At 49.3% G+C, this 142,280-nt stretch overlaps 3 protein-coding genes across 3 annotated transcripts; 1 reads left to right on the forward strand and 2 right to left on the reverse strand.

Moving 5' to 3' along the window:
* Positions 1–5,288: 5,288 nt before the first annotated feature.
* Positions 5,289–26,145, reverse strand: Ttc22 (tetratricopeptide repeat domain 22). The gene is made up of 7 exons (XM_052717868.1): positions 24,505–26,145; positions 11,260–11,315; positions 10,984–11,099; positions 9,847–9,965; positions 9,022–9,183; positions 6,906–7,058; positions 5,289–6,516 (listed from the first exon to the last, which is right to left on the reverse strand). Exons 1-7 carry the CDS (start codon positions 25,069–25,071, stop codon positions 5,941–5,943), a joined length of 1,749 nt encoding a protein of 582 aa, XP_052573828.1. The 5' UTR covers positions 25,072–26,145; the 3' UTR covers positions 5,289–5,940.
* A 4,562-nt stretch (positions 26,146–30,707) lies between these two features.
* On the forward strand, positions 30,708–64,388 carry Lexm (lymphocyte expansion molecule). The gene is made up of 10 exons (XM_052717869.1): positions 30,708–30,787; positions 31,950–32,037; positions 32,418–32,582; positions 32,740–32,862; positions 34,439–34,576; positions 34,693–34,836; positions 37,715–37,876; positions 38,831–38,956; positions 42,044–42,177; positions 63,780–64,388. Exons 1-10 carry the CDS (start codon positions 30,708–30,710, stop codon positions 63,850–63,852), a joined length of 1,233 nt encoding a protein of 410 aa, XP_052573829.1. The 3' UTR covers positions 63,853–64,388.
* A 7,673-nt stretch (positions 64,389–72,061) lies between these two features.
* Positions 72,062–98,759, reverse strand: Dhcr24 (24-dehydrocholesterol reductase). Its single transcript, XM_052716335.1, has 9 exons — positions 98,415–98,759; positions 95,281–95,436; positions 88,231–88,336; positions 87,559–87,677; positions 85,894–86,157; positions 81,652–81,795; positions 75,207–75,404; positions 74,669–74,847; positions 72,062–74,583 (listed from the first exon to the last, which is right to left on the reverse strand). Exons 1-9 carry the CDS (start codon positions 98,643–98,645, stop codon positions 74,430–74,432), a joined length of 1,551 nt encoding a protein of 516 aa, XP_052572295.1. The 5' UTR covers positions 98,646–98,759; the 3' UTR covers positions 72,062–74,429.
* Between the last annotated feature and the right edge of the window lie 43,521 nt (positions 98,760–142,280).

Here is a 142,280-nt window from a genome sequence, read left to right on the forward strand (position 1 = left end):
TGTACGATTATCTGGGTAATTAGATAGTGACTTGTAAGTGATTCAATGTGATTCTATATGGAAGCCATTGAAGGGCACCTGTACCCAGTGTTTAATGCAATCTAACTCATAACTAATACTCCAGTATGGCTCTGCACCTGTTGTTTTCCTAGCTAACAGCTTAGTTTCTCACCACAGGACTCACTCCTCCACTTCCTCAGGCCTTTGCCTAACTGTCGCATTTCAGCCAGGGACACCCTCATTCCCCCTGCCATCCACCCCTACCCACAGCATCCCCTGCACGCCTCACGCTCTTGCTTCCGTTTCCTCTCTAATACTTATCACTATTTAACATAGTAAAGGCCTTCCGGTTTGGGGGCTCATTTGTGTTTTCATCCTTTCCCTAACTCCCTCCCCTTAGAACACAGCAATACTCTAATGCCTATCCCAGGGGCAACAAACTTGCTTCTTCAAGAACTAAATGGTACACCAAGCACTCCAGGCTTTGCAGGCCATATGGCCTTTCTCATAACTATTCAATTAGGTCATTATCTAAGGAAAGTAGCCATAGGAGAATGTAAACAAATAAGTATGGCTGTGTTTCAATAAAACTTTATTTAAAAAAAAAAAACTGGTGGCAGGCCAAATCAGTCATAGCTTACCCACCCCCTGGACTAGAACATTGCCTGGCACATTAAAAGTGCTCAATTAAACTTTGCTGAATGAATTAATCGGTGAATAGAAAAATGAATGAGCATGACGCAAGCGCCACAGTGCCCTCACACACATCTGGTATGCAATAAGTACAATACCCCTTCCTTCTAGTCTGCACTTAGGAAATTTAACAAGATAGATTATATGAGTGAAAAGAAAGTTCTGCGGGAGGACTGAGATGGTGGGGACCTTCTCCTGAGAAGAGAGAGGATTTGCATAGGCATCTGCATGAGGGTTCTCCAGAGAAACAGAAATTATAGGCTCTGTGTGTGTGTGTGTGTGTGTGTGTGTGTGTGTGTGTGTGTGTGTGTGGTTACACACTGGAAAGTCACTCACACCCCAGGCATGGCATCCACATGGAGAGAATGTATTATAATAGATAGAGAAAGAGAGGGAAAGAGGGAGAGAGGAAGAGAGAGAGAGGGAGAGAAAGAGGGAAAGCAGAGGTGTGCACACCTTATGGCAAGAAAGGGAGGAAGGGAAGAGGAAGAGGAAGGGAAGAGGAAGAAGAAGGGAAGAGGAAGAGGAAGGGAAGAGGAAGAGGAAGGGAAGAGGAAGAGGAAGGGAAGAGGAAGAGGAAGGGAAGAGGAAGAGGAAGGGAAGAGGAAGAAGAAGGGAAGAGGAAGAAGAAGGGAAGAGGAAGAGGAAGGGAAGAGGAAGAGGAAGGGAAGAGGAAGAGGAAGAGGAAGGGAAGAGGAAGAGGAAGGGAAGAGGAAGAGGAAGGGAAGAGGAAGAGGAAGGGAAGAGGAAGAGGAAGAGGAAGAGGAAGAGGAAGAGGAAGGGAAGAGGAAGAGGAAGGGAAGAGGAAGAGGAAGGGAAGAGGAAGAAGAAGGGAAGAGGAAGAAGAAGGGAGGGGTTTTTCCTTAAAAGAGGATTTACATCAGGATGCAGGGCGGGCCCCCAAGGGGTGGGCCAGAATACCAACATCCTGTAAGCTCAAAATGCGAGGACTGGGCCAGCAAGAATATCTGGGGTTGCAGTTGTAGCCCAAAGGCCTTCTAACCGAAGGGAAGTCAGTCCTTGTTCTGCTGACTGAACAAGGCTCCACACATTAGGGAAGACAGTCCACTCTACTCAGAGCTCGCAGGTAGACATACTATTCTCATCCAAAAACAGTCTCACAGAAACATCCAGAATAGTGTTCGACCAAACATCTGGGCTCTCTGGCTGTCTGAGTCCATATGTGCTAATATCACAAGATACCTGCGACAGGGTAATTTCTAACTGTGCTTTTTAAGAGTTTTTCCTTTTCTTTCTCAAGACAGAGTTTCCCTGTGTAGCCTGTAGACCAGGCTGGCCTCAAACTGGGAGATCCCCCTGCCTCTGCCTCCCGAGTGCTGGGATTAAAGGCATGCGCCACTAATGCCTGGCTCTTCAGATTTATTTTTTGGTTATGTACATGTGTGTCTGTATGTCATTATGTGAAGGTGAGTGCAGGTGCCCATAGAGGGCAGAGGCATCAGATTCACCACGGAGGTGATGGAGGTGGAGTTAGAGACAGTCTTTTCTTCCTCTTCTTCTTCTTGTTCTCATTCTTCTTCCTTCTTCCTCTTCTTCTTCTTCTTCTTCTTCTTCTTCTTCTTCTTCTTCTTCTTCTTCTTCTTCTTCCTTCTTCCTTTTTCTTTTTCTTTTCTTCTTCTTCCTTCTTTTCTTCCTCCTCCTCCTCCTTCCTTCCTTCTCCTCCTCCTTCTTCTTTCTCTTTTTCTTCTTCTTCCTTCTTCTTTTTCTTCTTCTTTCTCTTCTTCTTCCTCCTCCTCCTCCTCCTCCTCTTCTTCTTCCTCTTTCTCCCCCTCCTCCTCCTCCTCTTCTTCTTTTTGGTTTTTTGAGACAGGGTTTCTCCTTGTACCTTTTTGGAGCCTGTCCTGGAACTTGCTCTGTAGACCAGGCTGGCCTCAAACTCACAGAGATTCACCTGCCTCTGCCTCCCGAGTGCTGGGATTAAAGGCATGCACCACCACTGCTGGCTAGAGGCAGTTCTAAGTTGCCCAACGTGGGTTCTGGGAACCAAACTCAAGCTCTCCAAAGATCAGCAAGTAGTCTTAACTGCTGAGTTAAGTAATTTCCCAGAGACTGGGGAATTTCTAAAAAACAGAGATGTGTGCCTTACATTCTAGCAGCTGGGACGTCCAATGTTAAAAGGCTGCAATTTGATTCTGGGGAAGTGTATTTGCTATTCTTCTCATTTCTGTGGCCAAATGCCTGACAGAGACAATTAACCAAGACCGTTAGTACATCCTACAAAGCCAGCTCAAGTGTCCCCTGGGGGCCCTGCAACATCCCCTCCTATCACCCAACCCGCCGACCACCATCTTATTATTTTGGTCCATAGAATTTTCAGAAAGTTTAGTTCTTTAGGGTAGGTGAAGGCAAAATGGGGTGACCCGCTCAGTCTGTGGGAGCACACAGTGTCAGCGTCTTCCTTTGGCAGACAGGCCAAAATGAGAATAACACTCAAAGACTCCACCATCCAGGCCCTGTCTCCCACCTAAAGGTTCCAGGCTGGGCACCCAGCATTAAAATAAAATAAGCCTGGAAACAGTTAGGGTCCTGGGTCAGGGCCCAGGAGTATCTAGCTTAATCTTTGCACTCCCGGTAGACTATGAATGCTCCTGAAACCACCAGACTTTCTGCAAGGAATGTGGCAACATATTCCTTGAGTGGCAAACACAGCCCGCACCTCCCCGACCCTTCTCCATCTAACAGAGGAGTGCATTCCAGCCAGACCTGGGAGGAGGCTGGCTCTAGCTGGGTGGAACTGTGAGGGCAGAGGCAGGGAGGTGTGATAGCTGGGGGTGGCGGTGGGGTGGGGGTACCTGTCGGGGTGGGGTGGGGTTGAGGGTACAGGTGTGAAACCTGATGTGAGCAGCTGGGTGTGGCAGAACTGAGAGAGGAGGAGGAGCCCTGTCTCTGTCCTCATCAGCAAGCCTGCCAGTGACTCTGGCCCCCAGAACTCGTGTGTGTGTGTTTGTGTGTGTGTGTGTGTGTGTGTGTGTGTGTGTGTGTGTGTGTGTGTGTGTGTGCTGCAGGGCGGGGGTTTCTGGCTGGAAGAGCTTCAGTCCGCAGTGCTGAATCTGCTTCCATCTGCTCATTTTACTGTTGAGCTGTAAAGTGCTAAAAGTCGTTATCCTTTCCTTCCCTAAACAAGAAAAAAGTCACAGTCTGAGGAGGAGATACTTCACTTCATTTGGCAGGCAGCCACCACCATGCGTGCAGGGTGCTCCCTTGGGGGCTGATTAGGGAGAGAGAGAAACCCTGCTCTGCACAGCTTGTGGCTGCTCGAACCTTCACTGTGAGCGCCCAGGCTGGGGCTTGGAGGCCGGAAGCCAGGTCAGAGGGCAGCCCGGCCAGCCGGCAACACTGCACAACAGAGCCATACCAGGAGAACGGTGACCAGAGGAAGGAGTCGTCTGTTCAGGGCCACTTCGCTTATTAGAGGCTATGCTCTATGGCCCCAGAAAGCGAACTTCAATTGGGGAAACAAGTTTTAGAAAAGATTTCAGCTCTATAAAAGGACAGACCTGTTGAAAATGAACCGATTTGTTTTCTGTGGATTTGCTTTATTTTTCTTTTATTATTATTTTTTTATTTCTTTCATTTCTTTAGCTTTCCAGACAGGCTCTCTCTCACTCTGTAGGCCTGGAACTCACTACGTAACCCAGGCTGGTCTTGATCCCAAGGCGGGATTACAGGTGTGAGCCACCATACCTGGCTATCAATGAATTCTCTTGTGATGTAGTAATGTGCCTGTCTGCCGTGTGCAACGCTTTGTAGACACTCCCTCTCAGTGTTCAGGAGTCATGCTTTAGATGGGAGGCTAGAGCAGGTGAGGACTAAGGTTCTTTGAAACTTGTAGATCTTTGAAACCCATGACTGAGGAGTCCTGACCATTTTATAATCTTTCCCATCTCTCGCTCATGTTCTTAAACAGATGTTCCCAGCTGCCTAGCAGCTGTGAGACCCAGGAGAAGAGAGGGCCGGCAGTGCAAGGACTGAGCCTCCTGTGACTTCATCTGTGGGGCATTTATCCTCCCAGCCACCCAGTGGGCAGGGGATTCTGCAGAGCTTACACATGACACCAAAAGAGCAGGGAACTGCTGGTCCTCTCGGAGCAATGGCTTGTTGCAGAGGAGCAGCCAAGAGCCCGGTTCTGGGATAGCACGTTCTTTACCACACTGCAGAAGGGCCACTTAGGCTAGCTGAGGACAGTGGGGCATAGAGGGTGCCTTTCAATAACTTTCGTAAGTCTCCTGTAACTTTGTAGATCTTAAGTCCTGAGGGTGGTCCATGAGGTGCTTTCCTAATTGCTTTGCATGGTCTAGACTGCTAGACCTCTCTGAAGGCAAGGCAAAGACAAGGTAGGATCTGGTCCCAAAATTGTTCTGGAGTTTGGCACTTTGACATTTGGCCTGTGCTTGCGAAGTAATTTCCCTGAGGGAAATGAGAATGGGTGTTTGCTGACCGCTTATACAATGTGTAAATGAGGTTGTCAGAAAAATCCTTGAGGTATCATAAACGATAAAATAAACAACAACCACAACAAGAAGAAAAACTCAACAGGACAGGAGCAGGGACACAGAGAGGACAGGGAAGGCGAGTAAGGGTGTTTTTGATGAGTTTTATTTCAAGGACTTTGGGAAGCCTTCCAAGAAGGGCTGACCAAAGCAGAGGCCTGCTGGAAGCTGATGGAGAAGAAGGAACTGACTCTGAGCACCCAGGCTGAAGTCAGAACCCAGTCTGCACCCACCCTCAGTGCCACCTTGGTCTGTTTTAGTGAGGCTTTTCTGGCTGAGGACTTGAGACCCACTCAGCGAAACTTTCAGTGTGGCCCTTGGGACTTCAATGGCAGCCACTCAGACATCGGGGATAGCAAGTCACGTCTGAGACAGCTACCTTTTCTGTCGGAAGACTTCAGCCATCCTATTTCGCTGTGTGTTGTGCAATTCTTTTCCTCAGGCAGCCGTTTTCCAGTGGCCTCTCATGCCCTGCTCCCAGACTCCTTGCCCTGCAGGATTTCCTGCAAGTGCCCATTTTCTGCCTTATGACTATTTCAAATTTATAAAACGTTCCAAAATACCCATTCACAGTTTCGGTGGGGGGAGAAAATCTGCTTTGATTCCCCCCCACCCCCCAGGTGTGGGAAACAAACCCAGGGCAAGCCTTCTACTGAACTGTAGCCCAGCGCAGAAAACATTCTGGCTCTGCTCGCCCTGACAGGTGGGCTCTCTTGAATGCCGTGACTAGATCCAATCATCTGGGTGGGGCCTCTTCGGGACCGGGCCTCATCAGGGCATCAGCATCTGACTCAGGAGGAGGATGCTCGACTTTTGCATGGCCCTCGTGTTCCATAGTCTCAAAGAGCAGGCGCACTAGTGCCGGCCGTCCCTGGGCTACCAACGCACGGGCCAGGCCCAGGACCTCATCCGTGTGGCCGCGCCACACACGCTGCAGCTCCTGGCGTAGGCGTGCCACTGGGTACTTGCTCTGGGCGTGACACAGCCAGATGTCCACCTCGCAACCCACCTCGCCATCGCTCAGCTGCGCCTGGCTCCACTGGGCCAGCAGCGCCTCGAGCAGGAAGCCGAAGCCCTCGGTGTGGCTGGAGCCGGTGTCGTCCAGCTCCACTGCACGCTTGAAGCAGGCTGCAGCGTTCGCATCCTCGCCCTGGACTCGCAAGCATTTGCCGCGCAGCAGCTGCAGCTCTGGCAACGTGTCTCCCAGCTCCAACTCGCCAGCCTTCGCCAGGAAGACCAGCGCTTGGTTGAGCGCAGTCTCATCCACGGCCAGCAGCTCCCGCATGGCGTCCACGCCCATGTAGTAGTAAACCTGGGTGGGGGTGGCCTCTGAGCCTTTCTGCTTTCGTACCCTACCCCCCTCATCAGTCCCCACCGTTTCCCCTATTAATTAGAGATATTGTTCCTGCCCCCTGGAAAACCCCGTACCAAGGCTCTAGTCCGAGCTCCTCCACACAGAGCCTTATGACCTTGAACAAGCCCTCCCACGTACAATTATGATGTGGTCACCTTTGATAGCCCTTCCCCTGAGCACATCACGGTTTATACTGACTGCTGAGAGGGATAGAGGGTGGGGTGAGGGAGGCTTCCAAACACCATACACACATTATTGCATCCAATCTACAGGACAGCTAGAGGAGGAGGGCAGGGGTGGACACTACTCTCCATCCTCAGGGGCCAGGCAGCCCTTGTCTCTCTTACCTGGCCAATGTCTAGGTAGGTCCTGAGGCCTGGGTACACCTTGACCACTTCCTCAAGGTCGGCTTTGGCACAGGCCAGGTGGTTCCTGTCAGGCATACCCCCGAGCCCCACCTTGGCCCGTTCCAGGTCGTGGACATAGGCTCTGATTCGGACCTGCGACAGAGGAGCAACTCAGAGCAGGTCCTCCCCACAAGACATCTGCCTCCTTTCTGATCTCACAAAAAGCCAGGTTGCTTCTTGGCAGCAATTAGGGGTATCCTGTGTGGTTGCAGAAAGCCTGGCACCCAAGTCTGGGACCCAGGAGTCCTGGATCTTAGTTCTGTGCCAGCTAGGGTAAGCACTTCCCATTTTGGGCCTGTCTCCCTGCTTATACAGCAAGGAGCAGGATGAAGTAAGATCATTCATTCATTCATTCACCCATTCTTTCAGCAAACATGTATTGAATGTCCTCACAATCAGCTATATAACCTGGAGGAAGTTTCATAACACCTGAACTCCATTTTTTAAGCTGAAAAGTTAGCAATTCACAAAACTTACTATGTGCCAGGCACCGAGGATACAGTGGAAAATAAAATGGCAAAGTGTTTGCTCTCATGGGCTTGTATGTTAGTAGGGAGAAATAATAAACAGGGTAAGTAGTAAACAGTGTGTCAGCTGTTAAGAGGAAAAAGCAGTTGGGTGGTGGTGGCACACGCCTTTGATCCCAGCACTTGAAAGGTAGAGGCAGGAGGGTCTCTGTGAGTTCAAGGCCAGCCTGGTCTATGGAGTTCCAGGAAAGCCAGAGCTGTTACACAGAGAAACCCTGTCTCAAAAAACAAACAAACAAATAAATAAATGAAAGAAGGAAAAGTAAAGCAGGGAAGGACAGAAAGCACTGGCAGGTAGTTCAACATTTTCAATAAGAGGTCACTGGAGGGCTGGAGAGATGGCTCAGAGGTTAAGAGCACTGCCTGTTCTTCCAGAGGTCCTGAGTTCAATGCCCAGCAACCACATGGTGGCACACAACCATTGTAATGAGATCTGATGCCCTCCTCTGGCCTGTAGGCAGGCATGCAGAAAGAATACTGTATACATAGCAAATAAATAAATATTTAAAAAAAAGAGGTCACTGGAAAGAAGTTGGAGTGTGTCAGGTCTGCAGGAAGGGAGAAAGCCAACTGATTATCTATGGGGGGAGCATTCTAGGTGGAGACCCAGTCCAGCACATCAGAACAAGTGTTGGGCAGAGCTACCATAGCCAGGTCTGGGCTCCTGAGTCACACAAGGGGCTGACGCTTCCACCTTGACCTGTGCGTTCCCTTCTATCATATTCCTTCTTGTTCTGGTCAGCTGAGTAGTTAAATGTGACCGTAGGAGCCACAGGGAACAGAGGGAGGAGCTAAGGCTGGCTGTCATTCTCACAAAGTGAAGGCAGGACCCTGAGGAAGCTGGCTGCTGCCTCCCTGTGCCATGCCCCACGCACAGACTGGCACATGTCTCACTTCTCGGGGGGATTCTTAGGAGGATTAAACCGGAGCATAGCAAGAAATATTTTTCGTAGCACCACCTTCTGGCTTTACGGTGAGCATCCTTATGACCAGTAACAACTACATCAACTCCAGGGAAGGCGTTTGCTGTTTGCTTCCTGCAGCCATGGAGACCAGACCGAAAGCTCGATGGCTACCAGGTCAGGTGACAGGAGCAGAGAAGACAAGGGGTGGCAGTGGGGGGGGGGCACTTATTAACTTGGAGAAAAATAAATGTGGCCTCAAGCAGCTGGGTTCTGTGCGGTGCCAGAGGTAGAGCTGGGTCCAGCAAGGAGGACTGAGGGAGGCAACTCTCACCTCAGCGAGCGATGGGCAGCACTGAGGATATGGTGCAGCCCAGTCTCTCAAGAGTCAGTGAGGCTGCTAAAGATGGACCTACTAATAGCAATCAGTCGGTCACAAATGAACTCCTCAGCTAGGCTTGCTTCCATGTTTACACACAGCACCAAACTTAACTCGCTTAGCTCAAAGGGCAGGCATTTCAGGTGTCTAGATGAAGATTCCAGGGCGCTGGCCCCAGGATCTTTGCCCTTAACCTTTGACCTCTTATTCCTGATGGCAGGATGAGGTGGGGCTGCCAGCTGACTCACCTTGGCCCTGGTGCAGTATGCCTGCCAATTGAGCTGTGGGTCTCTAAGCACATCCAGGGCCATGTTGCAGGTTCCTATAGCCATATCCTGCTTTCCTAGGAAGTGGAAGATTTTGGCCAGGCGATTCAGGATGGGAGGTTGGTCCTTGGCGATCTCAATGGCCTGAGAAGGGAGGAAGGGAGGAATAAAACATAAAGCTGTGCCACCATAGATCCCACCTACCCGTGGCCAGTACCCACGCAGCTCAGCCATATAGTAACCATATTGAATCCTACACTTTGGGGCAAACCAACTAGCCCCAAATTCCTTGGAGTCTAGCTCACTGGCACATTCTCAGGCTTCTCCTCCACTGTCATGGGGCCGATGAGAGGTAGGACCGGAGCCTTCCTTCACCTCCTCATACTTCTGGAGTTTCTAGCTGGGCCAAACTCTCCCTGCCAATGCTGGTATTGATTGCTACAGGTTCTAAATATCTTGTCTCAGGGCCACATGGCCTTAAAGCAAGCCAGTAAGGAGACCCCAGTAAACCTATCCTGTCCACTAAACCACAGGGGGTGGGGGTGAGAGAGAGGAAGCACAGCCTAGGGGAGGACTGTCCCAGGGCCCACTTCAAGGCTGGAGGGACCGGTGTGGGCCATTTAGGTGGGGGGATGGTGTTATCTTAGGCACAGTAGAGCAGGCATGAGGGAACACTTTTGCTCTGGGTGAGGAGAGGATGGAGATGGAGGGCTGGAGTCGAGTCCTTCCTGGGGTTGGCCCAGAGAAGCAGAGGGCTCTGGGGGAGTCCAAGTTTACAAAGTGGGTGTACCCAGGACACATACATACCTTGCCAAAGCAGTCCAGGGGCTCCATGCCCGAGTACCCGCATTCATGGACGCCCATGGGGGTGGTAGAGAAGGTCTCCTTCCTCTCCAGCAGCATGCCAACATAGCACCAGGCCAAAGCTGGGGGGAGGGCAAGAGAGGGTAGGGTCTCTAGGGAGCAGAGAGAGCACTGGCATGGACGGGGCCAGCTCCTCCTCTGTAGGCATTAGCCCCCCTGACGGTAGAGAAAGGACAACGGCATGAGGCAGACTGTGAAGACAAAAGGTAGAGGAACTCCTGAGGATACGACATGTTCTGGGGCTTACTCTGTGTCTGAGCATGTCACACAGGAGATGCCATTTCAGGGACACAGCTCTTCTGGCCTCCTGGGGGTGTAATATCTGTGATTGTTGTTTGTCCTTTGGAAAGAGTGACTCATCTGTCTCCAACACAGCCTTCTTCCCTAACCACAGACAGAGGTGGAAGGCGGTGGAGCCACATGCTACACATTCCAGGACGTGGGTCCCTGTCATTGCGTGCTTGGTGGGTTTTTGTTTTGTGGTAGTCTTCCCAGGTAGCACAGGCTAGCTTAGCACTCTAGGCTTCTGAGTACAGAGACAAAAGGCCCCAAATGAAAGCAAAATTCCTGTGATTTTACAGTCTGGCCACCACCTTTGGAGGCTGACCCCACGGCTCCTCACACAGATGGCCATTCTCCAGGAAAACAAGGTACTGTAAACGTTACTGCTAAGCAAAACAAGAGTCTCCACCCAGCTCGGGTCCCCACACAAACAAGGCCAAGTGACCCCCTCAACTTCCTCTCAGTGGTTAATCTCTCTTCCTTGAAGAAGTGTCTTTCCTGCTACTTCCTGGAAGAATTTCAGTAAATTCCCTTTGCCTGAGTTTCCATGTTGGTAAATTGTTTTACCACTGGCCCAAACCTTTACATGCTGTTTCATGGGCCACTCAGGGCTGGGACCACAGATCCTGACATCACACCTGGGTCTGCTATGCTAAGGAGCCTGGGCTTCCTTGGGTAAACATGATTGTGAAGTGAACCAGGGTGAGGCAAAAAGAGACAGGGCTAGAGGCAGACAGAACTACTGACAGGTGCAGGACAGCAGGACAGAGGCTCTTCAACCCCACCTGGAGTTCCCACCTTGGTGTCCGGAGTCCGAGGACTTGAGGACTTGCCGGAGCAAGGCCAGGGTGCGGTTGAAGGCTGGCAGCCTTTTCTGCTCCTCACTGCCCATCTCCAGCAAGATGCCGTCCAGCCTGTGGGCAGGAAAGGGTTGTAGCCCCTGCATATACCTCCCAGCCACCCCCAGAGTGCTGCCATGGTGCCCACCCACCTCTGCTCCATCTTCTGCCTAGCTTCCAGGCCACACCTCTTCCACCACCCCCAACCCATCTTCAGTCCCACCCAGCACCTGACCTGATGAACAGTGTTGCCATGGTGAAGTACCAGCTCCTTTTCTCCTCTACTGGGATCTAGGAAGCAGAGAATGACGCGCTGTATGGAGGCTACTGAGATACTCAGGCTGTTGCTCACAGGGCCCCGTGCTTGTGAGCCTGAAGTTGAAGAGGCAACAGGTACAGCCTTGATGACAGTGCTTGGCTGGGCAGCCTTAGGCAAATCACTTTACTTCTCTGATCAAAGGGCATTTGAGATTAGCCGTGTGAATCCCCAGTGAAGTGGCCCTCCCAGAGCGAGTGTGGAACGTGTTTTTCCCTTCCCCGACTAACCCAACCCAGTCTCTGGGTCCCCCAGCCTGGGGCCCAGCTCAGCTGTGTTCTCCTTTCCTCCTCCCACCCCTCCTTCCCCCCTCGGGCACCTTCCTCACTTCTCCATCTCTGGGGATGTTATGTGAGTCGACCAGGCTCAGCTCACCAGGCCTCCCTGAATATTTCCCCATTGTTATTCTCGCCAACCTGGCTGTGCATTTAGACTGACTTGAGCACCCGATAAAATATTTATGTTGCTATTTACGGGAGTAGCTCCTCCCGCCTTGGGATGGAATTTTAATGAAAACCAATAAAATCCCCAGTGCATATCGGCAGCTCTGCCTCTGGCTCTGGCCCCTCCCCCACATTCATCTCCCTACCCCCCCCCCTCCTGCCTTCTCAGCTCAGATCTCACTCCCCCTCACTCCCCACACCCCTCCCCCTCCAGGAACATTCAGATCAGCCAGCATTTCTGAGCATCTCTGAGGTGCTGTGGGGATGCGGCCTCGAGGGACAGTTGAACCCTGACATTACCAGGTTCACAAGCTGGCTAGGGAAACAGACCTGGGGTATGGAGAAGCCTGGTGTGTGTGCCAAGGTTCCCATGCCCATTGCCTGATCTCACAGCAAACCTAGGGTCCAGGTATTAGTTACTTTACAGGTCAATACACTGAGGTGCAGAGAGATGAGGTGACTAGCCCAGAATAGCTCAGCAGAGATGGCAGAGCTGGGCATCCGATGTCTATCTCCATAGTCCATGCCCCTGTCACCATGCTAGATGGTTAAACGCTGGAGGAGGGCAAAGTCTGATCAAGGCCCTGAGAGTGATGCGGACCATCTACAGCAAGGTGACAGACACCACTCCTAGCCAGAGGAGGTACTTTCTTACTTTTTTGGTTTTTTTGAGACAGATATCTCTATGTAGCCCTGGCTATCCTGGAACTCTGTAGACCGGGGTGCTTGAATTCAGAGATTCCCAAATGCTGTGATTAAAGGTATTAAATAAAGGATTAAATACTGCCCAGCTAGAGGACATATTTTCAAGCTGGGTCTGGAGTTGGTTGTGGCACTTCAGAGGGTGGGACAGGGATCAGGGTGTCTGGTGGGAGGGGGTTTGAGCAGGTGCATGGGGATGTGAGGGAATAAGTAACCTGGAGGACAAAGAACACTATGTGTGTGAGTGGGGTGGAGGGAGCCACAGCCAGTGAATGTAATCTTGAGTAAACTCTGTGTATGCCCATGCATTCGTGTGTGTGTGTGTGTGTGTGTGTGTGTGTGTGTGTGTGTGTGTGTGTGTAACCTGGAGGGCAAAGAACACTGTGTGTGTGTGAGTGAGGTGAAGGGAGCCACAGCCAGTGAGTGGAATCTTGAGTAAACTCTGTGTGTCTGTACAATTGTGTGTGTGTGTGTGTGTGTGTGAGAGAGAGAGAGAGAGAGAGAGAGAGAGAGAGAGAGAGAGAGAGAGAGAGAGAGAGAGAGAGAAAGTAACCTGGAGGGCAAAGAACATGGTTTATGGAGTGAGGTTGAAGGATCCAGAGTCACTGGTCCAAGGCTGGGCAGTGAAGACAGGAGAGGGAAGGTGGGTCCCATCTCGAAGGGCTTTGGCCTGGCAGGAAAGCCAGATGTAAATGCACAACTGGAATGGAAAGGATGGAGGGCTGTGAGAGCCCTGAGGGGATGTTCTCCCCAACCCAGAATTTCCCCCAAGGCTTTCTGGAGAAGTGGTTCTAGAACACAGTCCTCGAGGAGAGAGGGAGCTACCCAGAGGGATACAGTGAGAGAAACTATTCCAGGAGAACTGGCCATCATGGGCAGAAGTTCAGAGACAGCAGGAAGGTGGTATATGGGGTCTGCATGTGACCAGAGCTGGAACCCCTAACCCAAGGAGTGGGGGGAACCAGTGGGGAACATCACGAAGAGTCAAAGGATTGGCCTGAAGACCTTGCTTCTGTGGCTCGTGGGGTAAAGAGACAAGGCAGGTGACCTGTCAGAAGCAGTGGGACAAGATACACTGTCACCGGGCAGGTTTGTGCTAACTCAGGCATGCCCACGGCTGGTGCCTCGAGGGTTCAGAGACAGGAGCATCGGAAGCTTGGTGATTGTAAAGGACTTCAATTTTTGATGGGCTCCCAAAGTACAGATTTGAAGCCCATCTGTAAGGCAGTGGGGAGCCATCTCAGGGGTCAGAGCTGGGGAGTGCCAGGCTCCCATGTGTGCTTTTCTACTCATAACACCCCAGTGGGTCAAACCGCTTCTAGGTGGGACTCTGTATACCAGGGCCTTGACTGTGTCAGGCATCAGGTGTAAGGCAGAGGGGCAGGCCCCAAGGGTTCTGAGGCATGCCTGAGAAACGGGGAACATTTCCCAAAGCACAAAGCAGGGATAGGATGGTAGATCACTTCTCTGTTGTCCTACACAGGACCTTGGAAGGAAGGGAGGGTTCAGATATATGGAACACCTTTTATGGGCTACCCTGGTCAAACACTTGCCCATGAGTGGTCCGTGGTGCCTTGGGCTGCCTGGCTCCTTGTTAGTGTGACCTCAGACCTCTGGTCACAGGCCTGCTTTTTGATTGACTAATGTGAGTTATGGAGGGAAGAGGCCTCACGCTTCCTTCCATATTTCTGATAAGGGATGAGGTCAATACAAGAGCTAGTATATCGTGGACTAGGGGGTCCAGCCCTTCGATAGTCCCCTCCCAGGGTCTGGGAAGAATTTACAACCAGCTGATAATTAATCTTTGATGAAAAGAAATGAATCTAGGTACATGAAATTCCTTAGTCCATATACTTTATTATTCTGTGTCAGTTACAAGCATACACCCTGCTCTCATATTTAGCTCCTTTCTTGACTGATTTCTCTCTATGTTTATCTACTGTCCCCTCTAGGTTCTATCTTAATTCCTTCATCTAGTTCTGCCCCTTCTAGGTTCTCATCCATCTAGTTCTTTCCCCTATCAGCTCTTCTCCCATCTCCTTCTCTCTCATCTTGTTCTTCCTCATCTTGTTCTTCCCCATCTGGCTCTTCCTCATCTTCCATCTCATTCCTCTAGTCCTCTCTTCTAGCCCTTCAGTCTAGTTCTTCCCCATCTCAGTTTGTTCCTCTCAAGTTCTTATCCATCTAGTTCTTCCATTCTCTTTTCTCTTCTCTGTCCTCTGCCCTGGAAGTCCCGTATATGAAGGGAGGGTCCGAGCTAAATTGTGTAAAGCTATTACTTAACGTCCACCTCTCCTAGGTGGTGTCTCCTTGTGGAATTTAAGACTTGCCTGTGAGCTGCTATCATTGTTAGTCCTCGGAAGTTGGGCGCCCACCTGGGCGGTGTTTCCTGTAGTCCTTGAAAGTGGCTAAGGGAGATATCTGATTCCAGAGAAAGCCTTTCCTGAGGCTGTTCTCCAAATACCTTGAATGTGTATGTCCAGAGAGTGATCAGTCCACACTGTTAGCCCTTCTTAGGGAAAAATCAATTGGGAAAACTATGAAGGCACACATGATTTTCATAACAGAAGACAGCTGATATATAACAAGCTAAGTAACACCAAAAACTCCTTGGGATTTGGCTTCCTCTGGAGGAATTCCTTGATCCCTCCAGGTAGTGACTTTGCCATAACCAGCTGAGTTCTTATGATATCTTCCTGCAGCCTGCAGCACTGGTAGAGTAGGTTCTGGCTTGGAATGGGCAGAGTAGAGGCTAGGTGGCTCACAGACCCGTGTGGCCCAATAGGGATGAGTACCTAGGGCTGCATCCTTACCTGCAAAGGAGGATAGAGCCACGAGCCAATGGGGCCCACCCAGGGCAAACACTCATTCCAACTCTCCTGGTGTGGGCTGGGGCTGCTTTCTCTACTGTATACTGTAAACGGTTTCAGTGCCCAGAAAGTCACAGGGCTTCAAGGCCTGGAGTCTGAAGACACCCTCCTCACCATTCCCTCCATGGTCCTAACCTCTAGCCTGTCCCACAACACCGTTACCCATTTTCTTATGTATCCAGGGACACTGAGACCTGAGAGGTGGTGTGATTGACCCAAAGCTCCTCCAAGTGAATTAACATCAAGGTTCACAAGCAGGCACTTCCCCCACCACTCTGCTCACTGTCAACACCCTCGAATTCAGAGCCTGCTTATTATGCTTTCCACAATGGAAGCAATATCACCTCCTGGTGGCACTATCCCTGAATTGCAGGGGCAGCTCCTAGGCCTTTACTCTTCTCTCCCACCACCCCCCAAATTTGGAGACTAAACTGATTTTCAAAAATGTAGCTATTTGACTGACTGACACACAAGGGACAAATCTCAAATGTAACCCCTGAGCAGATCTCCCTTGTGAGTGACGGCGAAGGAGGGCTTCTGGCTTATGGACGGGGTCAGCGGCATGGAGTGAAACTGAGTGAACAGATGGAGGGAAAGCCTCCGAGTGCTGCTGGGTTCCTAGATGCTGTGCCCTCTGCAGTGCAATGCCAGCCTGAAAATAGCCTGTCCCTTTAAAAGTCCTGGCTGTTTCAGAAGCAGCAGCTGAAGCTGTTACCAGGGCAACCTGACAAGCCCCAGTGCATTAAGTTAAACAGGCCTGTGGCTGCCAGTGTACTCCCCCCGGCAGAAAGGAGGGGATGCCTGCCTCTCTCCTGCTGGGGAACCTCAGTGGGCAAGGCAAGGGGCACAGTTCCAGGGTTCCCAGCTCCCAGAGGCAGCCTGGGAGGAGCCAAGGCTGAGAGTGCTATGGAAGAAGTTTCTGGGACTGCCTGGTATGGGCTCTGCATGGGACACTCCATGCTCAATCATTATCAGTGCCCTGAAGGTCTGAGAGGGGCCAGACAGCCTCAGAGCCTAGGCTTCAGGCTGACCTCCATCCTGGGGCAGAGGGGGCCAGCCAGCGTCAGAGCCTAGGCTTCAAGCTGACCTCCATCCTGGGGCAGAGGGGGTCAGCCAGCGTCAGAGCCTAGGCTTCAGGCTGACCTCCATCCTGGGGCAGAGCCTCAAGAAGGAACAGCATGAGGCCCAGTCTGAGTCTGCAGGGAAAGCAGCCACCCTGGGACTAGCTACAGGTGAGGGTTGGGGATAGCACCTGGGGGGTTCCCCAAGGATCAGCCTGATGCTTCCCTGAGTGTCTTGTCATTTTGTACCTTTCCCCGAGTTGGGGAAAGCAGGCAGAAAGTCGCCTCTGACTTCAAGTTCACACTCTTTCCACACTATCTAATTGCAAAGAGCCAGGGTTTAAACAGCGGTTACCACTTGCAAAGCACATTCACACAACTTAATTAGGGCTTCAGAATGTCCTGCATGGAGGGGAAAGTGAGAATCATTACCATCTTAGTACAGATGGGAAAAGTGAGGCAAGATGGTGTCCTCAGAGCCACATGACTGACGTGAAAGCCTGGACCGTGAGACTTATGAACACTCCTGGTAATCCATCCCCCCACACACACCCCTGTTTAATGAGAGAGGGCCTCACTGCATGTCCTGGGCTAGCTTGACATCATCCTGCCTCCATCTCCTGCTAGGATTACAGGAATGCACCATCACATCCAGGCTTAGCTGTTTGTTAGATCACACAATTTGATAGTCCCAAATTTTGCTGTGCAGAGCACACCATGAGCTAGCTCATTTCACTCCCTCAAGAGTTACTTACTAGGGAGAACGTTTGTAGATGAGACAGTCGTAATAGAGTGGTGAGTTCTCTGTGAGTTCCACGCCAGCCTGGTTTGGTTTTTTTTGAGACAGGGTTTTATATTGTAGTGTAGGTTGGCTTCAAACTTGTGGCAATCCTCTTGCCTCAGTCTGGGTGTGCTAGGATTACTGTGTGAGCTACCAGGCCTGATTTAGAAATGCGAATTCTTGACTCACCCCTCTGTGGCTCTAGAGGTGTGGCCCAGGAAGCTGCTAACAGGCCTCTCTACGGTTCTAAGTCTGAAAGCCACTGGCTGGACTCCCTACAGAGGGTGGGGTGAAAAAGGGCTGTGAGGAGCATCCCTTTTCAATGGCTAAAGGATCAGACCTGTCCTCCCCGGGGACGGCCTGAAGACCTCGCTTCTGTGGCTCGTGGGGTAAAGGGACAAAGGCAGGTGACCTGTCAGAAGTAGTGGGACAAGATACACTGTCACCAGGCAGGTTTGTGCTAACTCAGGCATGTCCACAGCTGGTGTCCCAAGGGTTCAGAGACTGGAGCATCGGAAACTTGGTGATTGTAAAGGATTTCAATTTTTTTTTCATTAAACCCTCGGTTTACAGAGCTATAGACTTCTGATTAGACTGGATGGTCAACTAGGTTCTTGGAGAGTATTTACCTGGAAGGGTGAACTTTGCCCTGGCAGCTGCTCTTTACATTCCAGGGAGGTCCCCCCCCCCCCCAACACCCATGACTAATGCTGTCCTGGGAGGAGACTGATGGAAAGGAAGAAGCCTTCTCCCAGGTCACTGGGCTTGCGGGGCAGAGTGGAACCCGATTCTCAAAGCAGCCTCGGAAGGTATAGTGTCTTCCTGGTACGAATTAGAAAACAGCCCAAGAGCCACAGCTCAGCCCCACAGCTCGGGGAGAAGGGCTGGGATTCAGTTCTGATCTCCAAAAACCAGTTTTTCAATTAAATCCCGAATCCCTGGTCTCGTGAAGGCTGACCCTGCCGAAATAGTCACAAGGTGTCAGACCTGCCTAGGAATGTGTCCTTCTACCACAAGTGGACCGTCTTCAGCGGTGACACAGACAGCCTCCGAGCACACTGGACAGGACAGGGAGAGGTTCCTCCCCACCCTGCTGTGGGTACTAGTGTTCTTAATTACTTGCCTCATCGAACGAGTCTGGGGGTTAACAAAAGTTTGAGGTCCCCTGCTCCAACCAGGGATCCCGGTAGGTCACTGAGCCAGCCTCTGTGTCTGTGAACATCCTGCCCACCTAAGAAGCTTGTTGTGCCGGGTAGTAAATGGGCTGGTGGAGGAAGTTGGGGAATTGAGTGCCGTGCCTTGGCCGTGAGTGTCCGTCCTCATCTCGGGTTCCCCTGGAGCATTTCACCTGGACTTCACGCTCTGAGCAGACCATCTTCAACTCCCTGTTGGGACTCAGTCTGCCATATCTACAGGCCCTGTGGGGCATCTTCCCCTGGGGTCCCGACATTAACTGCACCTTGAGGGGCCACATCTCTCGTTCACTGTTGTGGATCTAAGTCAGACTCCAGGCTCTGTAGTGGCTGTGGGTCTGAGGGAGTCCTGTGCCCTCTCAAGTAAGAAGAGCAAGTGAGCCCCACTCTCTTCAGTTTCCCCGTGGTTCCACTGTGCAGAACCCTATGGACATTATTTCTTCTGTAGACACAATTGAGTCAGATGATGCTAAAAACAACTGACCTCTGGGGTCCCGTGTCTGTGAGAACATGGAGACCCAGCCCTCGAGGTTACCAGGTAAGTGGGGAAAGAAGCAGCAGCAGCCCCGGAAGCAACCAGCAGCAGCAGATGTGAGCAGCTCCAAGGACATCACAAGGATGAGGCAGGACTGCGACATTCTGAGCCAATACGCTTGACTTCAGTCCCTGCCTGTCACTCATGACTGTGCCCTTGGGCAGGGCTGCACCTCTCTGAGCCTCTGTTTCCTCATCTGTAGAATGGTGTTAATAACTCGGCATTGCTAGCATTTCTATGAGATCAAGTGAGATGATGTAGAAAAATCACAGGCATGCTCAGCGCCCGGCTCATTAGCCCGTGGTCTGACTTCATCCTCCAGTTGGCTTCATCTGGCTTCATCCCTCCTGAACCAAATCAGAGCACCCAGAACTGCGGAGGTGTGTGTACCCAGTGTGCACACAAGGACCCCTTTCAACCCTCCTAGGCATGAAAGATGGCATGCCCACTCTCTGTGAAGCTGGCCTGAGGCTTCACTTCCCTGCCCTCCAGCATCACCGATGACGAAATCCAAGTGAAGTGAGTGCACTGGGTCCCCCTGGAAGGTTGCTTCCCCTCTGGAGCCTGCTGAGCCCTGAATGTGAGGGCAAACACAATGCCTAACAGGAAGTGGGCCCCTGAGGTCGGAGTTAGATACAAACGCTAAGGAAAGTGAAGTTCTGAGCTCAGACCGCCCACAGGCTCCGGTCCTCAGGGAGTGGGACTTATTACCCAGGCCTGCTGTGAGGCGTGGGGAGGGGCTTGTGTGTGAGTGTAGGGGCATGCAGGTGTGAGTGCTCACTTGTGTGGGCATACATGTGTGCAAATGGGTGTTCATGTGTGTTCACGCATGGATCTGCACGTATATTGGCAGGCATGTGTTGTACAGGACCCCCCCCCCCCCCAAGCAAAACTGCCACCATTTCCTGGAGTTCTGGGGGCTGGCCTGCTCACAAAGCTCAGTACAGCTGGGCCTGTTGACCTTCCCTCTTAGAAAGAAGGGGCAGAGAGAGTCACGGGACCCGCAAGCTGAGATCCTCCTACTCCTTCCAACCACTTGTAGCAATTCTGCCCTAATTACACATGGCCTTGGAGTCCTGGGGTGGGAGGCTAGAGGATTTAGGTGGGGAAGGATTATGGAGGGGGCTCTCTCTACACAGACAAGAGTCATCATCCACACTGAGTTCAGACTTTCCAGTGAGGCTGTTTCCTATGTCCCTTCCTGTAACCCTTCACCTGCTGCTTGGTAAATAAGCCTAGTAAACTCATTGGCTCCCCAGGGTAAATTTTTGTGCACTTACTTGTACCTTGCTTTGTTATTGGAACCTGGGGCTGGGGCAGAATCTCCACCTGATCTATCTAAAGACAAATCTTGCGCTCTTCATGTCGACGGAACCTTGAGATCTGTGACCAGGGATTGCTGCAAATCAATCAATGTCTTTTTCTTTCTCTGCTTCTCCCCACCCCAACCCCCGCCTCTGGGTGCGTGCGTGCGTGCGTGCGTGCATGCATGCATGCGTGTGTGTAAAGGTAGTCTTCAGAGGAAGGGAAGAGTGGTAAAAGCAACACATCTCTTCATAATTTTGTCTAGAAAGAGGAGCAAGGCTTAGAGGTATAGCTCAGCAATAGAACACCTGTCTAGTGTAGCAAGGCTTGGATTCCACCCCCAGCGCCGCAACCCCAAACCTCTCAACAGGGAATGAAGAGTGGAGACTAGACTCACCCCCTCTCACACACCAGTTGTAAGTTGAAGGATGAGCTTCATGCGGCTTCCTTTGTAGCAGAGGTTAGATGAGCAGCTACTACGCTCCCACAGTCATTTGTCCTCTGGCCTCAAGGAGCTCCGATTCATCCTGCCTGTCTGTGGCAACCCCTCCCAACAGGTAGAAAACCTCCTGCATTTCACAAGCTGAGGTGGCTACTGACCATCTCTACCACTCCCAGAAATGCTCTTGAAGCTGGGGAGTCCCTCCTCCTGCTTCCCACCCGGAGTGCCTCTACCTCCTGCCTTCAATGATCTCCCCAAGAATCGACTGGCCTACCTGAGCTCTCTCAGCAGGCCCCATCCTAGATTTTTGAGAGTTCTTGTGAGGGGGTCTCCCTCTGACCACCTTCTCTTATTCCAGAGAAAAGCAAAGGCCTTGAGGCAAGCCAGGATGGGACTATCAACTCCACTTCCTAGCTTATTACCCTCAGGCAAACTGTTGGCAGAGTGTCAGCTCCCTCTCAACTGAACCATGGGGTTCTCCTGTAAGATGAAGTTGGAAGGTGCCCAGAGGGGGCAGCTATGTGAGGAGGCTCCCAGAAGCAGGTGACATGTGGGATAGGCTCTGACGGATGCATTTGCTGTCTAGGCAAGAGGGCAGTCCTACTCAGGGAGGGATAAAGCTACACAGGCCGTCTGGAGAATTGTATGTCAGGATTGCTGTGAGAGGGGCCACGGCAGTCAGGGAAAATGTGGCTAAAGAGGCAGGTGGGACCCAGTTTCAGAGCCCATGCCAGTAGCTCTTCAGTCATCATGCGATCTCTACAAAGCTTCTGGCTGCCTCCTCCTGGCCCTGTCTCCTGCCCTAGGCCAACTGTCCTGAAGTCCTCATGCTCTGTAAGCTCCTGCTGTAGGGCCTTTATAGACATCATGCTGGAAATGCCCTCATCTTATCCCTTCTAACGGATTTCTACCCCTTCCAGAAGCTTCTGTCAGTCACCTCTGCTGGAAAACATCACTTCTCTGGAACTTGCACATTGCTTTTCTATATTCCACAGGACCTGGATTTTCCAGGTCACTGCTGATGCCGACATTGGGTCCCCATGTGCCACTGAAGTCCATATCCATGGTCAGGCCCTGGGGGACTAGTTTTATTTCAGAGAGCATGCTCTCTGGTGCTCAATATTTAGAGAGTGTCATGTGCCATGGGCCTGTGGCCTCAGGCAGCTGTAGAGGCATCTCTAACTTGTCCTGTTGGCTTCTGGTCCCAGAGGAAGGGCTTGGGTAAGGTGATTAATGGAGGAACTAACGCTTGCTTTCTCTGTTGTTCAGGGGCTTCTTAATGTTGGGATTTCTTAAATACAAGCCTGGCACACAGTAGGTATGGATAAATGTAGAGAAATTCAGTAACCACCTGCTAGTCATACCCAGGTCTCTGTAACGTTTGACAGGATAATCATAGTACGTCTCAGGGAGAGATCCAGAGCTCAGTACTGGCATCTGTGAAGTCTGCATGGAGGCCAGAGTCAAACAGCTTGTTTGAGCCATGCAGCAAAGCAGTAACAGAGCTGAGTGCTTCAGCCCAAGTCCCTAACTCTGATGGCCAAAATCATCACTGTTTTTGTATTTATTGAGCACGTACGCAGCACCACATACTTCATGAGCATGGGCATGAACACTGGCAGACGGGCAGGAGGCAAACCCTACCTCTCCTGACCACAGCTGCTCTGCACAGAACTGAGAGGGAGATCCCCAAAGCAACAGCCCCTCAGCATTCCATCCTGTGGCTGTCCCCTGACTGGGCGGTACCTGCTGTGGTTTGTGCTGACTATACAGACAGGAGCTGGCCTCTGTGTGCCACCACTCCTAAGCCTTTGCCTCGCCGACCACCTCCTCTAGGAAGCCTTCGTCCCCTGAACACCTCCTGAGATCAGAAAAAGACCTCAGTAGCTATACATCTCCCTTCCTGTGTTATTCCACAGATGGGGAAATGGCAGTGTGGGAGGAAACCTCCACTGTGGGTCTCCCTGAGGCTGAGTCCCTGAGCCTCCAGCTCTCCACCCAGGGCTCTTTCAAGCACCACACTGTTGCTGTGACCTGTGACCACAATCACACTCAACACATACAGTGCTGGATGCACTAGCCATGCCCACTGGCCTGGCATTCAACGCCAAGTTCAGGATACAAAACTAGAGGTCCCTGTCGACTCCATGTCATGCTCACAGCTACACCTAGCTTGGGGGTGGAGGAGGCTTTGTAGGTAAAGAGATGGAGGATCACCTGTGGCTGTCTCTGTCCAGGCCCTTTCTAGGAACTTTACGAACATTAACTCTGATGATTATGTCATCAACCAAATGGTGCCACCATTATACTAATGAGAAAGCCTATGACATGCATGCCATGATTATCTCATTTCACCAAGAGGGGAGGGCACTTGGAGAGCCAGGTAGCGATTGACTGGAGCTAGAGAGCTCGGGGAGCGGGGACTTGAACCTGGACCCTTTCAGCCACATCCCCTCTTGACCTCTATCCTATACTGTTGTCTTTAGTTCAAGTCCACACCCTCCAACTTGGCCTCCCTGAAGTCACCATTCCAAGATTTCTCCTTAAAGAAGTTGTATCCTTTGGTGGCAAAGACACCCAGGATGTGTGTGGAGGCTTTGTGAATGGAGACGTGCCAGAGCATTGCTCTCGAGAAGATAACCCCCCCCCCACATCACTCTTCCATCAGCCTCAGTGACAGGCACCTCTGGGATGCCCCCAGTGAGCCCCACCTGCTGGTTTTTCTGACCTGTGTAACCCCCTCCCTTGCAGTGTAGACTGGACCCATTGGCTCGTTTCTAAGAAACAGAAAACCGCAAAACATCAACAACCAGCTAGCTACCCTATTGATTATGAACTAGTGTGGCTGTAGATGGTCCCCAGTCAGGCAAACCTTCAGAGGACACCACAGCCCCACACACGGAGTAGTACCACACCTCGATTCCAGACCCACGGGGATGCTCTATCGTAAGAGTTTATTGCATAGGCTGCTGAACCTAGGATCCTTGATCAGCAGGAGAAATGACTATACTAGGGTCTACTTAGTGCCAGGACCTATGAGCGCCACTGTGTACCAGACTGGTTTACGGTGATAAATCAGATGAACACTGTGTCCCTCTCAAAGCTGTGAGACTGAGCTGGGGGGACAGTTGGCGACAGTGCCGGAGAAGCTGAGAGGATGTGATGACCAGCCTGGAATCATGGAGGCTTCCTTGGGAGGGGAGATTTGAGGCAAATCGGAGAGCTACAGAGGGCTCTGCGGGCCACAGGAGCAAGAGGTACCCCAGGAAGAGGCAGATAAGACACAGGAAGGCAGCCCGCCCACAGGGGATGGAGTGGATGTGGGATGTAGTGAAAGCCTGCATGGAGGACCGAGGGCCTCAAAGGCCACTCCAGCCTAGGACTTGTTCTTCCAGCTGAAGACATGGCCGGTGAGATGCAGCGGATGTATCAACAGCTGAGAGAAGCATGGGGCAGGAGAATTCCAGAGGCTGGGCTGGCAGCGGAAGGCTGGGGAGGAGAGGGAAGCCCTTCTAAGCTGAGACAGAGGAGCTGACAAAAATTGAGGTCTAAATGGATAGGTGGATGAGGAGAGAGAGGAGGAAGAAAATCTGCCAGGTTGTTGGCGTCTGATTGTGCCTCTTATTAGGTGAGTGCATAGGCTCCACAACAGGTACTTGCTGGCCGAGGAAGGAGAAGGGATGAGTTAGCCTAGTTGGATTTGCCTTGGTGCTGAAACCGAGAGCTAGGTAGGCAGTACCCGAGAACACAAAGCTATTTATTGGGCAGCCTGGGCCGGGAATGGTGGGGGGCATCCCCGCAAAGGAAATGGCTGAGTCCTACCAGCACTCACCTGCTGCCCATAGCCCAGTGCCCTGTCGTAGAGCGCGATGCCTGCCTCCAGCACCTGTGCGCGCTCCTCTGGACTGGCACAGCCCACATCGAAGCCGTGTGCATATCCTTGCTCTGCCAGGCAGCGGGCGGCGCGGAGCCGTGGGTCTCCTGAATCCTCGGGATCCCCTGCCAGGCCCATGAGGACGGCCAGTCTCGCGGCGCACGCCTCCTCCTCTTCCTCCTGGCCCAGTTGCCCGTAGACGTGTGCCAGATTGGCCCAGGCGTTGAGGTTGCCAGGGTCTTCGCGGGCCACCTCCAGGAAACGCTCGCGGGCCTCGTCCAGCTCCTCCAGGTAGAAGGAAAAGGTTCCCAGGAGGTGACGCACGGCAAGCAGCTGCGGGGAGGCCACCAGCTCCAGCTCCTGCCGCAGACCCTCCCGTTGGAGCTTCAGGTCCCGAGTGCGCAGCTCAGCCGGTGAGCGCGGCTCGAAATTGAGCTGCATCTCCAGGTGGAAGTGGCCGGGCAGGTAGTCCAGTTCCTCGACGAGGGTGTCCAGGTCCTCGGTCCCAGCTTCGGGCTCCGCCATGGCTGCCCCTGGGCTGCCCTGGCTCCTCCTAGCTCCCAAGGTTGCGGAGGACAGTGGATGGGGCGTCCCGGAGGGAGCCCCGCAAGACGGTCCTGGGCACCTCTTGCAAGTGGGTGGCTCCCAGAGCCGGCTGAGGGTTCGCCCTGTAGGTGCTTCCGCTTTCGCTGCTAGACATCAGCATTGCACAAACAGGTGTGCCTGAAAAACAGGTGTGGTCCGTTGTCACAAACCCCGTGAGTGGCGAAGGCAGATTTTGACTACTCAGCAGACGAAGAAACAGGCTTAGAAGAGAAAGGTGCTGGCCAAGGTCACAGAACCAGGGCATGCCTAAGGAGACCTGGAACCTCAGGTTGCCCAAGCCGGCCAAGTCCTTTCTCCATTGGCACTGCTCCGCCCTCCATACAGAGCTGTCAGGACAGGCCCTTCCAGCCGCACAAGCCTTCCTCACTCCAGCGCTGTGGTGTGGCCCAGTGCCCTTCCGCAGAACACAGCAGGCCCATGCTCTCCGGTCTTTCTCCGGCCATTACGCATCTAGACTCTCACTTGAATATCTATCTCTGCCTCTCCTGTACTCAGCGGTGAGCCCAGACGGCAAGAATCAGGCGCCCAAGAGCTGCGTCTACTTTTTCTTCTCCATCCCTAATAAAGCACAATTCCTTATACTCCTCCCGGATGCAGTCACCTCCGAGGGGCAGGGAGATACAGAGGTAAACTGAGGAATGGCTGCTCTGGATATGCGTGGGCTGCACTTCTCTCCGGATTGGTGCCCAGCTGGTCCTGCTCCCTGCCCCGGACCCCAGTTTCCTTGCGCTATCTTATCTCCCTCTCAGGTTGGAGCGGTCACCTGACTTCCAGAGTGCAGGTTGGACTGTGATGCCTGGTGTGGCAAGGCTTCCAGGCAGGTCTGGACCTTGGTCTGACTCTTTCTCACAGATCCTGTGTTTGGGCTCTTATCCTCCTCGGAAGGATTTCACAAAAGAGGAGACAGTCTCCTTAGTGAATTTGAGGAAACACGACTTCAGCAGTATTTTCAAGTCAAAACATTTGGGTGCTGTTTTTACCTACTAGCTTTAGATTTGGAACATAATACACTTAATGGTTTTTTTTTTTTGTTTTTTTTTTTTTTGAGACATGGTTTCTCTGTGTAACTTTGTGCCTTTCCTGGAACTCGCTCTATAGTCCAGGCTGGCCTCGATCTCCCCAAGTGCTGGGATTAAAGGCATGAGCCACCACCGCCTGGCTACATTTAATATTCTTTAGTGCACAGTTTACCTTAAGTTGCCGTCCATCATGAGCTGAAACAATCTCCCATTGCTTTGGAGTATTGGGAGGAATTTCCAGAGAGCTTTGCTTTTTAATTTTTTTTTTTCAAATTGTGGCAGTATAGTTCATATAAAAAATTCCAAGTGACTTAAAAACATTTTATTGTGTGTGTTTGTGCGGTGGGGACACGTGTGTCATGGCACCCCTATATAGATCTGAGGACAACTTTCTAGAGTCCGTTTTTTCCCCCTTTATTTGGGTTCTGGGGCTATAACTCAGGTTATCAGGCTAGGTAGCAAGGGCCTTTACCCAGTGAGACATCTCCCTGGCCAAATTTTACCTGTTTCTGTTGGTTGCTTTTTTTGAGACAGGGTCTTTCCATATAACTCTGGCTGGCCTGGACTCACTATATAAACCAGGCTGGCCTCAAAACCACATAGATCAGTCTGCCTCTGCCCTTTGGTGCACTGCCACACCCAGCCATTTTAACCGGTTTTTAACTGTACAGTTTATTGGCATTAAGCATAGTCACATTATCACCACCTTCCATTTCTGAAACCTTTTCATCTCCCAAAATTGAAACTTCCACATCTATTTAAATAATCACTCCCACCAGATGTGGTGGCTCATGTTTTAGTATCAGTTACTCAGTAGGAGACTGAGGCAGGGGAATTGCTAGTTCAAGGCTCACCAGATTGGTCGGGCAACATGTGAGACCCTGTCTCAAAATAAAAATAAAATTTTTTACAAGGATTGGGGATGCAGCTCAGTGATGGAGAAAGGATTCCATCCCAGTCCTTTCCCGGTCCAAATCCTCAAGTGCCTGGTAATTGCCATTCATTCCACATTCCCTTTCCACAACTGAATATTCTAACACTTCATGCAAGTGAAATAATATTTGTTCTTTCTTTCTTTCTTTCTTTTTTTTTTTTTTTTTTTTTTTTTTTTTTTTTTTTTTTTTTTGCTTTTCAAGACATAGTTTCTCCGTGTAACAGTCCTGGCTGTCCTGGAACTCTCTTTGTAGACCAGGCTGGTCTCGAACTCACTGAGATCCTCCTAACTCTGCTTCCCAAGTCCTGGGATTAAAGATGTGCCACCACTGCCCAGCATATTTGTTCTTTTATATCAGGCTTATTTAGTATAATGACTTCAAGCTTAATCTGTGATGTAGCATGAGTAAAACGTTCCATTTTTATTTTTGCATTTTTTTTTTCCAGACAGGGCCTCCGTGCAGTCCAGGTTGACTTCATACTCACTATGTAGCCCTGGCTGGTCTGGAACTCTCCCACTGCTGTAGGATCCCAAATGCTGGGATTGCAGATGCACACCACCACTGTTGGACAACTTTTCCTCCCTTTTTTTCAAGACAGGGTTTCTCTGTGTAGTTTTGGTGCCTGTCCTAGATCTCGCTCTGTAGACCAGGCTGGCCTCGAACTCACAGAGATCCTCCTAGCTCTGCCTCCCCAGTGCTGGGATTAAAGGCGTGCGCCACCTCTGTCCAGCATTTTTCTCCCTTTTTAAGGGTGGGCAATGTGCCTTGGTCTCTATTGTCTATACCCATCACTCTTTGTTCATCCATCATTTGCTGGTAAAAACATGGGTTGTGGTAATTGTGAATGATGCTGCTACAAGCAGGGGTAGTGTGTGTGTGTGTGTGTGTGTGTGTGTGTGTGTGTGTGTGTGTGTGTGTTTCCTAATCTTGTGGCACACACTGAGAAGTGGAATTGCTGGGTCATATTGTAATTCCATGTTAATTCTTTGAGGAATGGCTGTGCTGTTTCACAGCAGCAGAACCATTGTATTTTCCCATCAACAAAGCACAAAGGTTCCAATCTCTCTACATCCTTGTCAACACATGTCCTTTCCTCTAATTCTGTTCACATTCACATCCTGATGGGTGGGCTAGGATTTTGATCTGACTCTAAGAAGATGAGTCGGAGTTGGGAGGGAAGGGAGTAAGTGTGTGAGTATGTGTGTTATAGACGCTGGAAAGGTTTGAAAAGGCCAGTGGTTTCTCAATGCAACTTAGGGTGTACCCCGAGGCCAGAGCTGCCCCTAACTGGAGCTCACAGAGTGTGGGGAAGAGGTGGCAGAAGATAAGATAAAGGTAGAGGTGAAAGCCCCTCACAGAGTCTCCATCCTAGCTGAGAAGCTCGGCTTGATTGCCCTGGTAATGGAGTCTGGGTAGCAACAGATCTCTCAAGTGTTGAGTCCTGGATGGACTATGACTACATACCTTATCAGATGTGACCAGGACAATTTATTCTGTCTGTGTCTTAGCTTCCTTTCCTGCATAATGAGAGTGGGGACGGAGAGGTTGTGGTAGCACCCATGAAAGAGAATGAATTAGTTGGCCAGACAAAGAAGTTTCCATCACGGGGAGGGGTTGGACTGTCCAGGGCAGAGGCCTCGGCACAGCACTGACTCACGCTGGCCTGCTCCCTGTCTTGCAGCTGGGACTCTGACCCATGGACCTTGGTTTGTATCTTCTCCTACTCCTTCAGCCATCCTGCAGCCAAGAGGATCACTGTAAAAGAGAAGACACAAGCAGCTGCAGGCATCCCACAAGGAGGCCTAAGGAGGCCTAAGGAGGCCCAGGCTGGTAGAAAGGCCTCCTGCTCGGTGCAAGGACAGCCACAACTCCATGACACATCAGTGTAGCTCTCCAAGGAAACCCCAGTCATCTATCCTGTCCCAGGTGGGGAAATGGAAGCCTCATGAGCATACCTTGTCCAGGGTCACCAGCTAGGAAACACCAAAACCAGGCTTCAGATGTATGAGTCACTGAGAGATTGGACTACATTCATTTACTCATTTCTTATCACTCAACAAATGTTTACTGCCCATTTCCCAGTGACAAGTACTGTGGTAAGAGTGAACGAAACAGTCCCTTTCTGTGGGCCTCTGAGAGGCCCTTCCCAAGGCCTAGGTATGACTCTGAACTCTTTTTTTTTTTTTTTTTTTTGGTTTTTCGAGACAGGGTTTCTCTGTGTAGCTTTGCGCCTTTCCTGGTACTCGCTTTGGAGACCAGGCTGGCCTCAAACTCACAGAGATCCGCCTGCCTCTGCCTCCCGAGTGCTGGGATTAAAGGCGTGCGCCACCACCGCCCGGCGACTCTGAACTCTTGCACTGAAAAGTAGATCATTTAATCTTCTCAGGAGTCAGGGAGATAGAATATTGCTTCATTTTCCAGGTAATCGTACTGAGACTTAAAGAAGGAGATGACTTTCCTGAGGTCCCCGTGCTGGTGAGGGATGGAGGCCATGGCTGATGCCTCTGACCACCAGCTCAGTGGTGTACTGTGGGCATGCTATCAGCTGTGACTTATGTGGCTACCAGGCCTGAAGTCAGAAGCCCAGCTCTCTATTTAAATACCAGCTTTGGTGGTGGTGGTAGTGGGGGCTGTAAGAGTCCCGCTGTGCCTCTGGGTTGCCATTGGTTGGATGCAGGACTGCCCATGTCCTCTGCCTAACTCCAGCTATCCTGTCACCCTGGGGACCGGGGTGTAGGTATGTTTGTTCCGTCTCTGCTGACGGCTCTTGGCAGGATCTGATAATGATAGAGACACCAGACATTTTCATAGCACAGCCAGAGGATGCTCTCTGTGGGGAAAGGTAGGAGGAGGAAGAGCTGGTCACGCCAGGTTGGGGGCACACCCTCCCTTCTTTCTTCACTGAGTGAGCGCTTCCTTGTTTGGGATTCTACTCTCTGAAAGCTTGAAGTATCTGCCTAAAGGCCGAGTCCCACCCCCACCTCCTCCCTGCAGCCTGGCCAAGCTGCGTAGGTCGTTCTTTTTCCCACTATACTCAGAGGACAGGGACCACATTTGGGTTGCAGACATTCTTGAGTGTCTGCTCAGAGTGGATGTCTGAGTATGGACCGGTCCTGATGCATCCCACTGATGCATCAGGACCCACTGATGTTCCTAGACCCTATCTCTCCACCTTACTTGCCCTCCCCGAGTTCCTCCCAGTAGAGAAGGAACAGAATTCCGAAGTCTGCTCTCCCGTCGGTTTCTGTCAACACAAGGTGGGCATGAAGGCGATTCCTGAGCCTGGGCTTTCCCAAGTCCGAGCAGAAATAAAAGGATTCTCACCAAGTGACAGGAACACTCTCATTAAACCCCAGGAAGGATCCTAAGGTCTGCGGGATCCCGAGAAGGGTCTCTGGCGAGGCCGCACTGGGAATATAAAAATGAATGAAAACGTCAGGGGGCAGCCAGCACGCTGGGGAGGTCCCACGTGGCGCGAAGCAGGTCTGTGCTTGCTGAATCACAACGCCCGGGTTGCGGGTTGCCTTGGCAGCACGCGATGTCAGGGCGGTGTTGAGTGCGGGGGTGGGGGCAGGCGGGAGGCCAGGTTCAGTGGGACTCCATGCCCCCCTCGCGCAACACCATGTCCACCACCACCCCGAAGTGGTTCAAAGGGGCGCCCTTCGGGGTGCAGAGTCACAGGTGCGGCCCAAGTGCTTCTTGGTCTGGCATCCAGAGTCCAAGGGAGTTCCTGTGGGCCCACCAGCTCCTCTGCCTCGGGAGAGGGAGGCTAATCCTGAGGCCTGGAGCCGGGGGAGGAAGGGAAGAGGGCTGGCTCGCCCCTCCCCCACCTCTCAAGGCTCTACCACACTGAGTCTTTCCTCCTCCTCCTCCTCCTCCTCCTCCTCCTCCTCCTCCTCCTCCTCCTTCTTCTCCTCCTCCTCTTTCTTTTTCTCCTCCTTCTTCTTCTTCCTCCTCCTCCTCCTCCTCCTCTCCCCAGCTCCTTCTTCTCACTATGTAGCCCTGGCTGGCATTGAACTCACAAAGGTCTGCCTGCCATTGCCCTCTGCGTGCTGGGATTGAAGGGCCTGCACAACCACTCCTGGCCTCTAAGTTCTTTTGCTTCCTGTTACACTTCTGTAATAAGTTCTTTAAACTATTTCTAGAACATCTTCTTTGTAACATATTCAGAGAGGCCATGTGCCCTGTCCATGAAACACTCAGCTAAAAAGTTCTGAGTGGGTTTGCAGCCCAGAGGTCATATTTCTTTCTTTTTTTTTTCTTTTCTTTTTTTTTTTTATTTTTGAGACAGAGTCTCTCTACATCACCCTGGCTGTCTTGGAACTCATTATGTAGACCAGGCTGGCCTCAAATTCACAGAAATCCACTTGTCTCTGTCTCCCAAGTGCTGGGATTAAATGTGTGCAACACTATGCCCAACTGTCATATTTCTCTTTATATTATATTTAATATAGTTGTGTATAAATGACCTGTGTGCCACACATGGTTCTAGGATCTGAGGTCATGAGGTGGTATGGATAATAATCATATATATATTATTAAAAGTATATTAGAGATGATATAAAGTGTACACTATGCAGTGTAGCTGTCTAGAGGTGGGGAGGAGGGTAATAAGGACTTGGGAACAAAGGATGAAGCTGTGAGGAGAAGCAGAGCTTAGGTGTGATGGTTAGTGGCAGAACATCTCTGGAACGCTCAAAACAATGAAACAGATCCAAAGTCACTTCCACGGGCCAGCTAAAGTCATCTCTCCTGGGAAACCAACTCCCTTGTCCCCCAGGGCTGCCCCAGCCGGGACCAGATGCCAGGCATTGAATTCTCACTTGGCTACGTAACTCCCTAGGTTTGATGTCTCTTCTGTTTATCCCAACAAGAAGAAGTTAAGCACCTTCACAGAGGCCCCGTACTCCAGGCATCATTCTGTGGAACAGGTGAGCCTGCCTCCTCTCACGTGGTCTGTGTCCCTCGCCCTACCCACCTGTGCATGCTCCCACCCAAGCCTGGCTCCCACTCAGTCTTCAGCTGTGTTTGACAAACTCCGGACTGGCGGAAAACCAGGAGTTTGGGGGCCGCAGGCTTCCTTCTAGACTTTAGCACCAGCCTGGTTCTACACTATACTTCCCTGAAGTGGAATGGGGCCAGTGACAGGGGCAGTCAGGACTGACTCCTGAGTGCAGAGCCCCTGAGTATCAGCTGGGGGGACTGTCTGGTTCCATTTCCAGCTCAAGGGAGACTTGGGGGAGGACTTGCTGGGGGGTGGGAGAGGCTAGGTAGTTATAACTGACTCAGCTCTGAGCCTGCTCTGATTTAGGCCCATATAGGACCTGGGACCTATAACTCCAAGGATACGTGCTTCAGTAAGAAGTTTCTGGAACAGAAGTTGGGCACGGGCTGGGCTCGGGCCCAAGAAGCCACTCGGCTGACCCAGCTACCCCACTTCCAGTACCAGTCCATCATGAAGGAAAGACAGCAGCAGGTGAGACTTGGAGCATGGTCCTCCCCACCTCCAGGAGCCAGGCTTTAGAGTCCTGGTGGACATAGCTTCCTCTTGGAGAGCACCATCATCCCTTGGGCTTCTTCCTGGCCGGACCTTCCCTGGTCTCTTCATCCTGCTGTCTCTTCTGTTGGGGCAGGTGCACAAGCTGGGGCCTGGCTCCTACAACTTCAAAGACTTCTTAACCCAGCTGCAGCAGAGACCACAGAGCAGGCGCGGGCTGCTCAGCTCCGGGGAGACCCGCTTCCGAGGACTCATCGGGGTAGGTGCTGTCACGTGTCTCTTCTAGTAACACAAACCACAGAACAAAGCAGGAAACACATATCTCGTCGGGGTGCGGAGGGGGAAATGACACAAGGAAGGAGAATGCTGTGAGGTGGTGTACAGAGAGCAGTCTGGGAAGGGCCCTCTGGAACAAAACGGCGGGTCGTCAGCAAAGGGGACGCCTGATACCTGACTCTTGTGCTAGAACGTTCCTGGAAATGGGAACAGTATAGACTAAGGACCAGAGGTGGGAATACGCTTGGCTAGTTGTTAGAACAACAGATAGGCTAGAGAGAGCTGGGGAGGTGGGAAATGAGAGGGTTCGGAGTGAAGGCTGTGAGGAGGGCCCTGCAGCCAAGGGAAGGCCTTCACGTGTCCTTCTGGGTGTTGTGAGAGGACACTGAGGTCTGGGGAGGCCAAGGACTTGACTGACAGGTTTCCTGCGTGTTGATTGCAGGGGCTGCTGACTTGGTTTCATCTGGTTGCTGTTAAGGCTTTGGATCAAGTCAGCACAGTTAGGGGCCCAGCTTCCTAACAATGGGGTTTTCTCTGGAACACACATGGCCCTCTGAGCCATGGGAGGAAGCAAGACCCATCTCATTCTTCTGGGGCCAGACAGATGGGCTCCTCAGGGTGGCCTGATTTTCCATGCACAGGTCCGGCCTCCTCTGGTAGGTCTGGCTCCCCTAGGGTCTGGTTGCTGGGCCCAGAGGTGAGGTGGGCTGCATCATCTGCGTAGCAGCAGTGCCACCATGTGGCTAAAAGGTGCATATCACCCAAGACAAGCCCCACCTCCCTGCACCACAGATGAACGCTGCCCACTGTACTTCAAAAACCAACTTCTGACCCTAGAAGCTAATCCAGGCCTCTGGTACTATCCTAACCACAGTTCCTCCGCCCCTAAAACTTCCAGTCACCACACCCTGATTTGTGTGATGGGACCTACTATGTGCCAGGCCCTGGGCAGAGGGCTTTGTAGACGTTCTGTTTTATCATCCTTCCCTGCAGGAAAGTATTACCATCTCTGCGTTAGTCCCATGGACCATGAGGCTCAGAGATCCAAACTCCCCCAGCTAGGAAGCAGCAGAGCCAAGGGTCCCAACCTAGGACTCTGGGTGCTCATCTATCCCAGCCTATTCACAGAACTGTAGGTGTGGGAGATGTACTCAGCCTGCAGACCAGCTAGCTGCCTGTGTGCTGGGGAGGAAAGTGTGGGTCCCAGGAGCGATGGTGTCTGGGGATCTTTGCAGGGTTGCTATGATTGCCCAACCAGAGGGTAGGAAGGGAATCCTGGGGTGTGTGTGTGTGTGTGAAAGCATGGTTAAGCAAACAAGAGCAAGGAGACCAGGCTGGATGCCAGGTGCTGAGGCGGCAATGTAGCTGGATTTGAGTTAAAGGTGTCATTGACGGAGGAGGCTCGCAGGTGATGCCGGGTGGTGGGGCGGGTAGCACACATGCACAGTCTGAAAACCTTGTTTCTCTTGAGATTTGAAACCCCAGGCATTTCTTCCTCAGGCGAACCAGCACAAAAAGTGGGCCTGACAGCCTTTGTGTTTCTGTCTCCTGCCCCGCAGAACTATTATCCAGGCCCTGGAAACTACGGGGAGAAGGGTAACCCATACACACGGCTGGAGGAGAACGCCTGGAACCGCTCACATTCCGAGGGCCTTATGTGTCGGATGTCCAACAAGCCGCCCCCCTTATCTCACCAGGTACCCCCCCACCAGGTTCATCCTGCGTGGTCCTGGAGGATGACCTCAGGGGCCGGGAGGCTCAAGTCCCACCTTGGCCACTCCCCTATGGGCACCGACACCACTTTTGTCTCTAGGGCAGTGGCCTGGGACCTGGGACCTACACCATCAAAAGTGGCATCGAGAGCTATGTGGCACGATCCACTGGTACTCGTGGCCCCTATGACATTTTCTCTGGTGAACGAAGCAAGCCTGTGCCGTATGGACATTATTCCACGCAGGTATGTGCCAGGGTGGGCGACTGTGAGGTCCACCGCTTCTGCCAGGGTGGGATATGGTTTAGGTGAGGGGCCAGAGTCAGGCTTTGCACATCTGATCCTGTGGCTGGCTCTCTCCTCAGCACCACCATGAACGGCACTGGCACTGATGGTCCAGCAGCCAGGCCTGCGGGGACCCCAAGGGCACAGGTGCCATGTCTGTCTGTAAACATTTCCCAGGCTTCCCGGACACAAACCTAGCTCAGTGAGTGCCAGGGCTCTGGGTGACAGAGCCCCAAAGTGGGAGAGAAGGTGACAGAGGTAGAGATTTAGCTTGCCAGACCCCTTTCCCATCCCATCCGAACCTTGCTACAGGATTTCACAGCTTTTTCTGTGTGTTGCTGTCTTCACGCTTATGGCTAAAGGGACCGCCGTACGTGTCCAGACCTGTCTGTCCTGCCCCCACCATGGGGTCCCTGCGTGAGCAGGATTAGAGCGGTTCACAGACTAGGTGCAGGGAAGCAGCCCCTGTGGAACTTCCGGTCGAGGGGAAGAGAAGCACCATCAGCCAGGAGTAGAAGAGAACCTGCAGCGTTAGTGGGAAGCCACTGTGGAGGCAGATGGCGGTAACAGCACTAGGAAGGAGATGGTTAAAGTGGAAATACCTGTGAGCCGCTTGGTAAAAAGTCACCATCCTGTCCCATGACAAGGCTGATCTCAGGGCCTCCCAGATCTACTTACCACTAAGGCCATGTGCCCAGCACGGCAGGGCCTTGGGAACCACCTGGGCCCCCTATACCCCACCCCTCCATCCTCCCTCCATCCCCCCACCCCTCCATCCTCCCTCCATCCCCCACCCCTCCATCCTCCCTCCATCCCCCACCCCTCCATCCTCCCTCCATCCCCCACCCCTCCATCCTCCCTCCATCCCCCACCCCTCCATCCTCCCTCCATCCCCCCACCCCTCCATCCTCCCTCCATCCCCCACCCCTCCATCCTCCCTCCATCCCCCACCCCTCCATCCCTCCACCCCTCCACCCTCCCTCCATCCCCCCACCCCTCCATCCTCCCTCCATCCCCCACCCCTCCATCCTCCCTCCATCCCCCACCCCTCCATCCTCCCTCCATCCCCCCACCCCTCCATCCTCCCTCCATCCCCCACCCCTCCATCCACCCTCCCTCCATCCCCCCACCCCTCCACCCTCCCTCCATCCCCCCACCCCTCCATCCTCCCTCCATCCCCCCACCCCTTCATCCTCCCCACCCCTCCATCCTCCCTCCATCCCTCCACCCCTCCATCCTCCCTCCATCCCCCCACCCCTTCATCCTCCCCACCCCTCCATCCTCCCTCCATCCCCCCACCCCTCCATCCTCCCTCCATCCCCCACCCCTCCATCCCCCCACCCCTCCATCCTCCCTCCATCCCCCCACCCCTCCATCCCCCACCCCTCCGTCCTCCCCACCCCTCCATCCTCCCTCCATCCCCCACCCCTCCATCCTCCCCACCCCTCCATCCTCCCTCCATCCCCCACCCCTCCATCCTCCCTCCATCCCCCTCCATCCCCCCACCCCTCCATCCCCCCACCCCTCCATCCTCCCTCCATCCCCCACCCCTCCATCCCTCCACCCCTCCATCCTCCCCATCCCTCCATGCCCTGTTGCTACTACAGCCAGGGCCGGACATCTTTGTTATGGATTTTATTTTTTAGGGCAATTTTAGATTCACAACAAAATTGAGAGGCAAACAGGGAGTTTCTGCGTACTCTTTGCCTCCTGTACCACATGCAGACCCCTCCCCCATGAATCTTTTAAAATGTACATTCATTATTTCTTTGGGCGTGCGGGGTTGTTTCATGGCATGCTTGTGGAGGACAGAGGACAACTTTCAGGAGTCAGCGCTCTCCTTCAACAGGTAGAAGGAGATCAAACTCCTTGGGTCCTGAGATCCAACCCAGGAGTTCAAGCTTCACTGCAGGCCCTTTACCCATCCTCGTCCCCCCTCCGCTGTCAAAGTCCCACACCAGAGTAGCGCATTTGTTAGTCAAGGATCCTCAGGTACACGCCATCCTTACCACAACCAGTAGTTTTACAAACTGATTCTCTTCATGGGAGCCATTCTGTGCGCTGGGTTTTCTTTTGTTTAGTTTTTCATTTTCATTTTCTTTCCTTCCTTCCTTTTTTTTTTTTTTTTTTAAAATCTGGGCATGATCTCATATACCTTTAATCCCAGCATTCTAGAGGCAGAGGCAGTTGGATCTCTGTGAGTTGGAGGCTAGCCTGGTCTATACAGCAAGTTCCAAGCTAGCCAAGGGTACATAGTGAGATTCTATCTCAAAAAACAAAACAAAATAAAAATCTAAAAGATTTGTTTATCTATCTACTATCTATCTATCTATCTATCTATCTATCTATCTATCTATCTATCTATCTATCTGTGTGTGTGTGTGTGTGTGTGTGTGTGTGTGTGTGTGTGTGTGTGTATACACACCCTGGCACGTGTGTGGACATCAGAGAGCAACTCTTGAAGCGAATCCTTTCCCCACAGAGCTTTCCTGCCAGCCCATTCTGTGAATTTGGACTCTTGTGTTTGGACACAGTAGTTTCACTAGCTGGGGGGCGGGGGGGGGGGGGGGGGATCTGTGCTCAGACTTGGTTTTAAATCTGTGAAATATCATCCCTGACTGGCACAGTGGGTGCTGAGTACGTGAGAGACAGAAAAGAAAGGCATGGACAAAGGCCCGCCGCGTGGCAGTGTGTGCACACGCCGGCCTGATGTCAGCACAGTCCGATCTGGCACAGAGAGGTGAGTGGTACCTCGTCAGTGCCACTTGCTTTTCTGTGAGGGCTCTTGAGCCTGTGACCTTCCTGCGACAACATTTCTTTTTCTCTTCCCATCCCTCAGAAAAAGAAACCCCGGGAACCAACGAGTTACAAGAGCTTCGTGGACGAACTTAGCTCAGCTCACAACAAGAAACGTGGGGTTTTTTCAAAATATCCCCGAGAACCGAAAAATCCCACAGAGAGAATTTTTTGGACTACCCTTAGTCAGTACCCCAGAAATATGGTCAGTGTACCCCACGGTCTGTTTTCTCTCTTGGAAGGCAGCTCTCCAGTAGGCTAGGGAGGTTGGGGGAGGAGGGGTGCAGCGGTCAGGTCGGGTGGGAAGCTGTGTCTTTGGTTGCCAGCCTGGCCTTGCACTGGTCAGTCACTTTCTGAGCCCCACTTTGCACACCCGACCTGTGAATGCAGCCAGAGTTTGAGCAGCTGTGATTAGGACGACTGGTGTAGACCCTGTAGCTGAACCAGGCCACCAGGAAATCCCGGCCAGTGATGTTTTCCTCCCTGCCCTCCCTCCCCTGGCCTTAAAGATCTGGAGAATGGGCAAAGAAGGCTGGGTAGGATGGAGTGTGATAGGGTCCATCCTCAGATTTGCCTACCTGCTCTACCCAGGGAGGGGCTGGGCTCCACCTCCTCAGGGCAGTCCTCTCTGGGGCACAGTGGCCAGTTCTCTGAGTGGGACCTGGCAGGGTCTGCCCCAAGGGAAGAAATGAAGTAGGGGAGGCAAAGGGCATGGACACTCTGACCCCCTGCTAAACCGCTGTCCATCCTTCTCCCAAGGGAGGTTGGGAGGAACACCACTTGCATTCCACAGAAGGAAACCGGGGCGCAGACCTTGGAAAGGGTTCACTGGGTTCCCCAGTAGGGCCTGGAGATCTGAAATAGGACCTAATTGTTCTGCTCCAGAGTCAGTGTGCCTCAGTCCCAGGCTGCTGTTCAGAGCACATCTCTGCTCATCTCAAGGGCCCCTGGGAACCTGTAAAGGGGTGTCTGGTTGGGGGTGGGTAGAGTGGGTGGTATGAGACATGCCCGACTTGAGGGTACTTCCCTTACCTCATCCTTTGACAAAGGCCCAGCGGTGCTGGACGGATGAGGTCAACTGCCATCAACCCTCAGTTATCCCACCTGGGCTGAGATTTCTATCCCGGCTTCCTCAGTCACCACCCTTCTTTACCCCTAGGATATAGCTGGCCCTGGTTCTTGGACTCCTCATGAGACGGAACAGAAACACGTCAATCGGCCACCATTCCTCCTGGCCTCCAAGCGCTCAGGCAATAAGGCCTACCAGATGATTATGGGAAGCTGGGTGAGTGCGTCTGGGTTAGGGGAGCATGGTGATGGACAGGGAACTTCTCCCACCTCTCCAGACAGTCCCAACCCTTTGTGCCCCTGACACGGAAGCTCCTTGGGCCCAACATTATCTCTGTCACCCACTCACCCTCTTATTTTTCTAGTCACTTTTTCTCTAGGGTCTCCAACTTGAGCAGGCATGGGGGCTTGTTAAGGGTCGGGTCAGTGGGCCTGTGCCCGGGCTTCTGATTCACTCTGCCTTGGAGTGGGGAGGGCAGGAAACGACTCTTCTAACAAGTTCCTGGGGTGTACTATTTTCCTTTCCTGTCGCTGTCATCGGGCAATCCCCTCAAAGCCACCTCTATGGGAGTGAAGGCTTACTAGGCTTCGAATTCCAGGCCACAGTCAGTCATGGCAGGGGAGTCACGGGGTAGCTAGTCACATTACAGCCGCAGTCAACAGCAGAGAGGAATGCATCGATGCATGCATGCCTCCTTGTGTCCAGCCCCCTCTCTGCGCTTACACAGTTCACAACCCAAACACGGAATGATGCCACCCACAGTGGGTGAGCCTCCATTACCACGTCATCAACAACCCCCGCCCCCCCCCACACTCACACACACACACACACACACACACACACACACACACACACACACACACTCACACGCCAACTCAATCTAGACAACTCCTCGTTGAGATCCTCTTCCTGTACGATTGTAGGCTGACGACAGTTAACACTGATAAGCACACACAGGCCACCCTCTGAGAACCAAAGAGCTGAGAGGCCCCACCCACCCTACAGCTCTCCCATTCCCTTCCCTTCCCTGGGCAATGCTTTTCCCTGCTCTCCATTAGTCTTGGGGCCTGGAGGGCAGCTGGTGGAGATGTTACCTCATTTCTTATGCCCGAGTGAACAAGTCCTCTTCTGTTCCCTTCCCTCCCCGGCTCTTTGCTGTCCCCGGGTGAGTGATGATGCCCTCAGTTTGGTAGTGTTTTCCAGAACAGGCTAGTCCTAGCATTTGTGAACACTTCTTAAGCCCCTCCCCCGCCAGCTTTTTAGTGCACATTTATCAATCATATCAATCCAATAATCATACACAAATCCTAAATGAACAGTTCCATGAGTCACAAAATCGTCTTAGCCCATCCATTCACTGGTCTTGCTTCCTGCCTCCAGCAGTATGGGGAGACTTTGTCCAGATTTGAACTTGCTGTTTTTTTTTTTTTTTTTTTTTTTAAGATTTATTTATTTATTATGTATACAGTGTTCGGTCTGCACATATCCTTGCAGGCCAGAAGAGGGCACCAGGATTCATTACAGATGGTTGTGAGCCACCATGCGGTTGCTGGGAATTGAACTCAGGACCTTTGGAAGAGCGAGCAGTACTCTTAACCTCTGAGCCATCTCTCCAGCCCCCGAACTTGCTGTTTTTAAGATCTTTCCTGATTTGTGACAGTCACTTTTTGCCATTGTGGAAAAAAAAAAAACCTCTGAGCCAAGTGAACTGAGGGAGGAACCATTTCTTTCAGTTCAGAGGTTTCAATCCACAGCAGCTGACTCCATTGCTGCTTTAGGGTTAGGGTAAGACAGAAACACCATGGTGGAGGGAAACTGCCCCCCTCATTGTAAATGGGAGCAGAGAGAGAGAGAGAGAGAAGTTGAGGGGGGCGATAGGGGACAGGGTCCTATTATACTCTTCAAAGGCATGCCCCCAGGGAGCAGCTTCCTTGTCTAGGCCTTACCTTCCAGTAGCCATCATAATCCATTCACCATTAAACTGCATGATTAACTGGGGACCAAGACTTTGGGGGACACTTCACATCCAAGCCATATTCAAACCAAACTTCATATCCATAACATGGTCTCTCTGAGACACATCTTGCTTTTAATTTACTTGCCTGAGCTTTATTATTCTGCTTTCTATCTCAGCACCCCACATGCCAACCCAATCTAGACAACTCCTCATTGAGATCCTCTTCCTGTATGATTGTAGGCCGTTGACAGTTAAAACGGGCTTTGTCATTAACCCACCTCCAAGCTTTCAGAATCTCAAGTCAAATGCTTAGCCTACCATCTAGGGGCGGGGTGGGAGGTGGGGGTGGTGGAGCTGTGTTGGGTGAAGATGAAGGGAGCTTGAAACCATCATGCCGTGGTCAAGAACAGAGAGAAGTGCCCACATGTGAGCTGCTCGGCTTATTCTCTCTGCTCTTGTGTGGTCCAGGACCCAAACCCAGAATGGTATTGGCAGGTTGGATCTTCCCACATTAATTAATGAAATCAAGACTATCCTCCACAGGCACGCCCAAGGCCAACCTGATCCAGGCAATCTCTTGTGGTGACTCTTCCTAGGTGACTCTAGATTGTGCCAAGTTGACAATTAAAGCTAACTTTCACAGCCAGCCATGCAAAGTGGAAGGAAGGACTATGTGAGGGCCAGTTCCAGAGGCAGGGCGGGAAGGCCCCCTCTGGACACTCCTGCTTGAGAATGGCCTAGACTGATCTTCTTACCTCCCATGCTTCTCTGTCATGACCTTACTATGTCATCTTGAAAGTTATGTCTTGTCTCTGAGCCTCTCTTATGGCAGACCCAAGGGCAGGATGGCCTAGGTGTCATTCAACAAACCGGGCAGCCTGGTGAATGGAGCTGTCCTCTCACAGCTCTGGATGCTGGAAGACCAGAGTCCATACTGCCTATGAAACTGATAGTTTCATGAGTATCCTTCCTTACCTCTTTGCAGCTTTTGGTGGCCAGAGACCCTTGGCTCTCCCAGCTTATGACTGGACCACTCTGATCTCTACTTCTGTGTATGATCATCTCCCCCATTGAGTGCCTTGTCTTACAAGGACCCCTGTCATATTAGACCAGGGTCCCACCTGCTCCAGCATGATCTCATCTCAGCCCATTATATCTGCAACACCCCAATTCTCCAATAAGGCCACTAAGATTATGGCTTAAGCACATTTCTGGGGGTGGGGAGGGACACAAATTTGATTCATAACAGTTGGGGGAGTGTCTGGGGCCTGAAGGGAGGAGAAAAGGCCTGAGGGCAAGTCTCCAAAATGTGCTCACTAACATCCTGTTGTATTCTCCCTGCACAGAACCCAGTTGGGGTAGGCCGCTACCTCAACACCACGCTAATGGAGACCAAAGACAGACGGCAGCGATACCGCTCTCTGTTCCTGAACGGATCCAAGCGCTACCTGCAAGACCTAAGCCGAGACCAACTCATGCAGTGAGTCTAGCTGGAGCTCCTGGAGGGGGCTGAGGGGAGGTAGTATGACCCTTGGTGGCCTGGAGGAGGGGCATGTTCGGTTCCCATGCCAGCCACACAGCAGAGACCCTGGAGACATTCAGTTTAGATCTTGGTTTCATGTGCCCTTCATGCTTAGGCACGTACTGGCTGTGGGAGGTGGTCTGAGCTTTGTGTCCTTCTGCTGTTAAGTGAGCGGATGGCTGAGAAGATGGGGTGATCAGTCTAGGGTGAGGAAAAGGCTCCTGGTTCAATCCTCTACCACCAGGTTTAGCCCTAGGTGCTCGCATCTCACAGAACCCCAGGTTCTTGGTGTTTGTCAAGGCTTGGTAAAAGTCATTTTAGGGCACCGTGAAGCCTAAGCATGAAGGGCACATGAAACCCTGTGGCAAATGATGAAGAAGTCACAGATATCAGCGACTGCCATGTTTTATTGATCTAAGAGTCCGTTGGCTAAAATAGAATTTCCATTCTAGATTTGCTTGAATTTGATGGAACGAGCACTTTAGAATTGAGTGTTTTCTTTCTGGGAAATTACGGAGTGGACATTCTGAGGACCCAGTGCTGGGCACCAGATGATTTGCTCAGAGATTTGTTTGTTTGTTTCTTTTCCCATTTTTCATGTGTGTGTGGGTGTGTGTGCATGTGGTGGGTGTGTGTGCGTGTGTGTGGGTGTGCGTGTATGCATGTTTTTGCATGTGTGTGCGTGCCTATGCATGTGGAGACCTGAGGTTGATATTGAGATTCATTCTGAAGTACTTTTCCACCTTTTTCATTGAGGCAGGGTCTCTCAATCAAACCCAGAGCTCACTGATACGGATATTCTTGCTGGTGAGCTTGCTCTGGGGATCCCTGCTCTCCATTTCCCTAGGTGAGCGTTAGAGGCAGGCTACTCTACCCACCCAGCATGGGATTCTGGGGATCCCAACTCTGGTCCTCATGCTTTTCTGGCAACCAAGCCCTTTAATTGCTGAGCCATCTCTAGTTTTTAAATGTAATTTTTTTTAAAGTTGTCTTTTTAAAGATTTATTTATTATGTATACAGTGTTCTGTCTGCACATATCCCTGCAAGCCAGAAGAGGGCACCAGATCTCATTACAGATGGTTGCGAGCCACTATGTGGTTGCTGGGAATTGAACTCAGGACCTCTGGAAGAGTCATCTCTTAACCAGCCAGTGCTCTTAACCATTGAGCCATCTCTCCAGGCCTTAAATGTAATTTTAAGACGGTATTATTTGTGTAAAAATAGTCTTCCTTGATTTAATCCTTTGTTTGGGGGTTCTTAAGGCAGGGCAGTGGGAAGTAAGAGTTTTAATAGATTTCACATGTGAAGATGCTGTTTACTTTCCTCTCATTCACGACTGATCCATAGTCTGGTTGGAAATAACCAAATTAGGATTCATTTTCCTTCAGGATTCGGAAGGTTTTGCTGCACCCTTTCTAATTCCCAGCTTGGTTCTATACCATTCTGGCTTGTGCATGTGACCTGCGTGTTTCTTTCTGGAAACTTCCAGGACCTTCTTTGTCCCTGGTGCTCTGAATCTTCATGGTGATGTGCTGTACTGTAGTCTATTTTCAAGCATTGTGCTGGGCAATTGGTGTGCTCCAGTCATGTGGAAGCTCAGGTCCTTCTCCTCTGGGGAAGTTTGATTTTGAGGTTTTGTCTGTGATGACTTCTAATGCCCCCCTTTTCTTCTCTCTTTTAGAAATTTGTCAAATGTCTTTATTTGGCATTCTTGGGTTTTTTTTTTTACATGTATACATGTGTGTAGTGTGTGTGTGTGTATGCATATGAGAATGTGTGTGGGTCCATGTATATGTGCAGGTATGCATACATGTGCACATGTGTGTCAAGACTGAAGTTGACGTCAGTGTCTTGATTTGATTTACTGAGGCAGGGTCTGTCAGTGGAATCTAGAACTCCTGGATCAACTAGTCAAGCTAGCAGGTTAGCTCAAGGACTCCCTCTCCTACCTCCCCTTTCTGCCTCCCAAGTACTGTGTGTAGCCGGAAGTTTTCTCCGGTCTCGCTTATTCCCAAGGTCCCAGAGCTGCTTATAAAATAATCATTCAGATGGGGCTGGAGAAATGGCTCAGAGGTTAAGAGCACCAACTGCTCTTCCAGAGGTCCTGAGTTCAATTCCTAGCACCCACATAGTGGCTCACAACCATCTGTAATGAGATCTGGCACCATCTTCCGTATACATAATAAATAAATAAATCTTTAAAAAATCATTCAGAGGCTTAATATTAATTACCAATTGCGTGGCTTATAATTTGAGCCATTTCTACTAATCTATAAGTTGCCACATAGCCATGGCTTACTGGTACTTTTACATCTTGCTTTTTCTGGTGGCGACTGGCATCTCCTTCCTCTCCTTTCTCCTTCTACTATCTCTTGGATCTTCCTGCCTGGCTCCATCCTGCCCTGCCATAGGCCAATGCAGCTTTATTTATCAACCAATCAGAGCAACACATATTCACAGCGTACAGAAAGACACCCCACAGCAGCTGTGATTACAGGAGACTATTACCACCACCTGGCTTCTACATGAACTCTGAGGATCCGAACTCCTGTCCTCACACTTGGAAGGATGAACTTGACATGCTGAGCCATCTCCCCGGCTCCTAGTTTCTTGTTTTCTTTTTTTCTTCTTCTATGTCTGCCTTCTCTGTTCTTTCTGGTAAGATTTCCTGGTCCTAGTTTTCTAGCCCCGATTTTATCATATTTTTAATCTCCAAGAGCCTTCTGTCTTATCACTTGCTCTTTTTTCTTTCATAGAGCAGTTCTGTGCTGTTGATGTAGGATGCTTTCTTATCCAAGGACACTCTCTTATCCAAGGAGATATTACAGTTTTTCCTAAGCGTGTTGTCTCCAGCTCTTCTGGGCTCTTCCTTTTCTTCCCTTGTTCACTCACATTCAAGAGAAACACACTGCAAATGCCCCTCTAAGTCTAACGGGAGAGGGGCTGACGGGATCCATCATTCACCTGTCACGCTTCCAGGGCTTTCTCTGGGACCACTGGGATTTCCTGGAGGAGAATCTTCCGTCCCGGTGAGGCTGGTGCAGTGTGAGTGCTCTGGGGAGGAAGGCTGGGCTCCTCCTGACAACTGTGCTCCTCCCCTTCCTTGGCCCTCTGCTGTTGCCCGGGCCCAGCCCCTGCCCGGAACCTTTCCACAAGCTGACCTGCTGTATGTATCAGGTGGGGAAGAAGAAGGCGAGGCGCCAGTGTGGGGCTGGTACAGCTTTCCATCTCCATCTTCAGTGTTGGTCTTGGGCCTGCTGTCTGCACTTCCTGGGCCTCCCTGGGGTCTATGGAGGGGCTGCATTTCCTCCTGGCCCAGATCTCTCTTTTCATCTTCACAGGCAGGCCGACTCTTCCTTCTCTGTGCATTTTCTCAGACACATTTACCCCCACAACCCTGAGTCCCCTCATTCCTCCCCTTTCTCTACAGTTGGCCTAGTCTTTAAGAATTCTTTTGGGGGCTGGAGAGATGGCTCAGAGGTTAAGAGCACTGACTGTTCTTCCAGAGGTCCTGAGTTCAATTCCCACACGGTGACTCACAACCATCTGTAATAAGATCTGGTGCCCTCTTCTGGCCTGTAGACATATATGCAGGCAGAACATTGTATACATAATAAACCTTTAAAAAAAAGAATTATTTTAAATACATTTTGGTGGATCTCAGGTGGGAGTGGAAATAAATGTACATATCACCTGCAATTTTAGAATAAAAAAGATTTATTTTATGTGTATGAATGTTTTACATGAATGTGTGCACAGCATGTGCGTGCCTGGTGCCTGTGGAAGTCAGAAGAGGGCATCGGATTGCTTGAAACTGGAGTTTCAGATGGCTGTGAGCTGCCATGTGGGTGCTGGGAACCATACCCAGGTCCTCTGCAAGAGCAGCAAGTTCTCTTAAGAGCTGAACCCTCTTTCTTGCCCTTCACCTGTCATTAAGGAACACTAATACTTTTAGTGTATAAAAACACTTGTCACCTTTCTGGCCAAGGTGCTTAGTCTTATTTTACACATATTAAACCAAGACCAGAGAGAGGAAGGAAGGGGGTAGGTTGCCCAAAGTCACACAGCTGGTGAGCAGCAGATTGAGGACTAGAAGCCAGTCTGTCCTCTTCTAGGTCGGCAACTATTCTCCCTTGTCAGGCCCTTGTGAGGATTTGGGAGCCTAGGAAGAGTCATGCCTGGATGATCAAAGGTGTGTGTGTGTGTGTGTGTGTGTGTGTGTGTGTGTGTGTGTGTGTGTATGCGTGTGGGGAAGGGTGTGCATGCACATGTGTGTGTGTATGTGTGAGTATGAGTCACATGTATGTGCACATATGTGAGAGTAGGGTGTGCACATGTGTGTGCATGCATGTAGGGTCTGGGTGTGAGTGTACAAGTGTGTATATGCATGTAGGGATGTGGGTGTGAGTGCACATGTGTGTGGTGTGTGTGGGTCGCACATACATGTGTGTACATATATGTGGAAATGTGGATGTGAGTTCCCATGTGTGTGCATGCACATGGGGATGGGTTTGCATGCATGTGTATGTGGATACATGTGGGAGTGTTGGGGTGCATGCACATGTGAGTGCATGTGTAGGGGTCAGTGTGAGTGCACATGTGTGTGCATGGATGTGGAGGCTGGAGGTTGGGTGCAGGGAAGCATTCTCATCCGTCCTTACTCCTCAAGGGAGCTGTCTTAGGGTTTCTATTGTGTGAAGGGACACCGAGACCATGGCAACTCTTATAAAGGAATTTAATTCAGGCTGGTTTACAGTTCAGAGGTTTAGTCCATTATCAGCATGGCAGGAAACATGGTGTATGAAGGCAGACATGGTGCTGGAGAGGAGCTGAGAGTTCTATATCTGGATTCATAGGCAGCAGGAAAGGCTGAGACACACTAGGCCTGACTTGAGCTTCTGAGACCTAAAGTCCTGCCCACACACACACATGTGGCTCACCTCCACCAAACATACTCCAACAAGGCCACACCTCCCAACAGTGCCAGTCCCTATGAGCCTATGGGGACATTTTCATCAAACTGCCACAGTAGGTCTCTCAATCAAACTCAGAGCTCATAGATATGAACCTTCTTGCTAGTCAGTTTGCTCTGGCATCCCATGTCTCTGCCTTTTAAGGCTGAAATTACAAACAGGCTACCACTCCCACCCAACACTTATTCATGTGGGTTCTGGGTTTCCAGACTCTAGTCTTTGTCCTTGTGAGGCAAGAGGTTTAACCACTGAGCAATCTCCTCAGCCCCATTACTCAGGATTTCTCTGAAGGTTCTAGGACATGTAGTTAGACAAGAAAACGAAATATGAAATATAAATATTGGTCAAGAAGAGAAAAATCATCATGATTTTAATGATCTATGTGTTGATGAAAAATTCTGAAGACAGTTAATTTTAAAACTGTAAAGTCAAGAAAGGCAAGTTCAAAAAAAAAAGGCAAGTTCAAAGTTAGGTGGGGTGGTGCACGCCTGTAATCTCAGCACTCAGAAGGCAGAGGCAGATGGATCTCTGAGTTTAAGGCTAGCCTGGTCAACACAGCCAGGACTATATAGAGTATAGAGAGAGACCCTGTCTCAAACAAACCCCAAAACAGTAAGGCAAGTTCATTAAAGTGTGTAATGAGTAATTCCCTCTCCTGGCAGTCATGGTAAATAGAAAACCTACTTGAGAAAAGAAAAGATCCCTCTCTCATCAACAGCACCAAGGATGAAGTGGGATGGAGTAAAGTTAATATGGCAGAGTTAACATAAAGGAAGCTATTGGAACCTCCACTGAAGGATAGTGGACTCGCATAACCAAGGAGAATACCATGTTCATGGATGAGAAACCCAGTGTTAGAGAAACAGTCATTGAGCCAGGCAGTGGTGGCTCACACCTTTAATCCCAGCACTCGGGAGGCAGAGCCAGGCAGATCTCTGTGAGTTCGAGGCCAGCCTGGGCTACAGAGCAAGATCCAGGACAGGCACCAAAACTACACAAAGAAACCCTATCTCGAAAAAACAAAAAACAAAAAATAAAAAACAAAAAATAAAACAAAACAAAAAAAGAAAAGAAAGAAAAAAAGAAAAAAAAAAGAAAGAAAAACAGTCATTGTTCTCATTGTACACATTTAATCCCATTAAAAATCACATCCTGCCGGGCGGTGGTGGCGCACGCCTTTAATCCCAGCACTCCGGAGGCAGAGCCAGGCGGATCTCTATGAGTTCGAGGCCAGCCTGGGCTACCAAGTGAGTTCCAGGAAAGGCGCAAAGCTACACAGAGAAACCCTGTCTCGAAAAACAAAACAAACAAACAAAAAAAAAATCACATCCTGGGGTTGGGGATTTAGCTCAGTGGTAGAGCACTAGGTTTGGTCCTCAGCTCCAGAAAAAAAAAAAAAAATCACATCCTGAGGGCTGGAGAGATGGCTCAGCAATTAAGAGCACTGGCTGCTCTTCCAGAAGACCTAGGTTCAATTCCCAGCAACCACATGGCAGCTCACAACTGTTTGTAACTCCAGTTCCAGGGGATCTGACACCCTTACACCAATGCACACAAAATTTTAAAAAAAGATTACATCATAAAGATCTGGACAGAGGAGGACACGATAAATTTATTATAAACTTTATCTGAAAGAGCAAATACATACGAATATTTTTGGTAAAAGAATGGTGACCCAATTTAAGATACATGGATATTGAATGAATTAAGCCAGTCTTATAAAAGACAAATATTGTATATTTTTCTCTCATTTGTAGTCCCTGAGGTTTTTTATAGTCACATAAAATCATGTATGTATGTATAAAATTGTAGTAAAAGAGAAATTGCCTTAAGGAACAAAGTGGGTGAATTAGAGTGTAGAGGGCTGAGGAAAGAGGGATGCAGGGGGCACGTTCAATATGTACTGTATACTTGTAGGACATCTGCTAACATTTTATTCTTTCTAAAAGCTTTGTGTATGTGTGTGTGACATGCATAGGTGGTGGTCACAGGATCATTTTGGGGGTCAGTTCTCCTCTTCTATCTTTATGTGTGTTATGGGTATGGGTTATGGGGTTGACCTGGTAGCCAGGCTCATATAGCCATTGATCCATCCGACCAGTGCAAAGATTGTTTAAAAATTAAATTAGCCAGGCATAGTGGCTCACACCTTTAATCCCACCACCCAGGAGGCAGAGGCAAGGGGAATCTCTGTGAGTTCAAGGCCTGCCTGGTCTACATAGTAAGTTCTAGGACAGCCAAACTACATACTGAGACCTTGTCTGAAAACAAAAACAAAAACAAATGAACAAAAAACCAAACCAAACCAAACAAAAAAAATTAAAAACTTTAATTAAAAGATGCATAGGCATATGCTAAGAAAGCTTAATACGAAAAACAAGCAGAAAACTTTTTATTTGCTTATCTGTGCATGTGTAAGGACATGTGTGTGCCATGGCACATACGTGGGAGTCATTCTTGACTTCGGTCATGTGAATCCCTGGGGATTGAACTCAGGTCTTCAGACTTAGCAGCAAGTTCCTTACCTGCTGAGCCATCTCACTGGTCAGAGCATCAAACTTCTGATCACAGTTATATCTAGAGAGAAAGGCTATTGAAAGTTTGTTTCTGAACTGTTCGATTTTTATCAAAAATTTTTTTTTGGGTATGCTTTTTATTATTATTTGTTGTTGTTGTTTTGAGATAAGATTTCATGTAGCTGAGTTAATGTCAAACTCAGTTTGTGGCTGAGGGTGCTCCTGAACACCTGGTCCTCCTGTATCTGTCTCCCAAGTGCTGGGATAGAGATTCTTTTTATAGTCAAAAACAAAAACAAAAAGCCTGCAAATATAGCAAGATAGGAATTCTTGAAATAAAGAGACACAACTTAAGAGTTCTTTTTGCCAGGCGGTGGTGGCGCACACCTTTAATCCCAGCACTCGAGAGGCAGAGGTGGGTGGATCTCTGTGAGTTTGAGGCCAGCCTGGTCTACAGAGCAAGTTTCAGGACAGCCAGGACTACACAGAAACCCTGTGAAACATTGTCTCAACCCCCACCCCAAAATATCAAATAAATAAATAAATAATAAAATATAAATAAATAAACAGATAGATAGATAGATAAAACAAATCTTCTTTCAGTGCCATCTGCAGGCAGGACTCACCCCCTTTTCTTTTAATCCTCAGTTTTCCAGTCTGAAAGAGGAGAATAATTTATACTCCTACAGGGACATGATGTGAAGCTTAATTAGGGCTTGTGAATGCTACTTAGAGGGTCTCTGGGGATGTCAGCTTGTCTAGCTGAGAAGATTCTCCCTGGGGCTTCTGGGGCATTGTTTAGGAAGCCCTGACTCCACCCGGACTCCTGGGACTGGAGGACTGTGCCCCTGCAGGAGGGGGTCAGGAGGCTTGAGAGAGTCCAAACTCTGTGATGCTCTTCCATCAACTGGTCACTGGCGAAGCCTGCTCTGTCCTGTCCTGGGTGCTTCTGTTTCCCGGTGAGTGGAAACAGTCCCTCACCCACTGCAAACATCGTCGTCGCCTTCCTAGTTCAACCTCCACATTTTTGCTTTCTTGATGTTTCTGTTAATGGCTACACGCCCTTATTTTATGGAAGCCCTGCTTTCTCACCCTTGAAAAATATGGAGATTCTTTTGTTTGATAGAGTCTCTCTTTCTGCCCAATCCTTTTCGTTCTCTGTTTTGACTTCCACCTTCTGTTGGAGATTTCCCGCAGAGTCTTCTTATCCCTGGCTTGGCATGCCTGTCCCACTAGAAACTCCTCAGGAGGTCCCTCTGTGCTTTCTGATAATGGATGCTGCCACAGAAGAGGAAGTGTCGGTGATCTTGTTGGAGGAGTCTTCTGGTGTCGCTGTTGCTAGGTTCTTGGTCTTGGCCTGAGAAAGCTTTCTTGGGCATCTAAGGCTGGCTGCCCAAGTTCTTCCATGTAAGTGAAGGGAGGAGGCTAGACTCAATAGTCAATCATTCAATTTCCATTTAATCCAAATTTTACAACATGGTGCTCATTGAGCTGCAGAGATGGCTCAGCGGTTAAGAGCACTTGCTGCTTTGCAGAGATCCTAGTTTTGGTTCCCAGCACCCACATAGTGGCTTATAACCATCTGTAGCTCCAGTTCAACGGGATCTAACACCCTCTTGGGGACTCCACGGGCACCAGGCACACACATGGTACATATACATATAGTCAAAACACTCATACATGTAAAATAAAAACAAATTTTTACAAAACAACAATAAAACTAACATGTTGCACATGGGCTGTGCATGGTGGTGCATACCTATAATCCCAGCATTGAGGAGGCTGAGGCAGGAGGATCAAAGTCATCTTGGGCTATATAATGAGCTAATTACAACCTAATTATACTTTACAACCCTGTCACTGAATGAATGGATAGATAGATAGACAGATAGATAGATGAAGTACTTGGCTGGTGTCATTGTGAATGGAGAACCTCAGTTTCTAAGAATAAATCTTCAGTCTTCAGCAAGCTGAGCACCAGCATTCTCTCTCTGCTTCCTGATTGGGGACACAATGTGACCAGGTGCCTCACCCGCCTGCTGCCACAGAAGAGCTGGTCCCACCATTATCTTCTCATACGATGGACTATGTCAGCAATTCCAAGTCATAGTAAACCTGTCCTTCCTCAAGTCACTTTTGCAGGGACTTTCTTATGGCAATGAGAAAAGTAACTATATAAACACATCGACATGTAAAACACCGTGTAAACACGCTCCCAGGCACCTCTCTGGTTGCTGAGAGTCGGGTAGGAAACTGACACTCTTCAGGCTTTCTAACTGTTCCTGTTTTCAGTTTCTATTTCAATCCCATTTCCTCCGGTGCCTGATGCTGCCAGCGCTCTAGTCTTTTTGAGTGGGAAATTTCTTAGCTTTACCCTCTACTGACTCGGAGCTTGGATCTGCTCTGTTACCACTTTTCCATCCACTTTTCTACTCACAAAATAGTTTTTTTTTTTGCATATTGATTCTTCCATCTGTTTGTTCTCGTGAGTCTATGCTTTAAGAGTTTTGTTTTATTTTTAGAGAAAAGTTTATTATAGATTCATAGGTGGGAGAGAAAATGCCATGCCATTTGAGTTAAGTTGGCATGCAGGTCAGCCGTGTGGCTAGAAGGTAAGGAAGTCCAATGTACAAGAAAAAGCATACTTCAGCTCTGGCCAGCATTAGCTTCCAGATCCTTAGTACTTTACTTTTATTGTAGTGCATTTTCAGGAGAGAAAGAGGCTAATGTATTGTCTTAGGTACTCTTCTACTGCCACGACAAAACACTGGCAACAAGGCAATTTCAAAAAGAAAGCATCTAATTTGGGGGCTCACAGTTCCTGAGGGTTAGAGTCCATGACCATCATGGTGCGGAGCACCATGGGGAGCACGGCAACAGGTAGGGAGGCATGGCTCTGGAGCACAAGTGGAGAGCCCCCATCTCATCCACAAACATGAGGCAGAGAGCTAACTGAGGATGGTGTTGGCTTTTGAAACCTCAAAACCTGCCCCCAGTGACATACTTCCAACTAGGTCACTCCTCTTAATCCTTCCCAAACAGTTCCACCAAGTGGTGACTGAGTATTTAAATATATGAGCCTATGAGGGCCATTCTCATTCAAACTACCACACGCACCCATTCAGCTCATAGGAAGTATGGTACAATTTCTGAATTTCAAAGATAAAATAAAAATCTTTCTAGTATCATATCTAAAAGGACAGTTTTTTTTTTTTTTTGAGAGACAGGGTTTTTCTGTGCAGCCCTGGCTGTCTTGGAACTCGCTCTGTAGACCAGGCTGGCCTCAAACTCACTTGCTTTGCCTCCCAAGTGCTGGGACTAAAAGTGTGTGTCACCATCTCCTGGCAAAAGACAGTATTTTTTAAAGACTTCTTTTGCATTTACCTTTATTGTTGCCTTTTTAAAAAAACTTTTCCTTCCTTTAGATTTTTAATTATATGTGTATATGACTATGCCAGTCTTTTTGTTTGTTTGTTTGGTTGGTTATGGTTTTCGAGACAAGGTTTCTCTCTGTAGCTTTGGAGCCTTTCCTGGAACTCACTCTGTAGCCCAGGCTGGCCTCGAACTCACAGAGATTCGCCTGCCTCTGCCTCCCGAGTGCTGGGATTAAAGGCATGCGCCACCACTGTCCTAGATTTTTAATTAATTTGTGTGTGAACATCCATGTGTGTGAGTGCCACAGCACATATATGGAAATCAAGGACAATTTCTCTCCTACCATGTGGGTCCTAGGGATTGAACTCAGATTCTCAGGCTTAATAGTAAGTGTCTTTACCCTCTGGGCCACTTCACTGGCCCAAGGCAGCTAAACTTAAATCTAATCGAAGCTGTCAGGCGTGTTTTAGGTTTCTCTTCTGAAACATACATGGTAGGATATACCACATGATTCTCAAGAAAAAGAATTGGGTTGTAGAATCTTCGTTGTAGTTGAAATATGATTTGTATTCATACAAGACAAATGAGCGGCGTGAGGATTGAAGGTGTATCTCAAGCATGTCTGAAAACACTACTGGAGCATCTTCTCTGGTCAAAGGAAGAGTGGTTAGTGCAAAGAGCTCAAGAACAGGAGAGAGCATAAACTATATAGTCTGGCTCTGCTAGACCAGATAATGTAACCAGCAGGAGAAGACAAAGCAGTACTCCAAACACCAAGCAAAGGGGACGGAAGACAGAACATTGGGCAGAACCAAGATAAATATTTTTGTTTCGTTTGTTTGACAAGTTCTTGCTATGTAACCTATGTAGCTCAGGCTAGCCCAGAACTCGAAGTCCTTCCACTTTAACCTCCCAGGGTCTGAGATTACTTGAGTGTGCTGCCACACTCCACTAGAAGATGAATATTCAATCATGATAAAATCCATGAAGAAGTTACGACAATCATGAGCTTTCACATACCTCAAATAAGTGACCCAGTCCCACATTATAACGGGAATTCTCAATAGGTCTGCCTGAAAATATGACAGATAAGAAGGTATAATAATTATTTGGAGGCTTCAGATAGACAAATTTTACCCTGTTATTTCATACACTTAAGAGACATTTATAGTAACTGACTGTCTAGGAAAATCTCAAAAAGGGTCTAAGCTAAAAACGTCATTCATAGGAAAGTTTATGTCCATTTTACTAAACGTAATATGATAAAGCAAGAAGTCAACACCAAAAGGACAGTTCCCCAAACCAGGAATGTGGAAGATGGAAAGCACACTTCTTTTTAAATCACATTTTCCGTTAATGAACAAACAATGGTCTTAGTTACAGGATTTCACACATATGCGTTACCCATGCCATCATCCTTCTCTGCCTTCTCCTATCCCTCGACTTTTTCTTGTCAAGAAAGTCCTCTTCTGGCTAGGTGTGGTGACAGATGTTTCTAACCCCAGAAGAGGCAGGTAGATCTCTATAAATTCAAGGCCAGCCTGGACTACATAGCAAGTTTCAGGTCAGCCAGAGGCTACATAGTCAGACCCTGTTTAAAAACAAACAGACAAGCAAGCACATCTCTAAACAGCTCTTAAGTCTGAGAGAATAATCAAGTTTGAAATTTTGAACTGTTTAGAAAATAATTCCAATGAAAACTGTAGGTACAAACCTGTGAAATACAGCCGAAGCATCTGGCCCAGGAAGACCCTCAGCTGTGACTGCTTTTTGTAAGCAGCAGGAGGGGGAGGGGCTGGAGGGATGGCTCTGCAGGTAAGAACTGGTGTAATAGCAGAGGATCCAAGCTTGGTTCCCAGCACCCACATCGGTGGCTTACAACTTTCTGTAACTCTAACTCCAGGGGATCTGAGGCCTTCTGGACTCCTTGGGAATCTGCACTCACAAGTACACATACTCCTACACAAACACACATTTACACTTGATTTAGAAAAGCATGTTGAAGAAATGGCTTAGTAGTTAGGAACACTTGCTGCTCTTTTGGAGGACCGGAGTTTAGTTCCAGCTCCTATGTACCAAGTGGCTCACAACCTTCTGTAACCCCAGCTCCAGGAGATCTGATACCCTCTTCTGGCCTCAACATGCAGTTATATCCATGTATATGTACACACACACACACACACACATATACACACACACACACACACACACACATTTTTTTTAATTAAAACACTATAAACAGCAGGAATAAGCAGTAAAAATGAATAGAAACTGGGTGGGGGAGGGATTCTCACTGGATCCTTACTACCCTTTTATTTTGACGTCCGCCATTTTTCAGGGTGGTGGCTGTGCTCCTGCGTACTTATGGTTGTGAAATGTGTAAGGCCACAGATAGCAGAGGTGCTATAGCAGTGGTTGGCCTGCCATTTCCCCATCTTATGACTCGAGTAAGCATGGTTTGAATCGGTGCGTGAAGGGATTTGCCAAGTCCTGTAGGAGAGCAGAGACAATGCAGGGAACGGAGTGTGTGCCTCTGCCTCTGGTCTTGTGCATTATTTTCACTTCCTGGGCCAAGTTAGAATGAGGCCGTGGAGCTGGGTGGTGGTTGCACACGCCTTTAATCCCAGCACTGGGAGGCAGAGACAGGTGGATCTCTGTGAGTTCAAGGTCAGCCTGGTCTAGAGAGCGAGATCCAGGACAGGCACCAAAAACTACACAGAGAAACCCTGTCTCGGAAAAAAAAATGAGGCCATGGGTGGTGAGACACGTCCTTTCCCAGCACGCTGTCTCTAATCCAGGTGAGGGAGAGCATGCATGAGAGAGGAGAGGTGCAGAATATGAGGCCATTGAATCTTCCTCAGTCTCAGTTCCAGATCTCAGCTGCTTGTTCTTGAGCTGGACCCACCGGGTCTCGGGCTTCCAATCAGCTAACCTCTGATTTAAGTCCTGTGTGGGAAAGGCTGCTTTTTTTTCTACTGTGTGTATAGTAGGTCCTTTCCACTGTGTGTATAGTAGGTCCTTCATAAGTGTGTTAGCTGGACAACAGACCTCCATCTGGCTACCTTTCTGGATCTTTTGGCTAGGACATTTTATTTTATTTTGTTACAGTCCCCCAGACCTTAGTATAACTGACTCCATGATGGAAGTACCATTTCGGCCTTGGAACCCAGCATGTAGGCAGCACCACCTGCAAGATGGAATCCATCAAAGTTCATAGCTCTGGGAAAGTCCCTCCCTAGACTGGCCTTGCTTTTTGGTTTCTATAGTTCTGCTTCTGGCTAACTATTCTTGCTAACTGAGGTGTGTCAAGCCAGGATGTGCTTTTTGTGCTTGAGAGTTCACCCTGAGAAAGGCTCGGGACTGCACTTGGGTCCTGAACACTCAGTGTAGTCAATGGCTGGCTAGTATAGACTTTCTATTGGTTTGAACCTGTGTCCAAGCAGTCTTGTCTGGTGGATACCCCACAACATTTCTGATTTTGAGACAGAATCTTTCTATGTAGCCCTGACTGGCTTGGAACTAAATATGTAGACCAGGCTAACATCAAACTCATAGATATCCACCCATCTCTGCCTCAAGTGCTGGGATTAAAGGCATGTAACACCACACCCAGCCCTTAACTGGGATTCTAAAACCCTGTTGGGGTATAGTGGTGTACACCTTTAATATCAGCAATGGGTAGGTGGATCGCTAAATTTGAGGCTAGCCTGGTCTACATACTAAGCTCTAAGCCATACAACGCTGCATGGTAAGACACTGTCTCAAAAACAAACAAACAAAACTCTAGCTGGCCCACTCTCTAGCCATGTGGACCAATGCCAGGCTGGCATCTCCCTTACTGGCCTAATCCTAAGGCCATTGACTGTACATGGCTGTTCTAGTGTTTATCTGGGAAACGCCTATGTATCAGCCACAGCTCAGTGTAAATACAAAAGCTTCCCTGATTTTCTGGACAATGTCTCTTTATTCTTAGCCTCTTGCACATCCCAGGGTGCCACATGCATCTCTGTGGTACTGTGGCTTCCTCACATGCCCACAGTGAAACTGAACAGAGTGTCCTGTTCCCTTGCTCCAGTGTCTTGCTGATACTCAGAGGTGGAGCTCATGAACACTTGTTAAATGATGAGCCAACACATTCATTAATGAAATGGGCCAGCATCTTGAGAACACCACAAAAGGAACACTTGAGATGCTTCTGGTTTTATTTGGCAGAAATTTACACTTTCTTTTGTTTTTATTTTATGAAAAAAAAATGAACATGTAGAAAAGTTAAAAGGATTTTATACTGCACACCTCTACACGCATACATCATTTAGATTTTATTATGGGCTGATGAGATGGCTCATGGGGGAAAAACACTTGCTGCCAATCCTGACGACCTGAGTTCAGTCCCTAGTGCTTACATGGTGGAATTAGACAAGAGACTTAAGAAAGTTGCCTTTGACATATGACACAGCATCCATGTACCTGTACTCTCCTTTACATACAAAATCATTATTATACAAAATGATCACAGAGCCGGGCGGTGGTGGCGCACGCCTTTAATCCCAGCACTCGGGAGGCAGAGTCAGGCGGATCTCTGTGAGTTCGAGGCCAGCCTGGGCTACCAAGTGAGTTCCAGGAAAGGCACAAAGCTACACAGAGAAACCCTGTCTCAGAAAAACAAAAAAAAAAAAAAAAGAAAGAAAAAAAATGATCACAGTACTAATGTTTTAATGCTTATTGGCGTATCTTCTGTCTCTCTGGCTATTAGACATCTTTAAAATATAAAAAATTTAAATTATATGTGTTTGTGCATTTGTATGTGGGTATATGCACATGGGTGCAGTGCCTGCAGAGGCCAGAAGAGGGCATTAGATCTACTGGAGCTGGAGCTACAAGTGGTTATGAGCCACTGGATGTGGGTATGGGGGGCTAACCTCAAATTCTCTGTAAGAGCAGCACATGTTTTTAACCACTGAGCCTTCTCTTCAGTCCCTCTTAATCATCTTTTATTTTTGATAAATTTCAAAGGAAATGGAAGCATTAATACACTTCTGCCAAAACACTGAAGATGCACTGTTCTTTCAGAATTCTAATTAAAAATGCATATTCTTTACCTAAAAATTCCCAAAGTGGAGCCATAAATGCTCCTTGTTCATAGTAATAATAAATTCTTACATTCTTGGGGCATGTTTATAGTATACATAGTGTTTTAAATGTTGATGTGTTTATATAGTTATTTTTCTCATTGCCATAAGAAAGTCCCTGCCAAAAGTGACTTGAGGAAGGATGGGTTTACTGTGACTTGGAGTTGGTGGACATAGTCCATCATATGAGAAGATAATGGTGGGACCAGCTCTTCTGTGGCAGCAGGCGGGTGAGGTACCTGGTCACATTGTCTCCCCATTAGGAAGCAGAGACAGATGAATACTGATGCTCCCCCCCCCCCCCCCCCCCCGACACACACGCATGCTCACTTTTCTGCACTTCCTGGACATTTGCATATACTGTTTGGTGAGAGATTTGGGTGTTGGAGTCAGAAAGAGGGACTCTAGGAAACCCCTCCCTGCCCTCCAACCCTAATCTGAACCCAGAGAGTGTCACTGGGAATGGTGTGTGCAGTGGGTAAGTGACAGTGAGACCAGGGCAAGGATGGTTCAGCGGTCGCTAAAGGCCTTGGACATGGAGCTAAAATACTTGGATTTGTTCTATAAGAAGCCATGGGTTTTCATACAAGTCAGATTTATTTACACACACACACACACACACACACACACACACACATTTTTTTTTTCAAGACAGGTTTTTTTTTTTGTGTAGTTTTGGTGCCTGTCCTGGAACTCACTCTGTAGACCAAGCTGGCCTCAAACTCACAGAGACCTGCCTGGCTCTGCCTCCCGAGTGCTGGGATTAAAGGCATGCGCCACCACCACCCGGTGACTTATTTATATTTTTATTTACTTATTATTATTGTTTTTTGGACAAGGTCTCACTATGTAGACCAGGATGGCCTGTAACTAATAGAAATCCCCTTGACTTTGTCTCCTGAATGTTAGGAATAAAGACCTGTGCCACCACACCCAGCCTTAAAAGTCAGATTTATAATAGCATTACTTGCATACATAAAAGTCCTTTCCCAGGCATGCAGTTTATGAGGTTTAAAATTATTAGTTATTTTTAATTTCTAGTTATGTATATATATGCATAGCTGAGAGTGGGTTTGTGCATGTGAGTGCAGTGCCCATAGAGGCCAGAAGGGGGCATCTGATTTCCTGGAGCTGGAGTTAAAGGCGTTTGAGAGCCACTCAGTGTAGGTGCTAGAAACTGAACTTTTGCCTTCTTCAGGAACAGTATGTGCTTTGGACCACTGTGGTGGCTTGAATAGGTATGGCCCCCATAGACTCATGTGTTTGAATGCTTGGCCCATAGGGAGTGGCACTATTAGGAGGTGTGGCCTTGTTGGAGGAAGTGTGTCACTGTGAGGGCAGGCTTTGAGGGTTTATATGCTCAAGTTTTGCCCAGTGTAGCACACAACCTCCTTCTGCTGCCTGTGGAGCAAAATGTAGAACTCTCAGCTCCTTCTCCAGCACCATGTCTGCCTGCATGCCTCCATGCTTCCCACCATTGATTGACAAGAATGGACTAAACCTCTGAAACTGTAAACCAGCCCCAATTAAATGTTTTCCTTTCTAAGAGTTGCTGTGGTCATGGTGTCTCTCCACAGCAACAGAAACCCTCACTAAGCCAACCACTAAGCCGTCCTCTAGCCCCTAATTTGAAAAATGTGTTTGTGCATGTGGAAGCTAGAGGGACAAACTTCGGTGTCATTTCTCAGGAATACTGTCCACCTTATCTGGGGGATGGGAGCTGTCGTCCGTCTGGAACTCACCGGCTAGGCTAGGCTGACTGGCCAGCAAGCCTGAGAGCTGCTTGTCTCCACCTCTGCAGTGCTGGGATAACTAACAAGTGCATGCTGGGATAACTAACAAGTGCATGCTGGGATAACAAGTGCATGCTGGGATTACAAGTGCATGCTGGGATAACAAGTGCATGCTGGGATTACAAGTGCATGCTGGGATTACAAGTGCATGCTGCATGCCTACCTTCCTATGTGGATGCTGGGGATCAAACCCAGCTCATCCTGCATGCATGGCAAGCACTTCACTCGTCGAGCCATCTCTTCGGCTCCCGGTTTCTGAGTCTGACAAGTGCACACAGTTGTGAAACCACACGCAGGGAAGTTCCTCCACGCTTCCTGTGTCGATGCACTGTGTCCACGCCGATGACTAATGTGTTTGCCATTCCCGAGCGGAATCGACCACGCACGGACACGTCTTTCCCTTTCATTCTACGCAGTGCTCTTGAAGTTGCCCGCGTTGTAGCGGCGGGTTGTTCCCCTGCTGCCGGTGTGTCCGAGCGTGTGGATAGGCTGCCTCTTGTTCCCATCTCAGCGTTTATGAAAGTTGCCTGAAGGAGCTCACACAGCTCTCTGAATAGCCGGGTTTTCATTTCTTTCTGGTAGCTGGCCCAGAATAGGATGCTTCAGGTCATTTGGCAGACGCACATACAGCAGTCTCTAAGTGTTGGGGGATGCTGTCCTGTCTGTATTTCACCAGCAATGTGTGAGTGCTTGTGTCACACCCTGGTTTTGTTTTCGTATTGTGTTTGGTGGTGCTGGGGATTGAACCCTGTGTCTTGTGTATGCTAGACAAGCACTCTACCACTGAGCCACAGCCCAGCCCCACCACATCGGTGGTAACGTCGCGTTTTGAATTTTTGTCGTTCTAATTGTTTCGCCGTGGTTCGAATTTGCATCTCTCCATGACAGGATGTTGAACATTTTTTTCACCTCTTTGCTGAAGTGTTTTCAACGCTTTTTATTTATTCGTTTTAAAGAGCAGGCTGTTTCTATGCTTATATTATGTTTGGAGAATTCTTTGTCTTTATTTTCAATTTTTACCTATGTGTCTGTGTTGTCTGTGTCTGTGGGTGTGCCCACAGGGGTGCAGGTGCCCACATGGGTACAAGTGCCCACAGGGGTGCAGGTGCCCACAGGGGTGCAAGTGCCCACAGGGGTGCAAGTACCCACATGAGTGCAGGTGCCCACAGGGGTGCAGGTGCCCACAGGGGGCAGGTGCCCACAGGGGTGCAGGTGCCCACAGGGGGGCAGATGCCCACATGGGTGCAGGTGCCCACAGGGGTGCAGGTGCCCACAGGGGGGCAGGTGCCCACAGGGGTGCAGATGCCCACAGGGGGCAGGTGCCCACAGGGGTGCAGGTGCCCACATGGGTGCAGGTGCCCACAGGGGGGCAGGTGCCCACAGGGGGGCAGGTGCCCACAGGGGGGCAGGTGTCCACAGGGGGGCAGGTGCCCACAGGGGTGCAGATGCCCACAGGGGGGCAGGTGCCCACAGGGGGGCAGGTGCCCACAGGGGTGCAGATGCCCACAGGGGTGCAGATGCCCACATGGGTGCAGGTGCCCACAGGGGGGCAGGTGCCCACAGGGGTGCAGGTGCCCACAGGGGTGCAGATGCCCACAGGGGTGCAGGTGCCCACAGGGATGCAGGTGCCCACATGGATGCAGGTGCCCACAGGGGCTGGAGGCTTCCAATCACGGGGAAGGAGGTGCTGGAGTTATTTGTGGTTGTGAGCCTTCTGATGTGAATGCTGGGAACTGAATGCGAACCCTCTGTATTCAGCTCTGAGCTGTTGTTAGAGTTTTTTTGCCTGGCCCACAGTCAGGACAAATCTCTCTCACCCGCCAGTCCCAAGCCGCTCAAACCCGATCAAGTAAACACAGAGACTTATATTGGTTACAAACTGTATGGCCGTGGCAGGCTTTTTGTTAACTGTTCTTACAGTTTAAATTAATCCATTTTTATTAATCTATATTTTGTTATGTGGCTTGTGGCTTACCGGTACTTTATATCTTTTTTATCCTGATGGAGGCTGGCAGTGTCTCCCCCCACCAGCTTTCTGTTTTCTCAATTTTCCTCTCTGTTAATCCCGCCTATACTTCCTGCCTGGCCACTGCCAATCAGTGATTTATTCATTGACCAATCAGCAACACATTTGACATACAGACCATCCCACAGCACTGAGCCATCTCTCTGGCCCCACATTTTGAAAATTCTTTAAATATTATTGGCCTAAGTCCTTTCTTAGACATTGTATTTACAAATACAAGTGAATATTGTCTCCCAGGTACTCTGAAGGATTTAGTGGGAAGCAACTCTTGTGTTTCAGGTGGGTGGATGGAGAGAGAGGGACAGAGACAAAGATTCTGTCTCCAAGTCTAGGCGAGCGATGAGGGTGTAGAGACCTGAGACACAGACCCACGGGTGGCAGGAGAGGCCCCTTTACTCTGATGAGCCCTCTCTCCCTCCTTCATCCTTTGACTAAGATCTGTAGCATAGCCACGCAGCCCCGGGTCATGATTGAGGGTTCGGAACAAAAGCATGTAACACCCACAGCCCTGTCTCCATGGAGACCCTGCCTGTTCAGTGGGGGAAAACAGGCAGTCACTGAGAGTGTGACGCATGTGACAATGGCCGCTAGCTGCTGTTGGTCATGGGTAGCTAGGGGTTCCTATAAGAAAACCATTTCCAAGTTGCCTGCAGGATGGAGATATAGTCCTGAGCAGGGGCAGGGTGGTCGACTCCTGGCTCACTATCTAAACGGTGGAAGGAGCATGGGACTGAGGTTGGAAGCTCAGGGGTGCCGGCCCTGACCCTGGCCTTAGATGACCTCATGCAAGCTTGCCCTCCTCTCTCTAGGCCTCAGTTTCCCTCTCAGGGCAGGGCTGTATTATCTTCCAGATGCTATGGTTTTGTTTATTTGATTTTTGAGAGGACTCACTCTGTAGCCCAAGCTGTCCTGAAACTCACTATGTAGCCCAGGCTGACCTCAAACTGATGGTGATCCCCTTACCTCAGCTTCCCAAGTACTGAGGTTCCAGGCATGAGCCACTGTACATCAGTGGCCGATTTTCTTTGGTCTTTTCTTTCATTTTTAGACAGGGTCTCACATAGCTCCGACTGGCCTCAAGTTCACTGTGTAATTGAGGTTGGCCAAACTTCCCACCTCTACATCCCAAGTACTGAGATGGCACGTGCCACCACGGCCAGCTTGCTCGGTTGTTTTTTTGTGTGTGTGTCTGTTTTGCATGTATATAAAATGTGTTTGTGTGTGTGTGTGTGTGTGTGTGTGTGTGTGTGTGTGTGTGTGTGCCCGCCCATGCACATGTGTTTATATGTGTGTGTGTGTGTGTGTATGTGTGTGTGTGTGTATGTGTATGTGTGTGTGTGTGTGTGTGTGTGTGTGTGTGTGTGCCCGTGCACATGTGTTTATATGTGTGTGGAGGCCTCAAGTTTATATCGGGTGTTTTCCTCGACCACTTTCTGCTTTATTTATATTGAGTCAGAGTCTCTTGCTGAGGCTGGACTTCACCAATTCTGGCTAGTCTAGTTAGACTTTATGTGTTTTTCCCTTGGAATTCTTATAAGACATTCTGACTGCGATGGAATGGGTACAAAGTAGAGACCCCTTCCTTAGAAAGGGGTCCTTTCCGGAGGTCATGAATCTTGGCCTCTCAACCAAGGTAGGATTCCCTGTGATGCACGGCTAACAGCCACCTACTCATCCACCCATGGATGGGGAACTCACTGTCTTGCGAGGGATTGTGTCCATATTTTTCTTTCTCTCTTTTTTACAGGGAACGGATTACACCTTTTACAAAGGGCAAATGCCCTCCAACTGTGGATTACAATTCAGATCCTGTCCCTTAAAGTCACTCGCCGAGGACAGCCTGATGCGACCAGAGGGCCCAGGGCCTGAAGAGAAATCTCGGGATGGGAGGATGGGAAAGGAAGCAGGGGTCTCGGAGAATGCCTGGGAGAGGGGAGAGACCAGGAGGGTCACCTTTGCGGCAGCCCTGTGGCCAAAAGTCACAAAGTCTGCTGGGACAGTGGGGGGCCAGGTATCTTGTTACAAGAGATCCATTGTCCTGAGCATTCCAGTCAGCTGGTGACATGAATTTGGGAGCCAGACAGTAGGTGGGGGGAAGAGGGGCATGTGGGTGACTCCCTGGAAACCTTCCATTATTAAGCCAGAGCGTGGGTACCCAGCTCATTGTTGTCCCAGAGGAGGTGGGAGCGGAACATTTGCCACGCAGCAGTCTAGGCCCCTGCAGGAACACCCCACCTCCATGCTAGGATGCTTCGGGAAGCTCAACAGGGCTTCCTGCAAGGAGGAGACTGCAGACCTCCAGGCAGTGTCCGGCAACTGAAAGAGCCTCTGCACCCCAGAGTCAGCACTGTGGGCACACAAGTATAGTCAGGTGGGTCTATGGGGGGGGGGGGGGGAGCGACAACATCCTGCCTTGCTTCCCACACTGTTTACATCAATGAGAGCTGAGGGGGGTTGGGGGGAGAGGGTTGTCCCCAGAGAAGAGGGTGCTGGGACCCAGTGGACTCAGCCACAGAACTCACATAATAAAACATAGTAGATACTTCCTTCAGAGCGGGTTTTGTCTCCCCAGTCGCTTCCTCACTTATGCTAAAGTGGCTCTTCTGGGGGGAGAGAAACCGTCTCTACTCACAGAGATAATAAAATCCTCTCTGTAAAAGCTGACCCCACTGACTCTTCAAACTGGCCTGACAGTTAATTTAGCAAGGTAACAGAAAATTAGACCAGTCTATCCGATGAACTTTCCATAGACTAGAAACACAGCGCTGCAAACTGAAATTTAAAATGTCATCTGTAGTAGCTAGGGAGCCCCTGACTCTGCCTCTTGGGGTTAGAGCACACATCATATCATCTAGCTTTTCTGTGGGTCTTGGGTCTCATATAAAATAAAAAATAAATCTTTTTTGAAAGTTAAAAAATAACCGCAATAAAACTTGGAAAAGACTACCTTATAGAATGAGTGCATTTTAGGAAATATTTTGGCCAGCTCTTGTATCACTGGCACTTGCCATCACCATAGAAAAGGTGAGCAGATTGGAAACCCTTGCCTTTGTAGGTGAGAACCCTGGGAAGTTTGTTTAAATACTTTGCCCGGAGGTAACCAATGAGCTTGCACGTGTTACAAAAGTCACACGTGTGCTATAGGATTCCCACCTCTTACAGGCTCGTCAGATGGCCAGGGCAGGCTTTACGAGAAGTCCCAGGGACACCACACCTGCAGGAGCTGGTATATCAAAACCCCCAGCTTCTCGGTGCTCGGGCAGAGCTGAAGTGTGCTCTCCACAGGCTTAGGTGACCCTAGTTGCCCACAGGGCAAGCTGACTGACAGTGCTCACTCCCACTGCCATTCCTCCCCACTTTCCTCCTGGTGTTTTCTTTACCTCCTAGTAAAGCACTTGTACGCAGGTCTTTAGCTCAGGGTTGGGGGGTGGCGTCTGGGAAAGGACATACCAAGATGAACACTGAACTGACATCTTTTCTGACAGCCCAGTGGGTCGTTAGTTCACACCCTGGTTTGGGCACCTCAGTTTGGAGACCACTCTTCTACTCCCCGGCAAAAGTTACACCTGTCTCCGATTGTAAAAGGCTCCTTTGAGTGTGAAGCAGATGTGAGGCTTCTTGTCTTTAGCCTTCCACCTGGACAGGGCTTGAGCAAACACTTGAAAGCTGAGGTTTGGAACCTGGACCCTTCTGAGGCCTCTAGCAGCCCATGGAGAAGGCCATCATGGAGGGGGTCATGAGGCTGGATCCTGGCTCTGCCCACTAAACTCCAGGCAGCTCCATATTGAGTATATGCTGGACTTTTCCTAAATGATTTGTTTTGGGGAACAAAGAACTTTATAGCCAGCAGCACATAAACATCTAGTAACCATCCATTCTAGTTCCATCTCTGAGGAGCCGGGCTGAATGAATGTCAGACACATAAATCTTACAAAAGTTGCATCAGGTTCTAACATTTCTCTAATTGCCCAGCAATTTCCGTCACTCAGGTGTGGAATCCTGCCAGGTTGTGAGATGTCCTGAGCAGGGAGAAGTTGCCCCTTTGAAGTCATGCTATCAGACCCCACAATGTGGACCACCCCTGATACAATGAGCTGGGCATCTCATGAAGACAGTCCTGGTCTAAATCATAGTGCCCAGCTAGTGCCCAGGAGCAGGTGGGTACTGGCGATGCTTTGGTAGAACTGAGCATGACTTGTATGGCTGTCGGAGAAAGTGAGGTTCAGACTGGCATACATTCGCGGAGGATGCCCAGCACCGGTCCTTTACTAAACACAGAACTGCGTTTTTCTTACCAACCGAGGGTAACGGGTCGATCACTATGAACGCTCTGCAGTGCGTTCTTGGGGAGTCCATAGCGTCACCGGGGCTGAAATCCAGGGCCGTGTGCATGCAAAGCCAACACTCTCCCTATGCTGGCTAGTTTTGGTTTCAACTTGACATGTGCTAGAGACATAAATGCCTCTGTAAGATCGGGCTGTAGTCAAGAATGTAAGCATTTTCTCAATGATGTGGGAGGGCCCAGCCCATTGTGGGTGGTGCCACCCTGGTAGTCATGAGTTTTATAAGAAAGCAGGTTGAAGCCTGGTGTGGTGACCCACGCCTTTAAACACAGTGCTTGGGTGGTAGAGACAGGTGGATCTCTGTGAGTTTGAGGCCAGCCTGGTCTACAGAGTGAGTTCCAGGACAGTTAGGGCTGAAGAGTGACCCTGTCTTGAAAAAGAAAGAAGAAAAGCCATGGTGAGTAAGCCAGCAAGCAGCACTCCTCCACAGCCTCTGCATCAGCTCCTGCCTCCTGGATCCTGCGCCCTGTGTGAGTTCCTGCCCTGGCTGCTTTTGATGATGAACTGTTATATGGAAGTGTGAATGAAATAAACCCTTTCCCCCGCAAGTTGCTTTTGGCCATGGCATTTTGTCACAGCAATAGTAACCCTAACTAAGACACTACCACTAAACTATAACCTCAATCCCAAGACATTTTTTTTTTTAAAAAAAAAAACAGTCTTGTTATGTTGCTCAAGGTGGCCTTAAACTCACCTGCTTGAGTGACTGTCCTCTTCAGTACCCCGAGTAGCCAGGATCATCGGCATGTACCACCATGCCTGGGGCCCCTTTCATCCAGACTTTGGATCTTTGGTCCGCATCATTGTGAGCAGCTTAGTAAGAACTGCCCAAGCCTGAGCAAGCCTGGCTCCCACTTCTGGCCCCACTGTATCCTTTACTCGGAAGGTGCTGTATCCAGCTTGGCTCTGGGAGTTCCTCCTCTTCCATTTACCTGTTGCTCAGGCCCTACTGGTCCACTCTCTTCCTAGACCCCTGCAGACTCATCCAGAGAAAGGGGAGTCAACTAAACTGAGGACAGATGGGGTGTAGAATGCTGGGGGGCTTTGAGAGGTGACTGTCCTGGACCTAGGGGTGTGGGGCTACTTCCTGCTGACCTTGCATTTAGGTGTGTGCTGAAGACATCTGATACATGGTGTGTAGACAAATTTCTAAGTAGTCTTATTAAATAAAAAACACAGAGCCAGAAACAGGGGTGAAAATCTGACAGAGATCAGAGGAATCGAACAGCCACCAGCTAACCTTATCTCACTACACCGCAGCTTCCAAAGTGCGAGCTTCCTGTCTACATGCACCTTTATTGCCTTGCTGTTCTGCCCTCTCATTGGCTCTTAGCCCAGCTACCTCACTTCCTTGTCACTGCCTGTCTGTACAGACCTCCAGGTCTCTATGGTTGGTACTGGGATTAAAGGTGTGTGTCACCACGCTTGGCTCTGTTCCCTAATATGGCCTTGAACACACAGAGACCCTGCCTGCCAGGTGATCAGATTAAGGGCGTGTGCTACCACTGCCTGACTTTTGTGTTTACTTAAAATGCCCCCTATTTCCTCTGATCTCCAGGCAAACTTTATTTATTAACAAACAAATAAAATATCACCACATGGTGTGTTAGGAAATGTTCAACAGCTGCCTCTCAGAACAAAACAGGATGATGTGCCCGTGATAGTTAATTTTATGTGTCAACTTGTCTGTCATGTGGTATCCAGGCATTTGAGTAATAAGCATTACTCTGTCATTTGCAATCTTGTCTTACTTCATGTGGGTAGTTGGGTCTTGGCCAGTCAGCAGAAGCCTTGAGTGCTGAAGACTTGAGTGAGGACAGTCCTCCTGCCCAGTGACTGGAGCAGGGCTATCCGCCATCTTTTCCCACCTTTGTATTAGAGCGGAAGCATCAGTTCTTTCTTTCAACTGAAACTGTTACTACTTTTCCTGGAGAGGTGCACAGAAACACCAATTTGCTCCAGGTAGGACATCAGCAGACCAAACAAGCTTTTCCATTCAAGCCCAACTCGTAAACGAATGAGCCTGTTAGGGTTCCTAACAGCAGCATAGGTGGAGGGTTACTTATGGGGGGGGGGGGGGGTGACTCAAAGGCAGCAACATCACAGCAAAGTCCCATGCCAACATGGGAACTCTGAAAAGCTATGTCACTGGAACCCCCCTGTCAGCCTTCCACCTTATAGACTCCAGTACCTCCCCAGATCACAGGAAGCTGGGAGGAGACAGCAGGGAGTGGTGCCTGGAATCATAGGTTAGGTTCTGATGATGCTGCCTCTTTCTTCAAGGGAATGCTAATAGGCCCGATCTTGTCAAGGGCCCTGCAGGTAACCACAGATGATCTGATATCAAGACAGATCAAGGTCAAGTCGTGGCCCGGGGGACAGAGATCAAAACAAGCCACACCACTAGCTCTCCTGGGTCTCTAGACCTTGGGCCAAGGCTGTCTCCACAGCCTTCTAAGCCAACACTGGAAATAAGCATCTCTCTCTCTCTCCTCTCCCTTCTTGCCATTTCAGCTGTTCCTCTGACTACACCACCAGCTTATGGCAAGCTTGATTGGCAGAGCTTGCCAGGTTCCACAGTGGAACGCGTGACTAGGCTACCCACACCACTGAGCTAGTGACATCTTCAGTGTGAGACGTGACAATGGCATTTGTATTGCCCCAGTCTGCCACTGTTCGTACTCTTTCCTCAGAAGAGAACAGATTTGATTTGTGGGGTTCCTAAGAGTTCCAAGGTCACACACATGAGGTCTCCCACTTTCGGCTTCTAGGTCAGCAGTGAGCAACCACTGGCCTGAATGTCTCCCTCTTACACACCCTGGCACTCCTGCACATGACCCAGTTGACAGTAAGATAAGGTCCCTTGCTTCTTCTCTGGCTGCCTCTCCCAGGTCCCAGTCCTTGGTTTCAGGCTTAGAACTAGGACTGGGACACCGGAAGAAGCAACTCTGGCCAGAATGACACATAGAGTCCTGGTCCAACTTACCAGGGAGCTCTGAGCCCAGCTATCACAGGTATCAGCCTAGACAGGAAGTGCCCCATTTGAAAAAAAAAAAAAAATCTTCCTTGGATCATAGTGATGGGCGGAGCAGAATTCAGCTGTGTGAGTTTTGTACCCCCCCCCCCCCCCCCTTCCAACATCTTCTGAGAGAACATGATTCTCTGACTGCCAGTGGTAGCTTCCACCCCTGGCAGTTCTACAGTGACTCTGCCCCTGACTAGGCCAACGCCTTTCTTAGCTCCTGGAGTGGTGCGGGCTCCCGAGGCACTCTGGTGTGACTAGACAGCCTTTGTCAGCCTACATGCAACCCACTTAACCTTTTTTGAGCCTCACTTTCTCCTCACATCTCATGGGGAAGATGACCCACCCCACTGTGCTGGCTAATTTTATGTCAACTTGACATAAGCTAAAGTTATTTGAAAGGAGGGAACCTCAACTCAGACAATGCCTCCATACGATCAAGCTGTAAGGCATTTTCTTAATGGTTGATGGGAGAGGGCCCAGCCCATTTTGGGTGGTGCCAGCCCTCGGTAGTGGCCCTCAGTTCTATAAGGAAGCAGGCTGAGCAAGCAACGATGGGCAAGTCAGTCAGCAGACCTCCTCCACGACCTCTGCATCAGCTCCTGCCTCCAGGATCCTGCCCTGCTTGAGGAATTTCTGCCTTCATTGCTTTTGATGAACTGTCATATCATCGGTTCTCAGCTTGTGGGTTGCAAGACCCTTGGCGGGGGGCATTGAACGTCCCTTTCGCAGGGGTTGCCTAAGACCACCGGAAAACACAGATATTTACAGTACGATCCATAACAATAGCAAAATTAGTTATGAAGTACCAACAAAAATAATCTTATGGTTGGGGGTCACCACAGCATGAGGAACTGTATTAAAGGGCTGTAGCGTTAGGAAGGCTGAGAACCACTGGAAGTGTGAGTAAAACAAACCCTTTCCTCCTCTACAGCAACAGGAACCCTAACTAAGACCCCACCCCCTTTCTGCTACAAGACCAAGAACTGAATAAGACACTCATCCAAATGTTAGGTGATGTCCAGGGCTGAAATGCTGTGGGATGGTCTGTATGTCAAATGTGTTGCTGATTGGTCAATGAATAAATCACTGATTGGTCAGTGGCCAGGCAGGAAGTATAGGCGGGACTAACAGAGAGGAGAATTGAGAGAACAGGAAGCTGGGTGACGGAGACACTGCCAGCCGCCATCAGGACAAGGAAGATGTAAAGTACCGGTAAGCCACAAGCCACGTGGCAAGGTATAGATTAATAGAAATGGATTAATTTAAGCTGTAAGAACAGTTAGCAAGAAGCCTGCCATGGCCATACAGTTTGTAACCAATATAAGTCTCTGTGTTTACTTGGTCGGGTCTGAGTGGCTGTGGGACTGGCAGGTGAGAGTTTGTCCTGACTGTGGGCCAGGCAGGAAAACTCTAGCTACACTGAAATGCAAAAGTTGTTTTAATGGTAGTTTGGGCTTGGAATGTCTCCACAGGCCAATGTGTCAAAGGCTTTGGTTCTATTGGGAAGGGCTCAGTAGGAGGCCTTTGGATCACTGGAGATAGGCCTGTAAAGGGGACTAAGGGACCCCCAACTCCCTTCTCTATTCTCTTTGCTCCCTGGTTGGTGACCATTTTCTCTGCCACACCCACCCATTACGATATGCTGTCTCACCACAGGCCCAACTGATCATGGAGTGGAAGCCGAAACAAGCCTTTCCTCTTTATTAGTTGACTACCTCGGGTATTCTGTTATAGTGACGGAAAGCTGAGAAGCAGAAGAACAATAAAGGTTTAAAATACAACCCGTAAAACCGAAGAAAGGATTTCCCAAAGGGTTCCTTGAAGAGAGCTTCACAATGAAGTTCACCCACCTCACATGTTCTGGTAAAATGTCCATTGTGTGTACATCTGTGCACAACTTTGAGTTAAACTTGATTCTCCTGACTCTGGGTTTTTAAGCCTCACAGCCCTGGAGGCAGCTGGGGTGAGCCAAACTGCTCAAACAATAGGTACAAATCCACAGTGGCTCAGTCATAACAAAAACTTATCACTTGCTTCAGGGACAGTCGGGAGCTGGGGAGCAGCTCTCCAGTGATGCGGAGACCCAGCCTCTTCCTGGCTGAGGCTTTCCTCCTGACTCCTGCCCTTCTGGTATTTGCATCCAGCTACTGTGGGGGAACAGCCAGAGCTGATGTACTTCACATTCACTGCAGAAAAAACCCACTTAATCCTGGGGGCACACCCTGAGGGCTGTAAGGAAGGCTGGCCGAGTGTCCAGGGGAGGGGAGCATTCTGTTCTGTTGGAGGGCGAGTGGGTCCTCCAGCTTTTAGATGAGGAAAAGTCTACACAGACGCAATTAGCTTGTCAAAATCAGTTGGTCACAACCAAGTGACAGAGCCAGGACAGCAGCCAGACCTCCTGACGGCGAGTCTGGTGCCTGAGGACAGTGCCCACCCAACCTGGGCTGCCACCCTCTCCTGGGACTCTCCACATCACTTCTTCATTGGAATGACGGGAATTCATCTTGTTACCCGCTTCCCCCACGTTCTTTTCAGCTCGTGTCTGTGGGTGTTTGTGTGCAGACAGGACATCAGAGCTGAGTGGCACCACCTGCTGTGGAGTCCTGCTCTGACTCCATCCTGTGGTCTCTAAGCAAAAAAAAAAAAAAAAAAGACAAAGACGAGCTTCCAGGCCATACTTTATTTTTACAGAAGTGGTGGCCCCACAGCCACAGGGACATGTGTTCTGGAGAGTAGGCACCGTGCCTGAGACTGCAAGAGCCTGCTAAGGGGGATTCATGCCTTCTCCTTGGTCCCCATGACCAAATTTAAAAAAAAAAAAAAATCACACAGCACACACACTGCCACACCCATCCCCATCCCCCTCTTCCCTTTCAGTAACAGCCAATTCAGCTTTCTAGCCAGACAGTGGCTACAACTCTGATTTTACAGAAAACCTTCATGCAGCCAAGAAACCAGAGCCATGGAGGGGAGAGGCTTGCTTTGACTTCCCACATGCACTGTCCTGCAGCAGCAAAGTGACTCCACCCAGCCACTGCATGGCTGGATGTCAGGACTGGCTATGAGGAAAACCTGGGACCCAGCTCACCATGCTTGGAAGACAGCCACTTTTCAGGCAAGATATTATTGGAGCCAAACACTAACCTGAGGCTAATGTGATTCAAAATCCCTTCCCTTCCCAGGTCCTGGGGAATGTCTGAGGAGGGCTGGATTTTGGTTATTTAGGGTGACACACGTTGCCGGCATCACTGCCACAGTCCCAGTGGCTTTGGGATAGAGGCTTGATTGGTGGGATGATGGTGCTTTAGATATCACAGTAACTAACCTAGCTCGCACTGACCATTCATCTGCAGCAAACAGAGTCATCAGTCGGCGAGGACAAGGATGCACACGGACCACCAGGAGAGCCCATGCCAAGAACTCACGCTGTACAGACAGCCAAGTGAAGACTACTTCCTTCACAGGCCAAACGGATGAGGTCGTTCCTCTGCCTCTTCCAGTGCCACAAGTGCGCCTGCCGTCACAGGACCACGCTGGCACCGTGCAGTATGCCAAGCTCTGAGCGGCATCAGTGAGTACCCTTCAATTAAAGTCGGACTCTAAGGGCTCTGGCACCTGCCAGACAGATGAAAATGACCCGGGAGCTGGCTTGGTGGTGGGAGGAAGGACTTAAGATGATGGACAGTCCCTAACTGTCACCTGGATTGTTTATGTCCCCCGACTTCTAACATTATTAGGCTTTCTAGTGTCCAACGAAGAAAGGCTTCAGGAGCTCTTACGTTTCAATGCGACATGAGAAAACGACGGCGTAGCGGGGACTGTGACCAGCTCAGCTCTTGAGTTCTGGCTGCTCTTCCAGGACTTGGTCCCCCACCCCCACCCCCACCCCACTCCCAGACTCTGGGTTTTCAGCCAGGCAGTTCTGAAGGTGGGGCTGTTCAAACAACCACGCTTCACTAACAAGGCAGAAGGGCCGTGGAGGCCCCTTCCTCTGGAACGGAAATGGAGCTAACTTTCTCTGAGCTTAGGATTTGTAAGGCACTGAAATTAACTAGAGCTGGGGGCGGGGGAACAAAATGGGGGGAAATGAGTGACCCTGGATGCTTTCCTTCCGACCCCAGGGAGGGTCCTCACAGTAGCACAGGGCGGATACCCCTTTCTCACGCAGTGTGGGAACCACCCCTACGGGACACAGTCATGAGCATGGGCCCCTGTCGTGACTCAGTGGATTCTAGAGGAGCTCTGGTTGGTGGGAGTCAAGAAAGAAAAGCCCAGGAAAGCCAGGCTTCCCATCTTGAGATGTCTTTTCTAGGAACAGTTCTGAGTGGGCTCAGTGATGGCTGGGGTGACCCTTGGGCCTGAGCAGACAGGAGGAAGGGGCAGGATGGCCCAAAGACGGCAGAGAGAACTTTGGACCGGACCTGGCTTTGGCACAGCACATCCTGGGCCGGCCTGCCCATCACGTGGCCCCCTGAGGTCCAGGGGAAGAAGGAGAACCTCCTTTGCTCCCATGAAGGGCTCTTGTGGTGGCTGATGCAGGCAACGCGGGTACAACTTCAAGACACCCCCTTCATCGTGCCAGCCAAGCCTGCGCACAGGTGACCTGTGGGGAGCCCTCCTGGTCTGAGCACTGGATCCAAAGCATGAGTCAGGTGTGAGGTTGAACGGGAAGCAGTGGTAGCGGCTGCCACTTAGGAAGCTCCTCCCACACAACCGGCCCTTTATGTAGATGACATCCCACGGGTAGGTATTTTTACCTCCTTCCACAGATGAACGCGGGCACAGAGGGGCCAAGTGACTAGCCCGGAGTCGGAGTCGCACAGCTAATGAGTGGCTAATCTGGGACCGGGATTTAGGACTGTCTGACTCCAAATCCCACGTGCTCCCACTTGCCTGAGCTGCCCTGGAGGCCATCCGGCTGCCTCGGGGATTTCTGGAGGGGTTTCTTTCTGAAATCTGGGAAAGCAGAGAAGCTGGAGCGAGGGAGAGCAAGTCCATTCCCATGCATCTGGCTCCCCAGGTGCCCCGCTCAGTGCCTCGCCGCCTTGCAGATCTTGTCATACACCTCGGGGAAGGCATCCTGGCAGCCAAGTTGCTTGCGCAGCTTGTGGTACAAGGAGCCATCAAACATCTCCCAGAACTCCTCACGGTTCATATAGCAATCAGCGTATAACATCTGGAACCTGCATGGGACGGAAGGGGCGAGGGTGTGAGGATGGACAAGGTGGGTGAGAGGGTCCCTGTGTCCCCAGACCCTAGGCCACTCACCCGTGCACACTCCGCACAAACTTCTCCAGCTGCCTCATGCAGGACCTGGCCTCGAAGTGCTTCACTCGCGGCTCCCCATACGCCCCAATGTCCACGTAGAGCTCAGCCTCATCTCCCTTGGGGTGCACCAGTCCTGGCTGACTGGGCAGGATGAACGGGCACAGCCAGATGGGGTAGACCTGAGAGGCCAGGGAAGTGGGTTGGTCTGCCTTTTCCCAGCAGGTAGCAGACACAGAACTGGCCCACCCACATCCCACAAAGGGAGACTTTTGAGTTTGCAGCTCTCACTAGAGGCTCCCAGCTCTGGCCTCCCCTCCAGCCCTGCCAGATACACTCATCCTATCTCACGAGGCCACTCCAGAGCGGCCCATCAGGTACCACGGCCCCTCCTCCTTGCTGCCCTGGCTGAGTGGGCCTAGATCCTTATTTTATAGTTGGAGAAACTGAGGCCCAGGAGGCAGATACATAAAGGTGGGTGACATGGCTCTAGGGAGATCTGGGTTCCATGGGACCGTGCCCGCCTGGCCGCCCAGCTTACGTGGATGTCATTTTGGAAAGTGTGCAGGGCCTGAGACAGGCACTTCATGGGCACCAGCATGTCCTGCACCACATGATGTTGCTCGTACAGCTTGCGGAGAGTCTCGCCCTGGGTCAGCTTCAGGAGGGAGATCTTGGGGGGCACCATCCAGCCAAAGAGGTAGCGGAAGATGGGGTTGTTGCCAAAAGGGATGATATCCTAAAAGACAGAGATGGGGGATGGGAAGAAGGAGCCATGGCCAGGTCCTCGATCCACTAGGGACAAGTACTCCAGGGTACAAGTCCCTCACTAAAGGTGGAGGGGACCTTTACCAGATGGATCTGGGTTTGATCCTTATCTTCCACATTCACCAACTATGACGGCCTTGGGCTAGTTACATAACTTCTCTTAGCTCAGCTTCCTTATCTGTGAAAAGTGACATGTAAGGCAAATGGAGATAGTGTGACCCGTGCCAGGAACACAATGATAAGGTGGCTGCCATTCCTGTTCTCCAGATTAAGGTCAGAGTGGCCGGCATCCCGTAAACATTTGCTAAACAAGCGCTGTCCAGTGAGAACAGGGATACTCAGAGAGCTTGAGCACTTTTTCTAGGGTTATGCAGCAAGGACAGCTCTCACCAGGTGGGTGGAGTCTAGCTCCACAAGGAAGCCAATCATTTGCTTCCCTTGGTCTCCCGAGACTGATGGGCAGACGCCATCTTTCCTCTCATGCCTGCTTCTCCACCACGCCCTTTGCTTAGCCATGCAGAAGACTCCCTAGCTCACAATGTTCCTCCCGGCTCTAGGCCTTGCCACCTTCCCAAGTCACCAGTGTGCAGAGTACCACAGCCCCTGGAGCTTTGACGCCAAGGGTGGGTGTCAGACAAGACGTTCCAGACAGGGTTCCTGTCCTGAGATGCTCACTCTCTTGGGAGTGGAGGGTAAAGGGCAGATCTGGGGCAGAGAGTCAGAGGCAGTTCCTGAAGGTCCCCTGGACTAGGAGCCCAAAGCAGCAGTATGTGCCAACTGCTGGAAGTCTAGTATTTACACTCATACATCCCAAGTGAGAGCTCTCCTACGAGGGCATTTATCTACTGTTCAGTCTGCTAGATCCACACAGAATCAGCGCCCTGTAGCCACACCTACTCATCTATGTGTCGATGGCCCCTGTCTGACTCAGGGGACAGAGAGTACTTGAAGAGACTGAGTATCCCCCCCCCAACAGACCTCTCCAGTCCTTCCCAGACTATGTGGGGTGCCTCACTCTGTTGCCCGAATGTAGAGCCATTTATTTAAGTAGGTCTACATTGATGAGCATTTAGATCATTCAAAGATTATCAGTGAAGATCCTTTGCACATGTGATGTTCCTGGGAATGGACAATTCTAGATAGAGTGCTGTGGGGATCTTTAAGGGATCTGACTTCAGACACTTGCACCATCTTGTACTCTGAAACTAGAGGTGAACATTGCTCCTTGCATGCTACCAATGTGCTGTCACACTTCCAGATCTCTGCGGTTTTCCTGACAGGTGAACAGTAAGTAAGACGCCGTGAGATGCCTGTTTCTGGCTCTCAGGGAGACTATGTCACCTTTCTCAGATCCACTGGATTGTATCAGCCGAACATATCAGCCTCAGAAAGCTGGTGTTTAAACCCTGCTCTTCTTTCCTGCTTCTGCCACACCCTCACAATCCATCCTTTGACTCCTTGGTGACCTGGGGCTCCAAAGCCCTGTCCTGCCATATGCTGAAGTCACTCATTCCAGTAATCTCCCTCAAACCGCTTCCTCCTCAGGCTCCTGCCACCTCAACTGCTGCCTGGATACTGGCCACCTCTGCTAGGGCTGGCTGCAGGGCCCCAGGGATGACCAAGGATCCCAGGATCTCCTTCCTTACCCATGTTAGTCCCCAGCCCCCACCCACCCACTGGCTAACAAATGAAAATGGCAACCCCTAACAGAAGGAGGACCCAGGTGCCCTAGGTTCTCAGGCCCCTTACTTAACCGAAGGATGAAAGTCAAATAGAATTTTCATGTACCAAAAAGTAGACTAGCCTTGTATGTTTATCTATGTATGTAAATGCATGCCTGTGGAGGTCACTTATGGAGGTCAGAGGACAACTCTGGGTGCTGTCCTTGCCTTCCACCTTGTCTGAAATAAGGTCTCCTTGGTTGTCTGCTGCCCTGTGGGCCAGGCTAGCTGTCTGGGAAGCTTCCAGACTCTCCTGTTCCATCTCCCATTAGAAGCTCTGGGATTATAGATGTGGGCCATCATGCCTAGCTGTAAGTGGGTTCTGGGGATTCAAACCCAGGTCCTCAGTCTCGAACAGCAGCAAACGCTTTACCCACGGAACCATCTCTCTAGACCAAAGAATTGTCAAGACAGTGGGTTCCCCCCTTTGGTCCCTCCCACCCCATTGTGCTAGGGATTGAACTGAAGGTTTCATGTGTGTTAGACAAGTGCCCTATCCCTGAGCCCCAGCAAGCGCTCTTATATTTATATTTAAAAGATGAAGAGTAAAATCTATACTAATAACTTAAAATGTTTTACTTATTATGCTAATATTTATGACAGAACAAAGGAAGAGGTTTTATATTTTAGGACTTTCAGTGGCACTCTAGACCTGTTTTGTGCACCAGCTGGCCCTGAACTTGGTGCTGTTCAGTGACCCAAATGGGGGAGGGGAGGGAGGCAGGTGCTTGAGCCAGCCAGGGTAGGCCCAGGTGAGGGGTGGCTTGACTCATCACCCAGAATGCAAGTTCGGCGGGTTCTTTCAAAGACCTTTTCTTCTACAGGGAAGAAGGCGAACTGAAGGCAGCCAATGGAAGGAAAGACGTATTAGTGGGAAGCCTACATATTGAGACTGTGTGTGTTCTTTATCGGAGAGGTCCATAACTTCTGTAACTCCACCTAGCTGGGTGCTCCACCCACTCCCCAGGGACTCAGGGAACTGGGTTCCTCCTCAGGAAACCACCCTTGGCAGAAGGGAGTTGCCTCATGCAGGCCAGGAGGAAAGGAAAAAGCCTGGTCGAAGGGCAGAGGTGTGGGTAAAGTCTATTGATCTCAAGGGGAACAACATTCTGAAGGGCAGCTCTGCTTGGAGCTCCTGTGGGCCAGCTGAAGCCTTCCTTGTGACTGACAGCTCGGCGGTGGCTGCTGTTGCCCGGTCTTTTGCCTATTTCCCTGCATTTCTAAGTCCCAAGAGTAAATAAACTCCAGGTAAGCAAACACAGGCTTAAAACACCTGTTCTTCCAGTTCCTTCCTGTAAAGGAAGTCGATTTAGGGCAGTGTTTACTTAACAGCGCACCAACACGACAAGCTTCATTTCTGAGCATAGACTGTGAAGCAGTTAAAGATCTTATCTCCTTAGGAGATGGGGCTCAGCGCCCCTCAGCTGGAGTGGGTTCAATTAAATGACACACGCTGCTCACACTTGGGATGTGGCGGGAGTGACCGGAAACCATGACATGACAGGCACACTGCAGAATCTGCCTGAGACTCTCTTGGGTGATCTTTTGTGGGAGACGCCAACCGCTTTGCTGTTTGCTGTTAGGCAGTTCAAGGAGCCCATGGGGTCATGAGTAAGGGCTTCCGCCATCTATCACCCAGCCCCCACACTCACCGATCCCTCACTGGAGCCTGAACCACTGCGATCCTCTTACCCCACTTTCATGGCACCCCTCAATGAGGCCCAGACTGCTGCATCCTCTCATCCACACTCATGGGTACCCCTCACCCCACATTCACGGTGCCCCTCAATAAGGCCCGGACTGCTGCATCCTCTCCTCCACACTCATGGGTACCCCTCACTGGGCCTGGACTATTGCAATCCCTCACCCACATTCACGGCTCTCATCACTGAGGCCTGGGCCACTGTGTCTCTCCTCACTGTCACTGATTCCCTCCCGGGTTCTGGACCCCTGCATTCTCATCCACTCGTGTACACAGCAGCTCTACTTTACGGAGTCTGGGATCACTGTCACCTTCATTTGCACTCATATTTGGTGATTTTAATAGCCACACCTATGACCTACTCACACTTTGGTACCCCAGCTCCCCAGCCCGCTTGCCTTTATCTTCCAGCAATCTTATTTTTCGCTGAACTCAGCTACTGTCCTCAGGTCATATCTCAGAACAGCTGACAACATTGTCACCATGGCAATCTAATCTCAGAGCCAAACTAGTCCCGGTGCATCTTTTCCCAGAACCACCCATACGATGCTCACTCACTGCAGACCGGATCACTGCGGTGCTCTGTGGCAGCAGAACTCAGTTGCCAGAGTATAAAAGTATCATCTAGTTGGTCCTTTAAGAATGTTTCCTGAGGGGTTGGGGATTTAGCTCAGTGGTAGAGCGCCTGCCTAGCAAGCGCAAGGCCCTGGGTTCAATCCTCAGCTCTGGGGGGGCGGGGATGATGTTTCCTGAGCCCCGGACAATCAGTGTCTATATTCATCTACTCCACAGTCCTACTGTCCAGCCTCCCCTAGGGGTGGCCCACTCTACCCACCTGGCACCCAGTCACACTGTGAAAAGCCACAGCCACAAGCTGGCTTTGCCATGAGTTCATGGTCACTAGTCTCGGGAAGCTGAATCCCCTGGTCATCCCCAGTCAATGAACTTCCTATTCTGTAAGGGACAATTCACATGTCCCCTCTCAAGCTGTCACCATGCTCCGGCTGAAATTCCCACTTCTGATTTCATTAAGAAATTACAGACAACCAGAAGGGCAATCTCTCAGCTTCCCACCTCCCAACTGTCCCCAACTTCAAGTGACAGCTCCCTCCTACACATGCTACCACCATGAGGCCACTTTCTCAGCTGAGCCAAGGAGCCATCCCACTCTATAAACACCCCCGCCCTGTACTCTCATTCTCCCCATCAGCCCTAGGACACATAACCATGCTGTCACCTCTCCTTCTAAAAACACTCACAGAAACAAGAGTCTTTCTCTTAGTCCCATCCTCCTCCGGCTTCTGTCCCGTGTCTATTTGCCACGTTAAGTTAGCCTCTGAGATGGGTTTTCACATCCCATGCTTTCAAGCTCAGCCTTCCGGGATTCACCTGCTATTCAAAGCTGATTCTATCCCTTCATTTAACTTAGCACTGACACTTTCCTAAAGGTCCCCTGGGCTCTGGCTAAGGGACCTTCTCTTCTGCTGGTTCCTCTCCCCGGGGCTGTAGGGGACCCAGGGCTGGGCATCTTCATGTGCCTACTATCATGACTTTAAATATAATTTCTATATATACATAAAAAAAAAAGCAAGGTGTGGTGGAACAGGCCTGTGAGTTCTGCATTTGGGAGCTGGAGGCAGGGAGAGCGAGGCTAGTCTCAGTGACATACAGTTGAGCGTGGGCTGCATGGGACCTTATCTCCAAAACAAAACAACCAAACCCAAACCAAACCCCTACAAATTCAAAAACATTTCACCGATGCCCATATTTATACACACGGTCTTAACCTCTGCTGAGACCCTCTGGTCCTCACACACATAGCTGACTGGCGACCAACTGGAGGCCCCACCTGTGTGCTCCAAGAAGATCTGCTCTAGGCAGAATTTCCAGGGTCCTTTGCCATGCCCTCCTCGCTTCCAGTGGTGGTTAGGGGGCCTCCTTCACCTAGTTCTTGGGTCTCCAACCTTGAACTCATGCCAATCTGTCTGGAAATCCTGTAGGTCGGCTCAGCTGTCACAGTCCCTCACGCTGCTCTTCCCCTCTTCTGCCTCCCAGACAACAGTAACGTTTCATCTCTTTTTCCATGATCGCTTAGCCCCCAACCGGCCCCACTCTCCTTCCAGCTACCAAAAGCATTCTTTAAGATTAAAAATAAAAAGTAGGACACGCCACAGTCCTGCTCAAAGCATCCACCGGCTTCCTATCACACCTAGAATGAAGCATTAAGTTCTCACTTGACCTACAAGAAGCCATGTGACCCAGCCTCTGGCTGCTGTGTGACCTCATTCTGCACCCTGGCTCTAGCTCGGCAACCTTGCTGTGTTTCAGATAGACGCAGCCCGCACTAGTTAATTCTCTTAGCCCACCGCTGGCCGTTCCTCTGCCCAGGAGCTGTCCTGGAGGTTCTGTATGGCCTGTCTTCCTGTCCACTCATCTCTATACACAATCTCACCTCAAGGCTGAACTTGACTCTCTCCTCGCCCCTTTGCACAGCCTTTTCCCCACTTGCTCTGGCCCAACACTGAGCTAGAATCCCTGTGTTTAGTAAGGATATAATGCCTCCTGAAAGATAAAGCAGGTCTGCTTTCCCCAAAGCATGGCCCCACTCTCAACGTCAACAGTGAAAACAAACCTCTCACTGCAGGTGGCTGTGTCCAGCCCAAAACACAGTAACTGCTCTGCTGGATGGTGAGGACAAGACCCTTCACTTCACCAAAAGGACAGAGAATTGTGGCCACAATGTGAATGGCCCACTGTCCCAGAGGAGCCAGGGCCTCGAGAGAGCCACACCTCACCTGGAGCTCCCAGAAGATGCTTCGAGTGTGGCGGTGGTAATAGTGCCTCAGGGGAATGTACTCAAGGCCCTCACGGTTTGTCTTCAGGTAGTTCTCCACGTGCTTGAAGAACCACGGCTTGTAGTAACTGCCAATGCTATTCAGCTGAAATGACAAGAGGGTATTGTGATCAGAGAGTGCCAGACACCACAAGGGAGCCACCAGGGAGCCACAGTGATCCGGGCCGCTGTTCAATCCCCTTGGCCTTTTCAAAGCTCTGACATGTCACCTGTGGCCTTGGAGCCTCTTCAAAGCCAGGCGGGCTGGGCACGGCAGGCACTCTACAGCAGAGAGCGGTCACTCAATGACCTTAGTGCTGCACAGGGCCATGGAGCTGGCTCTGGCAGTCTAGGGAATTTAGTGGCCCATCTTAGCCAGTGTCCTGCTTCAAGGAGAAGCCAATGTTCACGGCGTCAATGATAACTCAGGGCTCTGTACAGGTTAGCTCCACTGCCCTCACCGAGCCAGTGTGGCCCACCCTCACCGCAACCCACAGCTCCAGCTCCGGCCAACCACGGCACTTCCTTGCCGTTCCCCGACTTGGCTCCAGTCCTCTGGGTTCGGCACTTCCGCTATAGTCTCCCTCTCCTGGGGGGAAGCTCGGGTTACAGGTCCTGGCCCCGGGCTCTGTGTCCTCCAATGCCTAAATGACACATTGGACTGTTGTCTTAGGGTTCTCAGAGGTTCGGGGGCCTTGATCTGCCTGGTTCCAAGATGACTTAGCTGCTCAGACCCCAGCTCCCTCTCCCCTGAAGTGGATTCTGGGCATGTTGGGAAGAGAGAACATTCTAGGGCTGGAAGGCTGGCCAAATGTTGCCCAGCCATACTCTAGCTGTGTGAACTGGTGCGAATTAACAATAAAAATTAGACATTATCTAAAAATAGTATATATATATTATAAATTTTAGGGCTTTATTTCTCTCTCAAAACAAAACAAAACAAAACAAAACAAAAAAACAAATAAAAAACCACAAACAAAAAAACAGGACCATACCATACTATACATTCTGTGTACCAATCTGCTCTTCCCATGTATAAGCCATGAGGCTGATCCTTTAGCCTGGTGGTCTCACTTTGTATATGGCGAGATACCGATACTTCTGACTGGAGTGGCTGTACAGATCAAAACACACAACACGGAACACACCTAGCAGGGGCCTGGCCCCCAGTGAGCCACAGCAGCAGTTCCTTGGCCTCCCCCTGGCTTTCAGCCTTTCCCTCTGCAGCCAGCACCCGTCACTGCCCTCTTGTGAAGCCTCCTCTGCAGCAGGCACTCTGTGGGGAGCAGCGTGGGAGCCACAGTGGGCTAGATGGTTTTGCCCAAGCTGGCTTCCCGGTGGATAGTGAGGCCTCTGCTTGGTAAGAGAAGGGGACCGAAACTCAGCAGCAGACGGAGCAATCTGATCTGAGGCAGCTGAGGCCTGGCCACCTGCCTGGCAGTGGCATCCACTGTGTAATTAAGTCGAAACTTGGGGTGCCTAGGTCCAAGGTCTTAGGGAACCATTGTACCAGAGAAGCCCTGACACGATAATACATAAGTCAACCTAAGCACCACTCAGGACACATGGCAGCTGGGAAGGCCAGGTGGCCGCAGAAGCTCATTCTGGCTTTAACGTAGCCACAGAGAGCTGCTCCTGCCCGCCCAGCTGTAAAGTGGGTTACATCTTCACAGAGAGCCTCACCCTGGATGGTACCACCAGACGACCCATCACAGTGCTTGGCTGGCTTCTAAACTGGGGCGCTTGACCCATCTAACAGCATCTACTACTCTCCTGGCCCAGCTCGGCTAACATCTGATGTCCCAGTCTTGCTTGCTAGGACAAAAGGCAAGAATCTCTGGCCTCTGGGTTTTTCTGGAGGAGCTTGGCCTGGAGGAGCCCCTGGAAGGGTCTTGGGGCCTTCGTTCCCTCCTCAGTAAATGCAGGGATTGGGTCAGGTGTCCAAACACTTCAAAAAGCCGAACAAGTCCTTTTAACAAATCCTTTTAACACTTTGATGGCATCTAATCCATCAGACAACGGTAAAGTTATTTTGGTATGGCGGGTGACTTCTCCCCTGGGTCCCTCCCCTCAGCTTTACACTGTGGACAGTCTCTAAGGAAATGCCTGGGAGGAGCTGGAACACCTCTGGAGCAGATTCCCCTGATAGGTGAATAGGGGTCGGGGGCTCACCATGACTAGGCTTGAGGCCAGGGAGAGCCAGAACACTTCAGCTCCATGGCTTCTGTTGCCACTAATGCTCCTGGATGCCCTCCTCCAGACATGTGTCCTCCTCCAGACAGACATGTGCCACCAGCAATCAATGCTGTGGATGCTGCTAAACTCTAGAAGCTGGGACTCAGGGACCCACATGAACCGGGAGCAGAGATCAGAATGTAAACCCGCTATGCTTGCTGGGTATCTCCAGGAGTCTCCCTTCACTGGGCCTCATGTCCTAATATGGAGAGGGGACGGTTCCACAAGACTAGTGAGTCCTTTTCAATTACTGTATTTCACAAGATCAGGGCCTCAGACACTAGGTAAGCACTCTACCCTGGGTCAAACCTTAGCCCTCTTCTCCCATTACACAAAACCACACCAAAATTAACTGACTGGTCGATTGATTGATTGATTGATTGAGTGTGTGTGTGTGTGTGTGTGTGTGTGTGTAAGGACAACTTGTGGAGTTTGGTCTTTCCCTCTGCCTTGGTGGGAAGTACCCATATCCACTGAGCCATCTTGAGGCCCCTAGTTTTAAAACATTCAAGTGTGTAGGTACAGATCAAGAGCCTTAAGAGATGCCTATACTTCGGTGCGCTAATTCTACTTTAAGATATTCTTCAGGTTCTCACTGCTCCACTAATTAAGTTAAAAACCAAAACAAACAAACCAGAAGCAACTTAAATTATTTCCAACTGTGGACAGTAGTTGTTGTTTTTTTTTAATAAGCAACAGACAGGTCATTTGCTTATCGCACTGTTCTGAAGACAGCAAATCAGCTAAGGCAGCAGAGCCCAGGACAACGCTCACCCACCGGGCAGGACAAATTTGAAGACGATCACAGATAAAGGCAGACAAACTAGAAAACCCTGCAAAGATAAGTTCACCCCGCAAGTAATGAGAGAGCTACAAAATAAAGAGGAACTATTTTTAACCTTATCAGATTGGCAAAAATCAAAGTGTGATACTCTCACTACCGTTGGCAAGAATGTAGGGGAAAAGGCCTTCAGCCACCTGTGGCTGGATGCGGGCAGAAACACAATTACTCCATTGAGGGCTGTGTGCTTTCCCTCACCCATATTTAGGGTGCTCCCATCCCGGCTCAGGATTCCATTTCATTCATAAAAATGTGGGTATGAAAGGACAAGAAGAGAGTCTTGAATTAGGCCAAGTACTTACATTCAACCAAGTGGTTCGGAATAGGATAAAATCAGCACATGCCTGACCACATACGCTGGGAAATGCACAGCCAACTGTGGATGTGGTTACCGTGTGTGTGTGTGTGTGTGTGTGTGTGTGTGTGTAGACATGCACCTTATCTTTCCTACATATTCAACATTGCCATAATAGTTTATCATTTAAAAACGTGAATTACTTGGTTTGCCAGGCATGATGATCTCTGAATTTGAGGCCAGTCTAGTCTACATAGTGAGATCCAGACCAACCAGGGCTACACAGTGAGACAAACAAAAACAGCAACAACAACGTAGTTGACTCACACCTATAATTCTGGAACTCACACTCAAGAGACTGAGGCAAGAGGATGGCTATTAGTTGGAGGTTAGCCTGGGCTACACAGTGAGTTCCAGGACAGCCTGAGCTAGTATGTAACTGTCTGAAAATAAAGATTGAAACATTACGCACTTGTTATGTATAATTAAAATGTTAATAAAACATTAAACATTGTAATGGTGAAAGCTGAGGGTGTGCCCACTTGGTTTGGAGGATGTATCAAGGTAATTGCTCAATCTTGCCCCTGTCATCCTGTGGAAATTTAAATTAACCCTTGGAGAATCCGATTCCTCATCTATGGCACAGATCGTCATTAGACATTAGGTTTTGTCTACCACAAGGGGGTCACATGACAGGCAGGTGGCAGAAGTGGAGGAGACAGGACTCTTGTGGCCCCAACACAGCTCTGAAGGAGCCTGTTCCCTGGTGGGCTGCCACAGGGAACAGTCTAGAAGAGGCCCAGCCCCAGCCCACCTTTCTTCCCCTGGCTTACCTTGCTGGGTTCTACGTCATCCGTCATGACCCCTGTCATGATGACAGCCTCATCGAGGGAGTACAGCAACCCTTCCACGAAGTGGTTCTCCAGCCGCTGGGACTCCCGGGTGAATTTTTCACAGATGGCCTCCAGGCCCCGAACCGGCTCAAACCGCAGCTTGACATACTTCTTGGCTGGGATGATACGGATCTCGGCCGCCACCAGGAAACCCAGGGTCCCACAGGACCAGGGCACAGCGTAGAAAAGGTCTGAGTTTTCAGACTGAGACAGAATTGACATATGCTGAGAGCTTGCTCTCTAGACACGGTCAGTAAAGGGACCTAGGGTCTGGGCCGCATTCCTGCCTGTTGCTATCTTGAGCAACGTACAATATAATCAGCACTCGATTTTCCCTCTGCAGTTTCCACTTCATATTTAACCTCCTACTGCTCCCTATACCAGGGATGCTCAGCTAAACAGCACCCACTACCTGCTGCTGAGGCCTAGCCCCCGAACCACATGCTACCCAGCAACGTCACGACCAAAGACCCCAGCGGGCCCCCAGAGCAGGCTACATGAGCTAGATCCCACTAGAGTCAGGGTGACCAAGAGGCACGAAAATGTGAAAACGCCCCCTCCTGAGCTGGCGCTAAAAGACAGACTGCCTTTCCTGGCCTGCTTCACCTTATATTCAGGGCCTGGCAGGGCATTGCCCGCTTTGGACAGGCAAGGAGCATGAGTCTACAAGGTGACCTGCCTCAGTCAGGCTCTCCCAACTCCGAAGTAGTGCTCTCCCTACAGCCCTCCTCAGGTTCTGAACATCTGACCCTACCTGTCCTAGAGACGGACACTGCCTTGTCCACCGGCCATTCTAAGTTAGATTTTTTTTTTACGTCTCCAAGAGCCCTTTTCCAAAAAAAATTCAGCCTCAGGCTGGCTTATCAATAGGCCCGCGATGTACCAGCTCTGACCTGCATTGCCTTGGGGGTAGGCGGGACAGGGAGCAGAGCGACAGCGGACTAGACAAGGAAATTTTGTGGCCGGCAGCAGGAGCCTCTGGTACAGCAGGACTCGGTCAACCATTATCATCCCCCCCCCCCAGGCTACTAGCTCATTTCACTGTCCAGGTCCACAGCAGCATGAACTCCCAAATCCACACCCCTGGCTCCATGCCGGGGAACCAACATCACACCTTCCCCCTCCAGATCACACACAGCTGTCAGAGGACCCGGCTTCTGAGGAGCCTTTGTCTCCTTCTCCCCGATAACCAGGTAACAGGGCTCAGGGAGCGTGTAGGAAGATGGCGCTGAACCAATGTGACACAGTTCTTGGCTGACTGCGGCCTATTTATTCCAGACCGGAATTCCTGAGCCAGTCACCTTTCCTTGGGCTCTCTTCTGTGAGGCCAAGGCTCTGGAGGCTCTGATGTATCCACCTCGAACCCGACGACCCAGGTTTAAGTTCTAACTGTGTAAGATTCACTGTGTGACCTTGGGTAGGTTATTAGCCTCCCTGTGCTTGAGTTTCCTATCTGACCTCACAGTTGGTTGGAGAAAGTAACATGCATGAAGCATTCTTAACAGTACCTAAGTGCATTTAAGGGGCTGTACAGCCCAATAGATGTACTTAAAATGAGGCATCCAAGGACAGCCACCTCCCTAACTCCCCCATCTCTGAACTTACCGGCGTGCAGCGCACGAAGCTGCCATCTGCCAGGATCAGCTCGTATGCAGTGCAGATGTGTTGGAAGAGGCCGTACTTGTGAGATGACGACTCGATGCCTGTGCCCATGATCAGGCCCCCTGCAGAGACATGGATGTCAGCAGGGAAGGCTGCGGTGTGCAGGGGGGGTGGGGCTGGCGGACCCGGAGCTGCTAAATTAGGATACGCTCCCGAGAGTCATCAATTTGGAGAGTAGGAGTGAGAAGGTCTCCGTGAGACCACCCTCACCTCTGGCCAGCCTCAGAGGTTAAAAAAAATCTGCGTGTGCATCCCCTTTAAGAGGAACTTTAATGAAAAGAGAGGTGACTGGGTGGCAGGGTGCTGTGACCTATGGGAAGATGCTGTCCCTGGAAAAGAGCTTTGGGGCGGGGGGGGGGGGGGCACGGACCCTACAGGGAGAGGAACCAAACTCATTCTGCGTGCGACACTGGTAGAACTTGAGCAATGGACAGTCACGAGGGAGCAGACAGGATCAAAACATCTGAACTGCTCAGAAATGGAGCATGGCCATTTCCGGCCCAAAGGGAAAAGCAGCCGTCACAAAGTAGACCTGCTGTACGGAAGGGGGCCGATGTTCCTCCACTCTGACACTCGGGATACCTAGGCCTCCTGCCATGAACATGGAGTACTCACCCACTGTGAGGTCATCGAGCTCAGGTAACACAGGCAAGGTCCAGCCAATGGAGTTCAGCAAAGCTGTCACCTGACCCATAGACACCAAGGGCTCCACTCGAACAATCTGTAGATGGGACGAGAGAGGCTGGGCTGAGGGAAATAGCAAACCCAGCAAGCATGCCTGCACAGAGAGTGACAGACACCTCAGCCTTCCCAAGCACTCAGGCTGGAGAGTCCTATACAGCCTTTACGGATCTTTCTAGAATACTATACTGGCTTTAATTACGGTGAATATGACTTCCGGTTCTGAGTCAGCTAGTGTGGAATGTCATCCTCTGGAAGATGTCGTATCTGTTGATGTGGTTGCATACACTTGGAATCCCAGTACTTGGGAAGCTGAGGCAAGTTTGAGGCCTTTGGGGCTATCTAGCAAGATCTTGTAAAAAAACGAATGAAGACAAATCCCGAACAAACAGAATCAAATACAACAAATGCTTAGTTATTTTTTTCTAGATTATAGGAGAAATATTAATTTGGAAGTAACAGCAAAAAACGAGGAAGAAAACAGCGATCATCTAGTCTAGCTATTCACTTAGCAATGACAATCATGAAGCAGATCTGTCTTGCTTTTCCATATGTCTATGCTGCTCTTTTGTATGTTTTAATACAGCACACATATACACAAGTACAAACCCACACATACACATCTGTTTGACTACTAAAAATTTAGTACTAGAGGGGGCTGGATAGACGGCTCAGCAGTCTATCCAGTTTGGGAGGACTGGGTGCTCTTCCAAAAGACCCGGGTTTGAGTGCCAGCACCTGCATGGGCGCTCACAACCATCTGTGACTCCAGTTCAAAAGGTGATGGCTGTCTTCTGGCCTCTGCAGGCATCAAGCAAGGAAGTAATGCAAAAACACATATGTAGGCAACCACCCACACATGTGAAAAAGAAGTTGGCCTTAAAGATTGGGGAGACCACTCAGTGGATGCTAAGACAGACATTCAGACTCCTGGCACCCATGTAACTGCCTGGTAGACGTGACAACCTGCCCAGTGCATGAGAACTGGAGACAGGGAGTCCTTAGAGCAAGTTGGCTAGCCAGACAGGACAAACTGACAAGCTCTGCACTCAAGTGAGAAACCCTGCCTCAATACATAGAGTGGAGAGCAATTACAGAAGACACCCAGCTTGCTGTGGGGTATTTGTATACTGTGTGAAAATGTACTGCTTTTGTTTCCATAGGAGAAGAAACGCTATGGATACCATCAAGACTGATAAAAATTAGATTCAAACAGGAGAGAGACGTCTTGAAAGGAGAGGCGATAGTTCATCAAACAGCTTGGTCATTCAATCCAAACTAACTTTTAAGACTAAAAAATGCCTTCTTTCATTTGGATCAGGTATGGAAAAAATAATTATTTATTATTAAAATATATATTTTTTTCTGTTGTGAAAAACCATTTTGTTCCTGACAAAAAAAGGAATTTGCCAAAGTTAGGGTTGGGGCAGGGTTTTGTTTTTGTCTTTCCAGGAGAATAAAAGCATCCCATTAAAGGATCTGAAGACCACTGAACAGATGAGACATCGGAAGAAGTACAAATCATCCAGAGAAAAATGTCCCAAGAAAAAGAGCAAAATTGGCCTAATGGTACAGCACATTTCTAACAGAATAAAACTTCATAAATCTTCCCAAGTATTTGTTTCTGCTGTTCTCTACAGGCATAAAAGGCAAATGGTCTGTTTGTGGTCCCAGTTCAGTTAAAAATCAAAGCTGCCTTTGGAGTTGGAGCATGGCTCTCTCCTTCTCTAAACCCAAGCATGACTGTTAAAGGAAAAATCCAAACTCTCTGTCTCATGTCAGAAGAGCCATGTGATATGGGACAGAAGAAACTAAAGGGACTAGTCTATTGTATAATATTATCTCTAAATTTATAAGATTACTGTATATATAATATATACTTTCTGTCATGATATTAATGGTCATATAGAGTACTAACTAATTCTAGAAATAGGCTTCATCTAGCTTCCTGTACATGATTTCAGGCTTGAGCCTGAATTAGGTAACTAGGAATTAAGCTTGTGTACCCTGGGTATACTTAATAGATTGTGGTCTTTTAACCTATCTGTGATCTGTTGCATATGATATTTAAAATGTTTAAGTTTTCTGCAGTGAACTGTGATCATTCCTAACAGTGATTTTTGAAGTCTTCAAAAAAGATGATGGGGCCGCGCAGTGGTAGCGCATGCCTTTAATCCCAGCACTCGGGAGGCAGAGCCAGGCGAATCTCTGTGAGTTTGAGGCCAGCTTGGGCTACCAAGTAAGTTCCAGGACAGGTGCAAAGCTACACAGAGAAACCCTGTCTCCAAAAACAAACAAACAAACAAACAAACAAACAAACAAAAGATAATGGGGCCCCCACAACAAAGATTCCACCTGGATTGTGGTGATGCGACTAAGCTGACAAACACCACCCAAAAATCATCTTTGAACTAGAAACTACTAGGGACAATTTCAAGGCAGTGAGTTGAGATGGTCTAACCTTGCAGACTATCCAGCTAAGACTTCAGATAAGCCCTACACTTTCCCATCACACAGAGACCAAACAAAAAATAACACAGCTAGCTCTCCCAGGACTTGACCATTACCTCAGTTTTCCCAGGGTCCCCTAAAGATTCTGTCGCCCCCAGTCAGCAGGAAGTAATTCTAAGAATATAACACCCACATTCCCAAGAGGTGGGGTGGGTGGTTTTTGGTCATTTGGTGGATTATGAATGTTTGTCATCATTTAGGGGGGTTGGTTGCAAATTGTTACTGGTCCTGGTAAGGGAGGAAACTAAGCAAGGGAGATTGTTCAAGGATCTCTTCCTGAAAAAAATACATTAAAATAAAAGCTCCTGACAGAGTTCTTGCTAGAAACAATACAAACAAAGGCAGTGGAGTAAATTCTTCAAAGTACTGAGAGAAAATGCCTGTTAACCTGGAAAAATGTATATATATATATATATATATATATATATATATATATATATATATATAGTGACGTATACAAGAAATGTTAGGAGTGCCTTTGGGCAAAAGGAAAACAAATGAACAGAAACACATCTCTAGAATAGAAATGAAAAGACAATAAGCTCCATGGACAAACAAGCTATTATTTAAGTTTCTTTATGTTGACAATGATACAGTGCGGAGCTAGGAAAAGTATGGTAAGAGTACAAAGGGCGGGAGGAAGGAGATGGAAGTATATTGTCATAAGATCTTTACGCCATGTGTGAAGTGAGACAGCATCACTTGACTGCAACGAGGAAAATGTATACTGGAAACCCTGAAGCAGAGCTGCAGCTTAGTAAGCCAGAAAGGAAGCTAACACAGAATCGCTAAGATTATTTGGTAATCCAAAAGAACCCAGGGAAGAAGAAAGAGAAAAGGAACAGAGAACAAATGAGTCACCTAAACGGACAACAGATGGCAGGTGACAGGCTCAAACCCCATCAATTAAGGACATTAAATGCAAGGGTCTTACCACCTCAATGAAAAGACAGAGGTTGCCAGGTTGAATTAAAAAAAAAAAAAAAAAAAAGCAAGACCCAACTGGGTGTTGCCTGTAAGAGAAACACACTTTATTAGGTCAACAGTAAAAGGATTAAAAAATATAGCCGGGCGGTGGTGGCGCACGCCTTTAATCCCAGCACTCGGGAGGCAGAGCCAGGCGGATCTCTGTGAGTTCGAGGCCAGCCTGGGCTACCAAGTGAGTTCCAGGAGAGGCGCAAAGCTACACAGAGAAACCCTGTCTCAAAAAACCAAAAAAAAAAAAAAAAAAAAAAAAAAAAAAAAAAAATATATATATATATATATATATATATATATCATGCGACCGCTAGTCAAATGAAAAGCTATCAATATCAGACTAAGTAGATTCCAGAGCAAAGAATATAACTAAGGATTTTTTAAAAAGGTAATCTCAACCAGATGTGGTGGTACACAGCTATAATCTCAGCATTTGGGAGGAGGCAGTGGGTAGAGGGTTCAAGGCCAACCAGAGCTACATCTTTTCATAATGAAAGAAAGGGATTAATCAAAAGGACATAAAAAAGGTCTTAAACATATCTGTTTATGCCTAGTAAAAGCTTTGAAATACATGATGTGACACTGGTACATGACAGGCAGAGAATAAACAAACCTACAATTGCAGACTGACTTCAGTCTCTCTCATTGATGAGCAGAGAAAGGTGGAAAGTCAGCTTTGAACAAGACTAAGAGCCACGAGACCTAAGTGACAAGTGTAGAACATGTTCCTCCAAACAGTGCACTCATATGAACTCGTGCATGTACACACACACACACACACACACACACACACACACACACACACACACACACACACTAACCTGGAATTTCTTTTTCTTTTCTTTTTTTTTTTTTTTTTAAGTTAGATCATTCAATTTTCTGACAACAGCTAAATTAGATCAGAAATCTGAGATAGAAATAGTTTGGTAAATATCAGGAAACTAAATATCCTGGTAATTAACCCAAGGCCAAAATACACAGCAAAAGGGAAACTAGAAAGTATTTTAGGGCTGGTGACATGGCTTAGTGGATAAAGAAAAACACTTGTCACCAAGCCTGAGTTTGATCCCCAAACCCATAAGATCGGAGAACCTGTTCCCACAGCTGTCCTCTGACCTCCACACTCATGCATGGGCAATAAAATTCTGGTTTTCAAAAGACAAGCCATGGACTAAGAAAATACGGAATGATTTTGGATTTTAAAAAATTAGCAAAGGATCTGAACAGGCCTCAGCAAGGACGACATGCCAAAGGCCAGTCTGAGCATGGAAAGGTGGCCAGGGTCTTCAGTCATTAGGGGAGAGCAAGCTAAAACCACCAGGAGATGCCACCATAACACACCATGAGAATGGCTAAAATCGAGGCCCACTACGACAGGTTCAGCGACATGCAGAGCAGGGACTGTAAAATGCAGCTACTCCTTAGGAAAACAACCAACCAACGGGAGCAAGTCCTCAAACATAAACAAACATCCACCTGCCAAGTGACTCAACCATTCTCCTCCTCCACATTTGTCCAAGGAGAGACTTTCAAAGATTTACTATTTCGGCCGGGCAGTGGTGGCGCGGATCTCTGTGAGTTTGAGGCCAGCCTGGCCTACAGAGTGAGGTCCAGGAAAGGCGCAAAGCTACACAGAGAAATCCTGTTTCGGAAAATCAAAAAAAAAAAAATGATTTACTATTTCTTTAAGATTTCTTTGTATTATTTAAAACTATGTGTATGTGTGTATCTGCGTGTGGGTTTATGTATGCAGGCGTCCTTGGAGGACAGAGGTTTTGGGTCCCCAGACCTGGAGTTACAGGTGGTTGTGACCCCTCTGATGTGGGTCCCAGGAACCAAACTTGGGTCCTCTACAAAAACAGTACACATGCTTAACCGATGAGCCACTTCTCCCGCTCCTATCTTAATTTAATTTTGATTTTTTTAAATTATGTGTGTATGTGTGTGTGTAGCTCAGAGGTATCCAGTGGCTCCCCTGGAGCTGGGGTTGTAGGTGGTTGTGAGCTGCCTGACATGGTGGGTGATGGGGACTGAACTCAAGAGCTGAGTCAGCTCTCCAGCCCCAAAGAAAGTCCTTGCATGTTTACAGAAGGCCTGCTCAGAAATGTTCCTGACCTCTTATTTTTGTAATAGGCTCAAAGTGAAAATAATCTGATGTCCATCCGCAGGTAAACAGCTAAACAAACCGATCTAGCTATGCCAAGGATACTATTTAGTAGCCAGAGAGTACGCACCAGGCACACACCCTTCAGTATGGATGCATCTTAAAATACTCATTAGAGAACCCAGGCCAAAGAAGCATGCACTAAATGGTTTCTTTCAATAGTCTCCGAAATCTAGCACTCATTTCTAACAACAGAAGCAGAACACTGTTAACCCAAGGCTGTGGGTGGAACAGGTAGGGAGGGGCTTAAGGGGAAGAATTACCAAGAGCTCTGAGTAACCTTTTAAGGCTGTCAGGCATGCTCTGTGTTTGAATAATGGTTTCACTGGTGCAATGCTGTCAAAACTCATGTCAAAATTTATGACCCCATTGCGCAGTTTAAATAGGTGCAGTTTACTGGATGCCAGGCATACATTAATTAAGCTGTCATAGAGAAGGCACAGTGATACATGTGCTTTGGCCAGGGTCTCCCAGTGATGAAATGCCATCAAGGGGACACACTGCATGCAATGACTCTCTTGTTGCCAAATATTGCACTGTCTATTAGAAACGAAAATGTAATCAAAATCTGTGTGTGGAAGATCTCTGATTACATATAAGCCCAATTCTCTTTTCCTCAAGCTATGTTTTGAGAAGCAGAATGACTGACTACACCTTATCGTAGCTAAAAGGCCCAGAAGCATTAAGAAGTAGAATTAGTAGGTGGGCCAAAGAGTGTACATATTTCTGGGCAATTTCCCCTCTCCTGGTTACCTCTCCCTGGCACACACCATTTTTTTTTTTTCACTAGCATACTTTTTTACCAGGAAGGGGGTAAGCAGGTTCCCTTTTGTCACTCATGTTTGCCGGTGATTTTTCCATCCCTAATTTTTTTAAATAGAACTAAAATGATCAAAAGATTCCCTGGAGTTCTCAGCTTGCATGATGGGCTATGGCCAGTCTTTCCTCCCAGTGGCTGGGAGGCTTGGGAGGACAACAATGGTAGGTAGAGCTAGTTAGTAAGCCCGAGCTACTGGCCGAGCATTTATAATTAATATAAGCCTCAGTGTATTTATTTGAGAGCAACTGTGGGACAGAAAAACGCTGCCTACACAGAGCCTTTACTGACGGCCTTGGTCCTGTCCACTCTGGGATGTCCTTGACTGAACTCAATTCCCTGTGAGTCACTCACACCAGGGGCAGTGTCCACCTGCTCCCAGAGCCAGGGCACAGCACATGCTAACTTGGTTTTGTTTCTTTTTTTATTTTTCCTTTGGGGAGAGGGGCAGTACTGGGGATTGAACCCAGGGCCTTGTGAACGCTAGGTAAACTTACAAGCCCAGCCATCTCACCTGTTTCTTGGTGTCCACCTCCAGAATGTCCATCAGATTGATCATGATGTTCTTATGAGTCTTCTTGTATTTCCCAACCCTCAGTGAGACGGTGAGCCAGCCAGGACGCCCCGTGCACATGAAGGTCTTGCTGCCTTGTTCCTTCCATTCTCGTACCTGCAACCACAGGAAGAGACTCAGCTGCCTCCATCTGGGATCCCCAGAGCGGCTCACAGGCCCTCTTTCAGGATAAGGGAGCTGGGAAAGATGCCTTTACCCAGGCACCATTGGGGAGGATGATGAACCCCTGAGGGCCTTACCCTGTGGAGTCTCCCTGGCTCACAAGGCCAACAGAAGGGCCAATGTGTTGCTACTGTACAAGGAAGAATGAAAAGAACTAGAAAACAAAGTATTCTGAAAACATTGAGTGGAAAGTCCAGGAAAGGCTTTAGAGTTGTAACCGAGCGATTATAGAAGCGGTTATCATCCCCAGTGTGCTCCCACTAGACTAAGCACCTACTGTACAGTCTTGTTAACTCTCTCAATCCCAGGAGGTTGAGATGAGCTCCCCCCACCCCACTTTTGCAGATGAGGAAACCCAGGCAAAATAACTTGTCTAAGATCATACAACCCATGACTGGCAAGGCCCAGATTCATAGCCAGGACTGACCAATCACAGAGCAGGGAAGACAGAGCCCAGAAGACAGATGGGCTTAGTCCACGGAAGAAGAGCTCCTTATGAAGCGTCTTCTGTGCCAAACCCTGCTGTCAGCATCCACACATGCTAACTCATGGACCACTTTGACAGGGAGAGAGGGAGCAGCCAGCCGGTGGGCCGTGGTACTTTGGTAAAATCTCCATGCCAGAGCAGAAAGGGTGCAGGGCCTGATCCGCTGATGAGGAATAAAAGAAGTATCTTGTCCCTGCAGACAGAGAAGGCAGGTACAATGCATGGCTGTAGTTAGGGTATCCAAGCACCGTCCATTTCCTCTTCATCTGCTTCTAGTAATTCCTCTTCCCTCCACCCAGGTGAGGCGGATTCCACCCTGCTGGCCACAGCGACAGTTTTAGGAATGAGACTGTGATCCCAGTAGTCAAGCCATCGAGTCTGGTTCTGGGAGGCGCACGAGGTGGGGGCAACACTGGCCAAATCTAAGCCAGAAACTGTTGGGGACTCCACAGGAAAACAGCACCCCATGAGAATGAAGTCAACTCAGGGGAAGGAAGAGCCAAGAAAGACATGGCAGGCGAGATGGAGATGAACGGGAGAGAGGGTCCTGGATTCAGTCACACCTCAGCCAGCTGCACTGCTGGACTTTGCAGGACACAAGCCAATGGCGGCTCCTTTTTACTCAAACCAGCTTCAACTAAGTTTTGCAAGAGCCCTGTCAAGGGTCAGACTTCTGAGGAAGCTGCCCCGGAGCTGTCAGGCAGAGGGCTCAGGATGGGGAGGGGCTTTCAGTCTGGCAGGAAGGCATTCGTAGGAGTGGGCAGTAAAAAAGGCAAAAGGTGAATTCCATGACCACCCCGCTCTGCCTGGCTCTGCAGTCAGAGACTTCATGGAAACCGAGTGTGAAGGAGTGGATGGAGTAGGGTGCTGCTGGATGGTGGGTCACACGGGTAGACGCTATCAAGGCTGGAACATTGATTGGGTTTGGGGCAAAGAAGCAAAGCCCGGAAAAACCATTCTTTGTCAAATTCTCAAGAGAGACAGGAAGGGTCCAGAAAGTGGGTAACAACTCAAGCAGCTATGGTAAGAAACTAGGCATGAGGCAATGAAACCAGAACCGTGGGATGGGATGGAGAGAACGGGTTCGAGGGAGACGAGAGTTCAGGCTCACAACGTAAACCTCATTTTAGTAACACAGGTACCAGACACCAGGTGGCTGTGGACTGCAAATCACAGTCACGAAAGGCACAAGGTACGGCCCGCTGGCCCCATTGTTTCCTGTTCACAGCGCATCCTTCCATTTAGTTTCTGTTAACAAGCACTCACTAATATATAATATACTCTGGCCCCAAGGGGAGCTGTCAGCTAACAGTCCCGAGTCTTCAGGAGCTCACAACCTAACCAGGGCGTCCACCAGGTAAATGCGCAATCTGAACCCACAGAAAGACCTAGGAAGGAGCGTGCAGGTGGGGTGGGAGCAGAGCCGTGGGGCTTCCACAGTGAGTGCCCAGACCCGGGGTGGCAGCGCAAAGTCCCGCTGATCCCAGCCAGCACCCTCTGCGCGCTCTTCTCACTGGGCAAGGTCTTCTGGTCTGGAGGTCGGTCCGCCTGCACCTCAGGCTCAGCCTGCAGCATACAGCATGAAGTAAATGGAACAAGAGGATGTCTGCCATGAGGGCGGCAGCAGGAAGCAGACGCTCTCTGCAGCCGATGCCAGTTAGTTAGAGAAGAATATAAGGAGGGGCAGAGGAAGCCCATGCCAGCCCTGGATGGGGGAAGGAGGCTGCACTGTGAAGGAGTCTCAGCCTAGGTGCCGGCTAGCCTATGTGAACCCATCATCTACTTACTGGGTGCAGAGTGACTTCACTGAGCAGAGTCTGAGACTACACATGGGGTTGGGGGCTGGATTCCACCTTCTCTCTTCAGTCCTTTATTCTAAAGGCCTCCAAAGCACGTCAAGCAGTCGCGCATTGGGTTACCTCTCGAGGGTGGGAGGCAAAACAAACTTTCACCTCCGTCCTACCATAATGCTCCTCTCCCAACCGACTTTCTAACCTTCTTCCTCTCACTGCCCTGCTCCTCAGCTTCCCTACCTTTGCTCAACCAATCTCTCCACTTGAATCATTTCCCAGCACCACCTCCCGGAGGCCATTCCTCTTCTGGAATGCGGGGGGCCTGATGAGTTACCTGACTGTTGCCCACCGCCCGAAGGTTTAGGGTCCCTCGTTTTCCAGGCACTGCGCATGCCCTGCACCTAGCGGACACTCCGTAAGCCTCCGAGCAAGGTTCTTCTGTTGGTTGCCCCAGTGCTTCGGCTGATTCCGTTTCATCCCCCGGGGCAGTCCCTTCCCCCATCACGCGCGGGGTCCTTCGCGATCCGCCGCCCCCCCCCCCCGCTCCCACGCCCGCTCCTCGGGCCCGGCACACCGCTCCGCCGCCCGGCGGACCGCAACCCCAGCGCACAGCCGCGCCCCGCGCCGCTCACCTGCTTCTGGATGTCCCGCACGCGCTGCTCGTGTAGGCGCGGCGCGCTGCTCAGCTTGAACACCACCCAGGCGCGCACGTAGTAGTAGATGTCGAAGATGAGCGAGAGCGGCAGCAGGAAGAGGCACACGAACACCCAGCGCTGGTGGATGAGCACGAACTCCAGTCCCTTCACTCGCACCCAGAGCAGAAAGAGCAGCGCGCACACGGCCAGCGACACGGCGGGCTCCATGGTGTCGGCGCGGCGCGCCGCGCGGGAGGGTGCGGGCTCGCGCCGCCGGTCACGGCAGCCCGCTCCGCTGCTCCGCTGCTCCGCCGGCTCAGAGCCTGCTGCTGCGACCGCCGCCGCCCGGGGAGCCTGTAAGTCGGGCCCGCCGCCTCGCGATTGGCTTGGGTCGCCAAGGTTCGGTGGGCCGAGACCCAGGCGGCGGCCAATGGTGAGCCGCGCCGGGGATCGGACCAGGGAGCCGCTGCATTCATTGGCTACGGGAGCCGGGATGCTCCACCCTCTTCTCCTAGCCGGCACGCGAGGAGGGGCTGACCCGGGCTGGGGGCGCTCGCGGTAGGGTCGGCCAGCGGCCGGGTTGGCGGGAGTCAGGGTTCCCGCCCTGAAGGCTGCAGGACCACCCTGATCTCCCCCTTAGGTGGCGTCTCCCGTGGACACGCAGTCAAGCAGTCGCGCACTGGGTTACCTCTCGAGGGTGGGAGGCGCCCCAGACAACCACCCAGCATCCCTGGCAGGAGAGTCCCCTGGCCTTGACCCGGGCAGGTCTTGTCACTCCATAGGCACAAGACCAGGGGTGGGGGAGGGTGTTTTTTCAGTTTTCAAGGCGTTGACCGTAAATGCATTCGAACTACCCCCCTTAGGAGTCCTGGGCCGTGGGTAGTTGGGGCCCCATCACAAACACGATGGTGTGTGAATTCCACCTGTCGAGCAGTTTAAAAGCACAGAGGTGACGGTGACATTCTTCTATGCTGAGGCCAAAGTGGACGGAGGCCTGGGGACAGAAAGAAAGGGCTTCAACGCCACAGCAGCCCGGGATTAAGAGAGAGAACTGAGCACATGGTCCTGGCCTTGCAGAGCAGTCAGGCCCAGGCTATGGAACAGCCTCTGACCTCACCAGACCCTTAAGCGCAGTGGCATTTACCCTTTTCCCTGAACAGAAGGAAGCTTTGGAGATTATACTAGACCCTCCTCGGCCTCGCATGTCTTTCCTGATTCCCTCCCTTTTCACCTTTGCCCAGACACACGCTCGGGCACTCCATCCATCCTGCCGCCCTGTATGGTGATGCCTTTGGTGCATCTGTCTCTAGAATGCCCTTTCCCGTCCTGTCACTGCGCTCAAACAGTACACAGCCTGGAGGTCCCGCGGTGCCACCTCTAAAGCCACACTCATGGACTTCCTTCAGAGGCGCACGGTTCTTTCCACTTTTGCATAATTGTCCCTTTGTGTGGCTCTCACTCCCTACAGATGGAGCTTTAGGGCCAGCAACACCTAGCTACTGGGGCACTTTTGTATTCCCAGTTTATAGCATAGTAACGAGGGCATTGTAGACATACCGGTGTATTGACCAATGGTTAAATGAAGAATGTGGGCGGGAGTTGGGATATCCAATAGCAATCAAAGTTCAAAGTGAGAGGTTGTTTGCTTCCAAAGGGAGCAGTCAGACCTGAACTGTCCTGTCGTTCCCAACTATGGCAACAACCGGGGAGCTTTCGGTAGCTTACCCAAATTGAAATGTCCTTTAAATGCATAACACATGTTCATAATGCTCATGTTAATTTTTGTCAGAATGATCACATTATTTTGGGTTAGTATTAAAATATTTTTTTACCTGTTTAGTTTCTCTCTCTCTCTCTCTCTCTCTCTCTCTCTCTCTCTCTCTCTCTCTCTCTCTCTCTGTGTGTGTGTGTGTGTGTGTATACCAGAGTTCAATGTTGAGTGTTGTTCTCAATAACTCTCCATCCTCCTTTTTGAGAGACAGTGACATTCACTGAACCAGGAGCTCGCTAGACTGGTGGACCAGCAGGTCCTTAGGGACCCTCCTGTTTTTTCCTTCCCAGTGCTGGGATTGCAGGTGTGCACTGACACACCAGGCTTGGGGGGAAAAGTGTTTTTTAAAGTTTTTGTGTGTATGTGTTTATATGCGTATGCTCGCATGAGTTCATGTCTGCCACACGAGTGCAGGATCTTGGGAGGGTCAGAAGAGGGCATTGAATCCCCTGGAACTGGAGCTGTAACTGAGAGCCACCATGTGGGGCGTGGGGACTGAACCTTTGGTTCTGGACTGCTGAGCCATCTCTCCTACCTGGCTTTTAAGGTGGATGCCGGGGGCCTGAACTCAGGTCCTCACGCTTGCATGGGAAGCATTGTACTGAGTGAGCTGTCTCCTAGTTCATGTTTTAAAGGTAGTTTCTAGAAAACGGAAGACAACAGGTTTGTGCCATGCTGTATCCAGAGAGGACGCTTCAATCCAGGGAGGCTGTCAGTGGAGAGCGGTGGGACAGTGTCTTTATTCTGGAAGTTAAGTGTTTCGAGGAAAGTTTAGGCATACCGTAATCTGGACAGCAAGTTTAACTTACAAATTAAATAGCATTGAGTATTGTGTAGGAGAGACTGAAAATCAGTAATTAGGATGGTTTTATCCTTGGGAAGAGAAGAAGGAAGCCCATAAAAGTAGATTTTAAAAATTCATCTTCAGAAAGCAGCTGTCAAATCAGAGGAATGAACATGTCCTTGGAGCAGCTGCTTAGGTCAGTCCCCCTTCCTGCTCGCCTCCTTGGACTTCTGGTTCTTTCTTTCTCCCTCTTTTCAAGTTCTAACCCTGTGGGTTGCTGCTGTTTTCTTACTTTCTTTCTTTTTCTTTTCTTTCTTTCTTTTTTCTTTTTTTTTTTTTTTTTTTTTTGGTTTTTTTTCGAGGCAGGGTTTCTCTGTGTAGTTTTGGTGCCTGTCCTAGATCTCGCTCTGTAGACCAGGCTGGCCTCGAACTCACAGAGATCCTCCTAGCTCTGCCTCCTGAGTGCTGGGATTAAAGGTGTGCGCCACCACCACCTGGCAGGTTGCTGTTTTCTAAACAAAGACAGTCACCCTGGGCTTGGTGTTGACCTGTAAGTGAATGCATAGTAAGACAGCTCACCTTAGCATGTCAGGCTTCCCGTCATTACCACACAAGGAAATTGGTACAGAATTGTCCTTTGGCTCCAAAACCTCCCTCCTGCTGCTCTGGAACTGTAGTCTCCTCCCCATGAGCCCCTGGCATTACTTCTCTGGTCTCAGTCACACAGACAGAGAGACCCTGAAGGTCATAGAAATGACATCATGGACGAAATAATCTTGAGCCAATTATTAATTTTTCTGAGAGTCAAAGTGACTGCTTTGGCCAAGAATCTTATAACCGCACATTAGTTACAGAGTTGATGAAGCATGAAAACAGGGTCAGTCAGAATGTGGGAACAGGTGCTTTGGGCATCAGATTTACAGGTGAACCAGAAATTAAGAACTCCTGGGATAGTTGGACCACATAACATTCTTCCTAAAAAGCAGTTCTCCATTTCTTTTACATAAATACAGCCTAATCAACACATTTTCCCCCAATTAAGTCGTTTTATGAACACCAGAGTGCTGACATTTCTTGTATGTTTGTGTACAGTACAATTTCTCAGATCATTTGGTCTTTACAACCAGTTTGTGGGGTTATTCTAAGTCAATGGAGACATTCAGACTTAGAGAGGTTAAGGAATTTGTTTCTGTCTTATTCTGGCAAATGGTGAAGCTGGGGTATGGTTTTCACAGTCTGGATCTTTCTAGCACGTGACTCTTCTCCCTTGGTTAGGTGAACTATCACTTCCAGTGGATCCATTCCACAGATATGAAATGCAAGCATTTGAATGGGCTTCTTTAAAGTGGGGCCTGAAGACGTAAGAATGCTTGCCAAATTGTACTCTAGACTGTCTCAACTCACTTGACTCTAAACCTCCAGCAGTGACCTCCTTTCATTCCCTCCCTCCCTCCCTTCCTCCTTCCTTCCTTTTTCTTTTTGGTTCTGGAGGTCAAACAGGACTTTTATATGCTAGGCATGTAGGCATGTACTCTACCATTGAACTACATCCCCAGCCCCTTAGTAGGAACAGTAATAACTAGTGTTATTACTGTTCCTAACTCCCTCCTTCTCCCCCTCGTCTTCTTTCTCCTTCTATATGCAAGGTCAGTATTGGTTTAACTGTAACATCAACCACTGGCGAGAATTTAATATTTCCCCTAATTTCCAAATACTGGTTTGCTAAAAACCCAGACCACCACCAACAGAACTAGTCACGGAAGCATGGGACCATCTTAGAACTGTGTGGAGAACTCCACCATGGCCATCTATGCCTGACAGAGAAAGAGGAAGAAGGCTGAGGAGACAGCGCGTCAAGGGAGACCAGAGAAGGACCAAGGGAAGTCCTGGCAGTAGGCTGGGCATGGCTGCTTGTGTTTGTAACCTCGGCTCGGGGGTGGCAATGGTGGATTCCAATAGCTTGCTAGACAGCCATTCTAGTTAGAAATGGAGAGTGTTTGGTTCAGTGAGACATCCTGTCTCAAGGCAATAAGGAGGTGAGCAAGAGAGGAAGACGCTTCATGTCCTGCTCTGGCCTCCACATGTGGATGAATGATGGGGGCACACTCATGGCATGCACCACATACACAGACAGGGTGGGGCTGGGGGGGATGCTCTGTGGTTAAGAACACTTACTGCTTTTGCAGAGGACCAGGGTTCAGTTCCCACACCGACATCAGGCAGGTCACAAATGCCTGTAACGAGAGAGAGAGAGAGAGAGAGAGAGAGAGAGAGAGAGAGAGAGAGAGAGAGAGAGAGAGATGCATGAATGCACGTGCACACAGTAGTGCTGGCAGACTTTTCTTTCCTGTGTGGCTAGAACTAGCATCACAGGACAGGGAGGGCTCTTCATATAAAGTATTTATAAGTATGCTTAAAATGGACAACTGACTGTGAGTGTGCTTGGGACCTTCAAGATGTCCTTCTTAGTATTTACTTTGCAGCTGCAGAGAGTGTCTTCACCCAGAAGAAACAAGATTGCCCCATCGTAGGAGGAGGAAAGACACTGGTATGGGGGACTTGGTGATTGCAGTGCAGGTGCCCGGATGGAGGCAGCCTCTCCAAACTGCCTATCGTTTGCATTGGTGAACCTCCTGATCCTCTCCTCTCCAGAAACAAGTCCCTTTGGCCTGGACTACAGAGTGAGTTCCAGGACAGGCAAGGTTACACAAGAAACTCTGTCTTGGGGGAAAAAAAGAAAGAAAGAAGAAGAAGGAGAGGAAGGGCTGGGCACAGTAGCACATGCCTTTAATCCCAGCAATGAACGCTCACACTCAGTTCAAGGTCTCCTTTTTATAGTTATTGTCCAGCATCCCAGCTCTGGGAATGGTTCCACCCGCAATGGGTGGGTCTTTCCATCCCAGTATAGAAAATCTCTTAGTAAAAGGAAAAAAAGACAATATCCTATTGAGAGCTGTTGGTAGCAAAAGTCCATGGGAGTATACAGCAGGTGACAACTAGTGTTCAGAAGGTCAACCTATCAGAACCAAGGGGTCTGTTAGAGGAAACCATCATGCACGGTGTTATGGAATTACTGCCTTTTGAATGAACTGGCTGTCTCTTGTTGTAAACTTCTTGTGCGATAACAGCTGTGATTCTCCCCATTTACCATGAATTTCCATGTTATATGTACATGTAATCTCATGATTGCCTCTCAGTCTTATGGGCACACATAATTGTTGGTAGTCTAGAAGATGGTTTCTTATTTAACTGTACAATTTTTTTTGAATAGAAACATACTAAAATATGCTTCATACTAGGTCCATTGTTCCATGTGGATTGTAGACACTTAGAGGTCTTGTTCTCCAACCTTAGCCACTGACAAGGCAAAACTGGCCAGACAAGGTGTCCTTGTAGAACTTTCACAGAGCGGAATTGCAGGTGCCTGGACCTGTTGGATCAAAACCCTTCAGAAGAATTATAGGGAACCAGAAGTGATAGTGCAGGTGTCTGGCCTTGGTATGTCTTAGTCCTTCAAGAGATCAATAGCACCTATGTCACCCTAAGCTTCCTCCGCTGGCACCTCCCCATTTTGATTCAAAAAACAATTAAGACTTTGTATTTGTTTCTACACCAGTTTTTTTGTTTTTGTTTTTGTTTTTTTTTAGACAAGAGTTTCTCTGTGTTGTTTTGGTGCCTGTCCTGGATCTTGCTCTGTAGACCAGGCTGGCCTCCAACTCACAGAGATCCACCTGGCTCTGCCTCCCTAAAGCTGGGATTGAAGGTGTGTGCCACCGCCACCCAGTTTCTACACCAGTTTTTTTTTTTTTTTTTTTTTTTTTTGGTTTTTCGAGACAGGGTTTCTCTGTGTAGCTTTGCGCCTTTCCTGGGACTCACTTGGTAGCCCAGGCTGGCCTCGAACTCACAGAGATCCGCCTGGCTCTGCCTCCCGAGTGCTGGGATTAAAGGCGTGCGCCACCACCGCCCGGCTCTACACCAGTTTTTAATGCAAGATTTTAGGCTCAGTAGACTAATTATGTATAGGTCCTGAGATTCAAGTGATTAACAGAAAAAGGCTGTTAACTGACTAACCATGTCTAGATATTATTAATCACATAAAATAGTACATGTATTCTTTGCCTTTTCCTTATATCTCTCGTTTAATTTCTTTCCTGGTAACCCTTGTAGCTATCCCTTTAAGAGATAGCTGGAACTTTTTACAACCTACAGCTATTGTCAGTCACCAATTAAGCCAACCAAGTCTTTGCCAAGTGTGACTCTTATCAGAATACTTGTCCCTGAGAGTTTACTTTGTAGTTTTTACTAACAAGTTGTTAATGAATGGATACACACACACACACATATGTTTGGGGGAACAAAGAGGAGAAGATGGAAAGAACTAGGTAGAACAATGAGGGAACAGCAGAAGGGACAGAGAGGAACTAAGTATGAGAACAGAGAAGAAGCTGTGTAGATAGAACTGATTTAGAAGAATAAAGTGAATGGACTAGAGAACTCAGTGTGCTTAGATTCATTGAATATCCCTCAGATCAATCTCCTAGCCTCTTGTAGTTTCTGTACTGGATCTTGGTAGAAATCTCCTCAGGGCAGGCAGTAATTCCATAACGCCTTGAGTGATGGTTTCCTCTAACAGAACCCTTGGCTCTGATAGGTTGACCTTCTGAACACTAGTTGCCACCTGCTGTATACTCCCATGGTCTTTTGCTACCAGCAGCTCCCAATACCCATGAGACCCCTAGCTGATTCTAGGTCTCATCATTTTGACAATTGAGATTATCCTTCACCTTGTATAGTCAGCTTCAACTTCCTACAAGCTGAGCTGGGCCCGAGGAGGCAGGACTCAGTCTGTCCAGAGGCCAGTCATGGATCAATGGAGGAGTCATGAGATCAAGTAACAAAGCCGGACCATAGACAGCACCACAAAGCTTAGGACAAATATAACTTTCACTAAAAATGCTGGAAATAGCACACACCTACTCATAATTACATAAGATAGTAATCCATTCCCCCCAAATTTAGAAGATGACTGCTTTGTGTCTGTCACTGACCAAGAGTGGAAGAATGGGCACAATGCTGTAATGCACATGCTAACAGTAATTGTCACGTGCTGTTAGAGCTCTCTGAGAAGCTGGCTCTGGAAGTGGGGTTCCTCCCATACCCCACATTTAGAATCAAGTATATTTGTCTCAAAGTGTCCTTTTAGGTCCCTAGTCTGGGTTGTCTCCCAACTCTGTGATGGGGGAAAAGAACAAAACAGCCCTCGAGTAAAAAACGTTATCCTTGAGAACAGCTGGAAGGTGAGAAGACACTTCCGGCAGAGGTACCAGTGTTTATCCCGTGATCTTAAAATGCTCACGGTGGGAAGGAGAAGCTGCAAATTCAGTCTTGGGAAGCTTGGCCGCGGAGAGGAAGCTCCAACAGGAACTCCGACTCAGCTTCCCCAGGCATTTTCTGCTGGATGTTGGGAGTCGACTTGGTGGTGTAGTAAGTTCAGGACGTTGCTGTCATTAGCATTTCCTATCGGAAGAGACAAATCTCCGCACTTACTAAACTTGTGCCCTCATTCCTTGATACAAATAAAATGGTACCCAGGTCACAGCCCATTGGTTTAAATGGATGTGTATAATGACAGCATTGATTTAATGTGCTTGGTGGCTTGGCGTTCTGCAGGCATGGGTGGAGAAACTACTTGCACAAGGAGAAGAGGCAGCTGATGGGTTGAGCATGAACTGCAGATACAGCAAAATAGTTACCCACAAGACAAGACAGCAGCCACCAGCTCTAATGAAGTACAGGCTGTCCTCCTTCTGTAAGTAGCCTCCTGGAGGGCACGGCCTGCAGGTTTGATGGCCGTTTATAGTAATGGATATACACAATGATACAGAAGCATTCATAAAAGGCCTGATAAGTTCCGTGTAAGCACTCATCCCACAAAAATGACAAGTAATACCTTTTAGAAAGACACCAGAGGGCTAGAGGTGCATCTCAGTGTTTGGGCACTGACCTAGCACACTCAACAGCCTGGGTCCAATTCCTAGTACTACAAAGAATAAAATAAAAGACACTTGAGGGTCTCCGAGAAACTGCTCACTGCAGATACCCACATACATACTGAAAAACAGTGTTTCCTGGATTTCTGTGAAGCTTTGTTTGTTTGTTGTAAATTCTGGACCAGCATGTCGCTGCCAGATGATTGTTTTACCATGTGACGACACTAAGTCCTGTGCCAGGCATGGTGGCTGAAGACTTCAGTCCTAGCACAGAAGAGGAAGAGATGGGTGGATCTTTGTGAGTTCGAAGCCATCCTTGTCTACATAGCAAGCTCTATGCCAGCCAGGGCTACATAGTAAGACTCGGACTCAAAAAATAAAATAATCAAAACCAAAGAAATGAACAAACAAACAAGAACCCCTCAAACTCTATCCCAAACCTTAAGAAACAAATGAGCAAAAGAACTACCATCTGCACTCAGGAGGCAGAGGCAGGTAGATCTCTGTGAGTTCGAGGCCAGCCTGGTCTACAGAGCAAGATCCAGGACAGGCACCAAAAACTACACAGAGAAACTCTGTCTCGAAAAATAAAAAAAAATTGCGCCGGGCGGTGGTGGCGCACGCCTTTAATCCCAGCACTCGGGAGGCAGAGCCAGGCGGATCTCTGTGAGTTCGAGGCCAGCCTGGGCTACCAAGTGAGTCCCAGGAAAGGCGCAAAGCTACACAGAGAAACCCTGTCTCGAAAAACCAAAAAAAAAATAAAAAATAAAAAAAAAATAAAAATAAAAATAAAAATAAAAATAAAAATAAAAAAAAAGAAAAGAAGAAACCTTGTCTCAGAAAACCAAAAGAACTAAACCAATCAAACAAACAAAACCTACCATCATCTTTTCATAAAAGAAAGAAAGTTGTAACATCAGGGACAGGAGGATACTTAAAGTATTAGAATAAATGTTATTCCTTCAGATTAAACATTCATCAAGGTGAAGGCCTTGGGGCAAGTCATAATTTTTCCAGTCCCCTACAACTTCTGGAAGGGTTGTCAAGCTTGCCTGAACAACCCTGCACGTAGGAGCGGTTGAACAAAGATGCTCAGGCTGTGGACTCTGGGCCAGTAGCCCTACCTGAGAACCAACCAGAGACACAGACACCCTGACTCTGCCCTCAGCAGAATGAAGCCAAGATCCCGGGCACAGAGCCAGGATTTTAAGCCCTATAGGTAATTCTGGCATGCCTAAGCTTGAGATTGATTGCTGCGGCCCCTTTCTTCTCATGGATCTCACAGGCCTCCCCTGGAAAACCTTCAGTGACAGCATTCCACCACCTCCTGAGGAACCTCCTTTACCGTGGGTTATCGCTGGTGACTGGGATCTTCTCTTGCCTCCTTCATATGAGTTCTGCTGTTCTGAGCCACACTGAATGGGTCTTCTCTGTCTCCCCTACCTGACAATGCTGTGTTCATTTGAAGATGACTAGTATGGCCCTTCACACCGGGCAAGCCCAGCCAGTACTAACTGCTCCTCATCTGGCTGATCTTTAGTCATCTCCTGGGCCCGCCCCGGCTACCCTCTTCTTAATTATATTTGTATTGTTGTTATTAACTGCTATGTATTGACTTTGTATGGAGATGTTCTATAGGCTCTTGAATTCTTTGTGCCGGGCCTGGAAGATGGATCCGTCAGATCTGAGTTACAGATACAAAATAAGCTCACACCCAACATCCCGTTGTTTGTGAGTGAGCCCTGATTCTGCATTCATCACTGTGACACTTCCATGAGAGCAGACTGCCCTGAAATCTCTACCAAAAGATCACTAATCTAGGCAAGTCTGAGCCAGGAAGCTAGCTGCAGGGTTGAGTAGATGGCATAATAGGGACAGCATGGACTCTGGAGTGACAGAAATCCAGGTTGAATCGTGTCAACGCTGTTACTAACAATATGAGATAGGACTTTGAGTGGGTTGCCAATCTCTCCAGGCCACAGTTTCCTCTTTTGTGAAGTGGGGATTTTAACAGCATCCCTCTAATAAGACTGATAGGAGCACAAAACAAATTAGTGCTTATAAAGTACTAGGCTAGCTCGTTTTACGTCACTTGACCCAAGAAAGGATCACCGGGGAAGAGGGAACTCCAAGTGAGAAATGCCGCCATCAGATTGACCTGTACACATGTCTGTGAGTCATTTTCCTGGTTGCTGATTGATGTGGGAGGTCTCAGCTCACTGTGGGTGGTGCCACCCCTGGACAGGTGGTCCTGGGTGCTGTAAGAAAGCACACTGAGAAAGCCCGTAAACAGTGCGTCTCCATGGCTTCTGCTTCAGTTCCTGCCTCTAGGTTCCTGCCTTGAGCTCTTGCCCTGCCTGTCTTCCCTCCTGGAGGGACTGTGACGTGGAACTGTAAGCTGAAACAAACCCTTTCTTCCCCGAGTTGCTTTTGGTCTCTGGCTCCGTTTCTCTCCTTTGCAAGCCAGCCTCCATGTGTGGTCGGGCTAATCTCCCCCAAACCCGCCACTTCAACACCGTCCTCAGAGGAAACCCCAACTTTCTTTTCTTGACTTGCTAAGGTCTGTATATACCACGCAGCCAATTCTTCCCCTCCTTTATTCCCACTGCTGTGGGACATGTACTCTGGTGTCAGCTGGGCTCAGTCTAGGCCTGTCTTCATGCATAGCCAACTGTGCTCTCTCTAACCCCCAAAGCCACTCCTCCTCCCCACCTCTTCCCATTCTTTAGCCCCAAGGGCTTTCTATACATTCCCCCCCCCCCCCCACCAGGAGTAAGAATAATATTGTCTTGTAAAAGAGAGAGAAGTTGGTGGTAGGACCTAGGTAAGGAGGGCTCTGCAGTAGTCTTGGGACAGAAGCAGGTGGGTGTGTCACAGAGTGGAGAACAGAGCAACCGGAGCTGCTATTGTGGGCACGGGCCCAGACCTGCCCAATCTACGTGACAGGTATAATTGCTGAGCATGTGGAGCCGGAAGTGGTAACAGATCTCAGTGGAGTACTTGCGCACTGGGCCCTTCACTAAGTGCTTTATAAACACTAATTCATTTTGTGTTCACAGCAGCCTGATGAGAGAGACACTGCTATTATCCCCATTGTCCGCAGGAGGAAATGGAGCCCCAGAGAAAGTGGCAGGCAGCACATGCCAGGCTATGTCATTAGTCATTGTTCAGAAGATTCAGTCCAGATTTGTCTGTCTGAGACTTGAGTTCATACCCATTACTTTTCCTGCCACTTCCAAGGAGATGTGGCCAACAGACCCTCTTCAATCTGCTCACTCTTTAGTTCTTGGCTTATCGTGAAGTTATGAAAAGAGCTTAGAAAGATGTAGGCTAAAATTCTGAGCCTCCCTCTTATCAGCATATCATGCCCATAAAACTGAATGTCCTCATCAGCAAGCTGGGATAATACATTTCCCTGGCATAGTACCTGTGGAGAGAAAACGAGGCCAAGGAATCCAAGGTCCTTGCGTGGAGCCTGGTTCCCAGCTGCTTTCCTGCTTTCTCTTCTCTTCTCCCGTGTGGCATGGGACCCAGAGTTTGCTGAGATCAGTGACTGAGCATAATCACCATTGTGCCTCACAGTGCTTAGAACAATATTTAGAGATGTGCAAAGGCACATAGGACAGGACTGTCACTTCCTGTCTAAGGGGGCTCTGCTTAGTCTTTTCCCATATACGTTTTCTTAAACTATGATATTAAAAATAAATATCTCGGGCTGGAGAGATGACTCAGAGGTTAAGCACACTGGCTGTTCTTCCAGAGGTCCTGAGTCCAATTCCCAGCAACCACATGGTAGCTCACAACCATCTGTAATGAGATCTGGCACCCTCCTCTGGCCTGCAGACATACATGCAGAAAGAACACTGTGTACATAGTAAATAAATAAATCTTTAAAAAAAAAAATAAACCTCTCTTCTGCCTGCACCCCTTCTTTCCATCATTTCAACAAGCGTTTGTTGTACTCACTGTATATCTGAGGAGCTACTAGGTACTGGTCCACAGTAATGAAACCCAGCCCAGCCCTGGTCTTGTAGCCAGAACTATGCTGCCCACATTGGGTGTAGGCAGCTTGGCAGAGCTGGAGATTATTGGATGTTAATAGCTCAGTTAGTCTTTTCCCACACTACTTCTCAACTCTCCCCTCTTCTTGGCAGTGTGGGCGTGAGGTGAAGAAAGGAGAGACTCTACAGTCACAGTTGGTGTGGTAGTTTGAATGCAATTGGCCCCCATAGTCTCATAGGGAGTGGCACTATTAGGAGGTGTGGCTTTGTTGGAGTGGATGTGGCCTTGTTGGAGTAAGTGTGTCACTGTGGGGGTGGGCTTTGAGGTTTCCTATGCTCAGGCTACCACTGAATGTCTCAGTCAACTTTCTGCTGCCTTCTGGTCAAGATGTAGTTGGCACCACATCTGCCTGCATGCTGCATGATGATAATGGACTGAACCTCTGAAACTCTAAGTGAGCCGCCACATTCAAATGTTTTCTTTATAAGAATTGTTGTGGAAGCTGGGTGGTGGTGCACGCCTTTAATCCCAGCACCCGGGAGGCAGAGCTAGGCGGATCTCTGTGAGTTCGAGGCCAGCCTGGTCTACAGAGTGAGATCCAGGACAGGCACCAAAACTACACAGAGAAACCCTGTCTTGAAAACCAAAAAAAAACCAAAACAAAACAAAACACAAAACCAAAACCAAAACAACAACAACAAAGAGTTGTCGTGGTCATGGTGTTTCTTCACAGCAATAAAAACCCTAACTAAGATAGTTGGGTACAAGCTTGTCTTGTTTTGCTTTGTTTGGGTATTTTTTGTTTTATTGGTCTTTTGGTTTATGTTTTTGTTGGGTTATTTTGTGTGTTTTCATTTCTTGGTTTTTGTTTGTTTTTCTCTTTAAAGAGAGTAAGCTCATGGAGTTGGGTGGGTAGGGAGGTGGAGAGTATCTTAGAGGAATTGGGGGAAGAAAAAAGCATGATCAAGCCGGGCGGTGGTGGCGCACGCCTGTAATCCCAGCACTCGGGAGGCAGAGGCAGGTGGATCTCTGTGAGTTCGAGGCCAGCCTGGTCTACAGAGCTAGTCCAGGACACGCTCCAAAGCTACAGAGAAACCCTGTCTCGAACCCCCCCACAAAAAATAAAAGCATGATCAAAATACACTGTATAAATAAACTTTTTTTTTTTAAAGATTTATTTATTTATTACATATACAGTGTTCTGTCTGCACACCAGAAGAGGGCACCAGATTTAATTATAGATGGTTGTGAGCCACCCTGTGGGTGCTGGGAATTGAACTCGGGACCTCTAGGAAGAGCAGCCAGTGCTCTTAACCTCTGAGCCATCTCTCCAGCCCCAAATAAACTTTTTTTTTAAATAAAAAAAGCAAAAAGGCTTTTGTTTGTTTTTGGATCATCACATTTTATTTGTGTGGGTGTTTGCCTGCATGTCTGTCTGTGGGTCACATGTGTGCAGTGTCTCCAGAGGACAGAAGAGGGAGACGCAGTCCCTGGAATCACAGTTGTAAGCCACCAAAAGGGTGGTGGGAACCAAACCTGGTCCTCTGCCAGAAGAACAAGTGTTATTTTTTTGTTTTTTGTTTTGGTTTTTTTGAGACAGGACTTCTCTGTAGCTTTGGAGCCTGTCCTGGAACTCACTCTGTAGGCCAGGCTGGCCTCGAATTCACAGAGATCCACCTGCCTCTGCCTCCCGAACGCTGGGATTACAGGCGTGCGCCACCACCGCCCGGCCTGAGACAGAATTTTTGTATCACAAAATTTCCCCAAAGTGTATAATTCAATAACTTTATTACAGGTGTGGAGTCCTGCAACTGCCACCCTTTCCATTCTAGGGTAAGTCAGCTCACAAGAAGCTGACTTGCTTATCTTCATCTGACAGGCTGAGTTAGTCAGTACCTTTCCCAAAGCTGAGCCCGGCCCTCCTCACCGGCTCAGGGATGCTGCTGAGCTTGTTGTCAAGAAGACAGACGTGAGGAATGCTGTGTGGACAGGCATCTTAATTAGAGCACTGATGTTCATTGATAAGTGGCTTGACACATGGAGGCAACCCTGGGGGAGATTCTTTAAAGGGAACCAGAGCTCTGTGCTGTCTGGGTGTGGATCCTGCTGCAGACGGGACTGGCTGACAATCCCTGTGTCTGTCTGCCTTCCCCTTCCTCATCAGGACCCTAGCTCCAGAAGAGCCCCTGTGCAGTAAAGCCTGCCTCCCACTCCACCCTGTCCCCGGCATTTTGTCTCTCTAGAGGGGCTCTGGGGGGACCTCGCTCATGCCTTTCACCCCCATTTCTCACTCCCCTACCCACTGCTGACTTCCTTTGGCTCCAGGGCTCCCTCTCAACTGCCAGGCCTACATTGCCTGTGACTTCAGAGTGACCATACCTAGTGGCTTCTGTCGTCTTCCTAGCTGGTGGCTGAGCCTCCCTCCTCTGACTCGCACCCTCTCTGTTCTGTGTCCTGCGGCCTCCTTCACCACGTCTGACTCTTCAGTCTCTCCCCTGGCTCTGTTCCCACTGCCGTGCCTAGCTGTAGTGCTGCAGGCCCCTCCCTGACCCACTGATCTCCGGGTGCCTGATACCCCACGCCCAGGGTAAGCCCACTGGTCACTGTGGCAGAGGCTCTAAGGCCTCCCAGGTGCAGTCTGGCAAGAAGAAACTGGTTTTCAGCCAAGCGGCCTTGGTGCTGACCGTTCAGGACTGTGGTATTGTGTGCGGCTCTGTTGTTGGCCTTGCATTCTGGGAGGAGCAAGTCTCAGAGTAGCTTCTGACCTTGAGGCTAGAGACCTTGAGGTACAGTCTCCTCTCCCAGACTCTGCCCTATGACCTTAAGCAAGCTAACACTACGATCTTTGCGATCCCAGAATGTTTCTCCTATATAAAAAGGTGGGATTTTCATTTTGTTTTGGAGTCTCTCGTGTGTGTGTGTGTGTGTGTGTGTGTGTGTGTGTGTGTGTGTGTGTGTGTACATGCACAGGCTCCAAGAAAGGCTGCCTTAGCTAGGGAAGCTTGCAACCAAGGGCAACCCCACCGCCATGGCCCTTCACAGAGGAGATAGAGAGATTTGACGATCTCTTGGGGAATCCGTGGGATACAAAGACCTTAACCCAGAGAGCTTCCATGACCCCTGTCCTGCTCCCCACCCCCACTCCCAGAAAGATTTGCAACTGGTGGCCCTGGAGGAGAGTCTTTGATCTTATCAATTGATCATGACCCTGATTAAGACACCAGAGAGTCTTGGCAGAAAACTAAGAGGGTGACAGTGTCTAGAGGCAGATTCCCATGTACTTCTGCCACATGGAAGGAGTGTCTACCTGGAAGGTGAGCCAGCTTGGACCGTCATTATGCTGGATGGCCACCACCAAAGTCTTCATGACGGCGGAGGGCTCTGACTGAGGAGCAGGGCTGCTAGCTCCCCTCGGCCTGTAAGCCTGTGCTGTACAAATATTCCAAGGGGTCAGGGAAGATCTCAGTCATTTACCAAGCAGCCACATCTCCAGCTGTGTGGTGATCTTAGGTGGCTCTCTAGACTTTGTGTTGAGGATAGTCAGATGAATGAGTATGGTAGTCACGCGTAGCTGGGAGCCACAGAGAGGGAGCTCTCATCCGTGGACAGGCAGGGTAGGACCATCACTACCATTGGTCATGGGAAATGCCATCCAGGCTTGCCTCTGTACTAGGACCTTTACCCAGACACTGGCAGATACGAATGAAAGCAAGGTCCTTCCCATGAGAAGGCGGCCATCTGCAAGTCAGGAAGCAGGCAGATCTGCTAGCACCCTTATCTTGACTTCCTAGGCTCCAGAACCGTGGGAAGGGGGTTGATAAGTCACCCACTGTATGGTGCAACTGAACAGAGCATCATAGGCCGGGACTGTGCAAGTCACAGGTTTTTGTTTGTTTGTTTGTTTTTTGCTTTGCCCACAGGCTCAACATTGAAATTTGTGCACATGCTCAAGAAAGACAGAAGGCATGGGGGGGGGGGGTGGGCAGGGAGAGACTATTCAGCTGTCAATTTGATGAAGGATGAGACACTCCTTCCGGGTCACTTCCTGAGGACTTCCACGTGGTCTTCTCCCCTGGGAGCATCACCCAGCACTCCAGTGAAGTAGTAACTTCACTGGAAGCAGTTGGGTCCAGGTTTCAGGTTCCCAAAGCTTGCAGAACTTCCTCCAGCCTCAGTGGCACCAGAGCCAAGTATATAGCTCCCTTCCCGAGAACTGGCTGTCGGCCCTGGGGCCCTCCTCCAGAGCTTGCTTCTTGTGACTTCTGCCTCTTCCCAGCAACTCAGACACCTTGGGAGTGTGTGTGTGTGTGTGTGGTCTTCTCCATTGTTTTCATTGTGACCTTTCAGCTACTGAGTTAACAATTTCAACTCAGCTTAAGTTTCTCTTTCTCACATTCTCTGTTAATGTAGTTGGACCTTAACTAATATACTTTATGATATGCCAATTTAACAATAAAAAGAATATCCATTCCAGCTCTGAATTCCTGGAGGGCAGCCACTAGGTCACTGGGATGAGTCTAACATCCATTAGTAAGAGCTTGGTGCATTGTAGTGTGTGTGTGTGTGTGTGTGTGTGTGCGTGTGTGTGTGTGTGTGTGTGTGTGTGTGTATGTGTGTGTGTGTGTGTGCATAATGCACAAAGCCATCATAAACATTACCCTTCATGCTAGGCTGCAGAAGGGCCTTATTATTAAATAGTTGCTGATTGAATGGAACACACGTTTTTAGCTTCTTAGAGGCGGCAAGAAATGAAAAGTCCTGGCTTTGGAGCCAACAGGACTTGGCTCTAGCCTCTGTCCTTCCACATCTAAGGCAAGCTACTCCACTTTGTCTGTTGAAGGTGGTGCCAGCGACAGGGAACAGGTGGGAGGGCTATTGGACGGCTGCCAGAGCACAATGTGTTAAAAGGACATTGAGTTGATGATCTAATCAGGTTCCAGGGGAGAAGAACAAGAGGTGTGTGGTAACTTAGGGAGATTAAATTATCCGTGGAGATGAGAAAAATGGGAGGTCAGTTTTGATGAAGTAGAGATAAGGAGGGGGCCGAGGATGAAGGCTTCTCTGAGGAGGTTCTTCACTTATGAGGACTCAGGGACTTTGGAGATAGTTGGTAACCACAGAGAGCCAATCGATGCAGGAATTCCTGGCCCGGTATGCCAGGCCCTGTGTTGGGGGACGGAGAAGAAGTAGTGAGGACTTTTTTTCTCAGGAACTCAGTGAGGACCTCCATCTTGAATCTGCTGAGGGATGATGGGGTGCTGTGCCCCGGGCTGGGTGACAAAGATGGATTACAGCTGGCTTCGGGAGGGGGGGGGGAGGTGGCTCAGTGGTGAAGAGCGCTTGCAGCTCTTCTAGGAAAGCCTGGATTGATTCTCAGCATCCACTCGACGACTACAGCTCCAGTTCCGCAGGATCTGATGCCCTTTTCTGGCCTCCAAGGACACAGTCATGTATGTGGTACATAGACATACATGCAGGCGAAACATCCGTACACATTTAAAAATAATAGTAATAATAATTAAAGAAAAACAAAGCAGACTTTGATGGCAGCAATTCAGAAGTTAATAAGGGGCAGCGACACCAATAACCAGGACCCAGAGCTGGGGAGATACCCAGCTGTTCAAGCAGTCTCCTGTCTTCCTCACACCCACCCACCAAAAGCTCACGGCCATCCTGTTCATGCCGTTAAATCTCAGCTCTGTCCCCAGAATTAACTGAGCTGTTGAGACTAGGCATATGGTTCTGGGTCCAAATCCTGTTCTTCCACTTGTTACCTGTTTGGCCTTGATCCAGCCTAAACCAGACTTCTATCCCAGACTGGATTATGTCTGTCCCCACGGGGTTGTGGTGAGAGTTGAGCGGGATGATTGCGGTTGTACCGTTTGTCTCTTGTGAAATCCAGCCAGTAACTTAATACTCAGAAAACTCGGGGAGGAGTCACGCTGCTTTGAAGCGTTGTGGTCTGTAGTGGTATTTGCTCCACCCATGACCTTGGGCTATGGGGGGGGGGGGTAAAGGAGGCGGTGCTTCCTGCCGCTGTATGTGACCTCTGATAAGGAGTTGGAGAAGGGTCACATGCCTTTGAGGTGGGTTCACTCCCAGTCAGATCAGGGGACAACTTCAGCTGTCTACTCCACTCTGTATTCGTGAGTGTATTTCCTCAATTTATATCTTAATAAATTCTTAATAAATAATAGACTCACGTGGGTTGATCATAATAGTGGTCTCCATCTTCTGTTTCTGAGGAGGGGAAACTCCTGTCTTGTTTCCCGGGGGAGTGGCCTATTAGATGGGGAGGGGTATGTTAGAGAAAGCAGTTGGGCCCCCTCTCATGTGGAAAGGCCTGTCTCTGGGTCTGACTTCAATACTCAGATCCTTCTGCCACCCAAAATGCTTCGTGCTGGTCTGTGCCGTCTCTCATGTCACACCGCTGCTTAGAAACTGTCAATGGCCCCCTCACCCACTTAAGAAAACACCGGCTTATCCTGGCCCTGGGGGTCTTTCTAATGTGGGGCCCTCCCTTTCATGTTTATTCTAATTCTCACCACAGCATGCCCTTGAGGTGGGCCAGGCCAGGGTGGTATGCTCCATGGGAGTTCCCTGGTGTGGGGCACACATGTAGCCCATCCCCACGAATTCCAGTCCTCCCAATGCTGACACAGCACCCTCCAGCACTCCTTCCCACATCTGGGAAGCTCCAAATCAGGAGCCCATGGCTCAAGGGTAGTGCCACAACCAAACGCCAACAAGGCCAGATTTTGTCTTCACAGCTTTCCTCAAAGCTACAGACTAGCATCCAGCGCCTTGACTAGACTCCAAGTGACCGGGGGGATAGTGAGGGGGAGGGACAGACGGGGGTGAGGGGACACCACACACACATGGACGGGACTGGACGGGACGACAGACCTGCTGTGGGATGGTAATGGCAGTGACTGTAGCGGTTCCATTAGGTTCCCTGAGACAGCACCAGGCCTAAATCACAGTGTTCACCACACTAACCTATCAATGGCAGCAGAGGTCTCGAGGGGGCCCCCAGTGGCCTTGTGGCTAGCCTAGCCTCCCAGCCAGGTTCTCTAGTCCTTCCTGCATGCAACAAGGTGCCCCCAAGCCCCCTAGCCTTTGTCTCCCTTGCTTCTGTGCCTGTCAAAGGGGTGTGCTGTGTGCAAACAAACCATTCTTCCTGTGTGTGGGTCTCTGCCAGGGAGCCGAGGATGTAGACACTACAATGCTATGTTCCTGCCTACTCTCAGTGATTCACAGTGCAGCAAGGTATCGAGGCCACAAGCTGGGTGGTGGTGGCGCACGACTGTAATCCCAGCACTCGGGAGGCAGAGGCAGGTGGATCTCTGTGAGTTCGAGGCCAGCCTGGTCTACAGAGCTAGTCCAGGACAGGCTCCAAAGCTACAGAGGAACCCTGTCTCGAAAAACCAAAAAAAAAAAAAAAAAAAAAAAAAAAAAAAAAAGTATAGAGGCCATGTGTGAATAACATCACCTTCCATGTATCCATTCACCTAAACTTTTGGGGACTCAGCTCTGGGCTAGGTGCCTTGCAAGCACAAGTCATGCTAGAGTTGGAATTAAAAGGCAGCAAAGAGTGAACCAATTTGCCCTTTCTCTCCATCCACACCAGCCAGGGGAAACCCTGCCTTTTCCTCACAGTGAGGCCCACCTCCATTTTCTCCATAAGCCCCAGTGACCAGAAGCCCTTGCCCCACTCCAGCTTTCCAGCAGGTTAGCCACTCCTTCCTTGGGCCCTGGTCCCTCTGTTATGCTGGTCAGGAACTGTCCCCACACTGTGGTCAGACCAGGGCACTAAGAGGCCTGATGGTCTAAGTACCTTGTGGGACTCTGGGCAGGCAAGGTAGCGGTACTGGCTCAGTGTTGTGGAATATTATTTTAACTATGTAAAGATGTGTTATATCTGTTTATGCTGGGGAATATGGCTTTAACTGTGTAAAGGTGTGTTACATGTGTTTATGCCGCATCTGTTTAACTATATAAAGAGGTGTTACATGTGTTTCTGCTGTGAAATATTACTTTAACTGTATAAAGGTGTGTTACATTTGTTTGTGCTGCATTTATTTAATTATGTAAAGATGTGTGGCTGTTTCACCTGGCCTGCCTAAGGCACCTGATTGGTCTAATAAAAAGCTGAATGACCAATAGCTAGGCAGGAGAGAGATAGGCGGGCCTGGCAGGCAGAGAGAATAAATAGGAGAGATCTAGTCTTGAAAGGAATGAGGGAGCAAGAGAGGGAGGTGTCTGGGCCAGAAGCCAGGCAGCCACGGGCCAGCCGGACGTGAGAAGCAGTGAAAGTAAGATACACAGAAAGAAAGGAAAACAGCCCCGAGGCAAAAGGTAGATAAAGAGAAACAGACGAAAATAAGAGCTCAGCTAAGGCCTAGCATTCCAAACAAACAAGTCTCTGAGTCATGATTTGGGAGCTAGCTGGCGGCCCAAAAGAAAAGCCTGCTACAGCTCAGTGCTCACCGTCTTCACTGTCCTGAAAGATAAGACTGCCAGCTAATTTCACAGATGAAGGGTTAGGGGCCAACTCAGAGTTTCGGAGCCAGGGAGAGGCAAAGGCAGGGTGGAACCTAGGTCCCTGTGACCTCAGAACTCATAATGGAAGACCTTTCAGGCAATGCGGGGACCTACCTTGCCTCACTGCTTGTTCTGAACCTGATGTTCCCAGCTGTTTGATGTGCCCCTCACAGACACGGATTCCAGGTTATTACCCCAGCAGTGCTTCCCGTGGGACAGCCAGAGTCACATGAGTAGCCACCAGAGGAGGATTTACAGTGAAGGAGTGGGAACTCACTCTGCAGAAAAAGCTGTTGAACAGTTAATAGGCCTCTGTCAGTATTCTAAAGCTCTCAGAATACGTATTGCGACACCAATGACAATGACGTCACTGGAACGGAAGTGGTGGTGATAATTGTGGTAGGGTGCATCCGTGGGGGTAATTGAGGTTGTGGTAGACAACTTGTGACACTAGCTGGGGAGAAGCTGGTAAGTGGTACTGGTGGTGGTGGTGATGGATGTGCTGATGGTTGGCAATGTTGACGAGGGACAGTGTCGAGTAACACTGGCTGTCGTTCTGATGGTGTTGGTGATGGCAGAGGTGGTGGTAGCTATGGTAGTGATTGTAAGCCTCTCCAGCCACATGAGTGTTCAGGCCCCTCCCCTGAGGACCCCTAACTGCCAGGTTCTACCCACAGAATATTCTAACTTCCCTAACTGCTGGACCCTGCTCCCTACCCTGTAGACTAAAAAGCCCAATCTCTGGATGCGAAATCCCACCCATCTCCACCCTGGAAAGCTCCACCCTGAGAAGTTCCACTCCCTCCCCTAGAAACTGGACATAAGCCCTGTATCCTGTTCAGTTGGAAGCTGCTCTTTTCCACCCTGGCAGAGGCAGCCACTCTCCTGGATTCCTCCCTCCCAGTAAATCTCATGTGAGGTTTGTTGTGCGGTGTGACTTTGTGGTATTCCCTGGCTCCAGGTTGCCAGGATACCTTTCCATCCCAGCTGTAATGCTGACAGCGATGGTGTTAGTGTCGCTGGTGATCACAGTGCTGTTGCTACTGCTGCTTCGGGAAATGGTAATGGTTGTGGTTGACTATGGTAGCGATGGCTATGGTAAGGGTGGCCCACAGTTAAGGTGGTGGTGGCGATGGCGGTGCTGGTTGTTAGTGGTTGGCCTTGTTGGTGATGACAGTGGTCACAATGTTGGAGTGACTGATAAGGGCGGTGATAATGTTGATGGTGATCACGATGAATGTGGTTATAGGGAAGGCATAAAAATACATGGGACTCTGGTTTCAAATTCCACCTCTACACCTGTCTTAGTTCATTTTCTGTGGCTGTAATAGAATGCCTAGTGTGGGTAATTTACAAGGAAAGAGCTTTATTTAACTCAAAGTTCTGGAGGCAGGGAATTCCAAGATCTGATGGTTGTCACTGGCGAGGGCCTCGACTGTATCGTAATCTAGCTGTGGTCTCACACGGAGGGGAGTACCCGTGAGAGTGGTGAGCAGGTGTGGGCTGAAAAGGGAAAAGACAAGGAACTGGCCCACATGTCTCCTGGAAACTTTCCCATTCTTCCAAGAACTGGCCAGTGTGGTAAGAACGACATTAATTCCCCTTGAAGGCTTCATGTCCCAATACTGGCCACCAAGTTTCAACACAAATAGAGTGGCAATAAGCCACAGGCATCCCGACCAACTGTGGACTTGCTGCACAGCCCAGAGCAGGTGAGTTGCTTCTCTTTGTCTCTTTGGGAAGCGAGAAGACCTCACTGCATCCTTTCTTTTGTTCAGACATCCAGCACCGCTGCACGTTATCAGCTGAGCAGGATGGTGCAGTGGCTAGAGATACAATCCTCTGTGAGACTTGCAGGGCTTTTCATGATGCCCATGTTATCAACACAGAAGCAGGCAAACAGCCAGAGGACTGGCGTACACCTTGGTTCTGGAGTTGCTGGTAAATGTATTCAAGAATGAGCTTGTAGTTGGTGAGATCCCAATAGGCCAGGGGTTCTCAACCTGTGGGTCACAACCCCTTTGGGGGTTGAACCACTCTTTCTCAGGGGTCTCCTAAGACCATCAGAAAACACAGATGTTTGCATTATGATTCATAACAGTAGCAAAGTTACAGTCATGAAGAAGCAATGAAAATAATTTTATGGTTGGGAGTCACCACAACATGAGAAACGGTATTAAAGGGTCCCAGCATTAGGAAGGTTGAGAACCACTGATCTAGGTGGAGGATCAGGAAATCCGTGACACTCTCCCTCCTCAACCGACCACCCCAGGTGGAGTGAACTGGACTGGGGGAGAGAGGGGACTTGGCATCCTGACTGACGTTGAATAACGGACTTCAGCACTTCCTTCACTCGGCTGTGATAGAGTTCCTCTCAGCCAGCTGAGCTCCTGATGTCCTGAGGACATAAACAGTTTGACCTGAAAATAGGGAGAATGCCACCCACTGCCAGATGACACGTGAATCATGACTCACGTTGTTGACCAGAGGCAAGGACATGCCCAAGGTCATCAGTGGTGTTTATCTTCATTGCAGAGAGTGGAGAGAGGGAGGGAAGAGAGGAGGGAAGGAGAAAGGGGGAGGTGGGGGGGACTGTTTAGAGTTGATTTGGGATTTAATCAAAAGCATTCAACAGCAAATTAAATTCTGCTTGGCTTGTCAGCTGCTGCCCCGACCCTCCACCTCAGGATAGGATTCTGACTAATCCAAGCAGACTGAGGGATCTCCTAGAATGGTATAGGGAACTTTCCAGACTTGTAGATGCCTTGGGGAGGCCAGACAGCCAAAGATAGCTGTGCATATGGCTGGGGCGGGGAGGCTACTCTGGCTTTACCACCTGGGCATTTGTTACAAGGCAAGACCTGGCCCCAGGCTGCAATAATTCCTGCTAAGAAGGCATTTGGGTGTCATTCTTTCGAAGGCACAGCCCTGGAGGCACAGCTAATGGGTTAGCCTCAGGATGCAACCATACTTGAAGTGCCAGCTTCCTTCTGAGCTTCCTGTCTACCCCATGGGGTTGGGTTTTCGCAGCACAGGAAAACCGCTTGGATGTTGCAACTGCTGGACTTTCACACTCACACACGGAGGTAATGATCTCATCCTCAGTGTACACAAGATGTGATAGAACAGTTCAAAGCACCGGCTGCCCTTTCAGAGGACCTGGGTTTGAGTCCCACTTTGTACACGGCAGCTCTGGTCCAGGGATCTGATGCCCTCTTCTGGCCTTCATGGGCACTGCATGCACAGACTAACTTACAGGCAAAACACCCATATACATAAAATAAAATGAAGAGAGAGAAAATTTTAAAAAAAAGCAAAGAACTACCACTGAATTCCCAGCTCTCCCCCCCGGGGCACAAGGAAAAAAAAGGCTGTGTCAGGTGAGGGATGGATGGGAAAAGAACAGTCCTTGCTTTTGAAGGTGAGGGAGGCAGCTTTGGTCTGGCCTCCTATGAGCATCTCCTGGAAAACCCCAGAGGCTGGAGGATCCCCCTCCCAATGTGAGGTCATCTCTTTGGGGCTGGGTAGACTGACAGACTACTTCTCCCTTGGAAGGAATGGGTGTGTCTGTAGGACTAGGCAATCTGGTTCTTAGCTGTAGTTAGAAATAATACCCAGGTTTTTCTTCACCAGGCTTCAGGGAAATGTATTTCAGAGGCCCCACCTGGGCTGGCACACAGAATTTTAGCTACACTCTGTAGCTACTCAAGAGACAAATGCCCCCCATATTACTAACCATCCATGGCACCTGGACTTGGGTCAGCATTAGGGAATGGCAAGGAGAACTCAGCTCACAACAGGCAGACATTGTTCTAGATCAGTGGTTCTCAACCTTCCTACTGCTGGGACCCTTTAATACAGTTAGTTCCTCATGTTGTAGTGACTTCCAACCATAACATTATTTCGTTGTTACTTCATAACTGTAATTTTGCTTCTGTTATGAATCGTAATGTAAATATCTGATATGCAGGATATCTGATATGTGACCCCTGTGAAAAGGTCATGACCCTCAGGTTGAGAACCACTGTTCTAGATCCATCCAGATATCACTTGCACCTGCTCAGCCCACTTGCCTTGCTTCCTGAGCAGAATGGCAATCCCACCTGACAGCATGGTGGCAGTTCTCACTGGCTGTGCCCCACGTGGTGGCTAGGATACCCTGTGCTCCTGTCTGATGCCTGGCCTAATCCGACCTTCTGAGGTTCATCTGCCCTGTATGGCTGAGAAACAAGCCCCGTGTGGGGAACTTAACGCCCGGGAGAGGTACCTTCTTATCAGGACACTAATCCCACCAGGGTCCCCCAACCCTGGCCTTATCTTCAAACATCTGTGCCAGCCTGCTTTCTGTTACCATTCGAAATGCTAGATATAAATCAGCTTGTAGAGAGAAAGCCTGGTTCATGGATTTGGAGTTTTCAGTCCATGATGGAGTAGCCCCATTGCTATGGGTCTTTGGTGACACTCATGGCAGGAACATGTGGCAGAACAGCTTGTTCAGTTGTTGGCTGAGAACAAAAGAGAAAGAGACCCTGGGTACCACAGTCCTCGGAGAACACACCTCTTCTCCCCGCCAAGAACTGAGACCACCTGCCCCTTTGCATTTCAATCACCTTCCCATAGTGCCACGCTGGAAACCAAGCCTTCATCCTCTGGGGGCATTCAGCTCCACTTTTAGGACACCCCATCTTGGAGGTAAGAGCCTCAGTGTATAGCTGAGTAGGAGTCATGGCAGAGGCCACAGGACCCTTCAACCCCTCCCTTGGCTCTCTGCTTCCCTGCCCCATGGCCTGCTCCTTGCTTTCCCTGGCATTAGACTCCTTAAGAAGGCTTTGCCTTGTGGAGAGATGGCTCAGAGGTTAAAAGCACTGGCTGCTCTTCCAGAGGTCCTGAGTTCAATTCCCAGCAACCACATGGTGGCTCACAAGCATCTGTAATGAGATCTGGCACGAGACCTCTAGACAGAACACTATACATAATAAATAATCTTAAAAAAATGGGGCGGTGGTGGCCCACGCCTTTAATCCCAGCACCCGGGAGGCAGAGGCAGACGGATCTCTGTGAGTTCGAGGCCAGCCTGGGCTACAGAGTGAGTTCCAGGAAAGGCACAAAGCTACACAGAGAAACCCTGTCTCGAAAAACAAACAAAAAAACCAACCAAACAAAAGGCTTTGCCTCAGATCTTTCCTGTAAGGAACCTGGGCTAAGCTAGGCCTATGATCCAGTAATGACATGGGCACAAGGGCACAAGGCACAGAACCAACACCAGCCAGAAAGTGATTCTTGGGGACACCAGGGGAAGTCTCACCAGGGGGACGAGTGGGAGGGTCTGGAAGGAAGAATCCACCCTTTTGCTAATCCCCATGCATTGCCTCACTGGTGGCGTTACTCTAGGTGCTGTGGGAACTGTTCAGAGCACAGCACCAAAACCTCCCCTGGTGGAACTTACACTCGTGGGGGTGTGGCCCACAGACAGAAAGACAGGGTGGGGCTGGGGAGATGGCTCAGTGGTTAAGAGCTTTCGCAGAGGACCCGGGGTTCAGTTCCCACACCCACATCAGGGAAGTCACAACTGCCTGTAACTCCAGTTCCAGAGAATCTAGCACCTTCGCCTGGCCTCCACAGGTACTTCCATGTATGTGGGTCACATAAACAGGCACACACACACATACACATAAATGAAAACGCTTTTTGGTAGATGCACGTCATGACAGATAGGGATTGGAGCCCTGAAGGAGACGAACACTGGGCAGGAAGACAAGGAGGACTGGGTGGGAAGTCTGAAAAAGCTGTAGCAGGAAGGCCAGTGACCAGGAGTACCAATGTGGAAGGGAGCAGGGTGAGTGAGGGGCCTCTAGGTCCCCTGGAACACACAGCATACGTACATGCATAAAACCGTCACCTGTGCTCTGGACACTCCCTGGCAGGCAGTAGGGCTGGAGGATGACATGGAAAGCTAGGGAGGGATCTGGTCTCAAAGGGCCTCCAAGGCCAGGTTAGGGCTGGAAATTTCTTCCCTTCTCCTCCTTCCCCATCTCTTTTCATCATCTCTTCCTGCTTCCTCTCCTACTCATCCCTCCCCCTCTGCCCCTAATACCTCCTATGAACCAGGGACTAGGCATTGGTGTGTAAAACTGAGTAAGGCTTTGTCCCTGCCCTCAAGAGTGGCTTATCCTGTATGGTTATTCTAACTGTGACCATCAGTCTGGGGCTTCCGCAAGGCTCCCAGGAAGAGGCGATGTTTTGAGACTCAGCCTGTGAGACAGAGGACATATGACCGAGGGGCCAGGAGAACTGTGAGCAGGATCAGGAGGAAGGCTGGTGCAGGAGTGGGGAGAGGCGTTGGGCTGCGCTCAGAGAGAGAATGGTGCTTTCAGGAGGTCACGTTGAAGCCAGGAACTGTTCCTGCCACCGTCAAGGACTGTGGCCAGCTGCAGAGAGCAGAATGCTAGGGTAGGACAACAGCCAAGCCTGTGGTCACTTATTAGTGACTGATTATAGCTTAAGCAAGAGGGCAACTCTGTTCTGTTCCAGCCCCATGGAACAGCTCTGGCCAAGAGTCTAACACATCAAAATAGGTCCGGGGACGAGAGGAAAGCCCCTGCATGAGGCTTCCCTGTGGAGAGCAGGAAGGACCACAAGAGAAGTGTTGAGCACTGCGTCAGAGTGGGAAACAAGACCTTCTGGCCCCCTCCCCTGACAAGGTGCTGAGGCCCCAGAGAGAGAACTGGTCTGGGGGTGCCAGGCTAGGAGGGCAGACTGGTGAGCAAGTGGCCAGCTTGTGGGGTGGGACTGAGTTCCTGAACACAGTCCCTCCAACACTTAGCACCCTGGCTGTGCACCTCAGCTGGGGAGAAGACCCACCAGGTGGGATGTTAGTAATTCTTTTGGTCTAGATCACGTGTATGGCTGGGATTGGAGACGGCTCCTCCCTTCCAATAATGGCTGACATTTGCTGCTTATCTTCTGTGTACCAGATACTGTTCCCAGCTGTTTGCATGCATCAGTTTTCCCATCTTCACAAAAACCTTTGAGTATACATTTTGAAGTACTGAGTGAGCACGGAACATAAACGCACAAGAGTCCATACAGCGATCCCACAGTGGGCGTTGTCTAGGATGGTTGTCCACATTTTATAAGTGAGAAGACTGAGGTACAGAGCAATGAAGGCATGAAGCTATGTGGTTGGTTGGTCACTGGCAGGGCTGAGGTTCACATGCCTGTGTGAGGCAGTGTCCAGGTAACAGTGATGCAGCCAGATTTAGGCACAAGGCCTGGAGGGCACCCCAGGAGGATGCGAAGTGGTCATTTAATCCCCCCAGTGTCTCCAGGATACCCCAGGTCTTGGCTTTCTCTTCTTAGAGGCTCCGTTCTTGGTCCGTCCACTTGTCATGTTTTGCCTAATCTGTTTCTAGATTACAGTTTGAGCACATAAATTCCCTAACTGATCTTAGCCTTAGTTGACCCTACCAGAGAACTCCCCTTTAGTCACTCCCCTTTTGGGTTGTAATTGGAAGCTGACAATTAATTGCTTTATGTGTGGGTCCTTATCACCTCTCTCTGTGACACTGAAAACTTCAAGCCTCATGTTGCTTTACCAAAGAATTACTGTGTGGGTATATATACTGGTTCTCTGAGAGCACAGGGAGGATTGATGGAGAAGAACAAAGACAGAAAGAACTAGATAGAGATGAGGGAAGAGCAGAAGGAACTGAGAGCAGGAGGGACTGAGAGCAGCTTAGTATGAGAACAGAAAAGAAGCAGTGTAGATAGAACTGACTTAGAAGAATAAAGTGAATGGACTAAAGAACTCAGTGTGCTTAGATTCATTGAATATCCCTCAGATTAGAATCCTCAGCTGGTTGGTAGACTCTTCCATGGACCCTGGGAGCAAACAATGTAGGCTGGACCTATTATTGTTTGCGTTACTTCATCTCTTTCATTACCCATTAGAAAACCTGTAACAATTATGTGAAGAACAACAACACCCCATTGGCTGCCGAGGAGACTCAGCTAGCTGATTGATACACAGGGCACCTTACAAGAGAAAGTATGTGCTTTCCTTGTCCCGTGCTCGCCTGCCTGCCATTGTCCTGCAGATCTGTGACATGGCGTCCCAGCTAGTGTCTCTGTTGCTGTGATAAACACATGACCTACAGTAGAACATGCAGGAAAGAGAACAAGAAAAAGCTAAGTATTAGGGAATGAGAAAGGACTGAGTGCAGGCAATGGATATGAGAATGATGGATGTGACGTGCATTATGAAAGAGGATATAAAACAATTGTTTTTTGAGTTCTGCCTCTGCCATGGCTTTTTCACTGTGGGTGGTGGATAAGTGCATAAAAATAAATTCTATAGTGTAAATGGCTATTTACACTGTATACAAAGTTCATTGAGATGTATAGACTTTGGGTCTGATTAATTTTGGTGTGTGACTTTTTTTATTTGCAAGATTTTATTTTATTTTATTTTATTTTCATAAAAATTGAAATACCGTAATCAAGACAACCAAGAGGATAAAGAGTTTATTTGGGCTTACAGTTCCAGAGGGATGAGAGTTCACCACGGTGGGGAAGCATGGCACCCAGCGACAGGCATGGCCTGGAGCAGGGGCAGGAAGCCAAGACAAGCAAACTGGAATTAAGGCGAGGCTGTATAATCTTGACCAGTGCCATCTTTGGCTGCGCCACTAATTCTGTCCCCCCAATAGCATCACCAACTGGAACCAAATACCTGAACTTATGGGGGACATTTCTCATTCAAATCACTGTACACAGGAAAATCAGCATGAGTTCTGACCTGACACAGGGTGGTTCGAATCCCAGGCTGCTCTTACTAATGGTGTGAATTTGCTGCGTTGTGTCTCAGCTTCCTTGTCTGCAAGCTGAGGTTGAAGATGGCTGTCTATAGGAGTCATGCGAATTCATGAGATGAGCTGTGGGGCCACTGACGAGGCCTGCGGAGTGTTGGCCTGTGAAAGGAGAGGGACGGGATGTGGGAGATTTGATTTTAGGAACGGGGTGAGGTTGGCAGTACAGCCTTAGCTCTGTCCTGGGCTCTCTATAACTGCTTCTCTGCTCAACTTTCCTCCCTGGCTTCTGGTCCTTCCACTTGCCAGGGCTCTGTGAATGAGTTCCCAGAAAGATTCGGTACCTTCCACTGAATCTTTTAAGTGACTGATTCAAGCGACTACAACTTTAATGATTATGGAGGGTTTGGAAAGTTGCAGGTCCAGAGCTTAATTACAATTATCATTAGCTCCATAAATAGCCATTCCTTATCCATCCCTGTGTCTTACCTAACATCTTGTGACTAACAGATAAAACCTTTTGGAATGTATTAATTGTAGGGTAAAAGGCCAACCAAAGAAACCCACCCTGACTGTGAAACCAGAGCCAGTGAAAGAAACACTTTGACCATGAACCCAGAACCAAAGAAACACACCCTGACCCTGAAGCCAAAGCCAAAGAAACACACTGTGGCCCTGAAACTAGAGCCAAAAGGCTAAAAAGGGCCAGTGAAAGAAACACAGTTTGGCCCTGAAACCAGAGCCAAATCTGCCCTTGACCAACTGAACATGAAACCAACCAATCCCTGAGCAGGAAAACCAACCAATCCCTGAGCACAAAATCTAGCACCTTGACCCTGAACCCAGAGTCAGTGAAACAAACACTTTAGCTCTGAAACCAGAACCAAAGAAACACATCCTGACCCTGAAACCAGAGCCAAAGAAACACACCCTGACCCTGAAACCAGAGCCAAAGAAACACACCCTGACCCTGAAACCAGAGCCAAAGAAACACACCCTGACCCTGAAACCAGAGCCAAAGAAATACACCTTGGCCCTGGATCCAGAGCCAACTCTGCCCCGACCAATGAAACTAACCAATCCCTGAGTGGGAAAACTAGCCAATCCCCAATCTTCTTTCTGGAAACACTCCGCCCCTAAAAAGCCCTATATAAGCCCCTCTGCCTGTTCAGATGTGGGCTGTCCTTCTCCACCCTGGCAAAGGCAGCCACTCTCCTGGACTCCTCCTTCTCAGCTAAATCTCTTTCTTAAAAGAGTTTTGGGTGAAGATCTTTCACCAGCGCACAGCAGGATCTCTGCTGCACGTTCCTTTAGGGGAATAGAAGAAGAAACAGATACTTCTTCTGGGAAACTCCTTTAGGAGCGGAGCAGAAATTAACAACTTGTTGCGGGAGCCAGAGGAGATGGCTACATTTCTGCAGGGGTTTCCCCTTCAGTAGAGTGAAGCAGAAGAAGTAACATCTTGGGCTGGAGCTGATAAGAAACAGATACCTCTGGGCAGTGGTGGCATACACCTTTAATCCCTGACTTGGGAGGCAGAGACAGGCGGGTCTCTGTGAGTTAGAGGCCAGCCTCATCTACAGAGCCAAGACAGGCTCTAAAATTACAGAGAAACCTGTCACAACCCCCCGCCCCCCCCCCCAAAAAAAAAGAAAAGAAAAAGAAACGATACCTCTGCTGGGACATTCCCTTAGGGGAACAGAGCAGAAGGAACTGATACCTCTGCTGGGAAGCTCCCTTAAGGGGTGGTGGAGCAAAGCTCAGCTGTAATGGCTCTCTCAGAGAGGAGCAGGATTGCTACATCCTGTGGGGAGACAATCCCCCATCCCACCCCAGCTTCAGGTACAGCCTGACTTCCCAACAAGTCAGGATACCTTTCCCTCCGGAGCTGTGACATTTGTATTTTGGTGCCAAAACCCGGGATAGACTCCCCTGGTGCCCGTGCTCTCCCCTTGTGGTCTGAGCCACACTGGGACCCTATCCCTTATCTCCAGTACATCTGCAATGGATTCACCTTCTGGCTTGCTGATTGCTCAGCATCCCATCCAACAGTGGCAATTAGGTGAGTTTCCCTTTTACAATTAGGTGTAAATGTTTCCCTGAGTCTGATGAAGTGACCGGTGAGTGTCTGGCACCCCTCTAGTACTCTTGGAAGTGGAGGTATGGTCTTTAAGGCTATATGCCTGGCTGGCCCTCTTCTCCAGGTCACGCTATTCCACCCTTGGAGCTGCAATCAGGCAGTTTCCTTAGGTCCAATTGGGTTATTGCATCCCTTCCTGTCCTCCCCTGGAGCTGCCCGTAATTCCACAGCTCCTCTAGGCCTTCGTGGCTTTTGTGGCTCCTTTTTCCAGACCTTTCCCGTGGATGAGACCCTCCCCCTAAGAGCTCAGTTTTCTCTCATCTTCTCACCTCTATGGGAGCCCTGGTACCAGGTACCCGAGTCTATCCATTGGCTTAGCCAGGCAAAGCTTGACCACCGTTGAATGTGGTGATGATCCACTGAATGGCTTGGTCCTCATTTGGTCCTCCCTGAGTCCAGGGGACACCTGTGACTTGTTGCACAAATCCTAAATGGTCTTATAACAAAAACATGGAGCCAGATATCAGGGTGAAAGCTGAAAGATCAGAGAAACAGAGTAAGCCACAGCCGCCACCACCTCTTACCTCATCAACTTCTCAGCCTGACAGAGCCTCTGAGAGAGAGCGAGTTCCCGTCTCCTCCCACCTTATATTCCTTTCTCTGCCCAGCCATATCACTTCCTGTCTCAGCTTTCCTAGTGCTGGGATAAAAGGTGTGTGATTCCAAGTGCTGGAATTAAAGGTATGTGCCCCCACTGCCTGGCTGTTTCTCTTTTAGACTGGATTGATCTCGTGTAGCCCAGTGTGGCCTTGAATTCACAGGAAATCCAGATGGATCTCTGTCTCTGCCTCCTGAGTGCTAGGATTAAAGGTGTGTGCCACCGCTGCCTGACCTCTGTGGCCAACTCTGTGGCTGGCTCTGTCCTCTGATCTTCAGGCAAGCTTTATTACAAACAATATATCACCCCAGCGACTACAGGCAGCAGTGACCTTTCCCTCACCTCTCACCCATGGGAGCTCAACATTCTGTGCCCTCCCATTCCCCGTTGGGATGCCTCCTAGAAAATCTCAAGCCTCTACACCTGGCACCCTATTTGAAAGGCCCTAAACTTCTTCACTCTTGCAATAAAGTTTGCCCTCAATATCCCTTAGATAAACAATCTAAACGGCCGTGTAATGGCACCCTAGATCCCAGTATTATTAGGGATATTTACAACTACTGTGGGCAATCGGAGAAATGGAAAGAGACTGTCTCTGTTAAGGCTTTCTCCTACCTTCACTCTAAGCCTTCTCTCTGTGCCTCCTGCTCCCCCACTCAGCCCCTGCTAGCTATAAAGTCACAACAGGATTAATGTATTATCTTCAGTACAGCTAATGAGCCTCCCCCTTGCAGACCAAAGCCCACAGCTCCCTCTCTTCTGGTCCCTTCAGTTTCCCTTCCTCCCTCCTCAGTGACAGGTCGTTCAGGTCAGCTCTCAGTGGCACCCACTCTCAGCCCCCCAGCAGCCCCTAGTCCTCCTGCCACTCATTCCGGCTCTGCCATGGGAACCTCTATTTCTTTTGCTCCCTCCATCCACTTGACCCCAGGCTCACCAACCACCTCCCTCTCCTCCAAACCACACATTCTGGTACTTTTTCCTTTACCAGACTCTCAAGTAGATCCCCAGGTGTGGGACACCCAAAACCCTTCTATAGCCAAACATCACCCCTGCCCCCATCATCACCCAATTACAAAGCCTGACCAAACATATAATGAGGGCCTAATACCCACTCTCTCTCCAAAACCTCAGGGGACTTAAGCCTATCCTAGATAGAAAACACTTAATCCGGTCACTCCCAATCCCCACCACAAAGGATGAAATTCTATCTTTCCTAGGAATATCTGTCTCCTTATGCTCTTGGATTCCTTCTCTCTTCCCTCCTGTCCCCTGTACAAAACAGCCCTCGGCCCCTCCCACAAACCTCTTCTAGCCCCTGTTACCAAGCCCTTTCATAAGCTTTAACAAGCCCTCCTCCAGGCTCCAGCCCTGCACCTTCCAGATTTAACTAGCCCCTTCTCTCTTTATGTTACTGAAAAGGAGGGACCCTTGGGGTCCTGGGTCACCAACTGGGACCTTCCTTTGCACCTGTTACATACTGTCCAAAACACTAGACACACTATCCAAGGTTGGGCACTTTGTCTTTGAGCTCTGGCTGCAGCTGATCTTCTTATATGTGAATCAAAGAAGTTGACCTTTGGGTCACCTATTACTGCCCTTTCTCCTCGCCACCTTTCACACCTCCTAACATACAAGGGCTCCCGAACACTACCTCCCTCCTGAGTTCTCTCCCTTCAGGTAGCATTGGTAGAGGGAGGACACATCACTGACTTTTCAGCCATGTCCCACCTCTTAACATGTCCAATCTTCTCCCCCCACCAACCCTGGAGTACCCCCCATCTCACTCATGCATTGAGACCCTAGAAGAGTTATTACCTTATCATATACATATACAGGAGGGAGCACTTCCTCAGCCTACTCATGGTACACAGATGGCAGCTCCTTCCTGTATGAAGGAGTAGAGAAAGTAGGATATGCTGTTGTTTCAGACGCCATAATGGTCGAAGCACGAGCCCGTCCAGCCCACATCACAAATCAGCGGGCTGAATTAATAGCTCTTACCAGTGCCTGTCAATTAGTAAAGAGACAGTCCCAAAACTATATACAGACTACCAGCCTGCCTCCAGTCTCAGAAGAATGAGACCTCACACACCTCTCAAGGCTCAAGCTCCACTCCTCGAGTTCAGGAGCTATCTGTCCTTGGGCAAGGGGCTTACAGAGCAGAGGCATTTTTGTTTCATGGATCTCTAAGGCGTAGTAATGAAAACTTAAAATGTAACTTTGGCTCTCGCACTTACTAAGACACTTGCACCTCTCCATCTGTTTTCTCCTCTACCTGCTCTAACCACTTGTCTCTCCCCTTCTATGGGGTAAGTGTCACTACGGAGCTCCATGCTTTGTCCTTTTGCCCTACCCGGCCCCCACCATGTGAAAAGGGTCCCCTCTCCTCTGTGATTTGTGACATTTCTCTCTGACATGTCTCTCAGTCTACTTGGGGACACTCTGGATTGAAATTCTTCTTACCATGACGCTTACCCCTCTCTGCTCCTCCTGGCAACCTCTCCTCTCCCCCTCCCCTCGGAACTACCTGTTCTCTGTCTCCTAGTGCCCTCCTGGGCCCATAGGTTGTGAGTTTCTTTGCCTGCTCCAGGAGCCGCCTGAGGAGTCCCCCAGCTTCTCTAGGCCCAGTGGCTTCTGCCATGTTGGAACCCTCCTTTAGGTGACGGTAAGTTCCTGCTTGTTCCTCCTTGTCCCCGATGGCTACCCCCTGCCTCTTGGCTGCCTAACCCTCCCCATGTGGAGCTGGTTTCCTCTTGTGATCCTTCCTCTTTTTCTCCTTGGACTCGATTCTTTTCCTGGACTCAGGTTTTCTTAAAAGCCTCGCTGTCCTATTGAAAATGCCTTGGCCTCAGTATATATAGCTCCATGGCCAAAGATGGCGCACATGAGTTCCAAGTTCTCTCAGATTGTAACAGCTTCTGCCACCGCACAAGCAAATGATCCCAAAGTCTCTTATCTCTAAAGTTTTACAACTTCCCACTTTTAAATCTTTTATCTCTATGATTTCTCTGGGCTTTGCTTCTCAAGAAATCTTTTAAGACTGTTGTGTAAACAGTCTGTCTTGGGATTGATTTGTAAATTCATTGGGTGTGGTTAAAGAGTCTGTAAAATCTGTAACAAAATTTGGCTTAAAACTTATAGCAAAAGGCCTATAGTTGAAACCTATACATAGGAATTTTAATTTGCTATAACATCCTATATATGTGCTTCAACTCTTATTTAGAATATACTGTATATGTAACTTAGATTCATAACTCTTGTTTAGAAAAACATGTTTTGAATAGCAACCATATGGCTCTCCTCGATCTTGGCTAATGACTTTCAAATGTAAGCAGCCGCATGACTAGCAGCCATCTTTACTGAGGTTAAAGGGTACATGCCCTGTGATTTCTTCTTAAGATGACCATTTGACATAAAGCAATAATTATAAAACTTAGTCCTCCTGAGCCCTTAGTTCATCATTGTATCTCCTTTTAGACTAAGGAAGCAACAAGTCTCAAGTATTTTGGATTAATATGGATTTTTATATGATGATAAGCTTTTAAGCTTATAAAGGTCTATTTAGATTAACAAAAGCTGATTTAAGATATATATCTAACTACTTATGCCTTTGCTAAATGTCTAAGACTGAGCTACTAGAAAATTTAGAGAAGTAACAACATATGTTTGATAAATAAGGTATATTTGATAAATAAGATTTGTTTGATAAATAAGGTACTGTGGTGGTTTGAAAGGAAACGGCCCCCAAAGGGAGTGGCACTATTAGGAGGTGTGGCTTTGTTGGAGTAGGTGTGGTCTTGTTGGAGGAAGTGTGTCACTGTGGAGGTGGGATTTGAGGTCTCATATATGCTCAAGCCATGCCCAGTGAGATAGACTACTTCCTGTTGCCTGTGGGATCCACCACCATGTCTGCCTGCATGCCATGATGCCCCCCACCATGATAATGGACTAAACCTCTGAAACTGTCAGCTGCCGCTTCAATGAAATGTGTTCCTTTATAAGAGTTGCCGTGGTCATGGTGTCTTTTCACAGTACTAGAAACCCTAAGATGGGTATATTTGATAATCAAGATTTATTAAGTCAGACAAATTTATCACCTCCCAGACCTGTGGGGCAGAAGTCCAAGATGGCCGACTGGGTTGTCTGCCTGTCCCTCACAGGCCTAGATCCAAGAGCTGAGTTGTTCTCCATAACCACCAGAGGGCAGAAGCTGGTCAGAGAACCCCAATTAGACCCCCAGATCTCCTTATAAACTAGGAAGCGCAGTTGCTGCAGCCTGGATAGGGTGCCACAAAGGATGCCAAGACACACTTCCCTTAGTTCCCCAAGCCAGGAGTTGGCGTCTGGTTCCTATCCCTGCTTCCTTCCATCACACTCTCAACCACCTGCTTGCTCATCTTTGAGCAAACTTCAGTGGGACCTAGATGGACAAAGATCACTCTCCCAGTTTGAAAAGTGCTGGTTGGCAACTGAGCCAGGGTCCCAGGTTATACAGTAAGACAGGAAGGACCCTGAGTGTGGGCAGTGGTCAGGAAGGTGTCACAGAGGGGTGGTGGGCTTAGCCTGCAGTTGCTGTGTAAGCAGCTGCAGGGGAGGAAAGTTGTGGGTCAGGGTGTAGGGATGCAGAGGTGCCTGACCAGAAAGAGGCAGGTTGGGTTGGGCGTGGTAGTGGTGTGTGTATATTGGGGAGAAGCAGCCCCAGACTGAGGTCAGGGGATGGGGCTGTTTCTTGGGTAAGGGGTGGGTCAGCTGAAGCATTCTGATACCCAGACAGGGACCCCAGGAAGGCAGAGGTCCAACCTTATGTGTTCTTTGTTGGGGGTGGGGGGAGGCAGACATATTAGCATGAATCCCAGACCCTCTTGGGATGGGGGTTCCTGTAGCACAAGGGACACCTGGACAAGACCAAATAGGGTGTGAACGGTAACGCTAGCTGGTCTTCACTCCAGTGGTCCTTGCCTTTCCTGGAGATGCTGAGAGAGGAGCGGAGCAGGACAGAGAGGAGCACTCCCAGCATGCTCTGCAGCAGTGAATCCTGTCGAAGCTACTCAGGCCTGAGCGATGAGAGGGAGGTCGCAGACCTAGAGTCCAGGAGTGGACAAGGGTTCTTCCTTGGTGGCAGGGAAGGCCCAGCCCCGCATCCTTGAGCTCTGTTTTCATCTTCTGTGAATCAAGGAAGGACTGTCGCTGTAAGGGCCAAAGTTAACCTGTAAGCCCCATTTGCCCAAGCACGAGATAACTTCCTGAAATGATGGGAGCTGAAGTTCTTGGGAAATAACAAGCCACATATCTTCACTCCTCTAAACAAGTTTGTTTGAACCAACGACACTGGATGTGATTGGCCACATGCAGGTGGGCGGTACATAGGCAGGAAATACGTCAGGGTGTACGTTTGCCCCTGATTGGACCTGGTGGGAAATGTAGTGAATTATAGGCTTTAACTTTTAAAACTGCTGCAAAACATGACTTGTGGCCAGTCTCTAGGAACCGGGGGTTGGGGGGTTGGGGGCTTGGGGGGGGTGGGGGGGGTGCGGATCTGGCCAGAATCCATCTTCCTGAACAGTATTTAATTAAAATTTGCTTTGAATTTGGCTCAAATTTGTGGAACTGTTTTTTCTCTTGTGAATTTCAGAATTAACATCTACTCCATGCCACCCTGATTGGGCATGGTGTTCTGGCAGTAGCAGGGGCCACCAACTGGACCATTGGGCATATTGTGCCTGGTAATCCCTGATTCCCTTGTCCTAGGTTACTAAATGATCAACCCTGAGGGCCCTGGGCTTCAGGATGGGTGACTGAGAGATGGCCTGACAGTCTAAGCCCTGGCAGTGGGGCATGGCTTTGTGGTGGTCACTGAACTTTTCCCTTGACGGCAGATCTAACCACAAGGTGGCGCTCACTCATTTCTGTTTGTGGGCTTGTGTTTGATAATTTTGTTTTTGGATGATGGAATGAGACCCAGGACCTCATGAGCACTGGCTGCATAAGTGTGTTGTCACTGAGCCACATCCCCAGCCCTTCTGAAATTTTAATTCCTATCGCCCCAGTATGCACATGGATTCTTGTCATGTTGCTGAGCTACAATAGAAGGGTGACAGTCATCACAAGTCACCAGGCTGGTGCTAGGGGCCGTGCTATTTCCTACTCTGCCATTTTACAACATCTTGCAACTACCCTGCCTCCTCCTGCCTGAGAGGGGCAGGCTAGGATTCCAAGACCAAACAAAGGTCCTCGTTCAGGGACCCTGACGGCAGCCAGCCTCCAGTGGCAGACAGCAATCGCCCTCTCGACGGCAGTGTGACCTTCAGCGGGTCCTCCATCCTCTCAGAGCTTCGGGCGGGGGAGAAGAGCAGGCAGAAGAGGTGCTTGGATTTTTGTTTTTGTCGGAGCTCCACGAACTCAGTGTGCACCCCTCCCCCCAGTTAGATGGTCATAGTCCCTACTTGCCACCCAGTCTCTGTGTAGCTGGCAAAGATGTGTCTACGAGGCACAGCCACCTTCAGGGACCCACAGTCTGGGAGTCTCCTGAGAATGGGCCCTCGGGCTTGGCATGTGAATGGCTTTCCAAGAATGTCTCTTGGCCAATATATGGTCCACCCCTAGCTGGATCCTGATTGTCCCAGCCCAAAGTGACAAGAATGCAGAACAGTGACTTTAGCTCTCTGTAGCAGAACAAGGCTCCTTCTCTTCTCCCCCGGGACCTGTCAGCACCTTGGCATTAGGCTGGCTGCTCCTAGTGAGGAGAGGGCTGGCTCCTCTGCCCTCTAGCCAGGGCTGACAAGGAGACCAGATCAGGTGGCCCCAAGGTGACCCAGTCTCCTGCAGATCTGGCTCAGAAAGTCTGTAGCAAGAAACACTGTCCACTTGGTCATTCATGGCCTCCAGGATGGGAGTCACATGACACACCTCTTCTCGAAGTTCCCAGGAAGGGCTGGCATATGTGCTGTTTAGTCTGCTTCCTACTCAGGAAGGAGACACCGCGTGAGCCTGGCCTCAACTTCATGATCACCTTAACCCTAGGTCTGGCCTCTGCTCCAGGTCTACTGGGACAGACAAGGCTCTTTTCAGAGGCCTGGTATCGACAGCTCTCTCCACCTCTTGGCTTTGCTCACTACCAGGTGTAGCGCTGTGGTCAGAATCCCTTGCAGGAGCCAGGCCACCTGGGTTCAAATCCTGACTCGACTCCTGACTAACTGTGTCCACTTAGTGAAGTGATTTGACTTGGCTGGGCTTCCCCATCTGTGACATGGCTTGCTATGAGAACTAAATGAGTCCATTTGTAAAGTGCCCACAACAGCCTGTTGTACCACACGCTCTGTACGTGAAGCTCTTCTGTATCACGTCTGCCTCGCTGGCCCCTGCGGGTGGGATGCAGTGGAGAGCAGGGGATACAAGGCTTTCTAAAGAGGCATTTTATCTAAAACCCTTGACATGTGGGATCTGTGAAGCTCTTAATGGCCACACAAGGTAGGAACTCTCTTCCGCCCCCATGTATGTTGGACTGATGAGGAAACAGACCTCGTCGTGGAAAGGGGCCAATGCAAGGTCATTGCTGCTGTAGAGAAATGACCCAGCCCTTAATCCTAGAGCTTTTCCTTTGACTTCTGTGTTTTCTGACCCAGGCTTGTAGGCACCACAGACCCTCAGTCCAGTCTGCACACAGGCCTGCGTGGTCTGGAGTCGGAGGTTGAGTAATGCTGACCGTTCTAGCAGATACCTTCCACTGCACTTAAGACTCATTCCTCACACTGCAGAATCCTGAAGGTCAGTTGGGGTCGAGGAATCTATTCTATCCTGTCACTGAAGGTCATAGAGCCCCTCCTTCCGGTGACCTTGCTTCCATAAGCATAGAGGCTTGGGTGGGTTAAGAGGTGAGACCGTCTGCTGCATCTCAATCCTGCCCCTGACCAGGGTATGTAATGTATGTTTGCCAAGTTGAAAATCCCTCCATTTGGGAGCTTGGCCCCTAATTTTGCCTGGAAAAGGAAATGAAGTAAGTAGTCACCGAGAAAGGATCCCCTGAGTGGTGTCTTATAGCAAATAAGATTCTCTGGATAAAGAAAAGGGGAAGGACACATGCAAAGACTCATCAGGTAGGGACCTGGAATTAGGAGCCAGTGTGGCAGGATTATGGAGTTCAAGGTAGAAGACAGGTGAAGTGGAGAGACTGGAGAGGGAACCAGATCTGGAATTAGAATGTTCTTGTTATGGTCTGAGTATGGCTCATGTACCGTGGACTGTAGACAGACTTTTATTTTGGGGCCACCAGCTCACAAAAAAATGACATGGAGACTTATTATTAATTATGAAAGCTCAGTCATAGCTTAGGCTTGTTTCTTACTAGCTCTTATAACTTAAATTAACTCATATTTTTTAATCTATGTCCTTCCACGTGCTCATTACCTCATCTCCATTATGCCCATTCTGGTTATCCACATCTGGCTAATGACTCTGCCTTCTTCCTAGAGCTCTCTCTGTCTAGAAGTCCCTACTATACATCCTGCCTAGCTATTGGCCCTTTAGCTTTTTATTAAACCAATCACAGTGACACATCTTCACACAGTGTAAGGGAATATTCTGTAACAGTGGACTTGGTTGCTAGCTGTTGGACTTTGGGAAAGTGACTGGATCATACAGGCTCTGATTTCATGACTGGGTTCGTCCATGGCGTGGTTGAGAGTGATAGAGAGGGCAGCAGGCAAGGCTTGGTTGTGGAAACAGGTTACCAGAGGCATCCTCTGAAGGATGGCTCTTTGTCCTTCCACTGTCTTTCCCTTGCTTCTTGGGCATCATGAGGTGGACTGCTCTGCTGTGATCTTCTGCCTCACTCTATCCTGAAACAACAGAACCAACCAACCATGGATGCAAATCTCTGAAACCACAAGCCAAATGAACCCTTCCTCTTTTTAAGCTCACTCAGGTATTTGTCACAGGGATGCATGTCTTACTAAGAGTTCCTGTTCCTCTGTCTCTGCCTCAGGCCATCTCCCCAGGATCCCAACGCCTTCTGTCCTTGTAAACACTGATATTCAGGACATGTTAGCCCACACTCATCTGACCTGACCTTTATAACCACCCGTCAAGGTGGGAAGGGCTATAAATAATTTAGTCTCCATTAGTTTAATTTTCTGATTATTGCTGATTTATTTTTAAAATTCAACTCTTGTTTATTTAACTTGCTAAAGTCATCTGTAGTAGATTTTTTTCATATTTGCTTTGATGGTATTTTTTATTTCTTATTTTTAATTCCTTTCCACACCATATTGCATTGGCTGGGATCTCTAATAAAACATCAATAAGCTAGGCAGTGATGGCGCACAGCATTAATCCCAGCACTTGGGAGGCAGAGGCAGGTGGATCTCTGTGAGTTCAAGGCCAGCCTGGTCTACAGAGTGAGTTCCAGGATAGGCAGGGTTACACCCAGAAACTCTGTCTCAAAAAACAAAAAACAGCAACAACAACAACAACAACAACAACAATAACAATAACAACAACCAAAAAAACATCAATATTAGCAAATAGCCTTCACTCACTTTTTCTCATCTCTTGGGATTTTTTTTTTTAGCATTTTACCTTTAATTATAACATTTATTATGATTCCATTCTTTTTGTGGATATCCAATTTGATTTCGTTTAAACATATTTTATTTGTCCGTTTTTGAGACGGGGTCTCACTATGTAGAACAGGCTAGCCTTGAACTCATAGAGATTCATCTGCCTCTGTATCCCAAGCACTGGGATTAAAGGCATGCGCCACCATGACTGGGTAAAGTATATACTTTTAAATCAAATTAAGTCTCCTTTTATTCATGTTTTCTAACATTTTAAAAAATTCATCAACTAGTATTATATTTTGATTAAATGTTTCCTCCATATGTATAATTTTATGGATTTTTTTTCTACTTATTATGTTGCTGGAGCTGTTTTATCAGTGAGTCTTTGTTTTGTTTTGTTTTTTCAAGACAGGGTTTCACTATGTGGTTCTGGCTGTCCTGGAACTCACATTGTAGACCAGGCTGGTCTTGAACTTACAGAGATCCGTCTGCCTCTGCCTCCTGAGTGCTGGTATTAGTGATTCTTGATTGAGGGTAAATCTTGCTCCTAAGAGCATATTGGCAATGTCTGGGGACCCTTTTGATGGACTCAGCTATGGGTGACTGTTGTAGAATATTAATTTAAGATGTGTTATGTTCGTTTATGCTGTGGAATATTTGTTTAATGATGCAAAGATGTGTTACATTTGTTTGATTGAATAAAATTAACCTAGAGTCAGAAGGCTGAGTCAGCAACTAGCTGACAGGAAGTGGTAGGGAGGAACCATGTGTAACTAGGGTTCTTAAGTAGGGACTGAGCAGAACGATGCCCCCCTGATTTTTGGGGAGACACGAGCTAGGAGAGGAGGTTAGCTACTTGCTATTCAGCCTCTGTGAGCGAGCAGGATTTCACTCAACCTTTGAATCCTGAGTTCTATAAAGAGATAGAGATCTAGGTAAAGTTCCCTTTAGCGACTGTGATAGAGCAGAGCCGGTGCCTGAGGGAACAGAATTCCACCTGGCATCTGGTGGACAGACACCATGGTGCTGTTAACCTTCTACAGTGCACAGAACTGCGCTCTACAGCAAAACTGTCAACAGCGCCTGAGATTAGAAACCCTGGTTTCCTTTTTAAAGTGTCCCTCCGGGACAGAATTTCTGGCTATCCAGAAACTCTATATGTAGACTAGGCTGGCGTTGAACTCACAGATATCCTCCTGCCTCTGCTTCCTTAGTGCTGGATTGATTAACTATATGTGCCATCACACCCAAGCAAGTTTCTTTTCTTTCTTTCTTTCTTTTTTTTAAAGCATACATTTATTCTAAAACTTAATGGACTTCAATATGACATTTTCACACATGCTTATCATGTACTTTTGTGAGAGCCTAAGTTACGTTTTAAGTTTTAATTACTATGCCTAAGAGATCCAAGAAACAAAAATGCCTCTGATCTGCAAGCCCTTTGCCTAAGAACAGACAGTTCCTGGAATTTGGAAGGCTATTGTTTATGGAGATAACAAGTCACATTTTTTTCCCACTCCCCTAAACAAGTTTGTTTGACCCATCTGTACCAGATGTACTTGATCACACGTGGGCAGGAGATTCACAGGCAGGACACACATCAGGATGTACTCTTGCCCCTGATTGGATATAGGCTGGAGGTAATCAGGATGTATGCTTGTCCCTGATTGGAC

The sequence above is a fragment of the Peromyscus californicus genome, unplaced genomic scaffold (assembly GCF_007827085.1).
Source record: "Peromyscus californicus insignis strain IS unplaced genomic scaffold, ASM782708v3 Scaffold_5__1_contigs__length_169319896, whole genome shotgun sequence".
Lineage (NCBI taxonomy): Eukaryota > Metazoa > Chordata > Mammalia > Rodentia > Cricetidae > Peromyscus > Peromyscus californicus.

Bases quoted from the DNA above. Each gene is read 5' to 3' on its own strand.
- Ttc22 (XM_052717868.1), bottom strand. From the start codon at position 25,071: ATGGCGGAGCCCGAAGCTGGGACCGAGGACCTGGACACCCTCGTCGAG. The intron at 9,184-9,846 runs GTATGTATGTGT...CTCCCTTCTCAG, and splicing joins CCCTGGACTGCTTTGGCAAG to GCCATTGAGATCGCCAAGGA. The intron at 6,517-6,905 runs GTAAGAGAGACA...ACCCCCACCCAG, and splicing joins CCTACCTAGACATTGGCCAG to GTTTACTACTACATGGGCGT.
- Lexm (XM_052717869.1), top strand. From the start codon at position 30,708: ATGCCCCCCTCGCGCAACACCATGTCCACCACCACCCCGAAGTGGTTC. The intron at 32,583-32,739 runs GTGAGACTTGGA...CTGTTGGGGCAG, and splicing joins TGAAGGAAAGACAGCAGCAG to GTGCACAAGCTGGGGCCTGG. The intron at 32,863-34,438 runs GTAGGTGCTGTC...CCTGCCCCGCAG, and splicing joins GCTTCCGAGGACTCATCGGG to AACTATTATCCAGGCCCTGG.
- Dhcr24 (XM_052716335.1), bottom strand. From the start codon at position 98,645: ATGGAGCCCGCCGTGTCGCTGGCCGTGTGCGCGCTGCTCTTTCTGCTC. The intron at 87,678-88,230 runs GTGAGTACTCCA...ATGTCTCTGCAG, and splicing joins GCTCGATGACCTCACAGTGG to GGGGCCTGATCATGGGCACA. The intron at 75,405-81,651 runs GTGAGGTGTGGC...TCTGTCTTTTAG, and splicing joins GCATCTTCTGGGAGCTCCAG to GATATCATCCCTTTTGGCAA.